Source organism: Lissotriton vulgaris, chromosome 4_1, assembly GCF_964263255.1.
Source record: "Lissotriton vulgaris chromosome 4_1, aLisVul1.2, whole genome shotgun sequence".
NCBI lineage: Eukaryota > Metazoa > Chordata > Amphibia > Caudata > Salamandridae > Lissotriton > Lissotriton vulgaris.
Genome location: NC_141691.1, coordinates 1,935,345,633 through 1,935,489,811, shown reverse-complemented (window position 1 = coordinate 1,935,489,811; position 144,179 = coordinate 1,935,345,633).

Here is a 144,179-nt window from a genome sequence, read left to right as displayed (position 1 = left end):
ACGCTCTGCTAAGGCCGCTTGGGATGATGAACGTTGGACATCATTAGCTGAGGCCTGTGGCTCTAGGAACCTACAGCAGTTTTGGCACCTTCTCAAATGGGGTTTGCCACAGGATGATCGCCCAAGCTCGGCATCTGTTGAGCAACAGAAATGGGTGTGCCATTTTGAGGAACAGTTTAGATGCCGTAGCATTATGCAGGATACCATCAGCTGGCCACAATCGTTAGATTCACTTGTGTTCTCGGCTAGAGAAGTCGAATTAGTTCTGAAAGCTATCCCTAGGGGAAAAGCGCCTGGTCCTGACTGTATACCAGCGGACTTATTCCAACAGGACCTCGATCTTTGGGTACCATACATAGTGCAGCTGGTAAATGCACTGGCCATGGGTGCTAGGGTACGTGAATCCTTGGCAGGCGCAGAAATCTTGCCTATTTTTAAGAAGGGTGATCGGTCGGTTCCATCTAACTACCGCCCGATCAGTCTCATTGACGCGGTTCAGAAGATCATATCCTGTCTCGTTCTCTCCAGGATTCAGGCATGGCTAGAGGAGTATAATATTCTTACTCCTCTTCAAGCTGGGTTTAGACCCCACGTGAGTACCATAGATCAGGCATTTCGTTTTATGCTTTTGTATTGGAAGACGGTTACTTTGGGCAAAGGCATCCTATACGCGGCCTTCGTGGACTTAAGGTCAGCATTTGACCTTGTCCCGAGGGCCGGGTTGTGGAAATGCTTACTAGATATGGGCATGCCCCCCCCTTAGTACGTCTTATAGTGAATTTACATGCACATACCTATGCCTTTGTGCGCTGGGGCAAACCGGGGGAGGTGACGGAGAGATTTTCAGTGGCCAAAGGTGTCAGGCAAGGATGCGTGCTGGCACCCACCCTTTTTTCTCTATATATAAATAGAGTTACTAAGTACTACGATAATTATCCCACGGATGCCCCAAGTCTGGCTGGAATGAAAATCCCCTTGCTCATGTTCGCTGATGACACTCTTGTGATCTCTCAAACCAGACAAGGTTTGCAGAAAGCTCTGTCAAGGTTTGAGTGTTTCTGCAGCGAACATGAGCTAGAGGTGAATGTGTCTAAAACCAAATTTATGGTTTTAAGAGGGCACAAACAAATTAATGCCAGGGTTACCATGGGGGAAACCCCCTTGGAACAGACAAAGCATTTCACTTATTTGGGAGTTACCTTTAGTGAGACTTTAAGTTGGTCCCATCAGGTTGAGCTTAAGACCTTGAAGCACCTGCAGCTGGGTGGGGCACTGATTAAAGAGCATAAAGGCTCTTTTACCAGGCCAATCTCTCCGCTTATTAAGATATATGGCGGCAAGGTATTACCAGCAGTCCTATATGGGGCAGAACTCTGGGGTGGTAGCAATTTGGACTCACTGAGACATGCCCAAAATACATTTTTAAGAATGGCAACAGGTCTGCCCCAGTCATCACCGCTGATTCCCCTTTTATATGATTTAGGGTGCCAACCGGTGTAAGATCTAGCAAGACTTCGCCCTCTGACATTCTGGCGACGTCTCTGGACTACGCCGGAACTCCACTTCTATGCTAAAGCCTGCTTGGTGGTTAAAAATTGCAATGGTGCCACTAATATAGGCTGGTTCAGTGACCTTAAGGCTACCCTAACAGCTCTGGGGTATGGAGACCTGTGGTCCTGCCCCGAGTCAGTCATCTTTCCATCTAAAAAGGATTTAAAACGGCACTATTGGGATTGGGTGACTCACAATAGACATTTGAAGATGTGCTCTAGTAGTCTTACTGGTCTGTTTATTGTTCAGAAGGACACGTCCAAGCTGGAAAGGTATTGGGACATTATAACAAAGCCCATGGATCGCAAACTCTTCCACCAATTTAGATGTGGTTCACTTCCTCTTGGGGAATTTACTAAAAAGTGGGGAGCTGATAGGTCTGGGCACTGTCCTAAGTGCCAAGGAGTAGGGGAAAGCTTGAATCATTTTTTGTATGTGTGTCCATTATATATTGCCCCTAGAACCAAATGGCTAAGGCCGGTATGTAGAAGCCTAGGTACTAGATCGGCTGGTGAAGCAAGCAGAATTTTAAAAACCAACCTGGCCCCTGTAATTGTTGTGGGTGTTGCTAAATTTTTGGGGTGGGCCTGGTTGCTTAGAATGAGGTTTATTAAAAGCAATCAATCGGGGACTTAAAGAAGTGATTGTTTATCAGTTTAGGCCCAGTTTATCTCTGTTGAAGCATGTATGTATTTGAGTGTTATTGTAAATTCTGTAAATATGCAAACAGGAGCTGATTAGTTTGCCATTGATTTAATACTGGTTTTAGATGCTTTTTTATATGTATAAATTGTATTTTATGTCTTTTATGATGAACTAATCGAATAAAGACTTCTTGACATGGTAAATTCAGATCTTAAATCACTGTTCTAAAAATGCCACTTTTAGAAAGTGTGTTATTTTTACTTCTAGAAAGCTGGCCTTCTCCTGTGTTAACAAATTGTCTCTTCTGTCAGTATCCTTGGTCACTTGACTGTGCATGGCTCTGCTGTGGGGATGTGTGTATTCCTCAAAGACAGTGAGACAAGCGTGGATTAGATGTTAGTTGGGTGGGCCAACTTGCCAGGGTGGCTGGGCCAGAGCTATTGCCTGCCTCATTTACACTTTTTGCCTCAAGCACAGAAAATGAACCTGATGCCAGCCTATGGCACTCTTGACTTCTTAAAGACTTGAGCGGGGAGGAGGAAACTCTCCAGAACCAGATGTGGAGGTAGCATAGAGAAAGCCCCCACATCAAAGTCTGGCACCGGGAATAAATATTGGACACTAAGACCAACTCTTTAGTACACTTCTGGACCTGTGGAAGACTTCAAATGGACTGATTTGTACTCTAGAGGACTTTGCTATTGCCGGCTACCAGAGGACTGCACTGCGGGTTTATGATATGATAGGTGACTTATAGTGCAAAACAGCTACTCCTAGGAGTGGCCCAAAGCAGAACATGAAGAAGTTGGACAAGTGAAGATTAGGGATCACTGACAGAATATCGACAGTCAAACTATCGACTTACCAAAATATCGAGGTAAAAATATAGAATGACAGAATATCGACTTCCTATCTACAAATAGGTGAGTACAAAAATATCAACTCCTAGGAAAAAATATAGACAGTCAAAATATCGAATTTTTTCAATATCTTAAAAGTAATTTAAAAGTAATATAATAGTAAATATAATTAATTTAAACATACTTTAAATACTTAAATAAACTTAAAATTAATAAATAATTAATGTAACTTTAAAAAAATAAAAATTAATTTTAAAACATATATATATATATATAAATCAATACATATTATTAACAAAACATATACAATATTTTTTCCGTAGGATAGCAAGAGGGTTAAATTTACTATTCACACTCCAGAGAGAGGGTAAAAATTACTATTACCACTCCGGAAAGAGCAACAGTAGGGAAAGCGTTGGATAGCGTAGGGGTAAAAATTACTATTCCCACTCCAGTGAGTGCAACAGTAGGGAAAGCGTTGGATAGCGTAGGGATAAAAATTACTATTCCTACTCCAGAGAGTACAACGGTAGGGAAACCGATGGATAGCGTAGGGATAACAATTACTATTCCCACTCCAGTGAGTGCAACAGTAGGGAAAGTGTTGGATAGCGTAAGAGTAAAAATTACTATTCCCACTTCAGTGAGTGCAACAGTAGGGAAAGCGTTGGATAGTGTAGGGATAAAAATGACTATTCCTACTCCAGAGAGTGCAACAGTAGGGAAAGCGTTGGATAGCGTAGAGATAAAAATTACTATTCCCACTCCAGTGAGTGCAACAGTAGGGAAAGCGTTGGATAGCGTAGGGGTAAACATTACTATTCCGACTCCAGAAAGTGCAACAGTAGGGAAAGCGTTGGATATCGTAGGGGTAAAAATTAATATTCCCACTCCAGTGAGTGCAACAGTAGGGAAAGCGTTGGATAGCGTAGGGGTAAAAATTACTATTCCTACTCCAAAGTGTGCAACAGTAGGAAAAGCGTTGGATAGCGTAGGGGTAAAAATTACTATTCCAACTCCGGAGAGTGCAACAGTAGGGAAAGCGTTGGATAGCGTAAGGGTATAAATTACTATTCCCACTCCAGTGAGTGCAATAGTGGGGAAAGTAAATACTTCATATATAAATATAAATAACATAAATATGAATACCAATTACAAAATAATTAAAATACTTTACAATTGTATCAAATATATTAATTAATCAATTAAAATTACAAATACAAATTAACTAATAATAAAAATTACCTACTAATACTAATTATTTACCAATTACCAATTAATTATTTTACAATATAAAAATAAATAAAAAATAGACACAAAACAATATTTAAAAAATGTAATTACTTACAATTAAATTACTTCCCAAGCTATTCCCACAACCCTCTACAGAAATGAATGTAATTAAAGTAACATATTTATCAATTAATCAATTACAATAAATTACAAATTATATTTTAATTAATTACCAATTAATAATTAATTAACAATTAATTCTAAATAAATACCAATAAATAAAATAACATATTAACTTATTTATAATTACATTAATTCCCACCCTATTCCCCTATAAACCCACAACCCGCTACAGAAAATAAATTACTAAAATTAACATATTTATCAATTATCAATGAAAATTAATTACCAATTCTATTTTAATTATTTATAAAGTAATAATTAATTGACAATTAATTTTAAATACATACCAATAAATAAAATAACATATTTAATTAATTATAATTAAATTATTTCCCACCCGATTCCCCTATAAACCCACAACCTGCTACAGAAAATAAATTACTAAAATTAACATATTTATCAATTAATCAATTAAAAACCCACAACCCACAACCCACTACAGAATTATATTACACAAAATTTAAAAATTAATATTAACTTACCTTAAATTCGATATTTTTGTCTATATTATTATATTATGTCTTGTCGATATTATGTCCATTCTATATTTTTGAATTGATATTATGTCCATTCTATTCGATATTAAAATTTTCTAGTCAATATTTTGGTAGTCTATATTATGTCTAGTCGATAATATGTCTATTCTATATTTTTTACTCGATATTATGTCTAGTCGATATTTAAAACTCGATAGTTTGACTCTATACCGAAGATTAGCACTGCACAAATAGCCACGTTTTTAGTTTCATCCTCAACAACAGTGAGTTGTCAACTAAACGGAGTTCCAAGTCGAGGCACCCACAAAAGCTAATGATCTGCCTCTGGACTTTTGATACAGGTACTTAGGTGCCACTGCTTGCCATTTACCGGAAGAGCGTAGTAGTCTGGTATGGGTATAGAAGCTGAAACTGGTAATCAGGGCCCGTTTGGTACAAAGCATCATGTACCAGTGTCAGAGCCTTAAATGTAATCCTCTTTTTGATGGGCAGCCAATGAAGTCCCTGCAAATGGCCACTAGTGTGTTGTATTTTTGAAATATCCAGCAGAAGACAAGCTTGCCACATTCTGGATCAGCTGTAATTTGTCTAAGAGATATTCTGATATGCCCAAATACAGGGCATTGCCCTAGTCCGGTCTGGACATAATCAGAGCCTGTATAACCGTCTTCTTGGCTGAGAAATCGAGTAGTGGCAGAAACTACTTTAGTGACTTTAAGATCCCAAACCAAAGATCCTCTAGCTTGTTGACCTACAGACATGAGGACAGTTAATTGTCAAAGGGTATCCCCTAATTTGTAGGCCCACCTTGATCCCCTCGAGGCCTGCCTTGATCCCCGAGGACTACCTTGCTGCTACCAGAGGATTGCCCTGCTGCTTGAGGCTTGCCTTGCTCCTCAGAGGACTACCCCGCTGCTTGAAGGCCTGCCTTGCTACTTGAAGGAGTACTGGACAATTTCCTTGAACCCCGCGCCCCCAGAAGTGACTCCAAGGGCTAGTTGGTTGGCCTACAGGGACATAACTACCTCCAGGGAAATTGAACCCTGCACCTGGCCTCTGCTGGATTGAGTCCTAACCCCCCCAAGTGTTGCCCCAGGCCCTAGACTCTTGGAAGTGGCGTTAGAGGTGCTGCTCCTGCCTAACCCTAAAAGTTGGAACTTTGAGGAAATGTCATCAAAAAGTGCCGGAAGAACCGACAAAAGACTGTGACCTACCTGCCAGCTGAATGGCCCAAGCTGCATCAGCAATCTGCCTGACTTCATTGGTAGGACTTGCTACGTCTTCTCCACAGCAACAAATCCTGTTCAGCTGGAGCTATTGGTGACTTCATCCGATTTTGTGAAGCCCTCTTCAGCTACAACTTGAAGCTTCATCCAGCTGTTGATTTTCAACTGCCCAAAAATGTTTCTAAAAAATTGATAATTGTGCCAGGACAACCTTAATTCTTTTATTGGAGAAATTAAGGGAGACTATAAAAATATAACATCAGATATGCGCATCTATTGCTATGTAATTATACTGTAATGAATTTATGTGCATGTCACTTTGCAATGTGTGGAAGAATTACCTATATAGTTTGTGCTGGTTTTCATGAGATAAACCCAACACATGAGTTCCACACTCTCAAGTTTAGTACAAGCTAGAATAATAATTCAATCTCTATTTTTAAAATGTAATACAAATCCAATCAAATGGTAAAGTTAAAGTTTTGGCGAACTCTGTGCCCTTCACTTCTGCTAACCACTAGCAAAGTGCCTGTGCTCCTGTTTTAAACATTGTTGAATTGCCATATTCCTAATTAGCATTTAACTTGCCTATAATTCACTAGAATATAGTGCAAAGTGTATACTGGGCCACCTGTGAACTGCAGGACCTATTGTATCATTCACTACAGTGGCCAGTGTAGCATGTCTGTAGCATGGTAAAAACTGCAATGCAAACTGTAAAAGGAAACCATTTTTACAGGTCGAACAGCCTTTTATATATTAATCAATCTCCAGTGTTTAGGCCTTGTAGCCCACACTACAGTGTGTGGAATTGAAACGTAGGACAAGTGGAAATTCCATTTTAACATGTCCTTACAGTGATGAGCACCCAAAAGCTATTTTACACTATGGCAGGCCTAGCTGTTGCTTGTGGAAACCAATGTGCAGATTATAATATTAGTGCTGAGTCCCAGGTAGGTGAAAAGTTAGCAAAATAACGAAACTTTTTTAATAGCTATTCAAAGTCCAATTCAATTATGAAGTCATATGTTTAATAAACATTAGGGTAAGTTACCTTTAACCTGTCTGAATCTTCTGGAGGTAAATTTGCAATTGCTCTTCAACTTCTCCTAGCCAAGCATTAGTACTTGAAATGGTGGGCAAAAAGATATGAAATATGTTCTAGGAGCACTACAATAGGTCTCTGTGATTGATAAAATGAATGGGAAAGCATGACTCCTATGAGGTTCAGTAGAAGAGCAGGAGCTGTAGATTCTCCTTTTGCCATTACAGTGTTAAATCTTGCTGGACTGTCAAATCCTGCTTGACAATACTGCTTACATATGGCACTTGGGGTGCGAAAATGAGGTGGCAAAACAATTCTCGTGTATCCACTGTCTGGTTGTTAGGAAACTCTGCTTTTGTCCTACCAAAATTATTTTTCTGAGTTTTACATAAACAATTGGGGCACACTTGAAAGGATGGAAACAGGGTGGGAAGACAATTCTTGTGTATTCACTGTCAGCTTGCTGGAAAACACTGCTTTTGTTGTACCAAACATTTGTATCTGGGTTTATTGGGAGTAACATGGCTGCTTTAAACTGGACCCTAGCTGTTGGCCTTTGCCAGACAATCTGTGAATCTCTGAGGGGCCTATTATCAAAGAACAACGTTAAAATTATCGGCTCTTTAGCGGCAGGAAACTGCCGCAAGGCAGCGATAATGGGCTTGGTAATGTGCCGCAGAGAATTCCAATAGAAGCCCATGTTAACACCAGAACATGGGCTTCTATTGGAATTCTCAAGGGCATATTATCAAGCCCATTACCGCCGCTTTAGCGGCAGTTTCCTGCAGCTAAGGCGGCGATAATTTTAACGTTGTTCCTTAATATTATGCCCATAAGTGCCTCCACTAAGACCCTGGGAGCTTTAGAAGTGTACTCCTGGGGTAGATTAGGTCTTTAGATAATAAAGTCAGACAGTATATTTGTAGACTGGGATTAATCTGGTTGGTGTATATGACTCGTGAACAATTGCCATTAGCCATAAATTACACCCAGGTCCCAGGCCACCACGACCTGTTACTATCGTTAACATTTTATTCTATTGTTGGTACTATTTCGACTTCAAAACTTCAAACTTCAAAAATTCATAATATTGAATTTATGTAATGTTGGTTCCATTTTATTTCCTAACATTTACTCTATTTTTCCTATTTGGTTTGGGATTTTCATTTTGTTACATTTTGACTTTGTTGGTAGTGCATAAATGCTTTACATAATGCCCTTAATTAAGCCTGTCTACTCTGTGCCATATCTACCAGGGGGCTAAACTCACGTTAATGTGGTAACTTTAAGTGCTCACCCTAACAAGGCATATGATTAATATTATGATAATCCTAATTTGGTTTTAGCCGTGAGATCCAAGACCTGTATCTTGCCATATCACAGAGTGATTTACATTGAAATAGAAAATCAATTTTTAAATCAACAGCAGATATTAACTTTTTGGATCTTTAATTGGTTTTTGAACTTAATTGGGTCATTTAGATTTTATTTAGTATTCATCCGCCACCCTATATTTCTGCACCATGTGTTTTTCAGAACATGCATGTGGATCTGGCTAAAGCGGGCAGCCTTAGCATAGTAGAACTAAGAAGCATGTGCAAGCAAAGGGGACGGACGCTGTACAAGCAGGCCAAGAAGAAGGATTATCCCAATAACTTCAGAGCCAGGGAGAAAGTCATCAGCTACAGTGCACCTCAGAGGAGAAGAAAGATGAGGTTGAAGAGGGAAATGAGGAGGACATTGAGGAGGTCCCATTCCCAGAGGAGTGTGCCTCTCAAACAGCAACATCACCTCTAATGCCCGAGAGCAGTGTGTGTTCCCACAGTTTGCTCCCAATACAGCTGGAGTACAGGGAGACAAAGAGGGCATTCAAATTGCACCTGGCCACCATTACCCTTAAGGAGAATGGTTTGGCTGTTGCTGCTAACCCGCACAGAAGGTATGGTGCAATTCACATGTGAGCAGCTTAATAAACATGATCACTCTCCTGATAAAGTGAGATGCAGAGAACCTGTCTATTAGCATGGGTACAGTGGCAGGGCAATAAACTTTGAAGAAGTAAGTACATGTAAAATGGGTATAAGAGTCTCTTTTCTAACCAAACTATTTTATCTAACACAGTGTTGCAATGAGCCTACCCTCCATGAGCTCATTCATGGACCCGTCCTTAGAGCAGGGCAAGAGGGTGGGAATGAATGTGGCATGTTTTTAGGACAACATTGAACCACATCCGTATGGGTTTGAGGTGTTTTCCTTTGCATGTGATGAGTGCAGTGGCACATCTACAAAAAACAACTTTAACAGGAAGAACTTTCTTCTCGCTATCCATATATTATGTCTTCTTATTTCTCCCCTGATATGCATAATGCAATTTTAGTTTGATAAACGTCTGTCCACTAAAGAACCTTAAACATTTGCGAAACAATTCTGGCTAATTTCCCAAATTGGATATTGCATGCATCCATACTGGTGATGAAGAAATGTGATTGGCCAGTGAGGTAGTTTACTAGTGGTTTAGCTGCTGATAAAAGCCAGTGACCCTAGTTATGGACCTATGGAGGCTGAAACATGTTGACCAAGCTGATTGATTGGGTAATTGACACCCCCAATCCATCATGGTCTGTCTGATTCTAATCTTCTCTTAGACCCTCCTAACAATAAAGGGGATAGCATGGGAAGAATGTGCGATTAGTAACTCTTGTTTAGGATCCCAAACTCCAATACCAATGGATTCCATCATAAATACTCCCTGTTAGGACTGGGAGCACACTCATCACTAGATTTTTCTCTGACAAGTGTGGCAGGCCAATGATGTAGCTTGACACCCAGGATGGTGTGTAAGGCCTAGCCCTACGCTTTTATACAAATCTTTAGTTCTAATATATAGGGAGACAGACAAGACATCAGGTTTCCCCACTGGATACGGTTTCCTCCGGTAGATACCCTCTGTACTCTCACTAGTCTCATTTGTTTTTGTTGTTCTAGATGAGAATATTTCCAGAGGATAGTGTTAGTAGCAGGGACAGATGGTGTCAGAGAAGTGCAGGTAGTTTCAAAGGGGCATAGAACAGACAAGCACCACTGCAAAGGCAGTGAACTGTTCATTTTCTCTGGCTTATGCATGGAAGCCAATTAATGGATTCCTTAGTCTACTCTAGCACTTTACGCTGGTGGCTTGTTCAGATAAACTGCCTTTTCTGTGTGGTCACTGCAAAGTTTTTCATCTTTTGCTGGACCCTATATTTTTTCTCGTTTTAGAAATCACTGCACTTTCTACTCGCTAATCCGTAGTAAAGTGCCTGTGGTCCATCTTTAAGCATGGCTGAACAATTGGAATGCTTATCTTGCCTATACGTCTGTGGTATATGGTGCAAAGTGTACATAGTGTCTGGAAGTTACATACAACTAGTGATCTTCTGCACCTAATGTTTTATTCACATCAAAGCCTCCTTTTTAAATATTATTAAGTCATCTCTATGTAGGCCTTGTAGCTCACAAATCAGGGTACATTCTATTTAAAAACAGGAAATTAGTGTTGAACTTGCCCTTACAGTGACTAACACCAAAAAGATGTTTTGACTTTGACAAGTCTAACTGTCCCATGTAGAAAACCAGAATACAGATTAAAGTCAGTATAGTTTGTTATGGAAATGGGACAACGATGAAAAATAATTAAATAACAATTTTAATAGGTATTAAAAATCCAATGGAATGGTAAACCCGGATTTGTAATGAGTAATAAGGAAAAACAACGTTAATTTTCCCTGCCCGAAGCTCCTGGAAGCTAATTAGCTAATTCACATTTGCTCCCCAACTTCTCCTAGTCAAGAATTAACATTTGAATAGTAGTGAAAAATGTATGAAATGCCTCCCAGGAGCTAAACAATAGGTCCCTGTGATCGACCGGACGAACTGAATTTGCAGGGATGACTCATTTGAGCTCAGCAGAAGGGTGGAGGCTGGCAACATCATTTTTGATATTACAGTGTCAAATCCTGCTGAAGTGTCAAATATTAATTCACAGGTCTATTGGGGTTGGACATGGGGCACACTTGAATAGAAGAAAACAGGACATCAAGATAATTCCTATGTATCTCTTGTCTGGTTGATGGAAAACCCAACTTTTGTTCTTCCACACTTTTGGATTTTATTTATAACATGTCTTCCCTTGAAAGGAAGAAAACAGGATGTCAAGACAATTTTGCTTTTGGGTTTTTTGGGGCTACAGTGGCAGCTTCAAACTGAATGTTAGTGTTGGGTAATAGAGGACACTAGTTTTACCATAGTTCATTCCCCACACATGAGCCCAGCCCTCAGAGCCCCGGATTAGTGTGGCCAAAGACTTCTACCACCTCGAAAATGCCCAAAGTTGGTAGAGTTGGCCCCAGGAACTTTTAACCCCTTGCTTTGGGTTTGCCGATGTAGTGATGTCTCTTTTGGGCCCATTTTGATTCCACCTTAGTATAGCATATTAGATGTTTTAGGCTGCTTCTGCTTGTACAGCCGCATATAAAATTTTTGATATTGTGACATTAGTTTAAAAAAAACACTGTATATGTTGTTTTGTTTTTCAGTGCTTCTTATTGGGTTTCTGTCACCTAAAACACAAAACACCATGTTGTACTGCTTTCAGCTCGATCAGCAACAGCTTCTAACATTCTAGGCATAACACAGCAACACAGCTGCATCTTTCCAACACATAGTTTTATCATATAAACTCTGATTTGTCCCTTTGTGCGCAGAAATGAGAATTCTGGCAGACAGATCTGTCCTTAAATGGATGCACGCCAGGTATGGGGGACATTGCTAATCCCAGAGATCACTGATATATCACTTTGCTTACGCTGAGACCTGGACAGATTGATAATTTGCCATGGTTGGGATGTTCATTGTATAGAGTTTACTAGTAATGTTGATTACTTTGCTCAGTTGCAGGTGTCTACTAATCGTAGCACATATGCTTCATTATAGGCTGTGATAGTTTCGATAAATGTATTGTCAACTTACATTATATCTTTCCTTTGTTTAATAAGGGCATGTATGAGTGAGATACTAAAGGTGATGATCCGTTTCCCTAGTTCCCTTGGAGACTAGAGAGTCATGTTCTAGGTTTGCTAAAATCACCTGCTACTCCAGGAAGGTTAGGAGTTCAGGTGAGGCACAGTGAGCTAGTCTGGATGTGGGCTGCCAGGTACTGATGAGGTAGAGTGACACAGTCCCTACACGCTATCATCTGAAGTGACAAAGAAGATTCATTCCTCCTACCCACTAGGTCATGGCAAGCAGGAATGTGACGCTTCCAGGCACCCACTCTCAGAACACTTTCTGGATCTGTGGAAGAAGATAAGAGGACCGGGCCTGCTACATGTGACATGAGAGGTGCACTGAAGGACTGGACCTGATCCCTCTTGTACCAAAGACAAAGAGGTAGACTCCAAAGGTCATAATTTTGACCTCATCATCAAGCTACAGGGATACTGTTGTGACTTAAGTGTTTTCATACCTTACCCTTAGTTCTTCTTTCCACTGCTCAGTCAGGGTGAATGCTGGAGTGCTTAGTAATGAGTGGAATGCGGAATGCTTGGTGATGTCACAGAATGCATTGGGCTACTATTATCTACTACTTACCTACTTACCTGAAACTTACCTTGTAACTAAGTATAATAAACTCATTTTCTACAAACCTACTTTATGGCTACATGGACTTCTTTTACCCATTACACCAGATACAGAAATCTACAAAAATGCCTTTCTTTGCAACTGCCCATTTGAACAGTGGAAACTGGACCAGGACTGGACTTTGCAGTTGACCTGTCCCTGACATCCTGTGATTTTCTAAGTGGTTGTTCTGAGATATTTATCAGTTGCAATAAATTCTGCATACCCTAGTAGATTTTAACAGTACACATTTGCTAGAATTTACCAGAGAATACGACGTGGGCCCAAATTTACTAAAGGCTCGTGTTGCTCTTTTGTCATGTAAGGTGACGCGAGGGAAACGCAAGCCCTTAGATCAGATTTACTAAACCACGCAAAAGCCACCTTGTGTGGCTCTACCTGGCTTAGTAAGACTAGAGTAATGCCAGGCATCGACTACTCTGAACTGGGAAGGCAATCTATGGGTAGAGTGCGGGCGTTCCCACACATTCACCCACAGAAGAATAGTAAACTTTTCACCCTAGAAAGAGGAGAATGTCTCGGAGGTGTCCATTCTTGCACAAAAATAATCCTGCCTCCAACAGAGGTCCCCTTGAGCCATGGTCCAAGGGTGCCTGTGTAAGTGCTAGGAACCACTCAGTGCACCAGTGCAGGAAAAGAGTAGGATTGCGTCATATCTTAGTAAATATGGTACATTCCTGCTCTCTCTCTGTCATGCAGCATAGCAAGTTCTCTTGCTGCATTGGGTTGCCTGCCCTTTTAGTAAACCAGGGCCCTGGTATTTAGGGGAACATGCACATTTTGAAATAATAAGCACCTTCTACCCTGTTTCTCTAAATACTTGTGGTTATAAGATATTATAGAGAGGAATAAATTCTGTACACCCTTCTAGTGCATTTGTACTCAAGCCCTAACTGTCCTAAACGTTGTCAGACCTGAACAGGCCCTGCAAAGTTCCCCCGATATATGCAGCTAAGACCTCTCTTTAATCTCCATTTACCCCATCGATAAACTCTCATATCTAGGAATACTGAATGCATGGACTCTGCTAAAACTCTGAACTGCCCAACGTGATCAGTGCTGAGGTTTTAGATTCCTAGGGCCATATTCTCAAGAAATGGCGGAGAGATGCATTAGCCTTCTTGGCTTAACGCCTGTCTCTGCCACTTCGGAAACAAAAGGCTGTACCCTATTGTCAAGGATACGGTGCAGCCTTGCGATCCCCCCAACTTAGCACCAACGCAGGCACCCTTGCACCAGAGTGCAAGGGTGTCTGCAAGCAGGGAGGTTTGTTTATGTACAGGGAGGTGTCCCTTCCTGCACATAAACAAACCTTTCAATGGCAGTTTGTAACTTACATGTGTGCTACTTCATGCAGCACACATGTAAGTTACAAAACAGCATTTTAAAAAAAGCTTTGTTTATGTACAGGAAGGAACACCTTCCTGTACATAATCAAACCATGGCTTTTTGCTTAAAGCTGCCTTGTGAATAGGGCTAAGCTACCATCGCCACAACAACGTCACTGAAAGTGACGTTGTGGTTGCGATGGGGCTTGAGAAAATGCCCCCTAATTTCCTTTTTTTAAATCTAATTCTCTACGTTAATAAAAATGCATACCGTTTCCGTTCCAGAAAATGTCTATTTTTATTCAGATTCTTAAATGTAATCTTGCATTTACATATTTTTTTATGCGAGGATCAGCAGACCAATAGCTAAATAAAGTTGAACTGAAACGTAACTCAATTATGAATTAGACAAGTCACAGATATATTTCAGTATTTATTTCGTGCGAATGAAGACATCATAATTGCACAGCCATTAAGTTTGACAGAGTGGCTTTGAGAATTAGATGCAGAAATGTCAAGTGGCCTGTTTCACACAGCAGTTGTTACATAGCAATTATATAAATCTATGATTTTATTTCTATGCAATTTGACCATGGAACACTCTAAAGAAATGTGTGTTTGATTAAAAAGAACAGTGATGAACTGATTTTAAAATGTTTATTAGTGCATTGAGACAGAGAGAGCAAATTAACATTTTCCTGAAAAAACGTATATTTTGAATGAGAGTGATGCAATATGTGGTGAGTAACATTGAACCTAAAATAAAGCGTTCTGGGGACACATTTTCTACAGAATCGTTCCTTGCTCTTGCTCTATTTCGTTTCAATTTTTATTTGGTGATAATTGTAAATAATCTGTTCAATATGAAACGTAGGTCCCAATTACTTTAGATATTTACATGTGTGTTTTGAAAGAATCCTGACTTGACCTCTAGTTTAATCAACAGGTTTCTTTAGCATGCTTCAGAAAATAAACAGAAAGCAGCATGGACAAAATAGTAGAGCACGTTTAATGATCGCGTGGGCATTTTCGAAACAAAAAAGAAACAAGTGACAACAAATACGTGTGTTTCCTTCGATATTTAACAATGGGGCATATTATCAAGGGATTTATCTCCACTTTTTTGGCTTTAAAAGCCAAGAAAGCGGAGATAAAATTATCTCCCTATTACCTAGCTGTCGCTAACACCAGTTAGCGACAGCTAGTAGGAGATAGCGACCATCTTGGGCCCCACTTTGCATGTCAGTGATATTTATCACTATTGACATGCAAAGTGGGTGAGCCAAGATGTTAGCGACTGGAAACAGTCGCTAACATGGCTATCTCCTATTACCAACTTCTAGAGATATTCGCGCTAAGCTGGAATATCTCAAAAAGCTAACACCTGCCCTGAGCAGTTCTTAGCCATGTTATCCAATGGGAGGTGGATAACATGGCTAAGAGCCTTAGCACGGTAATGCATGAATATAGCTGACTTTTCAGCGATATTCATGCATTGCGGCCCATTTTTATCGCATTTGCGATAAACCTTGGTAATACCAAGGTTTATCTGCGATAACAATCGCCGCAGCTCAGCGGTAAATTTTTGTCTCTAACCAAGCAATAGCGATAATTATCGCTATTGCTTGGTAATATGCCGTAAAATTCGAAGTAACAAGAAGCTAGGCCACACTTCCTTCTGGCTGCCTTTCCAACAATAGAATACATCATTAATGCAATCGGAATTTCTTACACTTTTGCAGGTGCTAATGACACTGCCCATCACAAGCCTTTCACAAGTGCTTATTTAAGAAATTGTAGGGTGGGGGGATTTTAAATATACAAACCTAACCTCGAGGCACTGAAGAACTGTATGTTGCAACATATACCCAAACTGTGAGGATGGACTGACATGCAGAAATGTTTATAGTAAAAACTGAGGGCAATACATGTCAAAAATAAGGAAGAAACGGCACTGAAGTGGGGTGAAGCTGGAAGGAAAGGGGTACAGTTCAGGGGCGCTCTCTACCCTTTGTTTTCTGAAGGGGTCGGTGCGATTCTTTTTCCTGTGTTCAGTGCATTCATTAGCTCTAGAGACCATACTTAGCCAAGTCATGCAGTGCAGCTCCTTACAAAACAATGGGGGAACCCATCACTCCACCGGTTCTCGGTCAGATATGGTACAGAAATGAACTGGTCCGCACGGGAATGTTTAAAATTGGAAAATGTATTGCACCCAAAATCAAACATAAATTCACAAAAATATATGATCATTTCGAGATTTATATAATAAATCTATATATAATAAAACAAAAGTATGTCTGTTTGTCCTTTATGCATTACTACACCATTCATCTGATCTGCATGAAACTTTAGGAAGTTGTTGAGTACACTCCCGCGAAGGTTTCTGGCAAAACATTTTTTTAAAAAATGCTAAAAGTTGTTGAGTACACTCCCGCAAAGGTTTCTGGCAAAAAAAAAAAAAAAAAGTGCCAAATGTTGTTGAGTACACTCCCGCAAAGGTTACTGGCAAAAAAAAAAGTGTGTTAAATATCGGCCCCCGGCCCCCAGGGCCCTCATAATCTTTCCAATACTGAACGTTTACAGTTTCCGGTGAGACTCGCTTTTGCAATGACCATCAACAAAGCACAAGGACAATCGCTGCAAGTGTGTGGACTAGATTTGGAGAATCAATGCTTCTCACATGGACAACTGTATGTGGCAAGCTCACGCATCGGAAAACCTTCTGATTTATCTGTGTATGCACCAGACGGAAAAACAAAAAATACTGTGTATTACTCAAGCACTCGAATAAATAAACAGAATTAAAACAACACTTTAAAATGTTTTCCATATTAAAATGAATAACTTTCAATAAAAAAGACACAATTTAAATTAAATGTTATAATAACAACTTTCCTTAAATTTTCTTTCTTCTGAGATCGCAGCAACGCGCGACGGGTAAGCTAGTATATAATAAATATTAGGTCATATTCATATAATACACCAATTTAGATGGTTGCTCAAACGCACATGAAGGAATTGCTTGTGTACGGATGGGGTAGAGACAAATTGGGAAAAGGTTTAAGGTGTTAAAACAAAAAGACTACTTACCCTTACCTGCAGGAGGGTCATTACGAACAAGACACAGAGGGTTGCTACTCAAACCGAGGTAGAGGAACTTTTAGAGGTTTCAGACGATTTACCACCTTCTTTGACTCTTCAAGTGGTAGCAGCCGGGGCAGTGATACTGATTGACCAGGTCCTAGCACAGGCCACTATAATCAGGACTATAGATATCAGGCACAACCCCAGGGCCAACAATCTTTTATAGGGGACGGCCAATGGAGACCACCCAGGGGCAGAGACAATTATTGGAATCAAGACCAACCGAAAGGATAGGGCTGGGGTGCGAGTAGGAACAGGACAAGGACCAGATACAGGTCCGGTTCCGACAAGAGAGTCATTGAGAAAGTCAGACCAGGGATGCAGATCCACTTAATTGTCTGGGACCACAAGCCATCTCCTTGGTGGCCATAATCCCCTTGCTCACCAGTGTGGCCCTTAGGTAGACAGCGTACTGCACTGTGGCCACTGGTCCCTGGGCAACACTGGGGTGAGAAGCAACCCCTTTCTGCCAAGTGCCTGGACACTCTATCTCGTTGGCAGAAGCATATGGGATACCAATAATCTCAATACTCGAGGCTGGCCCTGTTACTTAGCAGCTCTGAGTGGGCCTGTAGGGCAATTGAAACCTGTACTTCATCCAAAACTTAAGGTGATCCACCCCGACTTTCTCCACACACACTGTGCAGCTGCCAGTCCCCATCCATTTCACCCCTAGCTTTGCACCAGTAGACCCACAACTGACAATTGTATCATGCAGCGGAGATGCTGACGGACAATCACTCATCTATCTTGCAAGCACCAATTCTGTTTGCTGGGAGTTGCTCCCAACCTGCAGTGCCCTATTTGACTGCCCCAGCCAGCTCTAATTCTCTACACTGAACACTCCAAAGGGAACCCTCCCTACCAGTTGTTCCACCATCCATAGACACTCCTGGACATGCCTTCTTCTGACACCTGGGCTGCTTGAAATGGACGCTGTGAACTATTGGATTGGTATAGGTAATAGGTATAGACAGGTATTATTTTAGATCCTGTCCCTCTTGTTTTTAATTCAATAGGTGTACTGTTTTAAATATCTGGAAAATTGTAATTACTGCACTGTCATTGTGTAGGGTTTAATTTTCGTCATAACTTGCTGTATCTGGCTGGAAACAGTGCCTTAGTAGTTGTGTGGATAACATCACCTGTAGTCTTTGCTTTCCTGTTGCCCTCCCCGGTCCAGCGCAGCATTTTTGCTGAATCAGTGGAGGGAGGACTACAATCTTTGTTCCCTCACTTCAGGGTGGCCATTTGCAGTCGCCATCTTAAGAAGGAGACGGTCTTGTCTCTTCTCTATGCTCCTCCCATCCGGTACTTAAAGCAGGAATGGTGCTGTTGTGCAGTGGTCGCTCTCAGCTCGGCGCTCTGCTGCCGCACCGTAGGCAAGCACGTCTGCACCCATCCACGCCTGGACGTCACCAGACACCATTACCCCTGGTCCCGGTCCGTTTTGCAGACAAGCTTATTCATGGGAATTTTTGCTTTCACTACAACCTAAATCATACCTGGTGCCCTGATTTCCTCTCCTTGCAATGCAACATGTGTGGGTTTGGGGTAGGTACATGCTCTAGGCTGCCGATTCCAGCTTCGGGGCGGGAAAATTATAAAATATGTAGCCTCAATTGTAGGTCTCTTGTCAAACATCATGCAGAGTTAATAAACCTCTTGCAAGATACCACACCGGATATTCTATTTCTCACAGACACGTGGCTTACCATTGATTCGATGGCCGTTCTGGTTTTGGCCCTACCGGTAGGCTGTACAATATGCACCCAGAATTGAACAGCCGGGAGGTGGGGGGGATAGCTATCATATTTAATTCAATGTACTCATGCAACCTCACTCCGCAGAATATCTCCGGCTGTAAAAGTGCTCTTTTTAAAATTTCACTGACCCACAACTTCTCTTTCCCTGGGTTGCTTATTAATCGCCTACAAGGTCCTTCGAAAGCCTTTCTAGAAGCCCTAGCTACTACTGCATCCACACCAATACTGGAATGCCAGGAGTACCAAGAGATTAACAATATCCTGGGTGATATGGCCGCCTGAACGGTGATGGATTAAACCCAGATCTGTTGACTGGGTGTGAGTGTTTGATTGGTTCAGATGCTCCGTCCATCACCACCCCCTTTTGTACCGCTTTGTTCGCCATAAGTTGGCAGGGTATGCTCAGACATGAGTCCCTGGCTCACTTTGCCGCTGCATTCAAGCAAGCCTGGCTGAAGACGGGTGTAATGCCAGAAACCGGTCCTAGGAAGCTTGTTTCCGGTCCAGGGAAGGCATGGCTTGGCAGTTCGGGCTGGACTGTTCTCATGAGGCACAGGGTCAGACTGATATGCATATGGCCATGTCTGAACTGGGGTGGCCGAGTGGGCTAAAGAACGGTGATGGATTAAACCCAGATCTGTTGACTGGGTGTGAGTGTTTGATTGGTTCAGATGCTCTGTCCATCACCACCCCCTTTTGTACCGCTTTGTTCGCCATAAGTTGGCAGGGTATGCTCAGACATGAGTCTCTTGCTCACTTTGCCACTGGATTCAAGCAAGCCTGGCTGAAGACGGCTGTAATGCCAGAAACCTGTCCTAAGAAGCTTGTTTCCGTTCCAGGGAGGCATGCCTTGGCAGTTCGGGCTGGACTGTTCCCATGAGGCACAGGGTCAGACTGATTTGCATATGGCCATGTCTGAACTGGGGTGGCAGAGTGGGCTAAAGAACGGTGATGGATTAAACCCAGATCTGTTGACTGGGTGTGAGTTTTGATTGGTTCAGATGCTCCGTCCATCACTACCCCCTTTTGTACTGCCAGCTAACGCAGCTGATGGTGGGACCGACACATGTAGCAGGCCACCTTCTTGATTCAGTATTTTTGAATCTACAGACGATGAAGCCCAATCCCCCCTCCCTATAGTCTTGATAGGTTATTCTCTCATCTCACTGTGGCTCTGTATAGATTGTCCCTGCAAATCCCCCGTCCATCCATTAAGAAGCGCCTACGGCACAAGTTAGACCCGACCACCTTCACATCCACCTTAAATTCGCTCCGCCCAGAATGAGCTACAGTTTTAGAAGCAGCTGATGATCCCTTCAAGGGATGGGTTAGTAAAGCATTGAACTGTTGCATTCCAGTAAAAATGACCACTGCCTCTATACTCCAACCCATGAATTTTATGATGCTGCTTTGACGGCAGAAAAGAAAAAAATTAAAATCCTAGAACAGACCTGGAGAAGCTCATATGATCCCACAGCAAAAACTGTATACAGGAAAGCAGTCAAAGTGTACAATAAACTGGTCCGGAAGACCAGGGAAATGTTCTACAGCAATATGATTGCCACGCGCAGCAACCCTACTAAAACAATATTTGTTCTTATGAAAGAAATGGTAAAACCTCCACCTGCTGCCAATAGCACCATATCTTCTAACTTTCAATGCATGACACTGGCAAAATTTTTATCAGCAAGATGGATCTTTTATAACACATTTTGTCAGGGGAAGGTTTTACCTGAACTTCAGGAAAACCTCTCTTGGGTTGCTGTGCCTCATCTCCTCCAGGATCTTCTGCCCATGTCCTCAAAAGACATGGAGGCTCTGTCGGCTAAGGTAAAATCAGGCTTCCCTGATGACCCTCTTAAACCAGACATCTTCTGGAAATTTCACAACTGCCCCCTATCGGAGGGTCTAGAGCTGATCAATAGGTCCCGGTCAGCAGTGGTGATCCCTAAATCATGGACACATGGCAAAGTTATCCCTCTGTCAAATGTCAAATGCTTTTATATAGCGCACTTATGACCAAAAGGGGTCTCAAGGTGCTTTGCAGGAGAAAGGCATAACCTACCAGAGTGAAGACACATGCAGGAAGACTTTATTTGGGGAAGAGCCTCGCCTTTAAACCCCTTCGGAACTCCAAATGTTTGGAGAGGGACAGGAGATAAGTAGGTAACTTATTCCATAGTTGGGGAGCAACATATGAGAAGGATCGGCATCCATTCCTGGACGTCCGTACTCTAGGCTTGGACAGCAGGAACTTAGAGCTAGAGCGGAGGGCTCTGGACGGGGTTTACCAGGCTAATTTGTTTGTTAAATAAGAAGGGCCGATGCCATGAAGTAGTTTATGAGTTAGACTCAAGATTTTGAAATGGCATCTTTGGCGCACAGGGAGCCAGTGCAGTTTTTTTAGAGTAGGTTTGGAGGCAGACCTAGGAGGCAGACCCAACACCAGTCTTGCTGCCGCGTTCTGAATGGTTTGTAATTTGGTCAGCAGATTCTCATTTATGGAGGCAAACATGGAGTTTCCATAATCGAGCCTACTGACAATCAGTCCCTGGACCAGGGGCTTTCTGGCTTCAGATGGGAGCCATTTGAAGATTTTACGCAGTTGCCGAAGTATGCCGAAACAAGTCCTAGCAACCTGGTTGACGTGAACCTTCATAGAAAGATCCCCGTCGAGCATGATCCCTAGATCTCTTACAGCTTCTTTAGGCTCAGTACAAGGCCCTAGATCATAAGGCCACCAGTCCTGAGACCAGAAGGTCTTGGCCTTGCCGAATAGTAAGATTTCGGTCTTGCTGCAGTTGAGTTGAAGTTTGTTATCACTCATCCAGTTGTTAATATGAATCATACATTGTTTAAAACTGGTGCAGGTTTCCTGGGAATTGGATCTACAGGTAATGAGTACCTGTGTATCGTCTGCATAAGACACTGTGGAGAAGCCATAGGATATTATGATATGGGCCAGACGGCGGAGATTAAGATTAAGTAATAAGGTACAAAGGATCGATCCCTGCCGGACCCCCACGGAGAGAGGGATAGTGGCAGATGCATGAGAATTCATCCTAATATAGGAGTAACGGTCCTTGAGATAGTCCTCGAACCAAGCCAAAGCATTGCCTCTGACACCAACCTCCCACAGCCGATGTTTCAAAATGCTGTGGGAGATGGTGTCAAAGGCAGCGGAAAGATCCAATAATACAGAATGGCTGATTCGCCCCTATCCAAGGAGAGTCGGATGTTATCCACTATTTCTATTACTGCGGTTTCTGTGCCGTGGGCGGCACGGAAGCCCGACTGGGATGGGTCGAGAAGTGCATGGGTTTCAGTATAGGAAGACACACGTTTGTTTACCAAATATTCAAGAACCTTGCCAAAGTAAGGTAATAGGGAAATTGGTCTGTAGTTGGACAAAATAGAAGGGTCACTATTGGGCTTTTTGAGGATTGTTCTAACTTGCGCCAGTTTCCAACTACTTGGGAAGGAGGCATTCTCAAAGGAAGCGTTAAAAATACTAGTCAGACCGTCAGCCAGCAACGGGAATAACTCACTGCACTTACGGGGAGCAGGGGATCATTAGGGGATCCTGACTTAATTTTTTGGAGTGCCAATAGCACTTCTGCTGGGGAAGTGGGCTCCAGTTCTATCATGGATGGAAGATCCGTAGTTTCAAGAGAGGGCTCAGAATTAAAAGAAGCCTCCCCGCTTGAAACCACTTTTTGAGGTGAGGAGGGAAATGAGGAATATAATATCTGGATCTTACTATGGAAATAGGAAGCCAGTGAGCTCACCCACTCCGAGGAGGGTCGAATTCAGATTGCTCGACCTGCGGAGTGGTAAACTCCCTAACTATTTTGTACAATTCTTTACTAGATTGGGAGGCCTTGTTTTTTCTTTGTGTAATGTAGAGAGATTTGGCTGCCTTTATATGTTTCATATAATCCAAATGAATTAGTTTATACTTTTTGCGGTTTTCAGGCTTTCTGAATTTACGCCATTGTCTCTCCGCCGATTTACAATCCGTTTTCTCTTGTTTCAGGGTCTCGGTAAAGCAAGGTGAGGCAATTCTTTTCAGATTTACTTTTGTTTCCGGTATAATTTCGTCAAGCGTAATTCTAATAGATCTTTCTAGTAGTAATAAGCTTTATTCGATTTTTGAATTAAAAATCATAAAAGCATCAACAATACAGAAATACTAACAAAAAAATACAAAAAGCATGGACATTTCATTTCATAAACACAATAAAAAGCCATCATTCAACAATTATTGTGCAAAATTCAGTTACCATTAAGAAACTTAAGAGTTTGTCCTATGTAATGTGAGGGGAGCTCGGATAAAAATCATATAAATCCCAAATGCGGATTGTGCCTTGTTTTTCACTTTCATTGGGGGTACAAACTCGTAAAAAGGGGGCAACATTGGTGTTTTTAAATTTAATAAGTACCAAATCCCCAGCAATGCATTTGGGCAGCGTCCCTAACCATCCCACCCTCCTGACACTCAAGATACCCCCATCTAGCCCCGGCGGCAACGGTCTATTCTTATTTAGCCAATAGGTGGCCTTATTTAACAAATCCTGCTGGGATTCGCGTGTTCCCTGAGTGAGGGCAGGGACCCCGGAGAGGACAGAGACATACGGGGCGGCCTCAGGGGGCAGGTTGATATGTGGCATTCTTGCCAGTGCGGATCTCGCCACAGTATGGGTTTTTGGTGCAGGTTTGACAGATACTTTGGGGCCTATATGAATAGGTTTGCGTAGTGGCTGTATTTGGATGGCCCCATTGCCAGATTAATGCGTTACGGGGGCGGTGGTAGGGTTAGGACAGACGCATGTGGCCATAATGGTAGCTGGAAGCGGGAGCTTTCTTATTACTGACTCAATGTTGGTCAGCCTTTCCCCTAAATCATTTATTTTAGTGACCAAGGGAGAGATAGTAGCAACCAGCAATTGCTCAATTTTGGCCAATAAAGTCGTGTTGGGAGAAAAAAGAGGGTCCTCTGGTATGTCCGCGGCCGGGTCCTCGATAAATGCTATTGGATTAGCAAGTGATGGTATGCTTGTATTGTTCCCAAAATTAGTTTCGATGTCATGCTTCCATCTATTGTAGGAACCCAGGGGTGCGGCATTTACTTGGCTATGAGCTTTGTCAGTGAGGCCATTAGCATTAAGACAAAAAGAGTCCACAGTTGGGGAGGTTATAAGATCAGGGGCGTACTTAGTACCGCACAGGGCGTTGAGATCCTCCCATATGGACATTGTGTTTGTAATAGTTTAAGGAATGTCAGGCAAAACAACGAAATGTTTAGGCACGATACCTCCCTCTGTGATGGAACCAAGCGGGGTGGCCCGTCCCGGCCTCCACAGGCCTCGGAGGGCCACAGAGGGCCCGCCCTTTGCCCGGGCTTAGCCCCGCGCTTCGTCCCGCGTGCGTCCCGCGGGACGGAAACAAGGAGTGTATTTATTAGGCAGGTAGGCGGGCAGGAGGCGGGGCCGGCAGGGGAAGAGTACCAGCTGTTGATGGTCCCAGGGAATGCTGGTACTCGCAGTCCCCGGCCGCCGCACCCGCCGATTCCCCGGACACAAAGAGCAAACAGGGGCAAAACAGCAGCAAACAGCAAACAGTCCCCAGGTGGACGGACGGCTCCTCCGGGCTCCCAAAGGGTCAGAGTCCCGACCCACCTGGAGCCGCGAGTCGCACCCGCGAAGCGGGGGCGGCAAGAGGTTGTAGCAAGCAGGCAGGCAGGAGGCGGGGCCGGCAGAGGAAGAGTACCAGCTGTTGATGGTCCCAGGGAATGCTGGTACTCGCAGTCCCCGGCCGCCGCACCCGCCGATTCCCCGGACACAAAGAGCAAACAGGGGCAAAACAGCAGCAAACAGCAAACAGTCCCCAGGTGGACGGACGGCTCCTCCGGGCTCCCAAAGGGTCAGAGTCCCGACCCACCTCGAGCCGCGAGTCTCTTTCTAATTGCATGGCCATTGTTCCAACATCATTAGGATTGCTGTCCGGAGGCTTAAAATGCATCTTGAACGCCTCGGGAGTCAGTTTATGCCAAGGTCGAATAAGCATGGATTCTTTATGGGCGGCAGTCTGTGACCTGGAAGGTATAAGAAGTTTAAAATGTATTAAGAAATAATCAGTCCAGAACATCTGCAAAGGGGGGTCACAATATAAATCAGTCATATTAGAAAATACTAGATCCAATAAATGACCGGCTTGATGGGTGGAGCCTTGAACCCGCTGAGTTAGTCCCCGGGTTTCCAAGGTTGAAATTAGATGACAGGAATCCACGTCATGTGATAGCTTAGCATGATGATTAAAATCACCTAATAGGATAAAATTATCTGAGGCCAACACATGGGAGTCTAAAATATCCAACAAATTGTTAGCGAATTCAGATTTACATCCCGGGGGTCAATATACCAGGGCTGCTCTACCTACCACTGCCATGTTGTATTTTATGTTAATTATCAGTATTTCAAGCCTGTCACTGGAAAGCGAGTCAAGGCGTGTAATCTCTAAGGGGGCCTTAGCGGCTACTGCGAGGACTCTCCCTCGTTTTCCCACTCTATCATGCCTAATCAGGTGGTATTCACTGGGGAATGCCGTGGCAATATCAGGGGAAGCCTGATTGTGGAGCCACGTTTCCGTAAAGAAACAGATGTCTGGCTTCTGATTGTCCAGTAGGCACCAATGCTCTAAGGAATGTTTAGGAATAGATCTTGTGTTAAGATAGAGAGCAGTGAGTGAATTAAGGTCTGTATTTATACTAATATTGCTTGGTTCCCGCAGACTCTCGGGCCCTCTGCTAAAAAAAAACAACACTGAATGTGTCTCTATCAAAGAATATCCACCCCATATAGCCTTGCTTCCATACCTTGCTAAAATCATGGAATTCCATGTTAACACCCTTTTGACTCACTATTTGGAAGTAAGCTCCGTCTTAGATAGGTCACAAAATGGTTTCCGGCCTAGACATTGCACCGAATCTGCATTGATTGCAGTTACAGAGCAGTTACAGTCCGCTTTGGATGAAGACAGAACGTCGTCATTGATCTTCCTAGACCAGAGCACAGCCTTTGACACGGTCTCCCATAGGATTCTGCTACATCGGTTAGAGGGGATGGGGGTCAAGGCTAAAGCCCTGGCATGGTTTGCGTCCTTCCTGGCTGATAGGTCCTTCCAGGTCTCTGCCCCACCTTTTACTTCTAGTGTTTATCCTCTTGGCTGTGGTGTGCCACAGGGATCCACTCTCAGTCCCACTTTATTTAATATTTATGTTCAACCTATGGCCCTTTGGGCAAAAGCTCGGAATATTGCCATGGTATCATATGCTGATGATACCCAACTGGTGTTTACATTCTCTAATAACTCCAAGCAAGACCATGCGATATTTCAAGACGATCTTTTGTCCTGATTGGATGGCGGATAACTGCCTGCAATTAAACTCCACCAAGTCAGTGGTGCTTTTGCAGGGCCGGGATACCCACCTATGTGGTAACCAATAGTGGCCCTGGGATTCCCCCAACCGAAAAAGGTAGTTAAGAATCTAGGAGTTTTGGTGGATGTTTGACCTGGCATAGCTTGGCATGATTACCCTGACGTTTTGTCTTCACCTCCTGTGAAGTTAGATGCTGTAGGTACTTGCCACTGCTAATCAGTGAGCAAGTACAGATGTTACGTGTATACATTATAGTGGCGATTGGTTGTCTCTGGTTGGTATGTTTGCCGTAGTGATGTGCACTGTGTGTGCCAGAGCTACTACTAAAGAAATTCTCAGAGAGGGAACACAGGTCTTCAGTGTAGGGCCTGCACGCATTATGCTTAATTAGCATGTTGTCCTGACAAGTGCTACCACTTGTCAGGCCTGACTTTCCCTTTTGCATACACATGGGGCACTCCTGTAGGACGTCCTGGGTAACCCCTAGGCAGGGTGCAATGTAGGTAAAAGGCAGGACCAGTGCCAGTGTGGGTGCTAGATCCTGATCTTGGAAAATACTCCATTTTATTTTCCCTGGTGAAAGGCCATCCTGCCCATAGGACAGAATGAGGGAGGCTGGGTGTAGTATTGTTAGCCTAGTTTCCCAAGAATTGGAAATGGAACAGTGAACTTTGGTATGTCAGAACTTACAGCGTCATAACGCATCTTTTTGGGTAGATGGTTTTGTTGCTGTGTGTCCAGAAAACGCTGTTTGAGAAAATGGCAGAGTTTTTGCTTTAGACCTTTTTGTGTGTTTCAGCAGAATGTGAATTTGTGTGCCTGGATCAGGGAGAGGTGAGAAAGGCTGAGGGAGGTCGTGCCCCAGGAAAGGGGTGGAGGCAGCGCCAGGCTGACCTGCACCTTGAGCAGGAATAAGGAAAGGCTTTGCGAGGTGAAAAGGCCTGGGTCAGAGCCATAAAACTATAGACCCATCTCCCTCTGAGTGATTAAAGATCCAGCCCCCCAGTATCAAAGAGAGGACGGTGATACTGGGGGGGTAGATATGCAACACTGATTTAGGATGGGGTCGGGGACCCCTGAGCATAAGGAAACTTCAAAGACAATGAGGGGTATAACTTGAAGAACTGTAGCCCTAAGACTTTAGTTATGTTGATGATGAAGTTGAGAGCGGTCTCGGTATCGTTCAGAGAAGTGCTGCCTCAGGAAAAGTTGCTGCATAGGCTGCGGGAGACACTTGACCCTTGCTTCATGATCTGGGGCTTGTGGGCAGTTTGTAGCTCTTGACTGAGGAGAGACTGAAGGGGCGCTGCAGTGGGTCGTGTGCCCCCTTCTCTTTGAGCAGGACTTTGCTGTGTGCTGTGTCCTGTACCCCAAGGGCCCAAGGTGAGCTGGCTCCCTGTTCGGAAACACAGGAACATAAAAGTTTCCAAGAAGTCTCAAGTGGCGCATTGGTGGGACTATGTTGTAGCAGCCTGAGACCTCCAAAGGGGTACCTAAGGTGATCGTGGGCACCTGGAGCGTATCAAGACTCTGATGTGCAGGATGCGTGTCTTGGTGCAGCTACAGGTGTTGGAGCGCTGGTGGATTGTGGGCATCGTGGAAGAGAGCTGAGATTCGGGACGCACAGGGGGTGCGTATCACAGAGCAGTCCAGGCACCAGTGAAGCATGCCAGGACATCGTGGGCACTAAGAAGGAGTGAGCCTCTGACATGTGGGTCGTCGTGTGGGGGTGCAGACAGGGCGTTAGTGGTACCTTGTGTGCACCAGGAGGAGAGGTGAGACGGAGACACGCAGTGGTCATGTAGTGGTGAGACCAGGGCGTTAGTGAAGAGCCCCTGGGTCATTGTGTGCACCAAGAAATGAGGTGGTTCTCCAGCATGCAGGGTGTGTGTGGGGAACTAGAGGAGAGTGCCTGAAGATTGTGTGCAGCCGGAGGTGGAGCAAGACTCAGATGCGCTGGGTGCGTGTCAAGGTTCAAGCTGAGGTGTAGTGAGATGCACCTAGTCATCGGAGGCCAGAGTAGGCACGAGTCTCAAATGTCCGGTGGTGCGTGTCGAAGGTGCCACTGGAGGTGCTGGTAAGGTGTATTGGGGAGCAGTGAGCACCTGGGAGCGAAAAAATCCTAACATAGCTAGGTAGGAGGCCCAAGTGATCTGGTCTTCTAAGGCAATGTGGGGTGGCACCAGTGTGGGGTAAAAGGCTACCTGAAAGAAGTTTGTGCTGAACGTTGGCAGCCCAGACCGTCAGCCCCGCAGTAGCTGAACTACCGTCCCGTGCGTGCCTTGCCCGTAGTGACAAGGTTCTAGAGTGAGGCCAAACCGCTGCTGCAGGAGAGGGGAGTGGGGAGTGGGTCGGGCCCCACCAGGGAAAGTGGATCATCGCCTGGGGCAGGGTGCAGGCTCGGAGGGACACTCTCTTGGCCTCTCGCTGCTGGCAGATGTGTGTGCCTATTGCTTTGTCCCAGATCTCGGCCAGTGCTGGTCCGGGAAGGGGCAGAACAGGGGCCAGGGACCGAATGGAACTTGGGCGTTATCGTGACGTTATTGTGGGACACCCCCGCGCCGCACGGCCACCAGCTGCTGCGTGTGCCCCATTGCCTGCCTTCTGCCTCGCCGCTGGCCTCGCTGCCGCCTTGGTCGCTCCCCTTTGGTTTTCGCCAGCTGTTTTGCCCTGAATTTGTGCTTGTTTTCTCGTGTGCCGTGTGATCGTTTCGTCAGCTGTTTTTTCATTGTTTTGCCCGCCATTTGTGCCTGTATTTTTGTGCTGTGACATCGTCTTCGTTTTCCTTCCTGTTTTGCCTATTATTTGTGCCCTCCATTTGTGCCTGTTTTATTTCATGCAACCTATGTGACGTGTTTAAGTTTCCTTCCTGTTTGCCCGCCTAACTCGCCGCCCTCCGATCTCCCTCCCCGCTTCCCGCTTCCCGCCACCGCCATTTGCCCCGCCCCTTTTCTCTTCTGTTCCCTCCCCGCTCCCGCCTCCCAGCTGATCCGCCCACCCGCGCACTTGGCCTTAAATGGCGACCGTACGAACGTGCAGCGGTCACGCGCAGCGGGCGCGCCGATTGTGCGCCGAAGGCGCGCCAAAGGTAAGCCCGTCTGCGCCCGTCCGCGACCGGATTGCGACCAGCGCCAGGACCCCTGGCCCCCGAAGACCCCGACCGACCCGCCTGACGTACTCCGCCGCCACCCTCATCGCACTCAACTCCGGCCGACTCCCAGATTGCCATCAAGCCACTCCACGACGTACCCACGGACCTTTCAGCTGCCAGGCCTGCAAATTCACCTGCATCCGGACCTGCCTCGCACCAGCACCCGCAAAGTCGAACACCAGCAGCACCCACCTCAAGTGCATCCTGCTCAACACCCGCTCCGTCCACAGACACGCCATCGAACTCTGGAACCTTCTAGACGCCACAGCCCCTGACGTTGCCTTCCTCACGGAGACCTGGATGAACACCTCTTCAGCTCTCGACATCGCCATCGCTATCCCAGAGGGCTACAAGATCGTCCGGAGGGACCGCAACGCCAACCAGATGGGAGGAGGCATCGCCATCATCCACAGGAACACCATCCGCCTCACGACCAGCACCGACAACACCCTGACCACCGCCGAACACCTGCATTTCCAGATCCACACCAACCCGAACACCACCCTCAGAGGCACCCTGATCTACCGACCCCCTGGACCACGCACACAATTCAGCGAGGACGTCGCCGACTTCGTCAGCCCGCATGCCCTCCCCTCCGCTGACTACATCCTCCTGGGGGACTTCAACTTCCATCTGGAGAACAACAACGACCGCAACACCAGCACCCTGCTCGACAACCTCGCCAATCTTGGACTCAAGCAACTGGTGTCCACCCCCACCCACCTCGCCGGACACACACTCGACGCAGTCTTCTCTTCCAGCACAGACATCGACTTCAGCCACGCCACAGAGCTTCATTGGACGGACCACAGCTGCGTCCACTTCACCTTCAAGAGAACGACGACCCACCACCACCAGCAACAGGCCGCCCGCAGAAGCTGGAACAAGATCACAGCAGACCAGCTCGCCACCTCCCTGAGCCAGCACCCTCCTGCCAGCTCAGCGAACCCCAGCCAGGCCGCCGACAACCTCACGAAGTGGATCAGCATCTGCGCGGACGAGCTCGCCCCGCTGAGGACCCCGCCCTGCAGACCCGGCAGCAAGAAAGCCCCGTGGTTCACCGACGAACTCAAGAGCTCCAAGAAGAACTGCCGAGCCCTCGAGAAAGTCTGGAGAAGGGAACCCACACCGGACAACCGGACCTCCTTCAAGCTTGCCACCCGGAAGCACCACCAGCTGATCCGCGCCGCCAAGAAAACAGCATTCAAGGACCGGTTGGACAACAACGCACACAACTGCAAGGAACTCTTCAACATCGTGAAAGAGCTTTCCAACCCCAGCGCAGGAAACAACGACATCACCCCATCGCAAGACCTCTGCAACTCCCTCGCTTCATACTTCCACAACAAGATCGCGGACATACACAACAGCTTCAACAACCAACCAACGCACACCATGACCGAACAACCACCCCCCACCACCACCCTCCACGCCTGGACCCCGATCAGCACCGAAGACACCATCCGCACGATGAACTCCATCCACTCCGGATCACCGACCGGCCCCTGCCCTCACCACGTCTTCAACAAGGCCGACGCTGTCATCGCACCCCACCTGCGAGACATCATCAACACATCCTTCGACACCGCCACCTTCCCTGAGAGCTGGAAACACGCCGAACTCAGCGCTCTACTCAAGAAACCAACAGCGGACCCCACCGAACTCAAGAACTACCGCCCCATCTCGCTCCTCCCGTTTCCAGCCAAAGTCATCGAGAAGACCGTCAACAAGCAGATGGCCGCCTTCCTCGAGACGAACGGATCCCTCGACCCCTCACAGTCCGGCTTCCGAGCCAATCACAGCACCGAGACCGCCCTCATCGCCGCCACCGATGACATCCGAGCCCTGATGGACAATGGAGAAACAGCGGCCCTCATCCTCCTAGACCTCTCCGCGGCATTCGACACGGTCTGCCACCGCACCCTAGTACAGCGCCTCAGCAACATCGGAATCCAGGACAAGGCGCTGGAATGGATCATCTCCTTCCTCGACGGAAGAACACAGAGAGTCCGCCTACCACCGTACAAGTCAGAGGCCTCCGAAGTCATCTGCGGCGTCCCTCAAGGTTCATCTCTGAGCCCCACCCTCTTCAACGTCTACATGAGCCCCCTCGCGGCCATCGTAAGCAAACACAACCTCAGCATAATCTCCTACGCCGACGACACCCAGCTGATCCTCTCCCTGACCAACGACCCCGCCTCCGCCAGAGCCAACCTGCACGAAGGGATGAAAGAGGTAGCCGAGTGGATGACGACCAGCCGCCTGAAACTGAACTCTGACAAGACGGAGGTCCTCATCCTGGGCTCTTCACCCTCCGCCTGGGACGACTCCTGGTGGCCTCCCGCCCTGGGCACCGCACCCAAACCGACAGACCATGCACGCAACCTGGGCTTCATCCTGGACTCCTCCCTCTCCATGACCAGGCAAGTCAACAACGTCTCCTCGGCGTGCTTCAACATCCTACGCATGCTACGGAAGATCTTCTGGTGGATCCCCACCGAGACCAGGAAGACCGTCACCCAGGCCCTCGTCACCAGCCGACTGGACTACGGCAACGCCCTCTACGCCGGCACCACCGTCAAGCTCCAGAAGAGACTCTAGTGGATCCAGAACGCCTCAGCCAGACTCATCCTCGACATCCCACGAACCAGCCACATCACCGGACACTGAGAGACCTTCACTGGCTCCCCGTCAACAAAAGAATCACCTTCCGCCTCCTCACCCACGCACACAAAGCCCTACACGACCAAGGCCCGAGCTACCTCAACAGCCGGATCAACTTCTACGCTCCCAAACGCCACCTCCGATCAGCCAACCACGCCCTCGCCGCCGTCCCCCGCATCCGAAGAGCGACTACAGGAGGAAGGTCCTTCTCCTACCTGGCCGCCAACACCTGGAACTCCCTCCCGACCGACCTGCGCCTGACCCAAGACCACCTCTCCTTCAGGAAGAAGCTGAAGACCTGGCTGTTCGAGCAGTAGCGGCACCCCCCCCCCCCCAGCGCCTTGAGACCCTATGGGTATGTAGCGCGCTATATAAGTGTCACTGATTGATTGATTGATCGTTGATCCATGTTGGGGCAACCGGTCGCGTAACTTCTAAAACCAGCCGTATGACACTTAACTATTGGACAACGTCTGACACTAGAGATGTTAACGAACTCAAGGGTTAGTGCACTACGCACTAGGGGGGTGAATCGGCATCCTCTGGGCCGGCGGAAGCCACCGCTGGCCTGGAGGATGCGGATTCACTGCCGCGGACATTGGAAACACCCACCACCACATTAGGATGGCGGTTGTATCAGTGGCGGATGGCAAGTCCGTCCGCCGCTGATCCGCGGGGTGTTGACCGCAATTTGGTGGCGGTGTCTGCAAGACACCACCAGCCAAATTACGATGTGTGTGAAAACATGCTTTTCCGCAGCGGTTTTCCGCTGTGGAAAAGCATGTGGAAATTTGCTACTGGGGGGCCCTTGCTGGCCCCCAGGGTGTCGGGGGTGGGGGAGTGCACATCGGGGGTACCTATGGTACCCCCCTGCATTTGCATGCACAATGCAGCAGGTACCGGCTTAAAGTGATGGTTGGGGATTAGAATCACCCAACCCACCGGAAACAACATTACCATTTGTATATGTGTGGAAGTTGTATTATGTGGTCATTTTGTATATCTTTCTATATAAAGTATACTTGTTTTATACAAACTTGTGTGGAGTCCATTTGTGGTTACATCATTGAGATTACTGTGGGCGTGGTTGCATATACTGAACACTCATGCCTTGGAGATAAGCCTGGCTGCTCGTGTCAAACTACTAAGGGGGTGAGCAGGGCTGTCTCGGGCGGTGTCCTTTCTTGCCCTAACGTGGGATTGGGGGTGATCCGGGTCACCACTTGACAACAACAGTGTGCGCAGGAACGCTGGCTTCTAACTGTGGACAATGCCCTCTCATTTGAAGGCCATGCTAAGTCAGTGACTGGCACCTGTTTCGGCCTCCTACGTGGCCTAAAACCTATTCTGGGATTCTTTAACACATTCCCCCGACAGATTATCATCCAATCCACCATGCAGTCTTGCTTAGAATATTGCATTAGGGCTACTACTCGGTGTAAATAAAGTTGTGACCAAAAGACTTCAACGGGCCTAGAATGTGGCGGCCAGGACTCGTTTTGCATTACCTAAGTACTGTCACACCCATCTCCGGCGACTCCACTGGTTGCCTATAGAACATAGAATCTACTTTAAGATGCTATATCTTACACATAAGATCCTGCATGGCACAGGCCTGCAAATTCTGAATGAATTGTGCTTGCTGTATGTTGCGGCTAAAGCCCTGCGCTCCACAGACCTACATTTGACCTGTGTCCCAAGAGTGTGCAGGACAAGAGATGGGGTGCTCGTTTGAAGCTGTGGCACCCGCCCTTTGGAATTATATCCCTCTTGCTGCTTGCAGCACGCAAGATCTTTCGGCATTTAGGAAAATGATCAAGACGTGGCTTTTCTCCAACATATAGTTTAACTCTCTTCCCTGTCAGCTCCTGTTAGTCTTGGCGCTGGGACGCCCCGTTGCTGGGGCATCCATGCACTTTATTAGAAAGTTAACATAACATAACATGCACACTGTGGTGGTTCTGCTCCTCTATGCTCTTGCTCTAGATATGGTAGAAGGGGACACAAAACAGACCAACTCAACTTCTATAAACCCAAAAAACTAGACATTGTGAACTCTTTGATCATGCAGGGGGGCACCAAAGGTCCTGAACTGGGCCACATGGAGGGTGCAGATGCTATAGTGGCAGACTTTAGGGCAGGCTTGTGAGCCATCGATGGTAGATTTGATGCCCTGGCTGGATGCCTCAACACTTTGGGAGAATGACTTGACTGCCATGCTATCAGGCTAGATCAAACTGACGGGCGGGTTCAGACTTACAGGATGAAGCTGCACAGACCACAAAACACTTGGAGAGGGTGGAAAAGTTATTGAAATCTGTTGTCCTTTCGAACGCAGACATAGAGGCAAGTGTGCCAGCATAACAACCTACGCATTATTTGGTTGCAGAACCCACAAACACTGAATGCCTTGATCTGTTCATTGATAGGTTACCAGCCGATATGCTAGGCAGACAGAACTTCATATCCACCTTTGTGGTGGAATATGAACACCATTCCCTGGGCCCTTGACCCAGCCCTGGCTGCTTTTGTAGACCGTCAATTGCCAGACTCCTCAATTTCTGGGAAGATGTGCTCAAGATAATGGTCCACTGCAATGGAAGGTCTCTACAATCTTGCTGTTGCCTAACTTCACCATGGTGGTGCAGGAGGGACGCCAGAAATCTGCAGATGTTAAGTCTACACTATGTAAAATGGGACTCTGATATGGCATAATGTACCCTGCGTACCTCAGGGTTGAAGTGGACAGCAAAGTCCACTTTTTTGACACCCCAACAGCAGCACAAACGTTCTGTAAACAACACTCAAAAGAGCATATGTCTTCACGACCCTCCACCCCGACCGCTGCCCACCAGTTTTGCACTACAGTGCCAGTGCTGACCTTTTTCCCATGGGCTGATATACACATCATACTGCTGGAATCTGTTGTATATCTCACCAGCGGACCCAGGTCCCTCACTCCATATGACCAAGTCCACAAGATGCCTTCGATTTTTGCTACCCAGCTCTTGATCAGTACACATTCCACCCACCATCTACAATGACCTGACCATAACTGGGCCCTAGTGTGGCGTTACCACCCTCCCCTATAGTATTAGGATTCACCAGGTTATTACTGGCCTTGTATGGGTGGAGGAGAGGGGAAGGAGGATGTTCACTTGTTTGTCTTCATATCTGTTGTTTCTCCATCACTTTCAACCACCTAATTGATTCATTCACATCCTTCTATGGCAAATTTATGGTCTTCTGAGCCAGGGTCTGTGAAGCTCACAATCATGTCTTGGAAAATCAGAGGCCTAAACAGCGGAAAGGTTCAAACGTTTTGCATTATCTCATTCGTCATGGCACACAGATCACTTTTTTACAAGAAACATACCTCTTCCCAGAAGATCCCACATGTTTGCAGTTCCATGGGGCCCACATCATTACTACTCCTGCTACAGCACATACTCAAGGGAAGTTTATTTTCTAATACATAAAGGTTTGCCATTCCCCCACACAGCCTCTATCATGGATAAACATGGCAGATATGCCCTGGTCACAGGTACACCAGCTGGTCACTCAATATTATAAGCTAATATCTATCCCCTTAATGTAGATTCTCCTGAGTTTTTTCCGGCGCTGCACACACTTGCTTGAGCGCATGGCTTTTGACCACCTGATCATAGATGGTGACTTTAATTTACAAATGGATCCAGCGCTTGACACCACCGTGACCTCCACAGCTGGTAAGCCCAGGACGCTCCTGGTTCTATGTGATACTTGTGACACATATGAATTAAGAAATACCTGGTGTCTGAAGGAAGACTCAACACTGGCGTACACCCTCTATTTTACCCCTCACAGCACATGGTCTCGCATCCATTTACTAGCTCTTGTCCCCAATGCTTTGGCCCTGGCTTGCCACTGTCCATCATTTAGCTTGTACACTCTTGGACCATGCCCCAATTCATGTTGCACTGCACATCCCATTTGGTGGAGACCTGGAGAGGCAATTGCGTTTAATGAGGGCTCAGTGTGCACATAAGCCACCCTGTGGGAGGCATTACAGGCATATATTAGGGCTTATGCATTTCTAAACACTCTGTCTTTTTGCAAGACATAAACAGGGGATGGTGGACATCGAGAAAGAGCTAACCAAGTTTGATTTAGTCGATGCACAATGACATAATGACCCCCGATCGCTTACTCTGGCCAAGTTGCTGACCAAACATCAGGACCTGGCTGAGCGTGAGGTCCTTTTTTAGGTAAATATGCCAGAGCTCGTATGTACAGGGAGGGTGAGCGTCCTGGGTGCATGCTGGTGAAGCTTCTCCTCCCCCCATGGGCCCCTCATAGATATCCAAACTATATACAGATGGAGGGTCAGTGGATACTACCAACGAGGAAGGTTTTGCAACACTACTCCAATATTACACACATCTATATCTATGCCACTCTGCTTTGCAATGGCACAGACGGCATACTTGGAAGAGAAAGCCATGGTATGTCTGTCTGACCCCACCCAGCGTCAGTTCCTTAGTGAACCCATTTCCAGTGAAGAAATCGTACAAGGCTCCTGAGCTGGATGGATTCACCTGGGAGTTCTACAAACACTTTAAGCACCTCCTTGCACCACAGCTGCTTATTATGTTTGCGCAGTCCCTAGAATATGGCTTTCTCCCACCATCCCTGTGGAAACTATAATCACTCCACTGCTCAAGCTGGCGAAGACCCACAATACTGTGGTTCTTAGAGACCCTTATCACTCCTAGATTTTGACAAGGTGCTTTCGAACCGCATTGCCCTCCACAAAGAACACATCATATCCCCTGCCTAAACGGGATTCGCCCCCCACCATTTCACAGCTTGACATGTTTTTTTCTGTTCTTACCAGGATTTTCACTGATGTTCCGGCAGTGATGGCCTTGCTAAATGCGGAGAAGGCGTTTGATTCCCTAGAATTGCACGCTATGCAGCCCAAGTGGGTTCTCCTCTTTAATAAGCCTTTTATCAGGGCGTTAATTTGAAAAAAATAACTGGGGGTGCTCTAAAAGGGGCGGGGCAAACCTCGTAAAGGGGCGTGGCCTATCTGAGTAGGGGCGTGGTCTAAATAAAGGTAACTAGTGTAGCAGTACCCCTTGCTCTGACAAGCCGTCAGCTCTACGACTCCTCAGAGGGTCATCAGATTTGGAATTCCCCGCTCAAGCTCGCTCTCTCCCCTCCTTATTACAGCTAGGCTATGGATAACGTCATAAACCCTCCCCAATACCCTAAGACTGGTTTCGTCATCCCAGGAAATGCCCAGGCAGGCACCTCCCGTATAATGTGGCTTCACGTGAGGCTGAGTGTACTAGAAGCACTGCTCCCAGAAGGCAACGCGGCTTCACAGTGGTGAGTTTTAACGAAGCCACCACCCCCTTCAAAACATGCCACAGAGTCCTCCTACAACGCGGTTCACCTGACATGACATCATGGCTTGACCTCCACTACTCAGTAGTGAGCAAAATGAGCATGCGCGCATCGATGTGCATGCTCTCACTGACGTCCAAGAAAAAATAAAGAAAACGGACTATCTCTGCGAGGCCCGAAAATAGAGCCCAGTAGAGACCCGTTTGGAGGCCCCCTGAAAATAACTGCCCATGCTCAGACCCAGACAGACCCACCCCACTTAAAGCCCTGAGTTTAGTAGTAGTTAGACCTAAGCTGCTGAGCCAAGTTGCCAGGGTGTGAAGAGCATCATGTCAGACAGAGTGTGCAAGATAGGAACAGGACGGCTGTGTACCCACACCCTGAGGAACTTACAACCCAGATGCATCCAGAGATGATGTGAGCTCCTGCGAGGTAGGAAGCAGGTAGTCTGACCCGCGCTTGGCTCAAGGCCTCTGTGTATTTGTGAGGCAGACAGCCTAAGTGCTCTTTCGGGAGCGTGTCACACGGATTTGCTGGACCGCTCCACCATTTTGCATGTTGATTCTCTGGCACTAAAGTAAGGGGGCATATCATGCAAGCAGCAACATAACACCACCACATAAGACATCAAATGTACACTACAAGATAATGCAGCGGGGTGAGTGTACTGTCGAGAGATCTGGGGTTAACCTTCAGGCAGGGCCTAGGATTTGCGAGGCCCTGGGCTAAAAGGGAATGTGCGAGGCCCCTCTGATGTAGATAAGCCTTGCAAGGAGACCCATTCACAAACACTGTGGGAGGCCTATTGTCCAGCATTTTGGCGCTCCTCACAGTTTTAACTTTCAACCCCCACAAGCATTTCTCACACCTTCAGTCCGATAGGTGTGAGAATTGCTTATGGGCTAAAAGTTAAAACTGTGGGGGCGCCAAAAGCTGGACAATGGGCCTCCCACAGTGTCTGTAAATGGGTCTCCTTGCAATTGGAGGGAGCGTCTACCTCCCCTATGCCTGCAGACACCATCCCTGAGAGGCCCGGGGAGGAGGCCCCTCCAATGGCCCTTAATTGCAAGGCGACACCTTTCTTTGAAATGGATCGCATGGGGAACAGCACACACCACCAGTGCGGGCCCCATGTGGTGGGCTGAGTGCGAGGCCCCGGGCAGCTGCCCAAGTTGCCCATGCCTAGCGCCGGCCCTGCCTCCAGGTCACAATGGTCAAATCTCTGCACAGCTACTCAGCCGTTTATCTTTCCACGTTTGATGAATTGATTTGGCTGGCAGTAACACCTGATATTTAAATAACCTGGTCTGGCTGCTCTCGTGGGGGTTTATTTCACAGTCAAGCACGCTAAAAAGTGCTCATGCAGACATGCGCAAGGCGTAAACGTGTGGGCGCTATAGATATTCTCTTCTGGTTTGCTCGCGTGATGGCTCTGCGTTATGCTGAAAGCAGTGCTGTCTTCACCCGAAAACACTGCCTGCGCCATTCTTCTCCGTGACCTATCGTCACCCTGAATACAAGGTCACGAGCCCTAGGGTCACGTGACCCGGCACAGGCACCGCTGGTAGTGAAATCATACTGCATTCCTGCCATTCCCGTCACAAAATGTTCCTGCTGTATTAGCATTCCCTTTGATTTTTCCGAAGCAAAAGGCTTGTCATGTAGGCAGAAATCCGGCAGTTTAGTTACATTTGACGGCCGTGCATTATTTGAGAAGAACCGCTCGGGTTTGATCCTCTGGGAAACCACAAACCGATATTGCAGTGATATTGCAGTGAAATGGGGTCTGTTTTATATTCTGCTCCCCGAGGATGCATGCTTTCACTGAAGTCCAAGAAAAAATAAATAAAAGAAAACGGACCAAAAATAGAGCCCGAAAGAGACCAGTTTCGAGGCTCTATAAAAATAACTGCCGGTGCTCAGACCCGGACAGACCCGGCCCACTTAAAGCCCTGCCTTTTATACTCCAGCCCTACAGCTCGCATCGAGGCTAGCAGCTCATTGACCCCTCCATTCCCTGTCACACATGGTACAAGACAGGACTGCACCCTATCTCCATTGCTTTTTATAATAACCAAGGACCCTCTGGTCCGGCACCTCCAAAAAAGCCACATGCATTGCGGATTACATTTATTAATAATGCTGATGATGTTGCTTTGTTTGTACGGCACCTGAAGACAACTTGCTCCCAATTCTTTGAGAGGTGCTCCGATTTGGGGCCTACTTTGATCTACAGATCAATTGGTCTAAAACTGAAATCTTTCCCCTCACTTCCCCAGCTGCATCCACAATGCACAATTCCACTGACTTGGTGCAATGGTCCAGTTAAGTGTTTAGGCACAAGGGTAGGAACGAGGCATTGTACTCATGTGATAAATTCTACCGAGAGGAACACCCTTCGCCTGCCGGCTCATGGGGCATGCAACAATTGTCGAACTAAGACCGCAATAGGTCAATATTTTTGACTATCAATTGAAACTCTATCACGTTTTCAATGGGGCCAGCTCATGCCCTGTAGCCCAAACTGACAGCCTTTTTTTGCTGCCAGTTTGTAGGACAGTAGGCTTACCACTTTACAAACCGAGCATTTCGCAGTAGGGACCATTAGAAGGTCCTGATGAGTAGGCAGTAGGGGACTGCCTACGAAACATGTTGACCAGGTAGTAAGCTAATTGCTCTACCACAAAACCCCCTAATTATTGTTCCCAGCCAGAGAAGTGAATAAAATATATTTTTTCTACTAGCCAGGGAATTTTAAATTTTTCCTTTTTATCACACACACTAGTTAGGTCCCTACACTTCACTGATACCACTTACACTGCACCATCACATAGCCTTTGTCACAACAACTAGTGCTCCCGCGTAGTTCGTAGGTCGTAGCACGCCCCACCCCATAGAGGGACAGGAAGACCCCTATGATGAAGCATGACACTAAAGGATTTTTTTAGTGTGTGAGGGGTATGTTAAAAAGCACACAATGCTCTCATCTTTTCATTTTATAAGAGAGAGCTTAGTATTTCACTGCATATATTAAAATAAAAATAAAAAATATCACCATCACACATTGATAGAATCCTTGTGTTGTTTTCTATCCCAAGGTTTATCAGTGCTGATATCGATGGCTTTAGTCACATAGGTCTTGGCACATACCCCACAGAATCCACACTGATAATGTCCTTGAACCAGTGACAGACCCCAGAGAGTGTTGTGTCTGTTATTTGATGTTTGTTTAGATATAGTATGGGCCTGTCTGTTTTTAAGATTACTGTTCCTTTTGAAGGCAAACAAGGGTTTCTGTAGGGATTGTTCTTCCTTATTTAGAATGTGCAAGTTCTTATGAATTACTTTCTTGATCTTGTTTGACAAGGAGCAAAAGGTTTGGATGCTGACAGGTTCTTTATTCAATGGAGTGCCTAACAAGTTTTCCCGGTTATTGTTCCAGGCTCTTTTTGCGGACTTCTTGACCAGAGGTGATGGATAATACCTGTTAAGGAGATTGCACTTCAGATTTGCAGCATGTTCATTGTACTTCTCTGTGCTGGTGCAATTCCGTCTCAGTCTCAGAAACTGGCTGAATGGCAAATTATTGCATAACGACTTGGGGATAGTAGCTGTTATAGGGCAGTAAGTAGAGCATTGCAGCCATGGGCTTCTGATAGAGTTTGGTTTACAGATGGTCAGCATGAGGGAAAATAAGGAAATCAAGAAAGGGTAAACATTATTTCCTGTAAAACTACAAAACTGCAGGAAGGCGTTTCTATGTATCAATATCAACATACACGCCACGGGTACTACTCAGATACCAGGCTTCCTTATGCCACACCCAAGATAGATCAGGCCACACCAACAACTCTAGCTTCTATACTACCCCGGGGGATCCGAGGGACATTCAAACCTTGTCCACTCCGTGTTAGGCATGGTGGAAACTTCAGCATATCCTGGGAGACCCGCTGTTTTTTTTCACCCGCTTTAACATTATCAGGCAGTCCCTGGTTTCCCATCACATGCAAAACTCTGGTCAAAAGCAACGTGGCACAATATGGCCTCCACACATTTGGGGACCTCCTCCCAGATGCTCAAGCCCAAATCCACTCCACAGATACTTTCTCTTAGTGTTGCCTCTGTGGCGCGCATTCTAGGGCCTGCCCCCACTGTGGTACAATGTGGAGAGCTACATTTTCCTGTTGCTAAATGGTGGCTGTGGTGCCCGGTACATATACATTAAGCACTGCAATATGTTTTCTATGTTTTTTCTTTCATTGTTCACTTTCCTTTATGTGTTCTCCTTTTTCCCTTCTGGATGTAACTATAGGGGACTACATATCCCAGAATCCCCACATAGCAGTCACTTTGGGTGGTGTTGCCTATGGGTGTGGTCATATCCCAGAATCCCCACACAGCAGTCACTTTGGGTATGGTTGCCTTCGGGTGTGGTCTGCCTATAAAAAGAGCCACACCCATTGGGCGTGGCTCACTATTCTGGATGCTGTGTGGGAGCAGCTCTCTCCTCTGCTGACTCGTGAGTTCATTCCAATTTACTTTGAGCCTGCAGGTAAGCCTCTGTTGTTTGAAGGCAACAGAGTAACTTTATTTCCTTGTTGGGATTCGGTGCGCTTTGTAGCTCATTTGTTGCATTCAGTGTTTGGCAGCACTTTTGCATACTACATTTTGGCAAGCATACAACAGTGCGCTCTGGAGTTTATTTTGACTATTGTATGAAAACACTCACACTTCTGATTGCCCGCTTTTGAATTCATTAAAACATTTTGTTGTTGAACATTAGGCCCAGCGATTACGATCTAGATCTCTGCTCATTTTGCTTATTGAGTTGGTGAACATAGGGAATAGTGCTCTGTGTTCATTTGGCATAGTGTATGTGGAACATTCGGATTAGTCTTTTGGTGCTCTTGGTATGTTGATTTTTCAAGCGCTTGGGCAAGCTTGCACAGGGGCTTATTTGTGTACTGTGCCATAATTATTAATATATGCTCTGTATATTATTGAACTTTACTATTAGGAAGGTGTGATTGTAACGCATTCTTCGGAAGTGTATTGTTTGTATAACTTGTATCACAGGCTCGTGATAAAGTAGAGACTCATTAGCAATAAGACTCAGCGTAGCAGAGTCTGGTACCTGAGAATTATTTATATAGATTGTTATTGTTTGTATGTTTATCTGTTTGTTTTACAGGTCTCCCTCCCAGCTGTTCACTTCCTCAAACCCTTCCCCCCACTTGGTCACTCTAACTTTCAGTGCTGTAATAGCATCCTGAATTGGAGGTACCGAGAGGTGGGCCCATACAGCAATGTACAGACTCCGAGGAAGTGGCGCCCTGACACTCTCTTCACTATGGCTACAGTCATAGACCGCTTTATAATGTACCTCATACATAGTGCGCTAAGAGCCAACATACAGACATACCTGCTAGCATCAGAAGAAATTCCTACCTTTAACCTTAGTGATAAACTACGCCAACAAGGGGGGGAGGTGGGGGCGACTGGTCTCAAAGCTTTACTATGCTAATGTAGCCTTACTACCTGTTCAGAATGCAAATTTCAGGGCTTTATGGATATGGAGAATATTCGTTTTTTATTGTTACTCTTGTTGTTTCATTGCATCTGTGATCAACTGGATTGATCACAGTACCCACTTGTGTACTCTGATGTCATAAGGGTGGCTTTTACACCTTATTGCGCATGGTACCATACTTCTTCCCTTGATATCCTATTATATTGACAGTTTTATCCTTACTCATGTCTACAGCACCAAATCTTCCTTACTATGGACTTCTGCACAGTTCTATGCACCAGTGCCACTGGATCATACATTGTATGATGCTATGATGCATTATATGTATGCATTTGTTCAGAAATCAATAAAAACATAAAAAAGGATAAAAGTTGTTACTTGTTGTCTGGTTGAAAATGTTAACCATGAGGATCATTTATCTTGAAAGTTGGAATAAAAAGTGGAGCGGCTAATGATGATGAAGACAACAAACCATGCAAGTGGTACACAAGCACATTGGAACCTAATGACTGTTATAAAGACTACAGTCATGCATTACTGTCGAGAAGGGGATATGGATTTCATTCAACATGTTGAAGTCTAGAGAAATGGCAAACTTTTGTTATAAATTTTGAAATTTAAAGCATACTTTGATATGTGTTTGAAGTCTAAGTCCAGATGTGGAGGGACCTTCATCCAATATTTGAAAGAGGGTCGAAATGTATTAATTATCTGGAAGTGGATAAAACCTGCTTTGCGTGTATTTGTTCTTCAGTGGAAATTAGATATAAAGGGGTAGGCTTAGTAAGGGTTTGTAATGCCTCAAAGTCACACAAAGCATTACAAAGTCTTGGTAAAGTATTTATTTTCCAGTGCAAATTCTTTTATGATGGAAAGATGTCCTGAAAGTAGCATGAGTGTTGCTCTGCGTTGCCTGTGTTATTACTTTGCATGACGCTCAGCCCAAGGTCATCGCTCAGCCCAAGGTCATCTGGCCACAGTCCACCGAACCAGAAAAGCCTGAACTGGAGGACGTCGCTTCTCGGTTACAGCGGCCACCACTTGGAACGCTTTGCCATTTCATCTTCGTTCTGAGACCAATCTCATGAAATTTCGCAAGCTCCTTAAAACGCATCTCTTTCCGCAATAACTTTCCTCCCTCCCTCCGGCTTTCACCTTCAGATGTTCTGCAATCCCAGCGCTGGGACGCTCACGGGCAGCCATGCGCTATATAAAACCTAAATTTCATTTCATTTCATTTCAAGGGAATGCTAAAAAGATTGTCAAAGCATAGAATTTTGTACTGGAAGGGTATCCTTCCAATACAAAGCCTGCATTGGACACCAGGCAACCATCTTTGCTTTATGGTGCAAAGGTGTGCGACTGGCGCTAGCCAGCCTGTTTGTGCACCAGTGCAGTGGGAGATAGCAGCAACACGTCACTATTTTTAATAATATCTGCCCTAATATGTTTGAATTAGTTAAATTTTGTTACGTGACGCTTGGTTGTGAAAGTGTCAAAGGTTGAACTAAGTCTTAGGAGTTTCTCAGACCATTTTGATTGTTTTTGGACTAATTATTAAGGATCCTCATTCTAAACATAGGAAATTAACCTAGTTTGTATAGAATACTCAAGGAATAAGGGACTTGCCTCAGAGCTGGTAATAGTGGGCATGTTCAAATCTTCAGTATATGGCAGTGTTAAAGAGTATTCAGCAAGCAAGCAGGAGATTTAGCTGAGCAGTCAAAAGCCTGGTATACGATATTTCTCTCTAACAGACATACCTTGGAGGAGAAGCTAACAATCCAGTGAGGGGTTTAGAGATATAAGAGTGATCTTGTGTAAATGATGCTGAATCTTTATCAGGCAAGACGTACAGTGGAATGAGCATATGAAGAGTAATCTGATGAATTCTGTAGACATGCTGATGTCTGGTATGCAGTATAACATAACTTCTAATGTGGTGGGCAGGACTGGGGAACCAAAAGAAGCTCCTGAGAAAAATGCTTAAATATACCCATTGCCTTTGTCTTTTTGCATAATCACTTCTTTCCATCCATCCATTCTCTCTCTCTATTCTCCCTCTCTGATGATTTGCTCTCAACATTTCTCTTCCTCCTTCTCTTGAAGCCTCCTGTGCCTGCTGCAATTACCCTGGATGAGCTGGGGAAAGTGACCAAGGGGGTTGGCCTTCCAAAATCAGGTTCCAAACTACACAAACAACAGAGTAGTGTGGCATATAGAGGTGGTATGGGCTTGCAAAGTCTGAAAAGAGTTCATATGGTGAAGGTGAATATTTTGTTAAGCACTAGTGTGAGTACTAAGACACTACTAAAATGCTTTAAAAAGAGTTGAATTTTCAAATTATCAGCATATTAATGAAGAACTGTGAGGTGGGAAAGAACCAATGCGAGTAGTTCTTTAGAACTTCCCCAGACCACAGAGGCTATACTTTATATTAATTGTTCAAAATACATGCTGTAGTTAATGAGCACACTCTGGTTTCTAGTTGATAAGAATAATATGAGTGGGTTTTTGGGATATAGAATGAAGCAGCCAGGATGATTGTAGACATAGATGTCAGAAGAAATACGATTTAAGTTTTGAAGGAGTTAATCCTTGGATAGCAGAAGTCAAAATGATATTATGAGATCTGAGATTCAACACTGGTATTGTGAGGCTGGAAATATATGTGCATATTACTCATTCATACATTGTAAGAGAAACCAAATGCGGTGACAATACCAGCAAGGTAAGCACTGCTGGTGATGAAGAAAAGTGGATCCAAGAATCACAGTTCAAGGAGTCAACAAGGTAGGAGGTTGTCTAGGAGTGAAGAGCACTAGCAAATAGAGGCAGATGATGCTATGGGTAGCAAGGCTTGTTTTCATGAAATGTCAGTTGACTGTGGTTTTCAGCCTAACCATGACAATTAAAAAAGTGATGTTAATTCAAGGTAATGCTAGTCTGCATCAGCATTTAACAGCTGGACCTGGTGATTCATAATTAGGCAACATATTCCTAGATGTACATTTTAAGTATAGTGCACATCAATGAAGAGTTTCTCAAGGAGGTCATGAAACTGTGACGTAACTCCTTGAAATGCACAGCTTAGGGTATTTTATTTCTTATAATACATGATCACACTTCACCCCTTCGCACAAAGTGCTTAAATCATTGGTGGCTTCCTCTTTCATATAATTGAGGTAACATGATTGCAGATTTGAAGACTAAAAGTAGAATCCCTAGTGTGTTTTTAATCCATCAAAAAGCAGTTAGTAATTCGTTGCAAAATGCTATTAGAATCAGTTTATTGTTAGTCAGAGTAAAGAATGTGGTATCTAAGAATGTTTGGAAACATGTTGGGAAATTCTATTTTTCTTGTAATGAGCTATAGTGTGGACACAGTTTTGTTTTTTTATTTGTGGAGGAGTTTGTGGAGTTTTTCCAACTCAGTGTTACGCTTTTAATGGAGAGTTTCAGCAAAACTCCTCTAACCCCATGTGGCGGAGTTTTTTCTCACGAGTGGCTCGCCAGCATTAAGTTGGCGAGCATGAGTAAGAATCGACATCCCCAATCATGATTTTTGGGTGCTATAATGGCACCCAGTAAGATTTTCTCAATGCGGCCGACACGGCAGGGCAAGGCTCTTTGTGGTGAGAAAGTGGCCACTCAGTCCTGGGGTTACAATTTAGCGTGAGCAGTATGATGTACAAATTTCCACCTAGAGACATAGAAATTGCCTGTAATAAGGAAATTAGAGACTGTTTTTTATACAGGGATTTTAGGCACTGACATATCTATATAAAATGCAATACTGGTATTATGGTTCCAAATTTTTAAAAAATTTAAATGGGAAAGTCTGGCCATAAACCTGATCCTGCGGCTAACAACCATTGAGCAGGTTGTTGTCTGTGTGTATTGGGGGTTGACCAGGTGCAGTGTGTTGGGCACACGGATAGCCCACTGCACTGCTGCACATGGCTGATGGCTCTGTGTGAGGGGACAGTTGGGCACCAGCTGGGGACTTGGGTGCAGGGCCAGGTTTCATCCAGGCCCTGTGGTGCACATCAAATGGCTGTGCACAGATAGCAGGTGGCCACCTGCTGGGGTTGAAGACTTAGCTGCCCAGAGAGGGTCAGTAAACAAGCTCTTCACCTGACAACCTGCTGGGCAAGGCACAGGTTTTGTGCATTGGGGGGCCGGGCACCAACAATGCATTGGTCACAGAATGGGGTTTGGACAAAATCTAAGGTATTAAATATTGTGGGCTATATATATTGTTAAAAACATTATTACTACCAAAATATTGTGGGAAGGACTACCGTTGGCAAGAATATATTTGTTGTGGTATATAATATCATTTTTGAGAATATTTTTGTTTTTAATGATCAGTTTCTTTAATATAGTAGTAAAAATATCCTTTTTAATTAAATATAATATATTTTAGGTAATACATTTCTTTTAGGTTTTAGTATTGCTAGTTAATTGTTATTAGTTTTTGTTAGTTTTATATAACATAGTTTGTAATTGTAAGTGCAGTAGTCATTTTTTTTCTACCATTAATTAGTTATTTATAGTGTGGAAACTAAGCTTGGGTGAATTTTGCGAATTTGCGTATTCACGAATTCGCAATCTGCAAAATCCATGAACTTTCGCGAATTCGCGGATTTATTTTTTTGTGTTCGCATGGTTTTCTGCCAGTTTGCGAGGGTTTTGTACCAGTTCGCAAACGCAAACTTACTTGTCGGGTCGTAACGGTCGCGACTATGTTATTTCTACATCTGGTTCATCACAGCACCCTCTGTTTCACCACTGTCACCCTCTGTCTCACCCATGCCACCCTCTGGTACATCACTGCCACCCTCTGGTTCATCACTGTAGATTATGGGGGGAAAAGCACACCTGCCCTGCCTCAACTGACATGAATTAATTTGGGGCTGATTAATGTGTCACTGAATTTGAGCTGGCACCTGCTTCCTTAGCTGTAAGTACTTCCTGATTAATAATGAGCTTGAACTTTTGCACCTGCTAAGTGCTTTCAGTTTTGCAAAATTCATTAGCACACCTGCCCTGCCTCAACTGACATGAATGAGTTAGGGGTTGATTAATGTGTCACTAAATTTGAACTTCCAGTCTGGCATCTGCTTCCTTATCTGTAATTGCTTTCTGTTGCAGTGTAATTTTTTTAACAGGACCTCTGTGGCATACTTGTAGCTATTCTCTGAGCCTGCTGTGAGGGTCAGAGCAGGGTCATAGAATAGTTGCAAGTAGGTAACTGAACTCTGGAGGGGGCCCTCAGGAAGCACTACAGGGAATCGTTACTAATGATGAACTTGAACTTTTGCACCTGCTCAGTGCTTTCAGTTTTGCATAAATCGTTTTTCTGCAATTTCGTGGGATTCGCGGGGCGTAAATTTGCACGAGATCGAATTCGGAAGCCGCGAATTCGTGCGAATATGCAATTTTTTTTGTGGTGTGTTAGTTTGCGTGGTTTTTTGCGTTTTCGCAAGCCGCAGGTAGCGCAATGAGGCGAAGTTACCCTATCGGTCGAACATGGGCATGACCATCTTGTTTGCGTGACGTATTTCCATTTCTGGGCGCTATGTGTAATCTCGCAAAGTGTGCGGCTCGCTAGTACAAGTTCACGTGTGATCACAGGGGAAATCTCACGCAAACTTACCCACGCGGTCGTGAACGGGCACGGCCATCTTGTTTTTCATTCATTGCTATGGTTCTGGGCATGCTTTCTGTATCCTCTCTGAATCTCTGCCATCCTTTGCTTGTTTGAAGTTTTTTTTTGATCTATTTTACTTATTATCTATCCCTCTATTATTCTAGCTGTATATTTTTGTGTTTTCTGCTACTTTTGGTTAATTTTAAACTAATTTTTTAAACTTTTTTCTTTTCGTCTTCCCTATTCTGTTTCTTATTTATTATTTACCTTCCATTCTGCCCAGACCATGGTAAAGGGAGCCAGGAAGCAGCCCGAGAAGGGGAAGGGTCCCGCACCCCGTGCGGGCGTTTGAGGGGGGAGCTAGGGATGCCATGGGAGATCTTTAGCGCGGAGGAGGTGGCCACACTAGTGTTCTATGTGCAGCGCCGCCTCCCCAGGACCTTCATGGCAGGCGGCAAGATCGCAAGCGGGAACGGGCTCCAGGAGCGCCGGAAGCGGTGAGAGAAGGTGTGCCGGGCCATGTATTCTTACTCTCGGATCCGGCGCACCTACAACCAGGCCACCCACCATTGGACGGATCTCCTGGACTGGGAACACGACTTGCTCGACCTGCTCGACATCGACATCCCCGGGCTTGGTGAGTAGTAGTAGCTATTTGATCACTACTCTGTTTTCTCCTGCTCTGTGTGTTAATATTATATTGCAAATGTTTGTTTTTTACCAAGAGCAATAATGCTGCTGATTACATTGTAGGTAAATTATATTTCAAAATCTTCTGTGCATTTCAGGTGCACTGCTCTCCTTCTCAGTAGCGTTGCTACTTTGCTTATTTGTTTTCGATTTTGTGTTCATTTTATTGGCCTGAGAAATGATGTATGAGTGTAGTTTACAGAAGTGCGTAATGCTAGACAATAAGGGGCAGATTTGCAATTACCGGTGCATCCCTGCAAAGTAGCAGGGATGCGCCAGTAATTGTGCGCCACGCCAACACCACCCATGGTGCGCCGTATTTACAATGCGGCGCATCATGGGCACAAAACATCACCGACGCGCTACGCATCTGTGCCGAAAAAGGCTGCGCATTGCTGGAGTTGTATCGCAACGATGGCGCAGCTCCAGCAATGTTCTGGGGTGCCCTATCTCCCCAATGCTGCGTCGAGCAGTACGTCTGCTTCAAGCAGGCGCAAGGTTTGAGTGACGCATCATTGTCCTAAAAGTGACTGATTGAAATCTTGTAGATTCCCCTCAGCCACTTTTAGGATGCGTTCCTGCGCAGGAACGCCCTCCCTTGCACCGGACCACCCCCTGATGACGCAGGACTTTACAACGTGATGCATCTCCCTTATGCATCACGTTGTTAATATACGCTGCACCATGGCACCTCTTTTGTTCTACCGCTGCACCACAAAAGTCATGCAACAACGGAGCAAAAGAGCCGCAAGGGTCTTGTAAATCTGCCCCTACAGACTCAAGTCCAGTCCTTCCTTTGTACACCTGGCAATAAGAAGAAATAGTGGTGGTGGATTGATAGTTTGAGTATTTTAATGACTGGTTAATGTAGTAGGAAACTTTTTAGTGTTGTTACTGATCTGCAATCACGATGGAGTTTGTCTGTCACTTCGCGTGCTGTGGACTCCTGCCTGCCAGTCCTCGGCGAACCTTTTTAGTAGTTTGTTTAGTGAGTTACTTTCCAAATCGACGGTCCGCAAATCAAGCAATACTAATATCGTAGTAGACTACAAGAGATAGGTCAATATATCCAGTGGAATAGTTGTCTATTTGCTATTGCGCCCAAATATTTTGTTATTGTTCTTTTGAAATGTTTCATTTGGTTGACAACAATCATCCATGTTTTCGGGTCTTTCTTTCTTTCATGTTGTACATCAGCTCTCCCCAGGGGCAAGAGGACAGAGGAGGAGGCTGCTGCTGCTGTACAAGGCCAGGATCGGTCAGGTGAGGGCTCCTTTGCTGGCCCCGGTAAGTTTTAATTTCAATATAGAGTACCTATTCTTTCCTAGTGTTCCTCATTTGATTTTTTCTAAATCGTCTTTGATCTTCTTGTAGACTGTATCTAAATTCTTATCCTTCCTCTACTATGACTCCCTGTGGTATTACTATATTATTCTTATTAGTCTGTCTGTGTAGCTAACGAAGATTGCACATTTGGCAAAAGGTGTTAAACGAAACTCCCATTCTAGTCAGCAATAGCTCTGTGCACTGAGTGCAGTCCTCTTGGATTGTCCATAATGTCTTTTCAAGTCTTCTAAATGTTTATGCTTTGACAATTCCCAACAATAAAATGTGAATGACCACCAAGAAAGAATAAGATACAACTTTACTTTTGGTTTGGATAGGAGGACAACCCATACTACTACTGTTGCAGGGACAAATCTGCACAAACAGAACTATGGACACTAAATAGTGCATTGTTTATCAATTATAATAGGCGCAGTTAGACTTTCCACATACCTCAATGATAACAGACTTTGAAGAACCCCCAATCTCGTTACTGACTAGATAGTGTGGCAGAGTCATTTAGCACCCGAATTCATCGATGATTGATCCCCAATGATGATTATCCAACGCAGGACAAGAGTACGGAGTCAGAGTCCAAAAGTGTCAGAGGCACGGACTCATGCTTGCAAATTGCAAAACCTTTTGCTCAGTCACTCTTGATCAAAAACCACAGAGTCTATTTAAGTTTTAAAGCTTTATTAAAAGTAAAAACATTTATTAAAATCAAGCTTGTCATAAAACATAAACGGTTGATTAAAAATGGAAAAGTGCTTAGTGATTTATTTCACACATTTATTGTGGGCGAGCCGAGCCCTCACCTGGTTTGAACTTTAATTTTACTTTTTGGTGCTGAATCGTTGGTCACTCCATCCTAGTGATGATGATCTGCTCTTGCTCTTGTTCTTAGAAGTGAAGCTTCTGTCTGTTATGAGAAAAATGGTGCGTGTTAAAAAGCAAGCATTCATCAGTTGTGCCAAAAAGCGCAGCAGGACCACACCCTTCCCTGGAAAAAGGGACATTTTTACTTTAGAGTAGACAGTCCCAAATTATTAGATTGGTTTCTGTATTCACATTTCTTCATTCCTAGACAAAATACTAGTGAGTGGTGTATGTCTATGACATATAACATTCTTAAATGTACTTTATAGGTGGAACATCTGGTGCCGGGCCCAGCGCAGAGGTGGAGGAGGACACTTCTGGGGAGGAGGCGGTGCAAGTGCCGGAGGAAACTGCTGTGCGGGTTGCCACGGTAGTGGCGGGCAGTGGTAAGCTCTTATATTCCTTACTTATTGAGATTGCAGACTGCAGAGTGTGCTCTCTGCACGGGTGTAGTATATATGTTCAACAGTTAAGTTACTATACTGTTAAGCAGACTTTCAAATTTAGAACAAAGTAGCCTCCTCTAAATTTACTTCAACTCAGCTGTGAATTTTTTTTTCGAGAATCCATATCAGATCTGAGATGAACTTGATGGATGGGATGAACAAAAGGTGAAAGAAGGGTGTAAGTAAGTGTGGAAGGACGAGTAAGTTAAAAGAAATGATGACTGACAAAGAAGAATGATACGTGTTTGATTGGTGCCCGAGGTGGCTGGGAAGGAATATGATGCATGGCTGGGTGAAGGATGAAGCAAGGATGGGTGGAATGAGAACAGCATGGGTGAGTGAAACAGAAACTGTATGTGTGCGCAATATATCCTTTGGTTGAAATTCAAATGCAAGTCAAGCACGGATGTATGGCTTGCGGTTTCCCAATTAAAATGAAAAGGTTGTTTTCCCGTGAGAAAACGTAAGGTTTGTCCAGATGAGAGACATGAAGAAGAATGATTGACATATAGTTTGAATGGATGGATGCCTGGATCATGGTACTACCTGACTCTTAGATAGCATATGTGTATCTAGAGAGAGTAGACGGTCACTGGATGAACTAAGTGTTACTTTGAAGAGCATGTAACACCACACCCGCACCTCCGTCCCAGTGCAGGAAAGGCAAGGAAAAGAAGTTTTAAATTAATTTTGTCCGAATACTACCATAAATAATAGCAGTAGTTTGTATTGCAAGCACAGCATATATCTGGTTATTACGATGGCCACTCACTACCTCTATTAATAAGTTTAGTAGAACTCGGTCATTCATGTGTGGATGTATCACTGTTCAATCACAGCATGTTTATAGCACACTACTCACCCAGAGGGTCTCAAGGCGCTAGGGGAGGGGGGTCCGCTACTGCTCGAACAGCCAGGTCTTGAGTTGCTTCCTGAAGGTGAGGTGGTCCTGGGTCAGGCGGAGGTGGGTCGGGAGGGAGTTCCAAGTCTTGGCGGCGAGGTAGGAGAAGGACCGCCCCCCTGTGGTGGCTCTTCGGATGCAGGGGACGGCGGCGAGGGCGTGGCCGGTCGATCGAAGCTGGCGTTTGGGAGCGTAGAAGTTGAGGCGGCTGTTGAGGTATCCTGGGCCTTGGTTGTGTAGGGCCAGGTGTCCGGAGATGTGGCTGCGACGGGGGATGTCCAGGATGAGTCGTGCTGAGGCGTTCTGGATCCGCTGGAGTCTCTTCTGGAGTTTGGCAGTGGTTGCGGCGTAGAGGGAGTTGCCGTAGTCCAGACGGTTGGTGACGAGGGCCTGGGTGACCATCTTCCTGGTCTCGGTGGGGATCCACCGGAAGATCTTACATAGCATGCGCAGGATGTTGAAGCACAACGAGGAGACGGCGTTGACTTGTCTGGTCATGGAGAGGGAGGAGTCCAGGATGAAGCCCAGGTTGCGTGCGTGGTCTGTTGATTTGGGTGTGTTGCCTAGGGCGGGGGGCCACCAGAAGTCGAAGGAGGTGTTGATGATGTCCCGCAGGTGGAGTGCCATGACAGCGTTGGCCTTGTTGAAGACGTGGTGAGGGCAGGGGTCGGTCGGAGGTCCGGAGTGGATGGAGTTCATTGTGCGGACGGTGTCTTTGGTGCTGATCGTGGTCCAGGCACGGAGGGTGGTGGTGGGGGGCGGTGGTTCGGTCGTGGCGTGCGTCGGTTGAGCGCTGAAGCTGTTGTGTATGTCCGCGATCTGTCCGCGAACTGTTCATTCAATAAAAAGCAAAGCACCTAAAGTCATCCCATATGTAAGCAAATACATACCATGTGCAGTGATAGATAATTAGATTATTTATCTTCTTCATTTTCCTTTTCTAGTATTCATTGGCACTGTAGGGTGAAAGTTAAATTAATTAAGCAGTAGCCCTTGTAACAGAGTATTCTCAGTGCCACCCGTAATAGAAAAGTAAGAGCATCACCACCTGCATGTACTAGACTGGTACAGTAACGCAAGTCTGTCTCACTCATTATGGCGGGCATCTGTTTTTCTCGGGTGCAAGTTGACTGCGCTGGCATTATGCCGGCTTGCAGAAGTTAACGTACCAATTTTGCTAAACAAGAGAGAAGAAGAAGAATAAGACAGGTGTACTGTTATAGTCGACTCTAATGGAGTGAGTCCATAGTGCTCGTAGAATTGATTCCTCAAACTCCCACTAATGTTAGAGCAAGCATGAAGAAGTTGGAGGTTAGATAGATACTGTCCACAATAATTATGTACTGCGCTTGCAAGTTGCTAGTTCTACTGTGACACAACTTTCTGCTGAATCATTTTGTGTTAATCTTAAAGAGCATTGGTTACAGACTATGTCTTTCTTTCTTCATATAGATGCTCCTTCCAAGCCAACACGGAAGAAGCTGGCTAAAAGGGCCCGGCAAGGGAGGCTGGAGGCGACTGTCGCCGAATATCGTTGGCTGGTGGCCCAGGAGGAGGAGGACATGCAGAATACGTCGACAACATCTATGGCGACACCTGCATCCTCCTCCACGCTCCCTGGGTCAGCGAGTCAGCGCAGCAGGTCTCCAGAGGTACGGAGCCAGGGTACCGCAGCCGCCGGCCACCGCCGAGCAGCAAAAAAAAATCAGCTACCCCCCACAGCAGTACCAAAAAAAGGTTGCACCACCTTTCACTCAGGGTGTCCTACCTCAAGCAGGAGCTGCTCAACACCAAAACCCTGCTCGAGACCCTCCGCAAGGAGCATAACGACCTGGCCCGAAAAGTCAACAGCAGCCAGCAGTAGAAGAAGACTGTCCCTTTCCCCTTTTTTTAAAGACTTCAGGGGGTGGGAATTGGGAGTTGGGTTTTTTGGACTTTTCACGGACATTCGTCGGGGTTAGGGAGTGGGGGTGGGTTGGGTCTTGCGGGAGAATATTTATGTTAGGGATATAAATATACTTTAAACGTTATCTTAGCATACATGGTTTTTTTACTGCTTTTGAGGCTGCTGGGTGGGGGTTTAACAGTAAGTTTGTTTTCCTGAAACTTAAGTGGCATCTTGATTCAAGTTGTGTAAATAATTGACCAAATGTTTTCAAAACTAAGTGCCTCTCACAGAGTAAGTGAATTCAATAGTCCTAAGACTTTACTAGTACTTCCGTCTCTCCTAATACTCCATTATACTACCTCCCCCCAAACGCTTATCTTACCTGTAATTTGTGTTTGGAAATAGGTCTAGGCACAGGGCTGGATGCACGGGAAATGGCGATTCAGGTTGGCAATACTGGGCGGATGAAATGTCATCATTGCGGTGGTACTAGTGGTGTTACACAGTGGCAGTTGCAGCATCTGAAAAAAAAGAAAATTAAACCTTGTTTGTCCTTACCGTAGCATTAGAACGGTACGATAGAGAATATAGCAGGTGAAAGTACACTAGAACAGTGCCACAATGTAGCCTAACAAATGGTAAAGTATTGAAAGTATAACTAGTACTTGCGTTGAATTTCTTTGACATTGGCTACTACTACAAGAAATAGTACTGAAGGTGAAGGACACAGCAGTGTAATAATTTGCAATGTCTAGGAGGAGGATGTTCTTGATGACCAATCAAGTTGATGGCGCACATGAAAATCTGCTTTCATTTGCCAATAGTGACTCTGTGTCAAGCTGAGTAAGAATATATCCTCGGATTCCTTCACCAGCCGTATGCTATGACCTTTTCCTCCCCAGCAAGTGTGTGGAATTATTGCTGTCATTTAGTCACACATCAATCTAAACCACACAGCCCCAGGGAAGAGCGTTAGGGTTTGGAAAATGGATGGGAATGGGGTTTTTTGGGAAAGTTTTTTTGAGAGAAGAAAAAAAGCGGAGCATGGACAAACAATAATTGAAGATAAACAAATCTTTGGGTACAAAGCTATCCATAAATCTTTTAAGTGACATAAAGGAAGTGCATGCACTACTGTATGCATGGTTAATGAAAAGTAAGTAGTACTTTCGACAACCGTGAATGAAAGAATGCGCCAGTGCAGGGCTGCAGTAATATTCATGCGTTTTAACTTGCCTATCTCTGCACTCAGAGAAACACTTCTTACATTAAATTAGGTTTAAAAAATAGCAGAAGTTAAACATATACAATGGCTGTAGGGATAAATTTATAAGCAGAGATCAAAGAAATGCAGAGTTACACTCATAGAAGTTCACAGCAATAACATTACTTAAAAGATAATTAGAAAAGAATGGATACTGTATCTGTATGTTGTTGTAGTTGTCCTGTTGAATTTGGTAAGTTGCATGCATACAACCATTCCTCCTATTAGCGGGACTCCTCCATTCCATCTGACGGTCCGTCCATCAATGTTGGTGACCAGAAGACATCCTGTCCACTGCCTGCCTGGCGGATGCTGAATTGCGGCTCGTTAATGTGAAGCCTGACTTCATCCTTTTTTTGCCATTGCACAGGCTGAAACCCGGCCTGTAATTATTGATGGAAAAACAGGAAGTGATATTAGAACACCACTGACAAATAAATATAAGGTATGTACGCTGTGTAGTGCAAAAAGTCACACTTTGAGTTTCCTAATAGACAGTACAATATTTATCAATGTGCGTACTCTGTCTGAGTCTCCTTTTGAAGGATAAATAAGTATGGGCGAATTAATTTAGCGGATCTTTCCCCTCAAGCTAGGTGTACTATAAACTGTGTTTTAGAACAAAATTAGACCTTCTCAGCAGTGCTCCCAGACCCTTACTAAACCCTGTTGCAAAAATGTAGAAGACCCCTAATCAGATCTCCAAAAACGAGGCCCAGTAGAAAATGGTGACAAAACGTACTTTGAAAGTAAAGTAGGCCCAAATCCCCCCTTACCCAAAATGGATTGTATTCAAACCACTTGCAAGCAAGCAAAAGTATCCATACCCAGCATTGCACCAAGACTCGAACCCCCCCAAACACCAGTAACCCTCACAAACAGCCCCCCAAAAACGGTAGAGTGAGCGAAATCTCAGAAAATGCCCAAACTTTTTCCCCAGTGATTGTCTCCAAAACACTTTCTTTCAGTTATTAGACCTTCCCAGCAATGGCCCCAGAACTGTCAACCCGGGTGAAAACAAGTTTAACCCCCTCAACAAGCCAAAAGGCAAAACCCGGTAAAAGCCACACTTAGAAAACTTTGGGCCTACCTTCAATTCAGTCCAAATGCCCTCTGCAGCTAGGCCCCAACTCCCCTTTTTCACCATGGATTTCCTGAAAAACAAATGCATTCAACATTAGACTGTGCCAGCAGTGCTCCCAGACCCCAAAACCCACCCTCAACAACCTAAAAGCCCGCCAAAGTTTTTTTTATATAGATTTTCCAAAACAAAGAAAGACAGACACACAGGAATAAAAGTGAATAAGGACGAAAAAGAAAGTTAGTGATTCATTGACTCATTTTCAGGGCTCGGTGTCAGGGAAGAAGAGCTCGTCCTCAAACTCTGCGAATTCAGAAGGGAGTAGGTCAGTTAACAGAGAACTTCCATCATCAAAGTTGGTGTCCTCCTCGTCTTCTTCCTGCGTGCAATCTCGTATTTTGTAATCTGGTGGTATGAGGTGCTGATTCATCATGATCATTGTTAACCTCTCCACATTTTTGGGCGAGAGACGGGTCCTTTTGAAAGTTACAATGCCACCAGCAGCACTGAAAACACGTTCAGAAGACACGCTTGCGAGTGGGCAAGACAAGTAATTTATAGCCAGGTTGGTGATCTCTGGCAACATATCTCTTTTCCCATGCCATTACGCCAATGGGTCATCATTAACATAAACCTCTGTTGAGTCATTCAGATAGTCCTGCACCATCGACTCAAGGTTTTCCTGGGATCCTCCACTTTGCTTACTTTTTTCTGGGACCTTTTGAGAAGCAAACCCAAGCTGAGTTAGCCAATCCTCTTCTCCAGACAATGTTACTGCTGTGTCTGGTGCAGATGATACGGTTGCTGGTGTCTTTAATGGCTGAGAGGGAAAATCACACACTTCTGCCACAGCCACAGATGCAGAAGTGGATTTTCTTTACTCCGGATGGCCTGCTGATGCTGATGTACTGCCTTTTCCTTCAATTTCCTGCCGTTCTCTTTCAAACCGACTGGCTGACACAGCTAGCCAATGTTTGTACTTTGTAACATCTGCGTCATCAAAAGGAAAGAATACTCTGCCTGCCACTGCCTTTTTTTACAGTGGATCCAGAATAGTAACACAAATATAATGCTGTTCTGTCTGGATCTTTTGAAGACGTTCATCGCAAAGTAGGCGCTGTAATAACTTCTCCGCCAACTCAAATGCTTCTTGCTTTTCATCTTTTTGAAACGTAGAAGACACAGCCTTCAGTTGGTGCTCTAGCATGTGCAACAATGGGATAGATTTTCCCAAATTACAGTCCTCCCTGCTGACTGCTCGCATGAAGACCTCAAAATGACAAAGCATGTCTGTCAGGCTTTTAACTAGCTTCCATTGCTCCACCTGTATCCTCAGGTCCATCATAGGTGTACCCAGTGTAAAGAAATATTGATCCACTACCGCATACTGCTCATACAGACGCTCAAGCATGTAGAAGGTTGAGTTCCAACGTTTACCACCTCCTGGATGAGTGCTTTCACTGGCAGTTTACGTTCATGTTGCAGGCTCCTCAGCTGCTTCTGGGCCTTAAAAGAATGGTTGAAATGTGTACACATTCTTCGGCAGGTGGTCAGTAACTCGCACACTGGACTTTCTTAACTCAAGAATTTTTTAACAACCAGGTTTATACAGTGCGCCAAACACGGCACTCTGAAATAGTTACCCTTATCCATGGCCTTATTATTATTATTATTATTGTATTTCTTATATAGCGCCAGAATCGACCCCCGAAGGGGTATCTCCGCGCTTGCCTTGGGAACCCGTCCTGGTTTTTCCCTGTGAGATAGCCCCTACAGGGCATCCCCAAGGTGAAAGCCAGGCATCCCGCCGCGGGGGGGCCGTTGTGGAGATTAAGCAAGCTTAATGCCCAGAGTTGCAGAGTGAGAACCCATGATTAGGTCAGGCACCGAAGCGAGAATTATCGAGTGAGTGGACATTTGAGCTCAACACCCTGCCGCGTCGGGAATCGAACCCTGGTCCCGGGTCTGACCTCTGCTTCAGGGTCTGCCTGCTCTTACCAGTGAGCCACACTTCTCCACTACTTTGGCACCAGTATTCGTGGAAACATAACCAATTGTGCGTTTTCTTGGGGACAGCCATTGAAAGACCTTTGTGTTAAACTCATGCAAAATGTTTTCTCCTGTATGACTTTTCTCCATGGTAAACATGGCTAGTGTTGCATGTTTCTGAGCAGCTTTAAAAACTATGTCCGGGTCAACACCTACGTTTAGCTTTGCTTTAACCCCTGAAAAAGAGACCCAGTGTGCAGTGATGCACATGTAATCAACGGCTTCGCAACTGGTCCACATGTCTGTTGTCAGATGTATAGTGTGAACAGCACTCCTCTGCAAAGCTGCCCCAATCACCTCCAGCACATCTTCATGTAGTGCTGGAACCCCAACTCTGGCAAAATAGAACCGACTAGGAACCTTCCATTTAGGGCAGAGCATTGCCACTAATTCAAGAAAACCCACCCCTTCCTCAAAAGAAAAAGGGAGAAGGTCCAGCGCTAGCATTTTAGCCAGCTTAGTGTTATACAGACGCGTTATTGGGTGGTTGCGTTCAAATGGCGCTTCTGAAAACAACATGCTTCTAATGGTGGGCTGGACCATTTTGCGGGATGATGATGATTTCTTCGACCCACTTACGCTCAGTGATGATGAACTTTTTCGCATTTGTGTCTCACTCTCTCCCACACTCTTAGTGTGGCTCATATATCTTGCAGGGGGTGTGCTGCTGACAGGGGTACTTGGTGTAAGTGAAGAAATGTTTGACGCTTCTTCCTCCTCGTCATCATAGGATGAAACATCAACGGATACAATTTGTTGACTTGCAATTCGGGCTGCCTTGTTCTCCTTTAGGTGCGCATGCCATTTGACAGTGTGCTGTCTCTCAAGATGACCTCTCTGGCCTCCGGTACCATAGTTGGTACCAAGCTTACCATGACTATTTCAAAGCTTACAAATGGTACAAATGGCTATGTTTTCCTTTGTTGGGCTAACACTAAAGAAGTCCCAAACTGCGGACTTCAAATGTCTGTGGAGGGCGGAGGAGGCGATACTGGGTATGCTAATGCCAGATGAAGTGGAGGATGTGTGTTGCCGAAATTTACAATGTTGTGCACTTACAGCACCACTACTTGAGGAAACGGAGGTCGAGGTGGATGGAGGTCCCTTCTGGCGAGAAAATATGGACACGGTCGGTGGTGGTGTACTAGTTAACTGCATTGGTGGTGGTCCCATTGCCATGCCACCAACATCACGCTCAGCAGCATTTCGGGATAGGGTTAAAATGTCTGTTTGCTGCATGCCCGCTGAGGCTGGAGTGACGTGTATGATGACAGCGTCGTCGTCGTGAGAGTTTTCATCAGCAGGAGTATACACCACTTCTTGTTCAGCGTCATCATCACACTCCATAACTATGAGACTTTCGGGGACCTTCCTTTTACGCTGAGCTACCTTTGTCAGATCATGGTGTGCCTCACTCCCAGACGGCAGTGTTGGTTCCCAATTTTCATCCATATCATCAGAAGGAAGGGGGCTTGAAGAAGATGTAGACACCATCCTTGATCATTTCCTTGCTAGGGATCTGGAAGACAATGAATGATCAGGAGGAGTGGCTTCCTCAAATGATACCTCGGCTTGAATGTCGATTTCCTGATGTGCCCCTACTTTGGGAGGAACAACTATTGTGGGCACTTGTGCCGCTCCATGCACCTCTGCTTGCGCATCTCCTTGCGCCGCCTCTCCTTCCACATGTACTTGGGCTTGTACTTGCACATGTGGTTGTTGTTGCGGCTGTGGTTGTTGAACACTCGTCAGATGAGTTACGCAACCTGTGTTGATTGAGGGATACTGCTACTTTCTTGCGATGAGCCAACATCACTGGTCGATTGTGTTTGAACAACTATACTGGCTGCCTCTGCAGCACTCAAAGGCTTGGACTTAATTTGGCATGGTGGTGGTGGCACTGAGCCCAATGGAGCGGAGGTGCTGCTCCCAGCTTGGTCCCCAGCAGACCCCACTGCTGCTGCAGGCGTACTTTTTTTTCCCAAAAAAATGCAGCGGTCGGCACACCAGTCTCCTTGGTAAGTGGCGCCACTTGCTTCTTCTGCTCCTTACTGGCAACTTTCTTGCTTGAGGAGCTACGGGCAGCTTTTTTGGGGCCATCTTCTTCAGATGTCAGAACAGCAGGCTGCAGTTGCACAAGTTGCAGAGCTGTCTGTGGCCACACGTGACGTTGTGCTGCACACACCGCAGCAGGAATTGTTCCTGGTACTGATGAGGAACAATGAGGCTGATGATTCGTCTTTCTGCACCTAAAAGCAAACAAAGCCAGAGGAACATCAGTTAAATAAATGTTGCATATGTAGCGCTTCAATTAAGAGTTTGCAAGTAAGCATTTTTATTGTACCCACCCCCCAAAATGGAAAGACGAAAAAAATACACCACTGACAGAGTACCCCTGGGCATAATGGATAAAAGCATGGCAGACTGGGTGCAGGCCTATGGCACAACAAAGCACACTGCCTGGCTTCAAAATGGCCCCTAGACCCCGACCACATGGCCAGGCCCTGCTTGTGGCAGTCCTCAAAATGGCCCCCACCCACATGGACAGGCCCCATCAACACCCCAAAAAATCGAAAATCACACAAAAATCACCACAATCCAATGCCATCCATGCCCTCCATGATGTTTACAATAAAGAGACCCCCAGAAAGACTCAGTCCTTTCACCACTGAGTACCCCTGGGCAAAAGGCCCCAACAACAACCAAAAGAATCGAAAAACACACAAAAATCACCCCAATCCAATGCCATTCATGCCCCTAAACAAACAACATCAACTTACTTGTGAAATTTCTAATCCAAAAGTGATCCAAAGAAAGTCAAAAAGGCCTCAAATACAAATATCCAGCAGCATCCACAAAAAGTAATCCTTCCAGGTCAAGATCCAAACCAAAGTGACCAGGACATGAACAAAGCACTGGGCGGAGCCTGCTGGACAGGAACAGGAAGTTGGAGACTGTGGGGCACCTACCTCCCACCCCCCAAAATGGACTCCTTGCAAATAAAAGTGCAGGCAAATGTCAACCTGAGGAGTTATTCTGATAAAAATCATCATTTTCAGAAGGTTTATGCTGCCTGCTGGTGAATTTCTTGTGCAGAATTGCAAATGTTGCAATTTCGCAAACGCGAGATTGTTGCTGCCCGCCGCATCTACGTGTTCGCAAATGTGTACTCCCGCGATACGTGATCACAGGCCTTTATGACTTACTCGCAATGACAAACTCTCGCTGTGCAAGGTGGCAAGCAGCGATGACGTAATCGCGGTCAACAAACTACCGCGGGATCCCGCAGCAAGATCCAAAAAGGCGCAGCACACGCAAAACATGGAGAAAAATAACTCTGCAAACGCTGAATGACGTTAAGTGAATGCCACACGCCACAATATTGTTTCACCAAGCAAAAAAATCCGCTGCATGCGAAAATGCGAATTTTTGGGAAATTCGCGGGAATTCGCGGATTGCGAATTTGCCAAAAAGCCGCAAATTCCACGAGTGGAACGGATTTTACGCCCATACTTAGTAGAAACGGGTTGTTGGGTGTCTATGGGCCTATGGTGGAAAGTTAGATCCATTATAAATAATTTAACTTTAACAATGTTTTTTTTAATTGTAAATTGGTTATTTATTTAAATATTAATTATGTTAATTGTTTAAGTGTTATATTAATATTTTTATTTTGATTTGTTAATTTTGTTGTACATTTGAATTTTAGTTTTAGTAATAGTAAGTTATATTTTAGCAGAGGGATGATAGGTTTGTAGCAGCATAGGGTTGGAAGTCAATTCAATTATAAATAATTAAAATGTAATGTTAACTGTGTTTATTATACATTAAATTAAATATCAATTATGCTAATTGTTATATTATTTTGTTATTTTAATTTGCTCTTTTATTTAATATTTAAATTCTATTGGTAGCAAGTTCTTTGTAAGTAGTGGAATGTTGCATTTGTATCAAAATAGGGGGGGGGTTATTTAAAGTCAAATGTATTTATAAAATGCATTATTTATTTATTTTATAACATTTGTAAGGCGCACAGCTACCCACAAAGGGTTTCCCGGCGCCGAATCAGCAAAAAACACAGGGCACAACTAGAGAGAGAACAGATCCGATAGCACATTATTTGTCAAACAACCAGGTTTTTACGCTTTTCCTGAAACTCCTGTAGTTTTCTTCTTTGCGTATTTGAGTGGGCAGTGTGTTCCAAAGAGTTGGACCCAGATATGAAAAGGATCTTCTGCCCATTCTAGCCCGTTTGTACCTTGGTACTGCTGATGTGACTGAACGAAGATTGCGATTGGGAAGGTAAGGCTTGGCAAGATCTTGAAGATACTTGGGAGCAGTCCCAGCTTTGATTTTGAACAGATAGCTCAGGGTTTTAAAGCGAATCAGGTTTTCGACCCTGAGCCAGTGCAGGTCCCTGAGATGTTTAGTGATCCTGGCGTATCTGGGGATTCTGCAAAGCAGTCTGGCCGCAGCGTTTTGTACCAGTTGTAAGCGTCTTATTACTGCTTTGTTTGCACCCAGGTACAAGATGTTACCGTAGTCAAGCCGAGATGTCACTAAGGCATTGACTACGGTCTTCTGGGTGGTAGGTGGCAACATCCAGACAATTTTACGTAGCCATCTGAGAATAGTGAAACATATGCCAGCCACTTTGTTGGCTTGCTGCACCATGGATAGACTGTCATCAATGATGACCCCAAGATTTCTGACCTGAGATCTTTACTGTTCCCTAAGAGGAGGATCTCTGTTTTCTCTCCATTTAATTTAAGTTGGTTGGCCGACATCCAGCAGAATATTTCATGAAGGCCTGTTTTAAGTGCAGATGGATCAGACGGGTCAGATTTGGAGAGTGAAAACAGAATCTGAGAATCGTCTGCATAAGTCATTAAAACAAGACCAAAGTTCTCTGCAAGGTTGGCTAGTGGGCGAAGGTACAAATTAAACAACAGGGGACTCAGGATAGATCCTTGTGGTACACCGTGGGGAGAATAGAAAACATCCGAACAGGCCTCAGAGGAGGTGATCTGGAAGGTGCGTAGGGATAAGTATGATTTGATCCATTCTAACGCCCTGCCCTCGACACCACTCTCCCCCAACCTGACAAGCAGTTTGGAGTGGGAGATGGTGTCGAAGGCCGCACTTAGGTCCAACAGGACCAGTGCCACCGTTTGGCCATCATCTCTGAGCTCTCTGATTTTTTCCGTGATCCCAAGCAGGGCAGTCTGCATTTCAATTTCATATTAATTTAAGCTTTAGCTTTCAATAAATAATAATATTTAATTGGATAATATGTCTATAGATTACTTAATAATTTAAATGTTTCATTTTTGAAGTATTTAATTTTTTTAATGTGGGCTGTGTTTTGTATGTGTATATGTAAAAATGTGTATGCTTATTAAGCATGCATTTTTTTAAACTGTTTATTTATGGCAATACAGTGGGAAGATATTAAAGTTCTAATATTTTGTGAATTAATTGTTTTTACATTTAATGGATTACTTGAAAATTGATAATGTATAAATTTACTTTTGAACTTTTTATATTTATTATTGTGTTTTCTTTGAATTATCAACTAATTCAATTATTAGTGTTTTTGAAATTGTGTCTGTTGAGCTACATTTGCTTTAATAGTTTGTAAATTAAAACATTTTGTATTTATTTTAACATTTTGTAATTTGTTTTAGTTAGGCAATTTAATGCATTTTACTTCTTTTTAAAATTGCTAATTGTTATTTACTTACACTTTTTTCTTATTTTCTTGACTGACATGGCATTTCTTTTTTCTGTGTTCCATAATTCTTTTTAATAGGTATTGAAATATTCTTAGTAAATGATTAGGCCTTCTTAAATGTAATACAGAAGCGACACAGGGCCTTATCATGACTTTGACATTCATCCCGTGGGCCATCATGCCAGCGCACCATGGGTTGATCGGCACAGCCATGCCGACACCGCCTGCTGGATTACAATTCTAATCCATGGTGGGCAGTGGCAAGGTGTTGCTTCAACAGCGGCAGTCTGTATGGCTCATTGGAGAGCCTTACATGCAGAGTGGCAGTGGCGGTGCTCTCTGTAAGTTCCTGCAAGGTGCGGCATGCACCATAACATGCATGTCGCACCATGCAGAAACTGGGGTGCATAAATTCATGGGGGCACAACATGTGCTCCCCTGCCTGCACCCCCCCTGGAGTGTGAGGGGCCTATTGCCTCTCTTCCACCTTTTTCTGGTGGTGGCACCACCATGAAAACGTTGGTAATGAGCCAACTCAAAAATATGCTTGCGGTGCTGGTTGCGGCACGATCAGCACATTTTTTTCCAGGCGATCTGGAGGCGGTTTGATCCCCACAGATGTAATACAGTAGGTGGTCCCACAGTGTGGCGGTTGTTGGACCGCCACCGTGACTATGGTGGTCCAGTGGCCCGCCATAGTCATAATAAGTATGAGGCAAATCAATGCAGCATGAAGCATGACTTTGCATCTCAACCCTCGCAGCTATTCATCGGAACTGATGCAATGCAAAGCAGTCTTACATAGCATCTAACATCACAGTATTCACAGCCCCTCATCGGAACTGACAATGCGCAATGCAATGCTTCTTATCAAGAGCATAAGGTTTAACTCTCAGTGGGACTAACCTAGTCCCTGTATCCGGTCCCTACTCCTTACTGTCGGCCTGAACTTGTGACTTTGTCCCAGTCCTGAGCAACTAGATAACCACAGCTGGAGTGCTGTGCTTTTAGGCACTATTTAGGCACAAACAGCAGCTGTATGCCATCATAGGCACCTTTGCATCTTGTTGCAAAGGTGCCTGTGTTGCAGGGATGATTGTTTTTGTGCAGGAAGGGATACACTGTGGCATTTTTCTCTTTCTATGTGTGCTGCAATGGAGCACACATAGAAAGAGGAAAAATGAGGAGAAATAAAGGTATTTTTCCACTTTTAAACCCTCCTACAGCTCCTCTGGGGAGGCATCAGATTCTGACGCATTCCCAGCTTTACAAAATATTGTACACATCATAGTGCAGCAAGTCATTTTGCTGCGCCGTGCTGCGTTAGTTCGGAAAGCACAGTAATGAGACATATTTACAACAATATGTCGCATCTCTGTGCTTCCCCCTGCACTGGTGCACAAACTGCTTCCATGCACCGACACAGGCACCCTTGCACCATGGTGCAAGGATGCCCATGCCGCGAGGGGATTGCTTTTGTTCAGGAAGGGTTCCCTTCCTGCACAAAAACAATCTGAAAGGCCGTTTTTCAACTTATATGTGTCTTGAATTAGCACACATAAAAGTTGAAAAACAGCATTCTTTCAATGATTGTTTATGTGCAGGAAGGGAACCTTTCGAGAACAAAAACAATTATTAGAGGTGATTTCCTCTTTCAATGTGTGCTGCAGAATGCAGACTGCATAGAAACAGGAAAAAACACCAAGGAGAAATGAATACATTTCTCTTGGTTGTGCCTCTCTACGCCTCCCCTGGGGGGGCATAGCAGTCACACGCATTTCCAGATGAATGATTCCTCATAAATCTGGAAATGTGTCTCGTTCCATGGGTATTGCGTGGGAACACCCACTGCAACACCCACAGAATGCCCCTGTCACGCTAAGTGCTGCGTGTTAAGGGGTCATATTTACATGGACAGGAAAAGACGCAAGGTGGCTTTTCCTGTCCTTGTAAATATAGGGCAGTGTATTGTGCTTGTAAATCTGAACCTGTAAATCTTGGGAAGTGTCAGGTTCCATGAATGTTGCTGAGAACACCCACAGCAATACCCATGGGAAGCCCCTTTCAGTCTGATTAATGTGTGAAAGTTGTCTATATTTACAATGCCATGAGAAATCACACAGGGTGACTTTACATGGCCTTCTAAAATGGGCAAAACCATTGCGCTGCAGTTGTGTCATAAAAAATGATGCACCAGCAGCACAATGGGCTTGTAAATGAGGCCCGTAGTGTGTATAATAAGCCTACTTGGTTCTTGTTTATGTTTATGTTTATGTTTGTACCATTTTTAGAGCGCGCAAATACCCGGGGTTGTCTCGGCGCTAGAATACAAAACCATCGCTGAGGTGATAAGTTATACTGGGAAGAGCTACGTTTTTAGTTTCTTCCTGAAATTAAGGAGGGTTGGGGCGGTTTTGATGTGGAGGGGCAGTGTGTTCCAGAGTTTGGATGAAGAGATAGTGAAACACCTGTCACCCCAGTTAGCTTTTTTTGTTCGAGGGACTTTCAGCATATGTGCCGAGGAGGAGCGAAGTGTTCTTGGGTACTCAAGCGGGCGGAAAGCTGCTCTGAGGAACTGTGGACCCACGTTATTGACTGCCTTGTAAGTGATACACAGGGCCTTAAACATTATCCGGCTCCTGACCGGGAGCCAGTGTAATTGGCGGATGTGAGAGGAAATGGTTTTGGATTTGGGAATGTTTAAGAGGACTCTGGCCGAGGCGTTCTGGACTGATTGGAGTTGGTTGATAACTTTTTTCTGAGCGTTCAATAGAAGAGCATAACAGTAATCGGTTTTAGAAAAAACCAATGTACTAACCAAGGTTCTGCCGGCCGATGATGGAAGGTAAGGGAGCAGTTTTTTTATTCTTTTTAGGATGTAAAAAGATGAGGAGACCACTGAATTGACCACTGAATTGACGTGATGCTGAAATGTCAATTTGTCATCAAATATGACTCCAAGGTTATGAACCTTGGTAACAGGTTGAGGTGGGTCTCCTAACTCCGATGGCCACCAGCGAGGGGACCAGATGGGGTCCAGCCTCCCGAATGTCATCACCTCTGTTTTGTCAGAGTTTAGTTTGAGACAATTAGATGACATCCAGGAGCTGATGGCCTCCATTCCCGTTTGAAAATTTGCTGCCACTGATGACCCGTTGTTGTGTACAGAAAGCACAAGTTGGGTATCATCAGCATAGGTTGTCAGGGCAATTCCGTAAGATTGTATTACTCTCGCTAAGTCCGAAACATAAATGTTGAAAAGTGTCGGACTTAGCAAGAAGCCCTGAGGGACGCCACAAGGGAGAGTGAAAGTCTGGGAAGTGAAATGGGCCATTTTGACTGTTTGGTGACGATCAGCTAGGAAGGATGCCAGGAGGTCTTTCGCTTTGTTTTTAACTCCTATAGCTGAGACACGGTCGATCAAAGTGACATGATCGACCGTGTCGAAAGCTGCAGATAGATCTAGTAATATCAGTACCGCGGCTCCTCCCTTGTCCAGGGTCGTTCTGATTTCGTCTGCTGCTTTAAGTAGCGCGGTTTCAGTTCCATGGCCCCGCCTGAAGCCGAATTGGGTCTCATCTAATAAGTTATTTTTGTCTATAAAATTAGATAGTTGCAGGTTCATCGCCTTTTCAAAAATCTTTGCTGGAAAGGGAAGACAGGCGATGGGTCGGTAGCTGGCAGGGAGAAGGGGATCAAGGGTAGGTTTTTTTAGGAGCGGCTTAATGATAGCATCTTTCCAGACTGAGGGGTAAATGCCTGTTGCGAACATGGAATTGCAGATGGACGTCAAGATAGGAGAAATGGCTTCAGGAATTCGGTTAAGAATGGCAGGGGGACAAGGATCTAGAGGTGATCCTGATTTTGTACCTAGAATAAGTCGATGGACTTGTTCCTCAGTAACAGCTTCGAAGAACGGGAGGCAAGGTGTATCGTTGTTAGAAGGAGAATTGATTGAGGTAACGGAGGGTGCGAGGGTGAAGGCTGAAAAAATATCAGTGACTTTTTCCTTGAAAAAATTTGCGAGAGAGTCGCAAAGGGATTGTGTTCCATTGAAGCAGGGGAAAGGTGGGTTGGAGAGATGAGTAACTACCTGAAACAGTTCTTTAGCTGAGTTTTTTGCCTGGGTAATCTGAGAGGTGTAGTAGGATGATTTTTCTATAGTAATAAGATCTTTATATATCGAGAGAGCGCTTTTGTAGGTAGTTTTTTCCGATTCGTTTTAGTGGCGGCGCCAGCGTCTTTCGAGGTTTCTACACTGTTGACGCTGCAGTCGAAGGGATTCTGTGAACCATGGAGCTGAAGGGGAAAGTCTGGTGCGATGGCAGGTTTTAGGGGGAGCTAGGGTATGACAAGCCTTATTTAGGCTGTGGAGATAGTTGACAGAAGCTAGAGAGGGATCCTGTTCAGTAGTGGTGATACTGTCAAGCAGCAAAGCTGAGAGATGGGAAGGTTCAATGTTTTTCCAGTTTCTTATAGTGATAGGAGAGTGCATGGGGGAGGTGCAAAATGGGGATTTGTAAGGCCCTATATTGAGATCGGTGTGAAGTAGATGAGGTAAGGGGTGCATCACTTCTGTTAAGCAGTTCAGATTACGGAGTTGTTCGGGAGTATAAGTGAGAATGGAAGATTTAGGAAGCAAATATGGCTCACCGGCATCAAGGGGGCTGACCTCTGGCGCGGTCTCGGCGCGGACGAGCGCAGACGAGCTTGCCTTAAGCGCGCCTTCGGCGCGCAATCGTCACGCCCGCTGCGCTTCCAGTGGGTGAGCATATTTTATAGGCAGAGAGATGAGGAAAAAAAGGGGGCGTGGCCAGCGTGAGTGGGCGTGTCCGCTGTGCCAGGTGGGGCGAAATAATTATCCAAACACTCGCCCGCAGCAGCGTCAAATCAGCTGAGCGGGGTGTCGGTCGATCAAGGCAGAGGCCAAGGGTGAGTAAGTTAAAATACACGTTATACAACAAACAGAATTAAAAGTTACAATGGTCCCTGTCGAAGCTCCCGGCTTTTTGCCTCAGGAGTGGTTAAGTAAACGCTGCGCTAGCAGTCAGCGCGCGTTTAAATAGAGGAGAAAGGGGGTGTGGCCAGCGTGAGTGGGCGTGTCCGCTGTGCCAGGTGGGGCAAAATAATTATCCAAACACTCGCCCGCAGCAGCGTCAAATCGGCTGAGCGGGGTGTCGGTCGTGTTCTTGTATTGAAGTCAGCCAAATTGTTTGTGCAGAGCCCAGTATTTGTTTTCTCAGGATCATGCAAGTTGCCTTCAATTGCCTTCACTTCACAGAGGAGTGAGTCTGCCTTTATGGACATATGGGGCCATATGTAGGTAAATGGCATTTATCAAATCGTAAATACCGAATTTTAACGATTCGGTATTTACAATTCGGTAAATGCCATGTAGGTAATAAATCTTTAAATATTACCGAATCGGTAATATTCAGTAATTACCGATTCAGTATTTACCGATTCGGTAATTGCCATTGATTCCTATGGGCCTTGAGGTCCATAGGAATCAATGGCAATTACCGAATCGGTAAATACCGATTCGGTAATTTTACCGATTTGTCAAGGGGGACAGGGTGTCACTTTACACCCTGTTGCACCCCTGATTCTGGCTTGTGTGCAATGTGACACACATACATGCCCTTAGGGCATGTATGTGTGCCACATGGCACAGGTGTACATGCACAGATGTGCATGTACACAGAAATTCGTTATTTACCATGCCATTGTATTTAATGGTAAATAACGAATTTCTAAGGGCCAGTGACACTGTTTCCAGTGCCACCTACATCCAAAATTTCCGATTCTGTACATTTACTGATTCGGTAATTTACCGATTCGGTAAAATTACCGATTCGGTAAATATACAGAATCGGTAATTTTCAGGCCCCCTACATCTGGAATTACAAATACCGGTCGGTAACGGCCGAAATTGGCCGTTACCGACCGGTATTTGTCCACCTACATATGGCCCATAATGTCTTCCAAGTTTCAGGAGGTCAGGTTCAGTGACAGAAGCTGACCTCTCTTTTTACTTGATCTGACAGCATCTGAACACCAACATCCTCCCCCAAAAGCCTACCTTTACGGCTTCCCACAGTGTTCCTGAAATACAGTGTAGGCCTAGGCAAAATTTACAGAATGACACAGTAGTCCACTTTTGGTAAATACACTGCATTCATGGTACAAATGTACCACAATTGCACAGAAACAATAGAATGCGAGCACCTGTGTACTGCTGTGCCTTTGTATTTTTGCACTATTTTTTTGCGTGAAATGTGTTCTTGGGTAACAAATTGATGCAAGAACATTTTACACTGAAATATAGTGCTAAATGAATGTAAAATGTAAAAATGTAAATGGATACTTGTATAGTGCACTACTCACCCGCAAGGGTCTCAAGGCGCTTGTACGAATACCTCTGTGGAACCCATCCTGGCTTTCCCTGTGAGGCATCCACTCCTGGGCATCCTTAGCATTGTGGGGGCTGTTGTGGAGATTAAGCAAGCTATTGCCAAGAGTTGCAGAGTGGGACTCCATGATTGGAATAGGCACCGAGGCGAGAATTATCAGGTCCGTGGAATTTTGAGCCCAAGACCCGCCGAGGCGGGGAATTGAACGCTGGTCTCGGGCTAGACCTCTGCATCAGGGTCTGCCCCTCTAACCATTGAGCCACACTTCAATGACACACTCGCATTTTGTGTATTACCAAATTACTTGGACTACACTAGTCTTATTCTTAGGATGGCAACTTTTTTCCATAGCTGATTCTTTTCAGTTTGGAAAACCTTTTGTGTTGTAACATGAGTTTATTATACGCTGACAAATCCTTCACAGTTTGCAATGACTTTTAATTGCAGATCCAAGCCAGTCGCATCACAATACAAAGGTTCCAATAAGAACACTGAGATAAAGTAATAAACAAAACATAGCAACCATCAGCCTCTTTTAAATCAGGCGAAAAAAGATGCGGTAGATTCCAGAAGATTCGAAGTAAAAGACAAACGAGAATGAAGAAGACAACCAGTCGGCTACTCCGTGATGAACAAAGAACCTGAAGGTTAAGGCACACATGTACGATCTAACTGTAGGGAAAAGGCGTATTAAAGACAACTTGTAAAAACAGAGGTTATACAAGAAAGGAAGAGGATGATCTCCATAAATTGCAGATCTTGTGGAGGGGGGGAGGGAGGAGGTGGGAATAAAACCATTCTTCGTGCAAACCCCCAAATACAATTGGATTTCCCTCCAAGCAGAATACTACCCAGGCAAATCGAACTTATCTGCCGATTGGAATTCCAGATTCCTTTCGGACTTCAGCAATTGGAAACTCAACGTCGCTGTCTTCGACTCACTAAATTCTTGCTGGGGTGCATTCGAAATAGACCTCTTTGCGAGCCGTCTCACCTCTCAACTAGAGCTTTACTTCAGCTGTATGCCCGATCTCGTTGCTCTAGCAGTGAACGCTTTTCTCCAATATTGGTCAGGGATCAGTGCATATGCCTTCCCCCCATTTGCAATGATCCAGGGAATCTTGCAGAAAGTGAGGCAAGAACAATGCTCTCTGGTCCTCATAACTCCATTCTGGCCGTCACAAGCGGCGGTTCCCCACACTTCTGGAGCTAACTTATGATCCTTCCTTTCTGATTCCTTCTCTAGAGGATCTCCTTACAGACGTATACAGAGGTCCTCACCCTCTGATCCTATCAGGGAGTTTGTATCTTCTTGCCTGGAGAGTGTCAGGAGATCTAACGAAGTCTCAGGACTTTCGACATCGACTTCTACTCTCCTCAGAGAGTTTTGGGCTCCGGGAACCCATTACAGATACAACAATATCTGGAAATCTTGGTTTCGTTGGTGCATGGAGAGGGATTTGGATCCCATACAGGCACCAATCGTTGATGTAGTAAATTTTATAGCTGAACTCTTTGACAGGGGATTGAGTTATAGATCAATCAATTGTTATAGATCCGCAATCTCTGCGGGTCAAATTCTCGTTAACGGCAAAACGATCGGGAAAAACTTAATTGTTTGTAGCGTTATGAAGAGTATTCGTATTAAAATACCCCAAACCTCATAAGGCTATTTTCTCCACCTCGATTGCCAGATGAGTTAAATCTACTATGTCTCTAGCTGGTATTGATATATCCAAATTTAGAGGTGCCATGGCAAGTAAGTCTCTTTGGTCCGGAGGTAAGTTGGATGAAATCCTTAAAGCTGCTGACTGGTCTAACGCTAATACCTTTGCAAGACAGTATTGTAAACCTATTAAACACATGTCTAATGTAGTTTTACAGGGCTACCAACATGCATAATGTAGCCTCCGTTCTTGTAATGAAATTGCGATTCTCCTATTAACATGCCTAGAGAATCTAGATTTCATTAAAGACACGGAGCCTCACATTATCCCGCCCATCCCGTTCCCTGTTTGGTTCTGGATGTAATATTTATATTCTGAGTGTCACTTGAATATAATGTATTTTATATTTATATTGAAATGTTATTTATGGTTGTTCAATTCATTTTTCAGGATTTTTTTGTTTATGATTACCGTTTTATTTTGGATACAATTTTCATTGTCTCCTTTCTTTCAGATAATCCGTCTACTTAAGCTACCTTGGATGTTTCATCACAGAGAAGCCGACTGGTTGTCTTCTTCATTCTTGTTTGCCTTTTACTTCAAATCTTCTGGAATCTACTGCATCTTTTTTCGCCTGATTTAAAAGAGGCTGATGGTTGCTATGTTTTGTGTATTACTTTATCTCAGTGTTCTTATTGGAACCTTTGTATTGGGATGCGACTGGCTTGGGTCTGCAATTAAAAGTCATAGCATAATGTGAGCCTCCGTGTCTTTAATGAAATCTAGATTCTCTAGGCTTGTTAATAGGAGAATCACAATTTTCACATAACTACGTGAAATCCTGTTACTTGTATTTTACACACATATAATTTGGTGTTGATGTTGAAATTAACATGGGACATAGCTTTTCCCATAAACATTGGGGAAAAGTCTCCATCAAATAAACCCTAACTGATATAAATGAATGGTGGGCTGATGAGAAGTGGGTGTACTCCCTAGTGTTAGAATGTAAGCTTTGCATGTGCTTACTGTTTACTAGACCTAGGCATGTTACAAAATGCAGCACACATATAAAGAGGAAGTATCAAGGAGAAATAAAGATATTTACCCTTGTTACACCTTTCTTGGGAAAGCGTATCTTTTTGGTGAATTTACAGCTTTACTAATTCTGGTTAATCTGGGAATGCCTGAAAAACCATGGGAATTGTGTGGGAACACCCATGGAATGATGCAACACAGCCATTGCACTGCGGAGCCTTACTCTACATTTATGGAGACACTCAGGGCCAAGTAAAGTCACATTGGGTGGCTTCATAAATCTGACTTAAGGTTTGCCGCAGTCACTCTTGCACCACATTGCATGGTGTTGTTGCTGAGAATAAAACAAACGTGCATGTGATAAGGCAGAAACAGAACAAACACCATTAGCATGCCACATAAAACCAGATCAAGGAAAGTAGCATGACCTGGCTTCGTGTGAAACCATGGCTCCAGGTGAAAACAAAGAGCTAGCTGAAAAATGCGCATCATATTCCCTTACCATATCGAAATTAAAAAAAATGGTCCTTCATGCCATCTAAGAAAACTAACAATTTCAGGTACCTTAGGAAGAGATCCAACAACTTCATGTGCATTGGAGAGGTGTATGCTAGCGTAAAGTGCACAGTGCAGTTCATTACACCATTCCATTGAGTTGGTTCAATAAGACCATACAAGTGCAAATAAAACAGATTACAAATGTACACGTTCATCTACCAAAAAGACTACATATGCTGTTAAACTACACGATCAATTAAAATGTGATCACTTTAATAGCTACCTTCTTCTAATTACAAATTCCGGAAAGGTACAGAGTGGAGCTGACAAATGCATGTATAAAAAATATCTATAGCCCTAAACTTCGGTTTCATTCGAAATTTTAGATCTTCAACTAATGTGTTTCTTTCAAAATAAAATGTTCAAATAGTTTAATTGACACTGTGTGATGCCTCCTCAAGATGTGGAGTTTTTTATGCGTTCATCTTAATGTGCCAAATCGAGGACAAGTAGCTTGTAACTGAGAAAACAATTCAGTCTTTAGTATTTGTTTTGCATATTCTTAAACCTCTGTGACAATCGTTAAAGCCTAGAAGTCGACAAAGGAGGGTAATCTGGAGCGCATTTAAAAAAGAGGCAAGACTGCACAAGAGTGTCTGAATTAACAGCAGGAGTGTTTGCTCCTAGAGCAAAATTCCAATAACATGTTTTTAGTTTATCACGGGCATCTCTTTGAATAGCAGTAGGATGAAGCCAGAAATCAATTAAACCCAGCTTCAAGAGCCAAGTTTTTATATGTAGTAGCCAAGGAATGTTGTTGACTATTTAGCCAGCAAGACCTTTTCAAGCCCGTGAGATTACAGTGCCCCTACAAGTCTGCCCCATATAGAATGGCCCCACATACTTGAGTCTTGTAAATCTCATTTGGAGGTGATATGGCAAAGGCACTCACCCTATTTGTAAATCTTATGATGGACCCTGCTCTTTGTTGTAAGATTGGTAAACTTTTCTCTGTCTGGGGTTTCCGATTGTGGGAGTCATTTATTCTTAAACCTAAATAATGAAACTCATAAACCGTGCCCATAGTCTTGCCTTTCAGACTAACTTGCCCTTTGTTTTCTCCTGGGAACTGAAGACCATGCACTTAGTTTCATTACAATTTATTTTTATGCCATGTTCTTTGCGGAAAAGGCTATATTTTTCCTGAAGTGTGGATAAGCCCCTCCCAGTTTTAGAAAGTAGCACTGTGTCATCTGCGAAAAGGAGGCTGGTATTTTGCACCTTGCCATTTTTGGTGAATAATTCTTTGCAGTTTAAGAGATAGGGAATATATCTATTAAAGAAAGTGCTTAGGGGCCAACACAAATCCCCAGGTCTAACGCCTCTTTTGATGGGCATATCTTTCATTTGCTCCCCTGCTCGCTTGCCCATGCTTATCACAGCAAATGATAGTTAGGGATATCATTTCTACTGTGCCTTCATAATCTAGGCTACAGGGAGTAGAGGGCGGAGAACCCAGTATGAAAAACCAAGGGGGTGGTGGCCATGTGAGCATACCAGGAGGAAGCTTGTCGACGATAGTGGCCGGTGCAGTGTCCCGTGCCCTCAAAGAGCCAGTCAATGCAAATAAACATGAATATTGAATCCTTCCTCATCAATTCCCCATAGTGTCTATATATATATCTATATCTATATATCCACTGAAAAAACCATAGGTTTTAGGCCATATATAGTTAGGGATTAGCATTTACAAAACCTTAATTTACTCGCACAAAGCCATTGAAATTCGCATATATAGTTGCAATAACTATATATCGCGCACCCGCAATCCACTGCTGATGATGTCACATATTACATCATTCATGACATGGTCAGTGACATCACTGATGACATCACTGATGACATCATCCAGTGACTGTATGTTTCTGTAAAGTTAAAATATGTCTTACATATTGAAGAATGAGTGGATGTATAAGTGTCTGGATGAAGGATTTAGTAGGTGCATGACTGACTGTATGAGAGAGTGATTAAATGTGTCTCACTGAGTGCATGGGTTAGTGACTAAACTGTCTTAATTTGTGCATCATTATATGTGTTGATCAGTAGCTATATGAGTAACTATATGGGTTATTGATTGGTTGCCCAAGTTTTTGTGCATGGGAGAGTGAGTGTGTGTGTGGGGGTGGCTGGGAGGTGTGTGACTCTGTGCATACATGTGTGAACAGTTGATTCACTAGATCTATGGGTTCAAAACTGCATGTGGAAACAGATGTATGGGTGGTTGACTGTGTACGAGTGTATTGGTGAGTGAATGGATATCTCAGTGCTACATGTCAAAGTAAGTACATATGTAAAACACAGTACATGTGAGAGTTCACATATATAAATTACTGTGTATAAGAGCCAGTGAATGTGTGAGTGGCTGAATGGATCATTGAAAACTTGTATCAGGAATTGTATAAGAGAGTAAATATGTGTTAGTATATGTTTGAATAAGTAAGGTGTGTATAACTGTATAGTTGAGGAAAGGGAGGTGTGATTGATTCAGTGCATGACTGACTAGGTGTGTGAGTAACTCCATGGATGAGTGACAGTCTGTGAGTGTCTGTTTACTCTGAGTGTATCTAAGGTTATATTAGAGTCTGAAGAGGTTGATCGTATTATCACATGATTGATGTCATCAGTGATGTTGTCAGTGATGTCATTTGAGTTGTCATCAGTGATGTCATTTGAGTTGTCATCAGTGATGTCATCAGTGATGTCACTGACCATGTCATGAATGATGTAATATGTGACATCATCAGCAGTGGATTGCGGGTGCGCGATATATAGTTATTGCAACTATACATGCGAATTTCAATGGTTTTGTGCGAGTAAATTAAGGTTTTGTAAATGCTAATCCCTAACTATATATGGCCTAAAACCTATGGTTTTTTCAGTGAATTTCAATGGTTTTTTAATAGCAAATATCTATAGCTGTAACATATATTCTTATTCTAATTCACAAATATATTTTATATTTTATTTTTTAAGCAAAGGACCCAGATGCATTTACAGTTTATCACTAACAATGTTCCAGGCTAATGTATTTTCACGGGAAATTAACAACTGTCCTGCAAGTAAAATATTCCTATTTCGTGAAAAAGGGCGTTTCTTCGTCCCATGAGGGAGCCGTTGAGCAAAAGAGACTCGGCCTGCTGTCTTAGTCGCTGATAGGCCTGCTTATCGGATTTTTATCGATCACTTTATGTTGCAACAGTGGAAAACAAAACAGCCCTTGCCCATTTATTTTTACAGCATTCCTGCGTATTATACCCTACCCCCAAACAGTATTTTGCCTGTTACCATAGTAGTAGTTTATGGAACACTTACGTCAGCACATAGGTTAAAAGTTCACCACAATATGTTGCTAATGAGTGAGCTTCAGCATTATACTTCAAATTATAAATATCATTTCTATTGATGACTGCTACCCCCACAAAAAAACAGACGTATGTACTTTTTTAATTAACTTTTATTAAAACAATAACTGGAACTATAACTAAAAGATAACACTACAATAAATAACTAGAACTATAAGTAACAAAACAATATAATAAACAACATATAATATGGAGTCCAAAATAAGTATTGTAGTTAATCTGCAAAACAAAAAGAAAATTAGTGTTTAAAATTAGATTGAAGTGACTAAATGAGATCAAATATCACAAGTCAAAGTAAAACTTGACAATATTTATATTTTTTTAAATCTTCGCAGTGTGCCTGAAACGCTTCCACTGGCATTGTACATGCAGACTTTGGTCCACCCTTTTTATCAATTTTTGCAGTTTGAGATATAACGTCCTACATGTGTTATTCATCTCCTACTTTCTCCTTTCAAATTCTCTTGTAAAGACCTTAACAACAAATACAGGGAACATTTTCTGCATATTTTTAATAAAGCATTTGACACAATGCATAGTAACACCGTATTTATTGAATGTTTTGAAATTAATTTTCACAAGTCTTAAAAAAGGTGAATGCAAGAAAAGTTACTTGCCGCATATGCAAGACTGCTTTCAAGAGGAGACCCCAATAAAAAGGACTGGTGTGGAACTGCAAGTATGCTGAAGCAGTTGCAGACTAAGAATCCGGTCAACTTTGCAAGGGAAGAGTTAAGGAGATTGAGAGCGGCTCCTTCTGCTTCATGAGAAGGCCCGAGTACCAGTGGAGCAACACCGTCAACCTCTAGAGCACAGCCTAATATTTGTCCCCAATTTGGAACCCTTTAAGAGAAAAAGTAAGAAGGTTGGGAGCTTTGTATGCCATCCTAATATCTAATTATCCATAGTTATACAGAGATCCGCCCTGTATCAGACTCATATGTACAAGTGTATATTGTAGATTATCTGCCACCGAAAACCTCTCAAGTACCTATATCCATTACTTTTTAACTTCGTTGAGTAGTCATATTGTGAGTATTTACCTTAAAGTTGTTAGTTTTTTATTGATTATTGCTCTTTGAGATATTCCCTGTCTACAAACAGAGAAGAATAGGAATATTCTGTCTCCCTTTGCAGATAGTGAAGGATAGGTAATGCGGACTTTTGTCCCCCGTATTAATCCGCCATGCCTGTTTTTCTCCCCACTGATTGATTGATTGGCTGGACATTTATTGTTCAGGGAATAGTTCTTTCGAGGTATTCTCTGTTTGCAAATAACGTGGAATAGAAATATTCTGTCTAGTCTTTGCAAGTAGTGAAGGGTGGGTAATGCAGACCTTTGTCCCCCGTTGTAATCTGTCATGCCCATCTACTCCCCACTGATTGAGAAACTAGTTCCACCCGGACCATTTATTAGAGGTACATCATCTGGCTCAAGCGGAGAGTACCCCTAATAAAGAAGACATATGTAAAATACGAAGTAATCACTGTATCCTGTTAAACAGAAACTTTACAATGAAACACACTTGAAAAAGAAGGGAAAGAAATCGAACAAAATCAGTAGGCCACTGATGAGTTTTTGACTTCGCTAGAAATAAGAAACATGGAAGTGGTGAGAGAAGCCAAGCTTGACGTTACGGCAGCCACGAGGTAGCTAACCTCCGCCACCCCCCCACTGCTCCAAGCATGTCTGTCCCACCGCCCGCCACGCCCAATAACGGTAACATGAAATAGATACAAATCAGCAGATACCTATCCCCATTCCGGAAACTCCCGAAGTGCAACAGGTCCACGGTTACGCCCATCCGGAAGACGAGGCCTCGACACGTGCAGGGCAGGGCCCGACTAGCCGCCATCAGCCGGAGAAGTCGTGGGATGGTCGGCCCGGAATGTACTGGTCCTCCCTTTCTCTTCTGGCGCCCTGCAGGCCACGGGGGGGGATGTCTTGCCTCTGCCTCCCACCCCCCCCTCTTATCGACTGGTCCGGACAACTCGGATATCAACGCCAGGTGTCGGCGTGGGGTGCGCTGGGAGGGAGAGGCGGCGCGAACAAGCCTCTCCAACCCCCCTCAGCTGCACCCCCAACGCTCCACTCACCCGACAAGGGTTCCTCCACTCTTGCGATGCAGCGGCGCTCCACTGACCCGACAAAAGGTCTCGTCCACTATTGCGAGGCAATGATGCTCCGCTCACCCAGCGGGGGTCTCGTTTACTTTTGTGGTAAAATGACGCTTTTGAGTTCAGCTAGAAAATGAGTCCTGCGTCCAGAAATGTTCTCCTCAACTTTGAAGATTCTATAAGAGCCACGGGGGCCCCCGACCCCCGATGGGGAATGACTGCCATGATCACCCACGGAACGACCACGACGTAGCCGAGGGACATCGGCGCGCTCATGCCGGCGCCGGCCTCAGTCTTGAAATGATCAAAATCCCGCAAGACTATCAACTTGATCAATTCCGGTGGAACACCAGTATGACCCGGTAGGAGAGATTGTTGCCTCCCACCCCACTTTGACTGATGGTTCATGTCGCCAGAGCCCTCTGCTACCCTTCAACGGAAACTTTTGGACTGCCGAAAGAGGTCCCGGTCCAACCACGAGTTGGTGGAGACATTTTGACAATACTTGGACCTTCCTGACCTCACCCAAAATGGCGCCGGTACAAATGAAACTCTCAACTCCTTGTTGTGCCCCGATTGCTCAGCCTTGATATCATGAGATATGTATGCAGTTTTTAGCACATGAATTGATATGGGATAAGACTGATTATATGTTCGGACAATGAATTGATCCGGGATGGGTATTGATTATACGTTCAAACAATGAATTGACATGGGACGGGTACTGATTACACGTTCGAACAATGAATTGATATTAAGTTCTAATGCATCATTGATTACTGTATTTATTATTGAAGGTTGGAATTGTCGACACTAATGGTACTTGCTCACAATGAATTATCGATATGATTTTGTTGCACTTGTCGCACTTTTTACTATGAAATCAATGACCACTGACTCTGTTATGTTTTCCACAAATACAGTTCCAGCTTGCTCCGTGGCCGGCCCACGGGGTTGTAGGCCCGTACTTGGGCACCAACATTTTTATTAAAGGTTTTTGAAAAAGCAAACGTTGTTGTAACGCGTAGATTGGTAAGTTTTGAAGAAATGGCCACTGTTTCCGAATTTTTTTTTTTTTTTTTTAAAAGCAGGTGAAAGGAAGCAGCTCAATTAGTTAAGGGTTAAAAAGTATAGTACGCAGAAACATTGAAAATATGAATGGTCCAGGTTTGTTGTATGTGTTTTTCATTTTTGTACAGCATAAAGCAATCGATAAAGATCCTGATATTTAGCCTCTACTTTATATGCTACCTGTATCAGGGAAGTTGTTTTAAATGCCCCTAAGCCACCCCGAAGGAATGTCACCTGGCCGCCCTAGTACGAACGAAAATGACTCTGTACCACTGTAGGTTATCTCTCTTCCTCAAAAATGACAAAAATTACTTTCTAGGACGTTTTGGACATTGATGATTTTCATATGATCTATTATTTAAAGTAATACTCATCTCTCCGCATGAAATTAATTTTCCACATGCTACACAAGTCAACCTCATCTGCCCAAAGTTCCTTTGCAGATTTGGGACCGTTTCCCTTGCCTCTGACTCACTTATTGCTAAGTCATTGGTGGATGTTTTTGCCGGTCGGGGGTTATCCACCAAATCTCGAAGTTGTGCTTTAGAATAATTAAGAGGGTGCCACCTCTCCATGTGCCGATGCATGGTATGATTACCATAGCTATATTTTTTTTCGGTCCCTCTCGAGAGTTTTTTTTTTGCAGATGAGGCAGGTAACAAACCTGGCATTAACTTTCTTTTCTTGAGAAGGAAAAGAAAAAAATTGCCAGATAAAATTCACTTTCACATGGGACGTTCTTGGCATTTCTTTCAGAAACTTTTACATCACTGTGTCATTTCTTTGTCTATCCTGGTTAAAGCAATGTCATGTTTAATATAAGCACTTCCACATAGGATTGGGTGTATTGTTATAAGGCATGCTTTAAAAGTGATTTAATGAAATGAGCGACATTTCACTGAGTGAGTTCAGCAACACTGATATATGAAAACATTGGTGGTAAATGATATTAAATGTTACATGGTGTTCTTTGCAGGAGTTTAAGTCCTTTGTTGCAGTGGCAATTCTGCCTCAGGATTAGGGGGCCAGGGGGCTGAGTGGTACTTGTATGATATGTAGAGTGAAATGACGGGCTCTCCTCATGAAAAATAAAACTCTGTTCTTGTGTTCCTGCTTCCAGCGCCCGTCTCTTTATTTGGTAACCGTTCAAGATGGGAACTAAGTGGCGTCTTGTGCCAGAAGCCTGGGCATCGGTTGTAATCTGGGCTGAATTTTCCTCAGCACGGGGTGTGATTTTCAGGGAAGAGCAGCGCATATGGGAGGAGGTTTATGGCCCATACATGAGAGAGAGAGCGTGGGTGACCACTGCATGGGGGAGATGCTTGCGAGGGTGGGGAGCCATGCTAAGGATCGGCGGCGTGCAGAGAGTGGGTCTGGTCAAGGCATCTAAAATGGCTGCTGTGCACGACAAAAGTGTGGCATTGGAAAAAAAACAAGATGGCGCAGACAATGTTTATCAATACGGATTAATTTATAACAATTATTTTTCACAATATATTTACTCGCAGTGTCAAAATGGCGGTCAACACTTCCTGATTTCATTCGAATCGAACGTTAACAGAAATCACGCAGCAAAAAAAAAAAACGCTCACGCGCAACCGCTGGAAGACAAGTATCAACATATATGAGCCTCCTCAACCACCCTCAGAAAACATAGGGGGTCAGGATACTTCTCCCATACCCCCTTATACCCAATACCCACATTGCTTTTCCTCCATCTTGTAATTTAATTAAATCGAAACACAAAATGGCGAATTCCCGTTTCGCTACCAGTTTGCGACCCGGTTCGCGAACCGAGAAGCGCTTCTACCTCGAAAAATAATTTTTTTTATTTGCCCCACGGGACCCTTTAATAACCCTAACATCATTCCTAGGGGGTCAAGAGGAGTCTACCTTGCCCCCTTTCATTAAAATCCCCCTTCGTTTTTCTCCTCCTCTTGTCTCTCGATCCTACCGAGAGACAACATGGCGGCCGCACCGGACTGTTTAGAATGGAAGGCGCCAACCCCCATCGGGGAATGGCGTCGTTAGTGGCAGCCAAAGGGCCGACCCGGAGCCGGGTCGCTTCCGGGTTGCGTGACCCGGAAGTGAGCGTCGCGTCAGGACCAATGGGAACAAAGGACGAGGTACGCCCCGGAAGTGTTAGTAGGGCGCGAGGCTTAAAAGCCCGCGACCGGCCTAGAGGCCCCCTCTTTGTCCGCTGATCATCCAGGAGTCGGACGTCTCCAAGAGAAGACACCCACCCACCCATCCCTATTAATAAGGATTCGATTAGGGCAGTAGCGAGGTTCCGGACAAGAATACCACGGGAACTTCTTGTCTAGAGACAGTTAACTCTGAACAGGTTTGCTAAATCAGTATGGACTCTGGGCTGGCGGGAGAGTTGGGGCCGACCTGCTGGTGGCCTTGGCTTTTCAGCCCTACCCCAGAGGCCGCTGGTTGCCCAAGTGGGCGCTTTCCTCACCTGCGGCTCTGTTGACCAGAAGGGGGTTAACGTATGGGGCAGGTGATCTGGATTGTGGCCTGCTGGCGCAACCCTGAAGTCAAATAAAAGGCCCAGTGGAATGGGCGGTGAATGTATATATTGTATTATAAGTGCAAGTTTATTCCTAAATACTGTATTTGAATATGTACGAATAAATAAAGAGATTGGTGGGTCAATGAGGTAATTGACCAGAGAACTTAAATTTTAATAAACAAGCAGCACACTGCAGAAAATCAAGTACGACTCCCGAGTTTGATGTGGGGTTGGGTCCTTGTAAAGCATGCAGTGTGGCGGGGGGAGAATGCACTTTGTCTGCCATCTATGTTGACAGACACCGGAGAGCCAATCAGCTTCGCTTCGCAAAGCTCCGTTACGCGAAAAGTACGCGATGTGGAGCGCTATCCGGGACGCTGTCACAGATATATCTGTTTTTTTAAACGTTAATTTCTCAAAATCCACTGGAGCACATATATTGAGACCCAGCAAAGGCACATCGGGCTAACAGTTCCTACAATTCTGCCAAGTTTCGTGTAAATCCATTCAGCCGTTCGAGCTAAAAGTGAGGCCAACCGCCCTATGGAAAAATGAATGGGAAAAACGCGTTTTGGGACCCCCCTTTTTTCTCGGCCCCCCCTTGACGAACACCCCCCCCCAAATTTTCAGGGGCTGCTCAGAAACAAAATGTGCCATTTTCCTGAAAATTTCAGACGATTCCGTCCACAAACGCCAACGTTATTAGACATAGAATTTTCAAAAGTTCCATAGAGAAAAAATCCTAACTATATATACCTACTGGCGACCGCCAGTAGGTAATATAGAGAGAGATATAGATATTATATATCTATATATATATATTCTTTTTATCCCAGTATCGTTGCGAAATAGTTAAATGGAAGGGCTACTAGGGGATGAGTATGAGTAACCTTGTCCCCTATCTCGTCTTTGGTCAGGTGCTGAGCATTAGTTAGTGTAAACAAAGCACTATGGAGTATTGATGAAGAAGGAGTCAATATGTATGTTTATTTGCACAGTATTTCTGTTGATGCTTGTACAATCTTGTCCTTAGCCAGGTTGATATTGGATGATACATGACTTTAAAATGTTAATGCTCTTTTGCATAGTAAATCAGTAGATGTTTGCACAATGCACTTTTTGAATAGTCTGTTGGTATCCAGCTAAGTTGACAGAGGGCGGCATATGATTTTAAATTATGCATGCTCTTTTGCACAATATGTGTTATGATGGTCAAACAATGCACTTCTGTATGATGTTCCTGCACTCAGCCGTGGGATGCAGGGTGATATTTGATGTTTAATCTCACTTGATTTTAAATTGCTAATGCTCTTTTGCATAGTACCTCATCGATTTTTGCACAATGCACTTTTGAACAATTTGCCTGCTCCTAAGACGCAGGATGGCCTATGATTTTAAAATGTCTATGCTCCTTGGCACAATTTGTCTTATGATGTTCACATAAGGCACTTCCTGCAGGATTGCCTGCAATCAGCTACAGGATATAGGATGGTGAATGATCTTAAATTGATAATGTTCCCCTGCATAATATACTTTTGGTGCACTCTTTGAAAGATCTTCTCCCTAGCCTGGTTAATACAGCCTTGTTCTTAAGTTTAAACTGCATATGGCTTGTCAGGTGGATACAGTATGATTTTTGATTTTAAATCCTATGATGCACGCACAATGCATTTTCTTGTGTTTTTTTTATATTGCTTGGATTGCGTATGTTGATGGTTTTTTAATAACTAATGAATTGATAATAAACGGAAACTGATTACTAGGTGCTGGTTTCCTGACTCTGATTGCGCCCTAGGCTCTGCTAACCAGCCCCATGGCCTGTACTCTGATTAAAAGTACATGCTTGAGTATAATTATAATTGGCAATGACAGACCCCTGTAAGTTTCTATTATTTAAAAGGGCAAGGTGTATTAAAGCTACCTATAAGACCCTAGTATATAATAGGGCTGAGAGGTTTAGAGGCCCAGTAGATTTTCTGTAATAAAGTATGCACTGCTGCGTCGGCTACTTGTCACGTAAATGCTAAACTTGCCTTGCAGGAGGCTTTAAAATTGTAATAATCCGCAATTTAACCTTTGGAATTAAAGGTACTTCCAAAGTGTCAAACTACCTCATTTTCAGATATAAGTGACCCCTACGGTCTCCCCTAGGTGCCCCAGGGAAAGAATGCCTTGTAACTATAAGCAGTGGCATTATAAAGGATGTTTCATACACCCTGGATAGAAAAAACTGCCAATTCTGTTTTTACCCTTTGTAGTGAATGACTCCATGGGCTAACATAGAAATAGTCTATTTAAATATATTATCTAACATTAGGAGAGACAGGGTTAGGAGACACTCCTCATCCCCATATAAAGATAATTTCAACAATAAAGGAGTGGCTATAGGCGCAGAACACAAAAGGAAAAGGGCTAGTGTTTGCAACCTGAAAACAAAAAATAAGAACAGTGTGTGATATGGTGAAAAAACCTTTTAGTTTTTAAAAAGTACCCTCGCTCACCAACCTGGTTGGTGACATGCTTCATCATAGGGTTCCCACTGGGAAGACCGAATGTCTTCCCGGTGTGCTACGACACCTGTAAATACAGTGGAGCTGGTTATTTTCAGTTGTTATGTGAGATTGTGAGTGGTGTATTAAAAGAGAGCAAACTAGTTCCAAAAATTTACTTTAATAGAGGAACAGTAAGCAATCGTTAAAAAACAAGTGAGGCTGACACGGGTCGGCTGTTAAACTGAGCCAACTATATCCTCAATGTGCAAATAGGTCAACATGTTTCTGCTTATGCTTGCCAATTAGGCTGAGCTTTCATCAGGACCAAAAACAAAAGAAAACCACCCGGGCGGTATACACACGCTAAGGTGTACCATAACTTCGGGGGTGTGTGCTTGTAACGAGATAATTCTCGCGGTTTTACCCAGACGTCCCTGGCATTTCCAGGTGCCCAAACCTGAAAAGGAGAGAAAGAGAACATACAGACATAACAATATTTATATATGTAAAATGCTCCCTCTCAAGGTAAACTGCCAACCGTGAAGTTTAGTGGGCCAGTTTTTTAATCACCACACCGTGTGCACCCACTAGTGCCCATAATTGTCACATTTCTTCAAAGGACAACAAATGGTCTGTAAGCATGCTTGTCTTAATAAAACATGCAACACATGAAGAAAAAAAGAGTTCAGCAAATTTCTTTATTAAACATGCCCTCTTTTGTATAGTGCACAAGTAAAACAATTTGTTCTTGTGTGTTTAATTCATTTACTTAATTATTGCTTTGTCCTAAAATACTTGTAGCTTGAAAGTCAATAACAAGCAATATATGATCTAGTTAGAAACCACCGAGGTATGGAAGACAATGTAAAAAAACTTAAAAACAAATTTACGTGAAGGCGAGCTCCGCTTTACTTCATGGGACTAGTGGCAAGGGTAATCTTTGCGTCAGGAAAGTCTGGGATGGGATTAAAGACACGGGGTGGTCGTCGATCGAGGAGGTAAACAGCAACATGCAAACCTCTAAACGATAAACCACCCGGTTCCCATTGCTACTTACTTCGATCCTGGCGTCTCCCCGCTAGTGACCTACTTCAATCACATCCACCGCCCTAGTAATGAGGATTGGGCTTATCCAGGATGTTGAAGTACGTAAGCGGAGGTCACATGACCCGCACTCCGTGAAACGTAGCCACGTCTCTTCTAGTTCTAAAAAGTGGAATTTAAAGGGCCAAAATATCAGCATTTGTTCACCATACTTAATTAGGAGGAACAGTCAGGCAGTTATTAGTCAGAGACTTGTTATGTCTTCAAAACTAGATGTCCCGTACTTGGAAATAGTTTGGGAGTTCTGTGGTAATATCCCTGTTTGTAATTTAATTTGTATGAGTCCCCTGCCCGACTCGTTATGTGTGAATGGTGATGTGCATAAACGAAAGATCACAGAACACGCGCTCCGTAGAATGGATCCGGGGCAAAACTTTATTGAAACACAACAAAATCATATTGAAAGTAAAAAGACATATAGAGCATTTCAAATTCGCTGTCGCTTCTTTCTTTTTATCAATATGATCAGCAAATTTATCAAATGTCACTACTGTCAGTAGTTTCAAAACCAAAAAACCCAAAAAGCACACCCAGACTTCTCATAATGGGAGGGTTAGACCACAGATGTCATAAAGACCATGATGCTACCTAATCAAAGTATTGTTTATTCTAGGGGTAGGCCAGTCTGTAATTAACAGACTGGTGGCTTAGTGCCGACAAATGATAACTGCACACATTCAGAAATGAGAGCTGTAGTGTTTCAACATCACTCTGGAGTAAAGGTGGAAAATGATCAGTGTCGCATCACAGTACCCCAAGGGATATTATGGTTAAGCCCTGTTTGGTGCTTAGACAGACAATATATCTATTGTTGTTCTTTTTCTAAAAGGGAGTCATGTATTCTAACATTACTCTGCATTTGTTCGATAATAGTCCACTTAATGTCATTGGCGGTATGTTTGGATTGTATAAAATGCGCAGTTAGTTTTGTGGTGTTTCTTTGACATCTTGCATTACTGCGATGTTCGCAGATACGCTGTTTTATTCTCCTAGTGGTCATCCCCACATATTGGTGTCCACAGGGACAAGTGACTAGGTACACTACGTTGCACGAGTTACAGTTAGTGTGCTAGCGTAGAGAATATTGTTTTCCTGGCTCCAAATTTAGAAATTTGGTGGGAGTGGTAAGATGACAAACACTACAACCACCACAAGGGCAGTGTCCAATAACTGGGGGAAGGTCCCAAGAATTCCGAACAGTCTGTTCATCTTCACTTTGCACGTTTTTAGGCCGTGTAAGGACTAAGGAATCTTTCAAACTTGTTGCCCTATGATAGGAGAAGAGGGGTTTCTCCCAATCATGGTTATTACTTTTCAGAATCCTCCAATGTTTGTTAATGGAAAGGCTCACTGCATTTGAAATGGGGTTATAGGTGGTGACACACGTTAGAGTTTATTCTCTTCTGGATTCTTGGGGTTATCCTCTAACAAGGCAGCTCTCTGTTGGTTCCTAGCCCTCTTGCAGCTTTTTTTCAGGATGCGTTCAGGATATCCACGATTGTGCAGTTTATTGGTAAGATCCTGTGCCTGTCTCTTGTAATCGCACATTTCGCTACAATTACGTCTGAGGCGTAAGTATTGCTGAAATAGAAGATTCTCCCTTAATGGGCGTGGGTGGAAACTTGAGAAGTGTAAAAGATAATTTTTTGCCGTGGGTTTATGGTAGGTTTTTGTACTTAACCAATTCCCCACTCTGTTTATAGTCACATCAAGGAAAATCATCTCATTCTTGTCGTAATTATGTGTGAACTTCAAATGTGGGTCACAGGTCTTAACCACTCAGGGAAATCTAGCAGGAATCCTTCTGTCCCACTCCAGATGACGAGCACATCATCAATGTACCTTCGCCAAAAGGTTACATTGGATGAGAAAGGGTTGGAGGTGTGTAATATGTACTTGCATTCGAAGTCGAATACATATAAACCAGCCACACTAGGGGCAAGTGTACTGCCCATTGACATCTCGGTGGCCTGTAAGTAGATCTCACTTTGATATTCAAAAAAATTGTGTTTCAGTGCTAAAGTTGCACAATCAACTATAAAATCCGTCGGAGTTGTAAAGTCACAATCAGATTGGTTGAGGGTGTCTTTTATTACCCTGATGATGTCATCCTGTGGGATACACAATACTAATATTTTCCCTCATAGCCTATATACTTTACAAATTGAAACACGGTTCATAATTTTTTTTCCCCAAAAGACCTTCAAAGCACTTTGAAGGTCTTTTGGGGGAAAAAAATTATGTACCATGTTACAATTTGTAAAGTATATAGGCTATGAGGGAAAATATTAGTATTGTATGTTTTTTTTCCTCCCCTCCTTTTCCCTAGCCATAAGTATCTTGAGAGGGGGTCCTGTTTTCATGTTATGTCATCCTGTGGGATGCAAGTATAGAGGCTTTTGATATCTACAGATACCAAAAAACAAGGTCCATCTGGCATCACAATATCGCGGAGCATGGAGAGTAAGCTTTTTGTATCTTTGATATAAGTGCTGGTGGCTTGAATTAAAGGTTTCAGGAAAAAATCACAGTATTTTGATAATGGTTCGAGTAACGAACCAATGCCGGAGACAATTGGATGGCCAGGCGGAGGCACCCTGTTTTTGTGTGTCTTAGGTAGGGTATAAAAATACGGGATTTTCCCTTCTGACATAGTCAGGAAATCGGCCTCCAATTTAGAGATGTAGCCACTGTGTTCTGCTTCTGACACCAAATCTGAAATTTCATCTCGAAGGGCCGGTGATGGATCCTCTTCAAGGCGTATATAGATGGTTGTGTTATTCAGAATGCGTCTGCATTTAGTATCATAAGCTATTGTATATTTGATCACTATTCCTCCCCCTTTGTCAGCGGCTTTGATTGCAATTTTGGTATTGGATTGAAGGGTTTGCAAAGCTTGGTATTCCGTAGCTTTCGTGTTCCTGAAGGGTGTTGGTTCTTTCAGTGATTCAAATTCATTAAAGACCGCTTTTTCAAAAGCTAATATTTCTGGTGGGACAGTGTGAGGGGGAGGGGTGAATGTGGATTTCAATGTAAATCCTGTGTCACTTGATGGAGACTGGGAGTCCTCAGCAGTCTGATTTTCAAAGAAGCTTTTCAATCTTAATTTTCGGAAGAACTCCGACAACTCACCATGTAATGTAAACGGTCAAGCCGAGCCGTGGTTATGAAACCTAGGCCTTTCTCTAGGACGGATGTTTCTTCGGGGCTTAGATCAACTGAGGATAAGTTAGTAATTAGGCTCTCAGATTGCTCGGGCCTGCTCATTGATCCTGGGTCTTGCTCCTCGTGGTGTCTCCTACTGCTTCTTCCTGCACCCAATGAAACTGATTGGTCCCTCTTCTTCTGCCCCGGTCCCTCCCCCCTCCCTAAAAAAGGTTGGCGGTACATGTTTTGTTGGTATTGGGGATAATGCATGGGTGGCGGATTCCAACCCATCATGGGTGGAAAAGGAGGCTGTTGAAATGACTGATGGAAACCTCCAGACTGTGGGAAAGGGTACCATGGCTGGGGTGCTTGTGCTCTTCTATTCCTGCCTCTCCCCCGTTGTCTGTTGCCCAAGCTTTCATTGCTGGACACACTGGTATTGGAGTAATTATCTCCTGAGGTGTCAGTATCAAACCCTGATCTATTAGGTGGTATATAATCAGGGCTGGCGTAGGGATAAACGTTTGCATATGAACAGCATTTCAGATCTTTTTAAAACGTTTGGGCTTTTGACTGAGACAAATTTTCTTTATTTTCATTTAGCTCTTTATTGAGCTCATCTAGTCTCTTTTTGTATCCTGTAAGGGTGGTTTGTCATTTAGAAGTTTGCATGTTGCTGTTTAACTCCTTGATCGACGACCCCCCTATGTCTTTTATCCCATCCCAGACTTTCCTGGCGCGAAGATTACCCCTGCCAATGGTACCATGAAGTGAAGCGGAACTCGCCTTCACGTACATTTTTTTTAACGTTTTTTTACATTGTCTTCCATACCTCGGCGGTTTCTAACTAGATCATATATTGCTTGTTACTGACTTTCAAGTTACATGCATTTTAGGACAAAGCACTAATTAAGTAGATGGATTAAAGACACAAGAACAAATTGTTTTACTTGTGCACTATACAAAAGAGGGCATGTTAGATAAAGAAATTTGCTGAACTGGTTTTTTCTTCATGTGTTGCATGTTTTATGAAGACAAGCATGCTTACAAACCATTTGTTGTCCTTTGAAGAATTGTTATATTTATGGGCATTAGTGGGTGCACAAGGTGTGGTGATTAAAAAACTGGCCCACTGAAGTTCACAGGTGGCAGTATACCGTGAGAGGGAGCATTTTACATATATAAATATTGTTTTGTCTGTATATTCTCTTTCTCTCCTTTACAGGTTTGGGTGCCTGGAAATGTCAGAGACGTCCGGGTAAAACTGTGAGTTTTATCTCGTTACAAGCACACACATCAAGGTTAGGGTACACCTTAGTGTGTGCATACCGCCCGGGTGGTTTTCTTTTCTTTTTGGTCCTGATGAAAGATCAGAATAATTGGAAAGCATGAGCAGAAACATGTCGACCTATTTGCGCATTGAGGATATAGTTGGCTCAGTCTAACAGCCAACCTGTGTCCGCCTCACTTGTTTTTTAATGATTGTTTACTGTTCCTTTATTAAAGTTAATTTTTGGAACTAGTTTGCTCTCTTTTAAATCATCACTCACAATCTCACATTACAACTGAAAAAAACCAGCTCCACTGTAATTACAGGTGTCTTAGCACACCGGGAAGACATTCGGTCTTCCCGGTGGGAACCCTATGATGAAGCATGTCACCAACCAGTTTGGTGAGTGAGGGTTCTTTTTCAAAACTAAAAAGGTTTTTTCACCATATCACACACTGTTCTTATTTTCTGTTTTCAGGTTGCAAACACTAGCCCTTTTCCTTTTGTGTTCTGCTCCTATAGCCTCTCCTTTATTGTTGAAGTTATTTTATTTAAATATATTGCTAGGAGCCACCTAAATATATACTTCAATGAATCTAATCAAGACTTAAAATAAATACAACTTGCCACTGTTAGATTTGTAATAACTATGACAGAAAATAAGTTATTTAACTTTGGTTTCTGTGAGACACAGTCCAGCTTTAAAGCTGCCCTCTCCTGATTGCCGAGCCTTTCCCAGGCTGAGCCAGAGCTGCTTGATGAGGTGTGAAGTGTCCTCTCAGAGTAGACAATGGAGTTCTTATGGGTGGAGAACTTTAGCTGCAGAAGCCAAAACACAAGAAATGGGTGCGGGAGCCAAATTGATCTTCAAAGGAATATGGCTGAGTTCCACATCCTACACCGACAGCCATACAGAGCCTCAATAATTTGAGTAGTCAGTGGGTTGGAAGGTGTATTGTAGTGAAATTTAGCGACACAAGTGGATTGACTTAGCCAGATCTAACCCCAAAGGAAAGATTTTCTCCATGTTTGATTTTGAGTAAATTGTACTTACCAGGACAGGACTATGCCACACTTTGAAGGAAGAGATCATATACCTAGGTGGCACCCTGCATCTAATTGGTCAGGTATCCCCCCTGCTAGACACTCAGAAACCATGAATTAATATGGGGGAACTGCACAGCTCCTCAGATCTGCTGTGTGAAACTGCAAGGAGTAGAAGGACAGCACTGTTGAAATCTGGATCTGCACCTGAAGGACTGCATTCTGAAGGGCTGCACCTGCTGCACAATCTAGTACACAATCTAGCATCTTTTTTCTTACATTGTCCATACAAATAACATTTTAAGGTGTGACCTTTTGCAGATATTTGCACGCACAACAATGCTGGGTTCATTTTTCTGAAACTAAACTTGTTTTCACATCTAGCTTCACACAACATTATCACCACGCCCTGAACATCATGTAGAAGGTCTTGTTAAGCACTACATACAAATATCAACTCTATCTTCATCCACGGGCAACAGGGCTATCTATATATCCATAATATCACTAATCTATGCATTCATCACAAAGCTGCTTTCAATTATAAAAAATGAGCATGCCGATAGATTAGTAGACGAGGTACTTCTGCTGACACTGAGGGTCTCTGCAAGCTGAGAAATCACCATGGAGCGGTCTGATGTCTTGTGACTAGTGTCCAGTTTGTGACCAAGACAGGGTCCTTCACTCTATCCCATCAGGTAATGGGGTTGCATCGCCTCTTGGGGGGATTTTTGGCTCTAAACCTATACACACTATAGGTACACTTAGAAGGTTTTGCATAGGAGTACACTTGATTACTGCCTTGTTTTATATACCTGCATATATACATTCTTTAGCATCATGATAGAACTGTAATTATTATTTACAGTTTTGGTGCTTGTAATCACGTTTATCTGCTTCTTTCTACTAATCATTGCAGCACACGTATTTTATGCAAGAATAACATTGGTTCAATAAATATTATTGAAAACATCCCACTGTGTATTCTCTGTATATTTCTCTCAGAATAAGTGAGCACGAGTCACTGAGTGAATGGTTCAGTACTGTTTTCCGCGATCCCTGTGGGGTCAGGGTTATCATGTTCAGTATTTGCCAGAAAAATATTCTTCCCTGGTAGGTTAGGTGGGCTTACAGTGGTAGTGTGAGCTACCTGGTCTATAGGATAACATATCCTGCGGGGGTGTCCATAATCAGTCTTGACAGCAAGCCCTTAGTTTATATTGTCAAAATAATGTGCAGGTCATATGGATTGGTAGGAACTGCACAAAACTACAGCCCTAAGGACTTTGCCTTGCTTCAAGAGAGCTTAAGGAGTGGACTCCCTGCAAGTTACAGGTTAACAGAGTCCACCTGCATCATCTCCACTAAGACTCCCCATCCTGGACTGCGTCCAGTGGACATTTAAGGATTTGTCTAAGTGAATTGTTGGAACTGTGGTCCAGACATCCCAAGGATCACCTAGGATATTGCAGACCCTTGAATTTCAGTTTTGGACATACTGAACCTTCAAGAGGGACTTCTGAAAGAAGATCCAGTAATTTGCTGGTTATGGAATCTTCTGTCAAAAAGCTCCATAAGGTGACCGACTTGATGTCTAGAGTCAAGCTGGATACCTTCAACATGATCCGGCCTGGATTTCAGGTTCTTCCAGCTGAAAGCTCTGGAGCTTCAGACTCCCGGGATTTGACCTAGGACTTGCGTAGACGCAATCAGACGAAATTGAATTGAAATCAGCCTGCTTGGGGGTACTACTCGATGTCAAGAGAAAAATCCTCCAGAAATATTTCTAAGTCAGAAGGTAAAATTTAGACCAAGGCCTCCCACTTAATGTATCTGGCCAGGGTTCCATCACTGTCAGCCTCAAACTTTAACTTTGTCATGGTCAAGCGCAACCAGATGCCCCAAAGTGGCAACAGATGTTTTTAAGCACTAGAAAGGTTTTCTTTTTAAAAACATTTATATCTTTACTATATTGCATTTTTGTCATTTTGGTGTCTATTTGTTTATACAAATATAATCTATTTTCATAAATAAGAGTTGGATTTTTATTGTGTGTTTTTTCTAATTTATTTAATGTACTGGTGTTTGTGAATGCTTTACACACACGTCTCCTAAGTTACGCTTGCCTGCACTTTGCCAGCTACCAAGGTTTGAGGAAAGGAATATATTATGAAGACCTTGACCCACCCTCTTATTGTTTTTGTGGCCTTATTATTATTTGTGAGTCACTACTTGTCACAACTAATAATCCACTGTCCAACACAATGCAGTGCAGGAACTAAAGTTGCTGCACTGAGTGACAGGGAGAGAGAAGGTGTTGCAAGGTGGTTTATTAGTAGGTGCAAATAGGTACCTACAGCTAGTAATAACGCCACAATCACAAATATGGTCCAGTCTGTTAGGAATTAGACGAGAACTTACCTTTTTCTGCCCTTTTTCTATGGGCAAGCATGAGCAGGGCTGCTGGTGAGCTCGCCCAATCGGCACGATTGCGGAGATATAAAACGAGCCGGCAGCCAGTCCTCTTTGCTTGGTTTCGTTTCCCGGTCTGGTTACCCAGAAGGACTTCAGTTTTTGTTCCTGTTTCCGCTGTTGTCTGGATCGTCTTGCCTTGCTTCCCCTCTAGGACTTGCTGCTTGCAGGCTTGCAGGTGCTTCTTGTGCTGGGACGTTGTCTTCGTTTCTCTCCTCATTGGATGTGGCTTCACTACGCTGACTGGCTTCTTTCTTTGTTCACGGGACTCACAGGTACATGGTTGCGTGTCTGTTTTCCTGTTTTGGAGTACTCCGTTTACTTCCTGGATTTCTACAGCCATCATGGTCGTTTTGTGAACTTCAGCCCATTTGGGTTCTTTTTAATCCCGGTTGCGAATTTTCATGGACACTTTTTGTTTCTTCTTTATTGGGGGGGTTTTCCTAGCTTGAAGAGTGTTTTTTTTTAATGTCTATATGAGACTTTTTTCCCTGGCATTTTTACTCTTGAAGAAACACGCATTGGAGATTGAGGACATGTTCTTCACCTCTGGTTTCCTTGTGAAAACGAGTTGTGACTCCATTTATTCTTGATAAATGGGTGATTTTGGCTCCTAATTTTAGTAAGGGTTTGTTTTCTTATGCTCCAAGCAGTGCCTGTTCATGCATGTCCATACGTAATGTATATTGAAATTATCTGAATCCCTGTTGCTTGTTTTCCTATAAGTTTGGGAGCAGCTACTTACCAGTAGTGTTGTGCCCAGGCGTGGATTCCTTGTGTTTTCCCTCTTTTACCCGAACCTCTGCCTGTGACCTGCTGGCGAGTTTGCTGTGTTGCTACGGGTGATAACTGCCTGGACAAGGGTAGTGGCCTGGGCATATCCTCGCTCCTGCAGTGTTGGGTGGAACCTGGTGGTAACAGGACAAAAAACCAAGCCCACAAATTGAAACACTGCCCGAGCGAGGATGGATGAGACTGGGAATAGAGTGGGGGAGGATGGGGTCTCTACTATGCAGGACTTAATGGGTGCCATTAAAGGCCTTCAGACTGAGGTACAAGAGCTGAGGCAGGAAATTCATGGGTTATGTCAGGTGTTAAGTACTTTTAAGGTTAGGGAGCAGGCTTGGGGTCAGGGTAGGGGGTCCTTCCTATAAGAGTCAGGGACCTCTAGTGCACCCGCTACTTTTTAGTTTGACAGGGCATCAGGGCAAGGGGCTAGTGGTAGCACTCCTATAGCAGTCACAGTTACAACTCTCACTCCTGTCCCTTTGGCTGTGCCAAAATGTTTTATGGGCGACTGTAATAAATATAGTGTGTTCATGAACCAGTGCCACCTGCATTTTATGTGCCGCCCCACAGCGTTCCCAGATGATTCTGCCAGGGTGGCTTTTAATATCTCATACTTAGCTTACGGCAGCGATGTGGGCTGTTCCGCTGGTAGATAGCGATGATCCTCCGTTGTATAATTACGTGGCAAGTGCGTTGTTTGTTTTAAAGCATGCATTTATGCACGCCAGCGACACTGAATTACAGAAATTGAGACAGGGTAAGCAGGATTTGTTGTCTTATGTCTCCTCATTTAATCATCTGGTTTCAGAGACACATTGGCCCATGGCAAAAAAGGACCTCTTTGTTTTACCAGGGGTTGAGCGAAGAGTTAAAAGACATTGTGTCTCAGGTGGCGGATCCTCCCAACGATTGTGCAGTCTTCTTTGACTTGGTGGTGAAATTGAACCACTGATTGTCTTAGAGACATGGGTAGAGGAATCATTTTCAGACCTCCCGTGTTGCAAATGTGAGAAGTGAAATTAGGGGTTCTGTGGAGCAGAAACAAGGGCCAGAACCTATTGAGATAGGTGGAGTCAGGGGTCCGTTGTCGAGTGAGGAAAAAGGGAGACAGCGAGCACAAAACCTATGTTTGTATTGCAGGAAAGGTAGACATTTTGCTTGCAAATGTCTTGTGAAACCATCTAGTTTGCTCACGAGAAATGCAGTGGCATTTGTGGGTAGGCAAGAATGTCCCATGGGAGAGGTTGCTTACAGTGAATCATATGAGCTATCTGGTGTGGTTCAGAGGGTTCCACAACATTTCCCTATTTCTGTCTGTTTGGTGTGATCCAACAGTAGTAGATCTACCTTATATGTGTTGCTGGATTCTGGGGCTCCAGGTAACTTTATGAACATACAACTATCAGAAAGGTTGATTGTTCCATGTGTGTACAAGGAACAACCAGAACCTGTAAGAGCTATTGATGGGATTGAGTTGTCCTCAGGTTCTATAACCAGTTGAACTGAACCCTTGTGTCTATTATGTGATAATGGACATTCTAAGACTATATGTTTTGATCTCATAGATGTTCCTTATAATTATTATTATTATTATGTTTCTTATATAGCGCCAGAATCGACCCCCGAAGGGGTATCTCCGCGCTTGCCTTGGGAACCCGTCCTGGTTTTTCCCTGTGAGATAGCCCCTACAGGGCATCCCCAAGGTGAAAGCCAGGCATCCCTCCGCGGGGGGCCGTTGTGGAGATTAAGCAAGCTTAATGCCCAGAGTTGCAGAGTGTGAACCCATGATTAGGTCAGGCACCGAAGCGAGAATTATCGAGTCTATGGACATTTGAGCTCAGGACCCTGCCGCGTCGGGAATTGAACCCTGGTCCCGGGTCTGACCTCTGCTTCAGGGTCTACCTGCTCTAACCAGTGAGCCACACTTCTCCACTTCTCCTTCATTTGGTATTGTTCTCGGGGTGCCCTGGCTGCAGAAGTATAACCCTAGGATTGATTGGGTAAGGCAGACAGTGATGTTAGATTTTGCCCACTGTTTACAGTGTTGCTATCAAGTCGCTACGGATTGGGTTATGCCTTTGACCTGTGCAGTGTGTGATTGTGGAGAAGTTGGTTATATTCCTGCGCCATATGTGATGTTCAGTGAGGTGTTTGATAAAGTTCGGGCAAACATTCTTCCGCCTTACTGATATTTTGACTGTTGCTTTGATTTGTTGCTGGGTGCTACGTTGCCCTGTAGTCGCGATTAAGCATTGTCCGAACCTGAGGAGCAACATTTGAAGGAATATTTGGATGAGATGTTGCCATCTGGTTACATACATCCTTCTTCTTCATCCGTGTCTTCGCCATATTTTTCATACCTAAGGAGGAGGGCAGTCTCTGTGCTTGTGTGGATTATAGGGCACTTAATAAGGTGACAATAAAGAATAAATATTCACTCCTGTTGATCCCTGTATTGTTAGACCAACTGAAGCATGCTACTGTTTTTACTAAGTTGGATCTGAGGAGAGCATACCATCTCATTTGTGTCTGTGAAGGGGACGAATGGAAGACCGGTTTTCGGACGAAGTTTGGTTTGTTTGAATAATGTGCCATGCCCTTTTGGTTTGTGTAACGCTCCTGCTGCTTTTCAGTTTTTATCAATGAGGTTTTGAGGGAGTATCTGGACGTCAGTGTGCTAGTGTATATTGAGGACATTTTGATTTTTTCTAAATCTATTATCGATCATGAGATGCACGTGTCACAGATATTGCAGAGGTTAAAGGAATACAATTTGCTTGTGAAACTGAAAACATTTAAATTCCATACATCAAGTGTGGAGTTTTTGGGGTTTATCGTCTCAGCTGGCGGTATTAAGATGGAGCCACATAAGATAGAGGCTATTGTCACTTGGCCCTCCCCTACTTGCGTGAAAGACATACCGGTCCTACTTGGCGTCGCCAATTTCGGCATGAGACTTTTTCCCATGGTATTTTTACTCTTGAAGAAACACGCATTGGAGATTGGGGACATTTTCTTCACCTCTGGTTTGCTAGTGAAAATGAGTCATGACTCCATTTATTCCTGATGAATAGGTGATTTGTGCTCCTAATTCTGGTAAGGGTTTGTTTTCTTATGCTCCAAGCAGTGCCTGTTCATGCATGTCCATAAGTAATGTATATTGAAATTATCTGAATCCCTGTTGCGTGTTTTCCTATAGGTTCGGGAGCAGCTACTCACCAGGAGTGTTTAGAAGGACTGTGCCATGCCGTGGATTCTTTGTGTTTTCCCTCTTTTACCCCGACCCTCTCCCTGTGTCCTGGTGGGGAGTTCGCTGTGTTGCTACGAGTGATAAGTGCCAGGACAAGGGTAGTGGACTGGGCATATTCTCGCTCCTGCAGTGTTGGCTGGAACCTGGTGGTAACAGGACACAGTCAAGCCTCAATAAATTAATCCTTCCTCACTCATTGTAAACTTGGCTCAGGAACCAGTCAGGAATCATTTAGGAGACGGGTGTGCATAGCATTTTAAACCACCAATAACAGTAAATAAGTAAGACCCAAAATACAATCAAAAATCCAACACAAATTTATGAAATATAGGATAGATTTTGATAATTAAAAGGACACCAAAATAACAAAACTCCAATGTAGGGAATCAGAGATATAATTTTTTAAAGATTAAAACTAATACTAGGGCTTAATAGCAAATAGGGCTCAAAGAGTAAAAAAAGTAGCGTTGAATGAGGACAAAGTCAAGCGTTCAGGTCACTCGTGATGTAACACTTTTGCACTTATATCCATAAGCCTTTTCTTGATGCAGGAAAGTGGTCCACAACACCAGTCAAGGGTTCCAACGTTCTGGTTTGCCTCTTGGTGTCTGGGATTACAACTGCTACAATGCAGCCGGTCAATCAAAGTAGAATCCAGGTGAAGATTGTCATCTTCAGTTGTCCTTGTTGTTAATGTTGTAGACAGCCCTTTCAGCACTTTTCTACCTGTTGCTGATCAGGGAGTCCACTCCTAATCCTTCAAAACAGGCAAATTACTTTTGTTGTGAAGCCTTGTGAGTACATCAGATACAGTCCTTATGAGTACAGTCCTCTCTTGAGCAGTACCAGGATCCAGCAGGGCAGTCCTTCTTCTCCATATGGTTCTTTCGAGTCTTTGAGTGTCAATTAACACAGAACAAGGGTCCAGAAACACCCAGGCAAATCCTTTAAACTCCAGGTGAAGCTGGTCACTCTGGCTTGTCTTGATGGAATTGATACAGGTGACTTATTGAAGCTCTTTTGTACCTGTTGCATACAGGGAGTCCACTCCTTAATCATTTTGAAGTCAGGCAAAGTCCTCTTTAGTGAAGCCCAAAGTGTGCAGCAGGTGCAGTCCTTACGAGTTTAGTCCTCTTGTGGTGCCGACCCGGGGTTCAGCAGAGCAGTCCTCCTTTCTTGATATTCCTAGGCATGGATCTGAGTTGCTAGGCAGCTCTCCCATATTTAATTCTGTTTCTGGGCTGACAAGGGGGGGCACCCCTGACCAACGGGGTGCAGGGTACCACCTTCTTTGGTGATAACTTCCTTACAAGTGTTTCATAGTTTTGTCCCAGAAAGCACTTCTCAACAAAAATCAAAATGCCGAAAATCTCTCCAGGAGGTTCAGGTCCGGCTAGCACAAACCACTTGTGTGGCTAACTTTTCCCTGCACTATCCTTCCAACTCCTCTCATAATCAAATTACAGGAGCTCCCATCTGGATGGGGGTGCAGGAAATGGGGATTGGTCTGCTTCCTGTATCTACTGTCTTTCTCTCCATTAAAGTCCAGTTTGGCTACCCAGCCCCCTTCCTGTCCTGTCATCTGCAGCAGTAGATCTCCTCCCACCAGATGCCTCTTTTGTATCAGCCCAGGGCACGTCACACCTATTCAAGGAAGGTTGAATGTTGGATCCTCCTGTCAAAGGCTGGACAATCAGAAGAGGCTGCTACAGGGCTGACTTTGGTATCTTTGGGAAACCAGTTTTATAAGGACTTTCCTGCCATAGTAATAATAAATGCAACCTTTGTAAGTTGCTGGATTTATTACAACTATTATATGCATGCTTTGAATTATATTTCTTGCTCACTCCTGTCAAAAGATATGCTTTATTAAGGTTTAATAAAACCTTCACATGTTAGTCTATGGAGCTAGCAATCTTTAATGGGAAACAACATAATTGGCAGTTTTCCATCACCAGGGTATATGAAACATATTTCATAATGCCCCTGCTTATTTTAACAATGCACCCACCCTGGTGGCACATGGGCCAGACCTTAGGGGGGACCTATATGTAACAATAAGGTAGTTTAAGACTTTGGAAGTACCTTAAATTCCAAAGTCGAATGTAGACATTGTTTTCTTTTTAAAAGCAGCCTGAAAAGCAGGGCTGGATTTAAAATGACAGCTGGCACCACCGCAGTGCATACTTAAGTGCATTGAACCCACAAGGCCGCTTAACCTACATGCCCTACCATAAACTAGGGACTTACAGGTAGGTTGTCAGTATTAATTGTAATTACACCTAATTACTATATATTTACTTTTTACCCAGAGCACTGGGCCTTGTTAGTAAAGCGCAGGGGACAATCAGAGCCGGGAAATAAGCATCTGGTTTTCCAAATGGGGGCAAAAAGTTAGGAGACACTGTACAAAAACCCTGGGGCATATTACCAACAACTAGCGATAATTTTTGTCTCTAACTTGTTTAGAGACAAAAATTATCGCCGCACATCGGCGATTTTTATCGTAGATAAACCTTGCTATTAGCAAGGTTTATCGCAAATGCAATAAAAAACGGCCACAATGCATGAATATCGCTGAAAAGTCAGCGATATTCATGCATTATCGAGCAAATGCTCTTAGCCATGTTATCCACCTCCCATTGGATAACATGGCTAAGAACTGCTCAGGGTAGGTGTTAGCTTTTGGAGATATTTGCGCTTTGCGCGAATATCTCCAAAAGTTGGTAATAGGAGATAGCGATGTTAGGGACTGTTTCCAGTCGCTAACATCTTGGCACGCCCACTTTGCATGTCATTAGTGATAAATATCACTGACATGCAAAGCGGGGCCCAAGATGGTGGCTATCTCCTATTAGCTGTCACTAACTGGTGTTAGCGACAGCTTGGTAATAGGGAGATAATTTTATCTCTGCTTTCTTGGCTTTTAAAGCCAAAAAAGCGGAGATAAACCCCCTTGATAATATGCCCCCCTGTTTTCTCATAGTAAGAATATGCCATATCTACAAAATACAGCACTACCTTGCTGTCTCTCCAGAACTGGTGCTCAATCAGGCTGCCGAGCACCACACACACACCTGTACACCATAGTGCAAAGGTGTCTGCATGAGTCCCAGGCCGGTTTGTACTGGAACAAGCGCCTTCCAGTAGAAAATTCCCAATCTGAATTTGCTACACAGTGCAGCACACTTGCAAAGGGGGAAACATTAGGAAAAATAAAAGCATTTCTCCTTTTTAACGCATGCTTCAAAGTGGCATTTTTTTTGGTTCAAAAGCCTGTCTACTATTATTAGTAGATATAGTTGTGCATTCAAAACCATGAGTGGTTGCATGGCCCCATTGTCGCAAAGTGTCACAAAACAGGGCTTTATGCTGCTTTGTGCAATTTTGCATTGCTTTGCGTTGCTTTCAGGCAAATACGTTTTGGGCTGGAAAGTAAATCTAACTAAAACATTTTTTGTAGGTTTGTATCACTTTTGTGACACACACTCTGCTCAGAGTGTTTATAAATCTGGCCCTATGTATTTGAGTTATCTCAATATGTTATCAGGGTCATTTGTAAATTTCTTTGTAGACAGACTTACCATAACTAATCCTTAAAAACTTGCTTCCTCTAACCAGAAGTGCGTGAATTGACAGAATAAAGATATTGTAATGTTCAATTGCTACCAGAAATCTTTTCATTATTTTTTTTCATATTCACTTCAGTTTTCCTTGAGAAAAGTCTAGAACATAACTTTTTTAATTTATAAAAAAAAGTTCATCTTGAGTTTCCTATAATAAAGTGAAAAATGTGAAAAGATTATTGTGAAACTAAAATATGACATATCCTTTTAAGTCGTAGACAATGATTAGGTGCAACACATAATGAACATTTCATTAATGAACAGGTGTTCCAGACAGATAATTATTAGTATAAATACACTATTAATAACACGAATTATCAAATCAATTCCTGCCTCCATTCTGCAGTCACAGGAAGCATGATTGCTCATGTTCTCGTATACTGTAATTACTTTCTACTGTAATTGTGTTCACCATTGCTAAATATGACTCTAAAATTTCCCTTTGCTAAAATTAACTCTTTCATCCCAGTATGAATAAGTATTTCTTCCTTAAGTACAAAAAGGAACTCTAATAACAGTAAATAACTCATAAAGTTATTTGGTTTGCACATCACAGAGTAGAAACAGAAAGAGGAAAAACTTGCTCACAGTTTCTGAGCTGTATAAGTAGAAAACAAAACACTAACTCAGAGGATTCGGGGTGCATAAAACAGAAATTCAGCTCTGCAGCTGCCCCAGCAGAGCCCATCATGATACAGATCCTGGACCTCAGTGTATTTCAAAGGTGGTTGAAAATGTGTACATTTATGAAACACTGAGGCTCCAGCCACATGTTTGGCACACACTGCCTGATAATGGGTTTAATTTAGATCTCGGCAGGTTACTCCTCACAACGGTGATGGATATCCCTCCACTCAAATATAAATCCCATAGGATATAATGGGATTTATATTTAAGAGGACTGGGTATCTGTCACCATTGTGATGGAGTCATTGTGATGGAGTAACCCGTACGCCGAGATCTAAATCAGGCCCTGATTTAAGAAGAAGAGTCAGATGGCTATCTGTAGTATTGAGCTCACCCTACCTCCGGCAGATGTCATACATGGGGCTGTGGAGACTCCTGTCCTCTTTTTGCAGGTGTGAATGTAGTTTTTGAAAACTACCCATCTTTTGTTCACATTAACAGATATCACCATCACATTCATTGTCTTCGAAAAAAGTTATGTTTTAGTTCCATAAATGATATTCTCTTTGAACTGTGATCTAGAATACTCACATACTACTGAGCTTGTGCCTTTTAGGATTCATTCCAATTGACTCCAAATATGTAATAAAATACAATCCCATGATCCCACACAACCAACCAAACATCACATCCATTAATAGTCCATCATTGTTGAAAGATGGACTAACACATTAACACATTTAGATGTCCTCTAAAAAGCAATAAATGATAAAAAAACAACTCTTCTTAGTGACACATTGACGGCCACACTAAAGCAACAAAAAATCCTTACACATCCTACTATCTCCGTACAGATGATTTTAAAACACCATCATTCCACCTAGAATGCTAAGTCAAATCACAAAAGGTAAGACAGCCAACAACAGATTTGTGCTTTACATCCTAAGACATATTGTCTAAAGGATGTAGTATTAGACTGCCACAAATCCCTTGAGCCTTGCCATATATTTGCTGACAAATCCAGACCTAAGACTCATCTTTCGTAACCATTCTCATTGAAGTGGGAGATGATGCTAATAGAAATAGATTAAAAAGCTGAAAAAAACACATACAATAGACAAAACCAAATGAGAAGCCTTGTTTTGAGGAGCAATTATACAGAAACTCTGTAAATAATTGGCAAAAACACCAACGATATAGACTAAAATAAATGCAAAAGTTGTTTAAAGTGGGGCTATGGCAAATATTTGTGGATGTTGCCTCTTGGTCATTTTGAACTAGATCACAAAACATTTTTTCTAGTGGAGTGGCAGAAAGTGACTACGGGGAATATGGTGACCACTCATGTGGGTTTAACCCCTTGGAATTACCGCCGCGGCGCTAGGGGTCTGGCGGGGCAGCGTGGCGCCACCATGCTCATGACGGAACCACTCCATCACGAGCAGCGGTGGTGCTGTGCTTGTGACGGAATGGTTCCGTCACGGCCCCGCCCGCTCAATAGAACACGCCGCGCAGGCACGAAATCAGCGTCGCGAAGGCGCGGCTGCCGGGCCGTGACGGAACTATTCCGTCACCAGCACAGCCCCACCGTGGCTCGTGACGGAATAGTTCCGTCACGAGCGCTCAAGGGGTTAAGCTACAGAGCATTCATAAGCATTATGTTTGGTTCACACTCAAAATTCGATCTCAAAGATAGTCAGCGGTGGAGGGTTAGGAGTATGCTTATCATTAATGATCAGATCTCTTCTGTGGTGGGAAGCTGTACCAACATCATCAGACAGCTACGGAAGCTAGCCCCCATTCTCTCTCAATCTATGATGCGCTCAATCGTAGCAGCCACTGTTATCTCGAGGATAGATTACGGGAACGCCCTCTATCTCGGCCAGCCGAAAACCCTGACAAATAGGCTACAGGTCGTCATGAACGATGCTGTACGTCTCAGCTTCAGGCTCCCAAGACGAACCAAAGCATCTCCCCTGTTACAGAGCCTGCACTGGCTCCCTATCAAAGAGCGAGTGGAATTCAAGAATCTGTGTACAGCTCATAAGGCAATCGACGGTCTGGCACCCGCCTACATTAAAGATCGCTTGGTGGTGTACAGTCCATTGAGAACTCTTAGATCTTCAGATTCTCAGTTATTGGTCTGTCCCCGGTACAAACTTGTAACCAAGGGAGGGAGAGCCTTCTCTGTGTTAGTTCTGCGCAGGGAAGGAAATCTCCTACGGTTTAGAAAGGTGCTAAAAACACTGCTGTTTAGAAGATCCATGAGTGCTACATAGGCTAGTGGATGCCTTCTCTTGTGATTGCTAAGTTATTGTTCTTACCATCAATTTCCGAGCGCCTAGAGACCTGCAGGTGATTGGGCGCAATACAAATCAAAAATAACAATAACAATAACAACAATAACAACAACATTTCAATGTATAATGTATGGGATTTATTTGAACCCCTTAAATTGAATAACTTTAAGAAAATCATAGGCATATGACTGTAATTGAAGTTGCTTACTTTTTTTCTGAATCTGGGACTTAGTGTGAAAAGAATCTTCTCGTGGGAGTTTAGCTTCACTATTTATGATTTTCCTTGTTGGAAAGAGGAGCTGGTAAGAAGCACAGAGAGATGCACAGTGCATTGACTTATTAACCAATAAGAACGATCCATGCCAACATCATACATCCCACCATGATACATGTGTAGTTATGAAGGAGGAGGGTGCTAGTCTATTTACTGGTAGGTGTAGTGATAGTAAATTACTTTTGCCCCTGATTTGATCACAGAAATTACATAACAGTGTATAAATCCTGGACAAATTAAACCCCTTTATGAGGAGTTTGGCAATGCTGCAGTGATATTCAAGCTCCTGAGATTATTAATATCAATAGTGTCAGTAATTAGGGGAATATGGGAATACAATGGTATTCTGCCTTTACACTCCTTCGTCCCCCGTGAAATTTAGAATTAGCTAAGGAATCAGGAATGCTGCACTCAAGAATTATGCCTTACTAACAGAGTCTTGCACATCCTGTGACTTCATACCAGATATTAGTTATAAGACATTTATTTGCCTTTCTTCATTTCTGTACGTCCCTCCCCCACTAATTGTTATATTAAGCAAAAAGTGAATTGGAATTCTTCTGGAATGTGTCCTCGTCCGATGTTAAGGCCTATAACGTTACCAACGAATATAAGTGTGCTAAAACAGGATTGAGGATCAGAATCTCTATTTATAAAGTTTTCGGTATCCTATGAAGGAAGATCTTAGATTAAATCATAGCTCAAATGGATGTTTCTTCCATGCCTGTGCTGTGATCACTGAAAAGACATGTCCTCCTGAGATTGAACTCCAAAACTTGGGTACAGTTACTAAATCCGCAGAGGCAGTATGAAGAAACCTAGACAGGATGCTTTCTTTAGAAATAGAAGAAATGTAGGACGTGTGGGACGCTGGATAGAAGGCCTTGTAGCACAGTCAGAGAGCCTTAAATCACCATCTTCTTTCAAAAGGGGAGACAGTGAAGTGTTTTAGTTTTAATGGAAACACTGTCAAATTTCTAAATGTCAGATATCAGTTGAGCGGACGCATTCTGAATTAATCTCTGTTTAATATAAACAGGAAGACTGAAATACAACGCAGTACAGTAATAAAGACTTCTAAGAATTTAGGTCTTTTTTAGTTCTTTCATAAGTTTAATGTTTAATGTTTAATGTTTACAGACTTATAGAGCACATGGCTGCCCGTGAGCATCCCAGCGCTAGTGAGAAAAGAAGAAGGTGAGAGGGAAGTGAGTTAGGTAAACAGCCATGTCTTTAAAAGTTTGCGAAAGGAGAGCAAGTTCAGATGAGCCCGGATATCCAGTGGGAAAGTGTTCCACAACTTGGAGGCATTGTAGGAAAAGAGACGGCCGCCCCTAAGCGTGCTCTCTTAATTCTGGGTACTGACATGTGGTGGAGGTGAGATGATCAAAGAACTCTATTGGTTGTGTGGGGGGTAATGAGCTCCTTCAGTATCGGGGGAGCTTTTTTATGCAGAATTTTATGTACAGTGCAGAGAGCTTTAAAATGCACTCTTTGTTGAATTGGTAACCAGTGGAGGGCTTTGAGGGAAGGTTTAGCTGAACAGTGGTTACGCGTGCCTGTAAGGAGACGGGCTGCCGTGTTTTGTACAACCTGGAGTTGCAAAATCACTTTTTTGGGGGCTCCAAGGTACAAGGCGTTTCCATAGTCCAGGCGAGACAATATTAGACCTTGAATCAGGAGTTTTTGAGATTGAGGGGGCTGCAGTGGTAGAATTTTTCTAGAGGACCGTAGGAGACCAAAGAAAAAAGTAAAAAAACAAGTACTCATTAGCTTTTTTATATAGTGTTCAAATAACAGTTTATTACTGAACAGCATCCCAAGATTACTGGTAGTAGTTGCAGGTTTGGGACATGCACCTAAAGTCTGAAGCCACCATGATGGGGGCCAGTATGAGAGGTTACAAAACACCAACACCTTAGTTTTCTAGGAATTTAGCCTCAGAGAGTTTGCATTCATCCAGCTGGCCACCTTCACCAGTCATTTATGACATTATTCCCGTAGTTCTCTAACATTGCCCTCCATATAGAAGATAATCTGAGTCTAATCCACATAGCTATACAAAACTGAAATTCAAAAGAAGCAATCAAATCCACCAGTTGGGCAGCATATATATTAAAAAGGGTCAGACTAAGTGCAGATTTCTGAGGGACACTGCAAGGTTCATTTTTAAAATCAGAACAGAATGAAGACTGCTGTCCATCTCTCAGGAAGGATTTAAACCATTGTACAGTATGGTCCTGTAAAGCAATAGCACTTATCCTTTCCAAAAGAACAGTATGTGACTTAAGATCCGCCCATCTTTGAATAAGGCGGGTGGACCGAAGACTTGGAAAGCAGGATAAGCTGTTGCCTTTATGATGGAGTAATCTGCCCTCCAAATTTTAAATTGGGGCCGAAGTGATTATTTTTGTCTCTGTTTTGCTGTCTCATCCTATCTAGAGTGTTCTCCATAAGATAATGCCAAACTGTAAAATGGATGCCTTGTTGGGGTCGTAATACCCAACCATGGCCAAGATCTTGATATCAACATTTCAAAGTTAAAATGTTCATCTCGTTTGGTCAGATGCAAGCGTTACAGTAATTAATGCCCTTTTAAATTGAATTATCCGCACATTCTATCTGTCCCTGCTTTATCAAAAACTGCAGTGATCTGGAAAACCACTTGTTCCCAGTGGCCTTATGCACAATGGAGCTCATTATACATGTAACCCTGTTTCGAATATTTGGTATGCGGACTAATTGCCTTGACATATCAATGGTTTGCGTCCTGAGTTGCAATCAGAAATGATTGATGACATGCCAGCACTGAAAGGGGGTGATGTAAGTCAGCAGCTGTTTCTGGTGACGTTGTGATGTCCACTATCCTTGTCTTGAAAACTGTCACCTTGCAATTATGTTGTGCCTGAACTCAAACACACTTGCCATGTACATGTGACAATTTGAAGATAGCGCAGCAACGTGGCATAGAACCATGCAAGAATGAGGATATCATATTTGACATAGGTGAATATTATGCCAGCTGTAACTTTTCTGAATCTTGCACAGTTCATAGTTGATGCTAATTTGCATTATAGCATCCAGGAATGCAGATCCTATCAACTACTGCATTGCTAGAGGTACTCTGGGAGATGTTTTTCAGCTTCCACAGCATGTGAAGTCACAGGGGGTTGGCTCAGGAGTGGTCTCTTAAGATACAAATGGCAGTTGATGGAATCACTGCCAGTGCAGAAGATCGGTGATACTTTTTTTTGTCCTTCAGGAGTGCTGCCTTTTATGACTAAAACAGCAGATATCCTACTCTATATAATGTGCTAGTTTGGGGTTGAGGTTGATAACATCTGAGTACTGGAGGCACACTGACATTTTTATTTTGCTCATAGTGATGCAGGTGTATTTTCGGTTTGTGTGACGTGCTATTTACATTATGCCATTATTTAAAGTTATATGTCCGGATTTACGAAGGGCTTGCATTGCCCTTGCATGGTTTTGCATGGCTTCGTATAGACAGAGTAACGCAAGGCAGTGCATGTTGCTGTCTAGCATCACTCTTCTCTGGAAGAGCTTTCCATGGGTGGAGTGTGGGGGTACCCACATATCTTAGTAGATATGGTTCATTCCTGCTCCCTCCCCATCACACAGCGTTTCGCAGCAAGTTGTTTAGCTGCATTGCCTGACTTTTTAGTACATCTGGGCTCCCCTGTACAGATGTGTTTAGATATAATATTGTGTTTGTTTATGATTCATATCCCATATCCATAGTGAGTTTGTATGTTTGGAATGGACCCTTGTGTGTGTAAATTGCTGGAACTTTACAGTTACCATCTTGTGCGCTCTCTGGCATAGTCCTTTTTCCTGCATAGGGTGTTGCTGCTTGCAGTAGTTGAGATTTGTGTCATAGTTATTAGCAGTGAATATCAGCAGTGGTGTTATCTTACAGGGATTACTATGTTGTTTTGCATGTAGGTAATGATATTAATTCAAAGTTATTGTGGCGTAATCCATAGTACATATTACATCATTATTTTTCTAATGCACACAAGGACATGTGTGGTTGGTGGTGCTAGAGTTTTCATGCAAGTCCTTGAAAATCTTCCAACTTGTAGGTACAAGGACATCCTGTTGGCTCTTTCATTTGTGCAACCATGTGTACCGTACCATCTGCCCTTCTGTGACCATCCAGTTAAACCAGTAATGAAATGAGAAGTTACATTATATTTTTCAATGTACTTGATGATTGTGTGCAATCATGTTGAGTGCTACCTTGTCTATTCAGCAACGTAAGGAATGTGACTTAAACCTGCTATTGTATTCAACTTTTTTGTGCAAGTCTGCGTGTTCATGTATCCTCGCCTGGCTGTCTTTGAAGGTCTGTTTATGTAGTTGTAAGGGTGCTGCCAGTGTATTTCTTAAAGTAAGTCCTTTAGGGGCACATGCATCAAGCATTTTTGGAGTCGCAAACGGTGCAATTCCTTAAAATCGGCCGTTTGCGATTCCAAAAATGCTTTTTGGAATGCATCAAGCATTTTTAGAAATCGCAACATTTTTGCGATTTCTAAAAATGCGATTGCTTTTAAGAAATCGCAAATTTTCCGATTTCTTAAAAGCAATGCATGATTACTTTTATAATTGCGAATTCGCAATTAGGGTATCAAATTTACCGAGTGGTTGAACCATTCGGTAAATTTGCAAAAAGTGTTAAAAACGCTGCAAAAGCATTTTTTACACATTCATGTTACGGACACACATGTCCTTAGGACATGTGTGTGTGCAACATGATGCGAAAACAACATTTCATGGGTGCAGGGGGGGGGTCATTTGAACCCCCCTCTCCACCCTTGAAATGCAATCAGGATTTGCGATTAGCAAAGTGCGAATTCGCAATTCCCATTCATTCCTATGGGCATTTTAGCCTATTGGAATGAATGGGAATTGCGAATTCGCACTTTGCTAATCGCATAATATTTGAGAATCAATAAAAATTGCGATTTTTACCGATTCTGATGCATGTGGGCCATAGTTTCAAATATCCTCTCTATGCAGACTAGAAAATAAAGAACTGTCCTAGCACTGGCATAAGCTCATTGGAGGCAATTCCATATTCCTCCACACAAAGGGGCATGTGTATGAGAGGCTTCTGTCGCGCTTGCAAAACGCAATGTGGTACATGTGTGACCCAAACCTCCAAGTCAGATTTTTGTAGCCACACAAACCCACTTGGCATGGCTCAGATTGACTCTAAAGATCTTTTGTAACGCAATGCGGGGCAAATAGCTGCGTTGCATACCCTGGTCTGAGAAGGCATTCTGTGAGCATTTCTTGGGTATTCCCATAGATATTGATGCATTCCCAGATTTACAAGAACTTGTAAACATGGAAATGCACCAAAATCTTACACATTCTCTGGGAAGGAATAACGAGGAAAGTTATCTCTATTTCTCCTTGTTTCTTTCTCTTACTATGTGTTGTGCATTCTGCAGCAGACATAGAAAGAGGAATATGCCTTCAAGGAATGTTTTTGTGCGGGAAGGTGTCCCTTGCTGGTAAAAACAATCCATAATGCAACACAAGCACACGTGCACCATGATGCAGAGGTGCCTGCATTGGCGCTAGGCAGCGAAAAGGGTGCCAGCGCATCGGAAAGGACACGATTTTGCCGTATTGCCTTAAATATGGTGCAGTCCTGAATTTCCCTGTCATACAGTGCAGCGCAGCAAGGTGACTTGCTGCACTGCATTGCGTGACTTTCTCAGAAATGACCCCCAAAGTCTCAACACATTCTGTAAGGTTTCAGGTTTCAATTTTACACTCAGTGAAACAAGGTGTGTGCCCATAATGGGCAACAAAAAGAAAAGGTTGAAGTCAATGTCAATATGAATATTGATACATTCATGCATATAAATGAAGTCACATCTTTATTGACAAATGATGAACTCCATGTCAACCCAGACTCAGAAATACGTAGTCAGGCAGGCGCTGAGACAAAGGCCTGAGGTCACCGATTGACAGATCAGAGGAGGGGTGACATATAGCCAACAGACAAACACGCTAATAGGAAACACCAGATCAATCGCATAGATAGGTGCAGTGGCCAGGGAGATAGACCCCAATAAAGCACACAAGGCAGGAGGTGAACGCGCGCCCCCAAAACACCATAAAGTCAGATGCCACATGAAGTTGGGAACAAATGGCCAATCAGGACACAGAACACACAGTACATGAAGTGATCATGCACTTCCCATGGCAGACATCTGGGCAAATTACCCACTGCCTGCATTGTGTCCATGCACGTTTGAGGCCCACCTTGATTCCTCATTGAATACATCGATTTATGGCACAAAAGACAGCGGTTTGTATTCCTTACCAATAAAAAACTATTTTATGCCATTTAATGAATGGTATAAAATCCCATGTAAGTTGAGACAGTCCTCAGACCCTATTCCTGTAACTTTTCTCCAGGCTGCTAATCAAACCAACTATTCCTGTTTTGCCAAACGCCTATTGTCTCTCATTTTTTCAAGGTATTTCATGTTTCATGCAACAAGTATGCTATTCACTTTTGAATCCAATAGTGGTACACAGTCAAAATATCGAGTTGATAATATCGAATTACCATAATATTGAGTCCTAAAAGTCGAAGGTAAGAAATATCGACAACCAAAATATCGACGATGAAAATATCGATTTATGTGTGTGTTAATAATATCGAAGACATTAATTTCGAAATATGTAATATCGAAGCTTAAAATATCGATAGGCAAAAATATCGATATTTAAAAGTGATGTTTTAAAGTATGTTAAGTAATGATATAGTAAAATGTTGTCTATATATAAGGTAATTTATAAATATAATTTAAATAATTTTAGTTATAAGTGTAGGAGCGGGATGTAGAGTTTATAGGGGATAAGGGTGGGTAGTGTTTTAAAAAAGTATAGTGTAATTATAGATTAAGAAATTTCTAATGTTCTTAGAAATTTACAAATTTCGAAAATTATAATAAATATTTGTAAAATACGAAATTGTATAGAAATTTATTGATTAATGTATAATTTTTTGAATGGTGTTTTTGTGTATGTAGTAAAAAGTATTGTAAATATATATTCATTATTAAATATTTAATAAAGAAATGTATAATAATTTTAGGAGCGGGATGTAGAGTTTATAGGGGATAAGGGTGGGTAGTGTTCTAAAAAAGTATAGTGTAATTATAAAATAAAAAATTTCGAATTTTAATCAAATATTCAAAATTTCGAAAATTATAATAAATATTTGTAAATGGCGAAATTGTATAGAAATTTATGGATTATTGTATAATTTTTTGTATTGTGTTTTTGTGTATGTAGTAAAAAGTATTGTAAATATATATTTATTATTAAATATTTAATAAAGAAATGTATAATAATTTTAGGAGTGGGATGTAGAGTTTATAGGGGATAAGGGTGGGTAGTGTTTTAAAAAAGTATAGTGTAATTATAAAATAAAAAATTTCGAATTTTATTCAAATATTCAAAATTTTGAAAATTATAATAAATATCTGTAAATGGCGAAATTGTATAGAAATTAATGGATTATTGTTTAATTTTTTGTATTGTGTTTTTGTGTATGTAGTAAAAAGTATTGTAAATATATATTTATTATTAAATATTTAATAAAGAAATGTATAATAATTTTAGGAGCGGGATGTAGCGTTTATAGGGGATAAGGGTGGGTAGGGTTTTAAAAAAGTATAGTGTAATTATAGAATAATAAATTTCGAATTTTATTCAAAAATTCAAAATTTCGAAATTTCTAGTAATTATTAGTAAATAGCGAAAATGTATAGCAATTTATGGATTATTGTTTAATGTTTGGTGTAGTTTATTTGTATATTTAGTGAAAAGTATTGTAATTATAAATGTAGTATTAAATTTAAAAATAATAAATTACGTATAGTTTTAGGAGCGGGATCTAGAGTTTATAGGGGTTAAGGGTGGGTAGTTTTTCAAAAAAGGATAGTGTAATGATAGAATAAAAAATTTCGATTTTTAAATAAAAATTAAAAAATGCGAAATGTAATATTATTATTCGTAAATTGCGAAATAGTATTGAATTTTATGGATTAGTGTTTAATTTTTGGTATAGTTTGTGTGTATTTTGTGAAAAGTATTGTAATAATAAATGTAGTATTACATTTTAAAATAATAAAATACGTAAAATTTTAGGAGCAGGAAGTAGAGTTTATAGGGGATAAGGGTGGGTAGTGTTTTTTAAAATTAGTATAGTAAAATTAGTATTATACATTTCGCAATTCATATGAATTTCTAAAAGACGAAATATTACATTTTTTTCCGAATTTCGCCTAGTTTTTTTGAAAAAAGTTTAGTTTGTGCAATGTTTGTACAGCATTATTTGTTATGTGTAATAATGGATTAGATATATAAAATCTGTATTATTTTATAGTTATATAAATAATGTAAAATGTTTAGGAGTGTCATGTAGAGTTAATAGGGGATAAGGGTGGGTAGTTGAATAAAAATTTCGACTGTAAAATATTATTTTACAAATTTCCCATTTACAAAGTTTCAAAAGAAATTAGAAAATATTTAAATTTAAAAAAAGTGTGCGATATAGGACATAACAATAATGATTTAAGTATAAAGTTTGATAGTGTGACTTTGGGTATATAGTGGGTATATTTAAGAATGTATTCTTGCCTTCATAAGCCAAACAGGAACAATTTAGTGATCAATTTAAAACATTTTATACAAGAAATTTGTAATATAAAATTTGTATGATTAAAATAAATATGTATTTTATCAATATTTACATTGTTTAACTGGGTATATAGTGGATTAAAACTGATAATGTTAGAAATAGTATGTTAGTTCATACAAAAATTGATAACGTATATTCATTATGTGGAGTGTGTTGCTATTAACTGTATTAAGTGTTACTTGTATGCAATTACTTGATTTAAACGGTGATAGCAGTAGGAATAGTAAAATATTAACGTTTAATGTCAACATTTACCCTAATTAAATGGTGATTGGATTTGGAATAGTAAAATTAATAAGTTCTGTGTCCAGCATTTACCCTAATTAAATGGTAATTGGAGTTGGAATAATACATTAAATAGGTTCTGTGTCCAGCACTTACCCTACCGAAATGGTGATTGGAGTTGGAATAGTAAATTTGATAGGTTCTCTCTCCCGCACTTACCCTAATTAAATGGTGATTGGAGTTGGAATAGTAAATTAAATAGGTTCTGTGTCCAGCACTTACCCTAATTAAATGGTGATTGGAGTTGGAATAGTAAATTAAATAGGTTCTGTGTCCAGCACTTACCCTAATTAAATGGTGATTGGAGTTGGAATAGTAAATTAAATACGTTCTGTGTCCAGCACTTACCCTAATAAAATGGTGATTGGAGTTGGAATAGTAAATTTAATAGGTTCTGTGTCCATCGCTTACCCTAATTAAATGGTGATTGGAGTTGGAATAGTAAAGTTAATAGGTTCTGTGTCCAGCACTTACCCTAATTAAATCGTGATTGGAGTTGGAATAGTAAATAAATAGGTTCTGTGTCCAGCACTTACCCTAATTAAATGCTGATTGGAGTTGGAATAGTAAATTAAATAGGTTCTGTGTCCAGCACTTACCCTAATTAAATGGTAATTGGAGTTGGAATAGTAAATTAAATAGGTTCTGTGTCCAGCACTTACCATAATCAAATGGTGATTGGAGTTGGAATAGTAATTTATTAAGGTTTACTGCCCAGCACTTACCCTAATTAAATGGTGATTGGAGTTGGAATAGTAAATTAAATAGGATCTGTGTCCAGCACTTACCCTAATTAAATGATGATTGGAGTTGGAATAGTAATTTATTAAGGTTTACTGTCCAGCACTTACCCTAATTAAATGGTGATTGGAGTTGGAATAGTAAATTAAATAGGTTCTGTGTCCAGCACTTACCCTAATTAAATGGTGATTGGAGTTGGAATAGTAAATTAAATAGGTTCTGTGTCACGCACTTACCCTAATTAAATGGTAATTGGAGTTGGAATAGTAAATTAAATAGGCTCTGTCTCCTGCAATTACCATAATCAAATGGTGATTGGAGTTGGAATAGTAATTTATTAAGGTTTACTGTCCAGCACTTACCCTAATTAAATGGTGATTGGAGTTGGAATAGTAAATTAAATAGGTTCTGTGTCCAGCACTTACCCTAATTAAATGCTGATTGGAGTTGGAATAGTAAATTAAATAGGTTCTGTGTCCAGCACTTACCATAATTAAATGGTGATTGGAGTTGGAATAGTAATTTATTAAGGTTTACTGTCCAGCACTTACCCTAATTAAATGGTGACAGGAGTTGGAATAGTAAATTAAATAGGTTCTGTGTCCAGCACTTACCCTAATTAAATGGTGATAAGAGTTGGAATAGTAAATTAAATAGGTTCTGTGTCCAGCACTTACCCTAATTAAATGGTAATTGGAGTTGGAATAGTAAATTAAATAGGTTTTGTGTCCATCACTTACCATAATCAAATTGTGATTGGAGTTGGAATAGTAATTTATTTAGGTTTACTGTCCAGCACTTACCCTAATTAAATGGTGATTGGAGTTGGAATAGTAAAATAAATAGGTTCTGTGTCCAGCACTTACCCGAATTAAATGCTGATTGGAGTTGGAATAGTAAATTAAATAGGTTCTGTGTCCAGCACTTACCCTAATTAAATGGTAATTGAAGTTGGAATAGTAAATTAAATAGGTTCTGTGTTCAGCACTTACCATAATCAAATGGTGATTGGAGTTGGAATAGTAATGTATTAAAGTTTACTGTCCAGCACTTACCCTAATTAAATGGTGATTGGAGTTGGAATAGTAAATTAAATAGGTTCTGCGTCCAGCACTTACCCTAATTAAATGATGATTGGAGTTGGAATAGTAATTTATTAAGGTTTACTGTCCAGCACTTACCCTAATTAAATGCTGATTGGAGTTGGAATAGTAAATTAAATAGGTTCTGTGTCCAGCACTTACCCTAATTAAATGGTAATTGGAGTTGGAATAGTAAATTAAATAGGTTCTGTGTCCAGCACTTACCATAATCAAATGGTGATTGGAGTTGGAATAGTAATTTATTAAGGTTTACTGTCCAGCACTTACCCTAATTAAATGGTGATTGGAGTTGGAATAGTAAATTAAATAGGTTCTGTGTCCAGCACTTACCCTAATTAAATGGTGATTGGAGTTGGAATAGTAAATAAATAGGTTTTGTGTCCAGCACTTACCTTATTTAAATGGTAATTGGAGTTAGAATAGTAAATTAAATAGGTTCTGTGTCCAGCACTTACCCTAATTAAATGCTGATTGGAGTTGGAATAGTAAATTAAATAGGTTCTGTGTCCAGCACTTACCCTAATTAAATGGAAATTGGAGTTGGAATAGTACATTAATGAGGTTCTGTGTCCGGCACTTACCATAATCAAATGGTGATTGGAGTTGGAATAGTAATTTATTAAGGTTTACTGTCCAGCACTTACCCTAATTAAATGGAGATTAGAGTTGGAATAGTAAATTAAATAGGTTCTGTGTCCAGCACTTACCCTAATTAAATGGTAATTGGAGTTGGAATAGTAAATTAAATAGGTTCTGTGTCCAGCACTTACCATAATCAAATGGTGATTGGAGTTGGAATAGTAAATTAAATAGGTTCTGTCTCCTGCAATTACCATAATCAAATGGTGATTGGAGTTGGAATAGTAATTTATTAAGGTTTACTGTCCAGCACTTACCCTAATTAAATGGTGATTGGAGTTGGAATAGTAAATTAAATAGGTTCTGTGTCCAGCACTTACCCTAATTAAATGCTGATTGGAGTTGGAATAGTAAATTAAATAGGTTCTGTGTCCAACACTTACCCTAATTAAATGGTGATTGGAGTTGGAATAGTAATTTATTAAGGTTTACTGTCCAGCACTTACCCTAATTAAATGGTGATAGGAGTTGGAAAAGTAAATTAAATAGGTTCTGTGTCCAGCACTTACCCTAATTAAATGGTGATAAGAGTTGGAATAGTAAATTAAATAGGTTCTGTGTCCAGCACTTACCCTAATTAAATGGTAATTGGAGTTGGAATAGTAAATTAAATAGGTTTTGTGTCCAGCACTTACCATAATCAAATTGTGATTGGAGTTGGAATAGTAATTTATTTAGGTTTACTGTCCAGCACTTACCCTAATTAAATGGTGATTGGAGTTGGAATAGTAAAATAAATAGGTTCTCTGTCCAGCACTTACCCTAATTAAATGCTGATTGGAGTTGGAATAGTAAATTAAATAGGTTCTGTGTCCAGCACTTACCCTAATTAAATGGTAATTGAAGTTGGAATAGTAAATAAAATAGGTTCTGTGTTCAGCACTTACCATAATCAAATGGTGATTGGAGTTGGAATAGTAATGTATTAAAGTTTACTGTCCAGCACTTACCCTAATTAAATGGTGATTGGAGTTGGAATAGTAAATTAAATAGGTTCTGCGTCCAGCACTTACCCTAATTAAATGATGATTGGAGTTGGAATAGTAATTTATTAAGGTTTACTGTCCAGCACTTACCCTAATTAAATGGTGATTGGAGTTGGAATAGTAAATTAAATAGGTTCTGTGTCCAGCACTTACCCTAATTAAATGCTGAATGGAGTTGGAATAATAAATTAAATAGGTTCTGTGTCCAGCACTTACCATAATCAAATGGTCATTGGAGTTGGAATAGTAATTTATTAAGGTTTACTGTCCAGCACTTACCCTAATTAAATGGTGATTGGAGTTGGAATAGTAAATTAAATAGGTTCTGTGTCCAGCACTTACCCTAATTAAATGGTGATTGGAGTTGGAATAGTAAATTAAATAGGTTTTGTGTCCAGCACTTACCTTATTTAAATGGTAATTGGAGTTAGAATAGTAAATTAAATAGGTTCTGTGTCCAGCACTTACCCTAATTAAATGCTGATTGGAGTTGGAATAGTAAATTAAATAGGTTCTGTGTCCAGCACTTACCCTAATTAAATGGTAATTGGAGTTGGAATAGTACATTAATGAGGTTCTGTGTCCCGCACTTACCATAATCAAATGGTGATTGGAGTTGGAATAGTAATTTATTAAGTTTTACTGTCCAGCACTTACCCTAATTAAATGGAGATTGGAGTTGGAATAGTAAATTAAATAGGTTCTGTGTCCAGCACTTACCCTAATTAAATGCTGATTGGAGTTGGAATAGTACATTAAATAGGTTCTGTGTCCAGCACTTACCCTAATTAAATGGTAATTGGAGTTGGAATAGTAAATTAAATAGGTTCTGTGTCCAGCACTTACCATAATCAAATGGTGATTGGAGTTGGAATAGTAATTTAATAAGGTTTACTGTCCAGCACTTACCCTAATTAAATGGTGATTTGAGTTGGAATAGTAAATTAAATAGGTTCTGTGTCCAGCACTTACCCTAATTAAATGATGATTGGAGTTGGAATAGTAATTTATTAAGGTTTACTGTCCAGCACTTACCCTAATTAAATGGTGATTGGAGTTGGAATAGTAAATTAAATAGGTTCTCTGTCCAGCACTTACCCTAATTAAATGCTGATTGGAGTTGGAATAGTAAATTAAATAGGTTCTGTGTCCAGCACTTACCCTAAATAAATGGTAATTGGAGTTGGAATAGTAAAATAAATAGGTTCTGTGTCCAGCAGTTACCATAATCAAATGGTGATTGGAGTTGGAATAGTAATTTATTAAGGTTTACTGTCCAGCACTTACCCTAATTAAGTGGTGATTGGAGTTGGAATAGTAAATTAAATAGGTTCTGTGTCCAGCACTTACCCTAATTAAAAGGTGATTGGAGTTGGAATAGTAATTTATTAAGGTTTACTGTCCAGCACTTACCCTAATTAAATGGTGATTGGAGTTGGAATAGTAAATTAAATAGGTTCTGTGTCCAGCACTTACCCAAATTAAATGGTAATTGGAGTTGGAATAATATATTAAATAGGTTCTGTGTCCAGCACTTACCATAATCAAATGGTGATTGGAGTTGGAATAGTAATTTATTAAGGTTTACTGTCCAGCACTTACCCTAATTAAATGGTGATAGGAGTTGGAATAGTAAATTAAATAGGTTCTGTGTCCAGCACTTACCCTAATTAAATGCTGATTGGAGTTGGAATAGTAAATTAAATAGGTTCTGTGTCCAGCACTTACCCTAATTAAATGGTAATTGGAGTTGGAATAGTAAATTAAATAGGTTCTGTGTCCAGCACTTACCATAATCAAATGGTGATTGGAGTTGGAATAGTAATTTATTAAGGTTTTTACTGTCCAGCACTTACCCTAATTAAATGGTGATTGGAGTTGGAATAGTAAATTAAATAGGTTCTGTGTCCAGCACTTATCCTAATTAAATGGTGATTGGAGTTGGAACAGTAAATTAAATAGGTTCTGTATCCAGCACTTACCCTAATTAAATGCTGATTGGAGTTGGAATAGTAAATTAAATAGGTTCTGTGTCCAGCACTTACCCTAATTAAAAGATGATTGGAGTTGGAATAGTAATTTATTAAGGTTTACTGTCCAGCACTTACCCTAATTAAATGGTGATTGGAGTTGGAATAGTAAATTAAATAGGTTCTGTGTCCAGCACTTACCCAAATTAAATGGTAATTGGAGTTGGAATAATATATTGAATAGGTTCTGTGTCCAGCACTTACCATAATCAAATGGTGATTGGAGTTGGAATAGTAATTTATTAAGGTTTACTGTCCAGCACTTACCCTAATTAAATGGTGATTGGAGTTGGAATAGTAAATTAAATAGGTTCTGTGTCCAGCACTTACCCTAATTAAATGCTGATTGGAGTTGGAATAGTAAATTAAATAGGTTCTGTGTCCAGCACTTACCCTAATTAAATGGTAATTGGAGTTGGAATAGTAAATTAAATAGGTTCTGTGTCCAGCACTTACCATAATCAAATGGTGATTGGAGTTGGAATAGTAATTTATTAAGGTTTTTACTGTCCAGCACTTACCCTAATTAAATGGTGATTGGAGTTGGAATAGTAAATTAAATAGGTTCTGTGTCCAGCACTTATCCTAATTAAATGGTGATTGGAGTTGGAACAGTAAATTAAATAGGTTCTGTATCCAGCACTTACCCTAATTAAATGCTGATTGGAGTTGGAATAGTAAATTAAATAGGTTCTGTGTCCAGCACTTACCCTAATTAAATGCTGATTGGAGTTGGAATAGTAAATTAAATAGGTTCTGTGTCCAGCACTTACCCTAATTAAATGGTAATTGGAGTTGGAATAGTAAATTAAATAGGTTCTGTGTCCAGCACTTACCATAATCAAATGGTGATTGGAGTTGGAATAGTACTTTATTAAGGTTTACTGTCCAGCACTTACCCTAATTAAATGGTGATTGGAGTTGGAATAGTAAATTAAATAGGTTCTGTGTCCAGCACTTACCCTAATTAAATGATGATTGGAGTTGGAATAGTAAATTAAATAGGTTCTGTGTCCAGCACTTACCCTAATTAAATGGTAATTGGAGTTGGAATAGTAAATTAAATAGGTTCTGTGTCCAGCACTTACCATAATCAAATGGTGATTGGAGTTGGAATAGTAATTTATTAAGGTTTACTGTCTAGCACTTACCCTAATTAAATGGTGATTGGAGTTGGAATAGTAAATTAAATAGGTTCTGTGTCCAGCAATTACCCTAATTAAATGGTGATTGGAGTTGGAATAGTAATTTATTAAGGTTTACTGTCCAGCACTTACCCTAATTAAATGGTGATTGGAGTTGGAGTAGTAAATTAAATGGAAAGGGGCGACCATTCGGTCCCCCCGAACGTATGGCGGAGTACCACGATCCCCCCGGGAAGCCATCTTGGGCGGGAGGCGAGTCTCGGCTGGTATGCCCGAAGCGGCGTAGCCGGGGCGCGCCTTTTCCCGCCCTGGAGTGGGCTGGCCTAGACACTGACGCGGCCGGCCACGCCCTTGGGGCAGGCAGGGGCGGGTTTACGCCCGCCCTGAAGACGGATAAAAGGAGCAACAAGCCAAGGAAGCATCCTCTTGTTCCTGTGCTCTGAAGCTGCACCACCTCGCTGCACGTGAGCTCGAGACGGAACGAAGAGCCAATTTTGAGCGTTGTAATCTTTCTTGTTTGTTTTGCAGATACTCTGTTGGAGAATGCCCAAGAAAGCGGGAAAGCGAATGACTACCGACCAGATGCTGCGTGTTCTTATGAAAGAGGTGTTCGACCTAAAGAGGCGAATGGCGGATAAAGACGAGGAAGGGGGACCGAAACGTCCTTTGGCAGGAGCAGCTCCGGGAGGAAAAGGCAAGAGGCCCAGAAGGGGAGCAGCTGGGGGAGACATCCCGGTTCCCTGTACCCCACTCGAAGAACCAACTCCCGTGCCGGAAGAGGGGAATCCGATTCCCGTAGTGGTCACCCCCGTGTCCGGGGAGGATATGCCGCCCGAGCTGGCAGCACAATTAGCAGCGTGGTTGGGTAAAGGTAGCAAGGGCGCCACGGCTGACGACGCGCAGGTGTTAATGAGGCAACTGAGTGAAACAAGGGAAGCGGCGGAGGCACCATCGCCGGCTGCGGCAGTAGAGAAGCCACCTGGGACAGGTCCAGTCGCAGATACAGCTTCCGGTTCAGGTAAGCGGCCATTGCCGATTGCGAGGGATGAGTCTGCACCCTCACGAAGGGAAAAGTTGGGTCAACATGTCCCTTTGGCTATTAAAGAGAAGATATGGGCAGAGGAGTATATAAACATCTTCTCGTTGCTTACCGATCATTATGAGATGGAGCATGTTAAGAGCCAGAAGGAGCTCATGCATCCGAGTGTTTGGCGCGCAAAGATGGCCGCCTTTAAGGTAAATGAAAACATTGGCAATTGGGGCTGAGCGTGGGGGATTTTTACATCCATCATGGGTGAACGTAGGCCCGAATTGCTGTCCGAATTGCCGATTTATCAGTCACGGATCATGGGGTATTCTGTATCACACGAGGGCAATCAATGGTTCTGTTACGATAATATTTTCAGAAAAGCGAAAGAACATGATAAAAACTTAACTTGGGATTGTTATGATTCTGTGTCTTGGTCCAAAATGGAAGATACTGGTATGTTGAAGTTGCCACTGGTAGGGAGTAGCGTGGGTGAATCCTCCCGCCAATATGCTGGGACGCCCTTTCGATCAGGTACGAGTAACGACAACCACTCGAGGCCGATCGGCAACGCAGGTAAAAGGGGGATTTGTTGGAACTTTAAAAGGGGTAAATGTACGAGGCCCCAGGGGTCATGCAAATTTAGGCACGAATGTGGTGGGTGTGGGCAATCATCCCATCCTGAGTCCATGTGCAGAGCCAAAACGGGTGATAACGGGGGTAGAGGAGGCGCCAAACAGGTCTGATATAGTCCGAGGGGCGCCTTTACCTACTCCGATTGATACCATGGCAATGATTCCCTGGATCAGCGAATACCCGGATCACGCTTCCGCTGGGGTGTTGCGGAATGGGTTTTCATATGGTTTCCGCATCCCAGTGGGGGAGTTTCAGGGTATAGCGAAATGTAAAAACCAAATATCGGTCTTGCAACATACGGCCGTGGTACAGGAAAAGATCGGGAAAGAGGTTACTCGAGGTCGAGTCGCCGGTCCATTTATTGTGCCACCAGTTGCTAACTTTGTTTGTTCCCCTTTAGGGGTGGTCCCCAAGAAGGACCCGGGTGAGTTTCGGCTGATACATAATTTATCAGGCCCACGTGGTCTTTCCGTAAACGATGCGATAGACCCGGAAGTGTGTTCGGTGCGGTACGCATCCTTCGATGAGGCCGTAGCCATATTGAATCGCCTGGGGCCCGGTGCGCTGATGGCAAAATCTGATATCGAGTCAGCGTTCCGGTTGCTCCCGGTACATCCAGACGATCAGCGTCTCCTTGGTTTCATGTTTCAGGGTCACTATTACATGGATAGGTGTATGCCAATTGGGTGCTCTATATCTTGTGCCTATTTTGAAAAGTTCAGTTGTTTCCTGCAATGGGTCTTCACAAAGAAGACGGGGTTTCAACATGTTATGCATTATCTCGATGACTTATTGTTTCTGGGGGCAGCCGGGGATCCGGAATGTGGACAGGCTTTGACTGAATTTTGTGTCTTGATGAATCAGTTTGGCGTGCCATTGGCACCTGGTAAGACTGTGGGTCCCTCGACTTGCCTCGAGTTTCTGGGGATCGAGCTCGACTCTGAAGAAGGTTGTTTTCGTTTACCAGGAGACAAAGTGTTAAGATTCAGGGCATGCCTGCAAACGTGTATAAGTGAGTCTAAGGTTAAGCTACATCAATTACAACTATTGGTGGGACAGTTGAATTTTGCCCTAAGAGTAATACCGATGGCCCGCCCCTTTTCCCGCTCGATCGCTCAAGCCATGGTCGGCCTGAAGGAGGGTCATCATCGCACAAGGCTTTCGGCAGAGGTTCGCCAGGACATGCGCATTTGGTTGGCATTTCTGGCGGATTTCAATGGTCGAATTGTCTGGAACAAACCGGCGGTGTCCTCTGAGGAGCTGGGGCTGTGGACAGATTCTTCAGGGAGCATTGGTTTTGGTGCCATATTCGGCACTCAGTGGTCGGCACAAAAATGGCCGTCATGGTGGCATGATAGTGGACTGACAAGTAACATTGCTTTTCTGGAACTTTTCCCCATTCTGGTGGCCCTGAGAACTTGGCCCGAGGGGCTCAGAGATCACTCTGTGGTATTCTGGTCTGATAACATGACCGTGGTTGAGTGTATCAACAGCCAGGCAGCACGATGCAAATGGATTCTGAGATTGCTCAAGGAAATTGTATTACTGTGTATGCAATTGAATGTGCTATTTAAGGCAAGACATGTGCCGGGGGTGATGAACCAGGCGGCTGATGCGCTTTCTCGTTTTCGTATGCAGGCCTTCTGGGGTTTTCTGCCCACAGCGGACCCGGTGGCGGCACCCTTTCCCGAAGCTCTCTGGTCTCTCGGTGCCCCGAACTTCGTAACCTCGTGGGAGAGAGTTTAGCACCCAGGACGAGGAAGGCATATGAAAGGGCGTTCCGTTCCTATTGGGCCTTTTTGGGGGCTGCTAGAGGGGAGCTTTGGGGCCAGGAGGAGTTGGTAGTGAAATTCCTGCTGTCTTTACATCAGGCAGGCAAATCAGTGGCTACGGCCCAGAGGCATCGGGCCGCCATTTCCTTTGTGGCTAGGGCTCATGGGATCCAGGACCCGACAGCGTCTTTCATTGTGCAAAAAGCGCTACGTGGGTGGCAACGCCTTGAGGGTCGCAGAGTAGATGAAAGGCGCCCGATAGGTTTGGATAGGTTGGCCCTGTTATTATCCATACTCCCTGCAACGTGTTCATCCCAGTATGAAACAGTGTTATTCCGAGCCGCTTTTACGCTGGCATTCCATGGGGCTATGCGGGTAAGCGAACTAGTGGCAAGGAACAAGCAGGATGTGATGGGGGGACTGTGCCGAGAGCACGTTCAGGTCAGAGGGGGGACAATGACTGTCTCGTTTGTCAGGTCCAAGACCGATCAGGGTGCGATGGGTGATTGCATAATCATACAAAGGATTCCCGGGTCCTCCATGTGCCCGGTGAGTTGTGTAGAGGAATATTTAGCACAAAGGGTGGCATCATGGGGGGGGACCTTGTTGAGACACGCTGACGCCACCCCACTGACGAGGTTTCAGTTTCAGCGGGTGCTTGCGATGTCGATTGCCGCTGCGGGCTTGAACCCGGGCGAGTTTGGGACCCATTCCTTTCAGATAGGGGCTGCTACAGAGGCTACAGCCAGGGGTCTGAATGTAGAACAAGTTAAACGTGTGGGGCGTTGGTCCTCCAATTGTTATAAAAGGTATGTGCGGTTGCACATGTTGTGAAGCTGTAATGATGTACTCACGCTTCTTGTTTTTGTTTGGTTTCAGTTGCGCAAGCCTACGAGGCGGGGCGGACTATGCAGTCGACCCAACACCGGGCCAGCGGTCAGACTTCACCGGCTGTGAAAAAGGAGGTGTGGGTCGTGGGCCACTCATACGTGAGGCGTGCCGCGGACGTATTCAAAGCAGGTGACATGATTCACGTGGCTGGGGAATACGGGTACAGTGTGTCCTTCTACGGAAGGGGCGGACTCTGTATTGATCAGTTTCAATCATTTTTCGAGGGTTTGCTAGGGCGGACGAGGTCACCGCCGTCTATAGTCATAGTACATCTTGGGGGCAATGATTTGGTCACCACTGGTAGACGACTTCTTCTTGAGGCGATGCTTTCCACTGTAAGTTGGTTAGCGAGGAGAGTTCCAGGGTGCACAATTGCATGGTCCCATATGATCCCACGAAAAGTATGGCGGGGGGCTATTTCTGTTTCTGCTCTGAATCATTCAGTAAGAAAAATTAATAACAAAGTGAGTAGGTTGTTCCGTTCCAATACACTGCATTCTATTTCGCATGGTTGTATTACTGGTGACAGTATGTATTTGGGGGATGGTGTTCATTTGTCCCGGGTGGGGAACGAGTTACTCATAGGAGACTTGATAGCTTGGCTAAAGACTTTAAGACATGACCTTTAGGTAGGAGTGTTGTGGGGGGTCCGGATAGCCGGTCAACTATCCGGCCTGTGGCGGTAAGGTCATGATCGGTGAGCACTAATTGGAAGATCCCTATGAGTGGGCGTCACCCATTACGGATGGGAGCGCTCGAGGGAGGTGGCCATTGGCCCCTCAACGGGGAGGCGGTCCCTTCTAAGGATGGGCCGCCGAAAGGAAAGGAAAGGCGGTCAAGGCCCCTTCCTGGGTAAGAGGGGCTACAGCCCCCTCCTGGAGAATTTCCCGGGGCCAGGACATCTGCGACGGCAGATGTGGTAAGTTGTGTGGGGTTTGGGGGGGGTCTACGCTACCTTCTAGATATCTCACACGAGTCCTCGGACGACCTTTAAGTGGCGTCGAGTTTATTGGGGCCCCCGTCAAGTCAAGGGAAATTGGTAGTTGCACTTGAGGTACACCTCTGTGCGGTCGCCCCTCACAAGTGAGGGGGATATTTCTGGTTTAGGGATCTTGACACCGGTTACGACCTTGCCGTTGGCCCTTAAACGTTAGGATGTACAATTTCAAAATTTCAAGTTAAATGTTTTGTAGGATGTTAGTTCGGCTAGGAGAACCTTTGTATTAGAGAATATGTTAAGGTTAGCCAAACATCGCAATGTGGTAATGAAATTGTACATAATATGAAACTGTTATTTTAATGTTTTAATTTTGTTTCATATTTTAATAAATACGGCCGGGAGGGTCACTCCCTCCCGTCTTCCAAAAGTTCAGAACTGTTTCCGGTTTCCCATCCTTGGGGATTGTGTCGAGAGGGGGTGGCGGGTATCTCAGCCATATGGAAAGGGGCGACCATTCGGTCCCCCCGAACGTATGGCGGAGTACCACGATCCCCCCGGGAAGCCATCTTGGGCGGGAGGTGAGTCTCGGCTGGTATGCCCGAAGCGGCGTAGCCGGGGCGCGCCTTTTCCCGCCCTGGAGTGGGCTGGCCTAGACACTGACGCGGCCGGCCACGCCCTTGGGGCAGGCAGGGGCGGGTTTACGCCCGCCCTGAAGACGGATAAAAGGAGCAACAAGCCAAGGAAGCATCCTCTTGTTCCTGTGCTCTGAAGCTGCACCACCTCGCTGCACGTGAGCTCGAGACGGAACGAGGAGCCAATTTTTACCCACCCACCAGCCCCTGAGGACAGCAAGTGGTTTTGAATAAAGTTTGATGTGTTAACTCTAAGTTTGTTTGCAGGTTCGGATTATTATCGTGATAACTTTGAATATGCAATAAAGAATGGTCAATTTGTGGTATGTTTTGCAAATAAAGTAATCCTGCTCTAGTGTTGATCAGTAAGCATGCTTTTAATAAAGTTATTGTTGTTACTGTCTTTTAAGTTAATTAGTCATTTAGTTTAGAATTGTCGTATTTATTTTGGTCGGGCGGTAAGGTCATGATCGGTGAGCACTAATTGGAAGATCCCTATGAGTGGGCGTCACCCATTACGGATGGGAGCGCTCGAGGGAGGTGGCCATTGGCCCCTCAACGGGGAGGCGGTCCCTTCTAAGGATGGGCCGCCGAAAGGAAAGGAAAGGCGGTCAAGGCCCCTTCCTGGGTAGGAGGGGCTACAGCCCCCTCCTGGAGAATTTCCCGGGGCCAGGACATCTGCGACGGCAGATGTGGTAAGTTGTGTGGGGTTTGGGTGGGGGTCTACGCTACCTTCTAGATATCTCACACGAGTCCTCGGACGACCTTTAAGTGGCGTCGAGTTTATTGGGGCCCCCGTCAAGTCAAGGGAAATTGGTAGTTGCACTTGAGGTACACCTCTGTGCGGTCGCCCCTCACAAGTGAGGGGGATATTTCTGGTTTAGGGATCTTGACACCGGTTACGACCTTGCCGTTGGCCCTTAAACGTTAGGATGTACAATTTCAAAATTTCAAGTTAAATGTTTTGTAGGATGTTAGTTCGGCTAGGAGAACCTTTGTATTAGAGAATATGTTAAGGTTAGCCAAACATCGCAATGTGGTAATGAAATTGTACATAATATGAAACTGTTATTTTAATGTTTTAATTTTGTTTCATATTTTAATAAATACGGCCGGGAGGGTCACTCCCTCCCGTCTTCCAAAAGTTCAGAACTGTTTCCGGTTTCCCATCCTTGGGGATTGTGTCGAGAGGGGGTGGCGGGTATCTCAGCCATATAGGTTCCGTGTCCAGCACTTACCCTACTTAAATGGTGATTGGAGTTGGAATAGTAAATTAAATAGGTTTTGTGTCCAGCACTTACCCTAATTAAATGGTAATTGGAGTTGGAATAGTAAATTAAATAGGTTCTGTGTCCAGCACTTACCATAATTAAATGGTGATTGGAGTTGGAATAGTAATTTATTAAGATTTACTGTCCAGCACTTACCCTAATTAAATGGTGATTGGAGTTGGAATAGTAAATTAAATAGGTTCTGTGTCCAGCACTTACCCTAATTAAATGGTGATTGGAGTTGGAATAGTAATTTATTAAGGTTTACTGTCCAGCACTTACCCTAATTAAATGGTGATTGGAGTTGGAATAGTAAATAAAATTGGTTCTGTGTCCAGCACTTACCCTAATTAAATGGTGATTGGAGTTGGAATAGTAAATTAAATAATTCTGTGTCCTTCCCCTATTTATATTATATGTAGATGGGTGTATGAATAATAACTTATATAGGTTCAGTGTATAGTATGTACTCTAATTACATGTGGTATATAGAAATAGATAGAACATTACATTTATAATACATTTGAAAAAGACATAGAAATGATTTTGCAATAGGTATAAGAAAATAATTACACACATTTATTTGAAAACAATTTTATTTATTCAACATTTAAAAATTACGACAAGATATACTTTTTATAAAGCAATGTTTAGTATAAATAATACAAAATAGAAGGAAAATGTTCTTTGAAAAATCACATTTTTGAGTAGTTGTTTCGAAAAGTACTTTTATTTTATAGAGAAAAAATGGTTAGTTAACATTATGCAATGTATGATACTAAACATACATATTTAAATTATTATTTCTTAATCAAACATAAAACATGTGTAATGAAAAACATAATTCACAAATTGTAAAAAAAATATAGTGCTATACAGATGATGATATTAACACATGAACATCTTTAAAAGTATAATATAACATTAAGATCTTGATTAGAACATTTAGATCATAATCATTGATTTTTTTAAGTATACAATATTGTTATGTATAATTATTATTATTAATAAATAAGTTTTAATAATAATAATTTACACATATTAGTCATATTGTAAAAAATGTAATCACAAAAACAAATACAATATTACACATTTAGCAATATACTTATTTTAATAAATATTACATTAAATATTAAAATATTTTAATACTTAATGTAATAAATATTAAAAGTATGTAAAATATACAATAATATATAGAAAAATAATATATTTATCTCACAATGTAGTATACAAGTTTTTGTACATTATACATAATTTCTAACCATATATATAACAACAATGGACATTTATAGTAGTACTTTTCACAGTTAGACATAATTCGGGTGTTTTTTTTTTGTAACCACTCTTTGTCTTTTTACGTTATTTTGGGAAAGGGAAAGTCGTGGTTGGAAGCAGGTTCACGTTTGAGTAGGTACGATTCTAGTTTTATCTTTTTAAAGTATTTTAACTAAAAATTAAAGGTAGTCCTTTGTTATTTAGGGGTTGGTAATTTAAGTATGACTATTTAGATATTATGGAGAGGACTTAATATGTATTTCCGTTATCGAGGTTTTGTGGCATTTGAAGTAGTTGGAGTTAGTGAGTCTGTTGTATGATTTAATTTAAAATTTAAAAAGTTGGGATGTTATGTTTATATATTATGCTATATTCGTTAGTGTTATGTCGGTGGGATTGTTTAGAGTTTTTTTTCTCGTATTTTGAAACAGCTATTTCTGTTTCCGATTACTGATTTTTTTTGGGAAAGGAAGTGTGTTTCAGTTGTTAGAACGGAGATGTATAATATTCTACCTTTATTTTTTGAGTTCACTGAAATCTTTATCACAGTTTAAGATTATAGTCGTCATTTTCAATGGCATTTCAAGAGTCGTTTTATTTGGAAGATGGATACATTTAGCACAGTTAATTGCAATATATAATCATAGCTTGTTCGAAGTCTATTATTATTTTCATTGGGAAGTAGTCAGAAGTTTGTTCTTTTATTTTTTGTAAAATTTCTGTATAAGTTGTGGCTTGTTTGTTCGGTAATAAACAGTATATGAATGGGATACAGGTATTATGATATTGCCCATGAATTGTGTATAATTGGTAGAAAGGTTTTGGGCATATAGAAAAAGTTCCATCCATCATCCAAGTAGCACTTTCTTTCAATTTTTTAATGTTGTTATTCGTTGCAAACATGATTATTCTTTTGTCTTTGCTATGATTATCATAAAAGATAAATGGTTCGTCATTATGAGTGATTACAAGGTCAGGTGGAATTATGACTTCCTCAAAAGTTCTAGGAATTGGTATATTGGGTCTACTTGCTTTTTTTGTCCTTGCTATTGTTCTTTTAATGGAAGCAATTGATGTTAACTGACCTCTTGCTTCTCTGGGAACTTTAGGTAGTAATTCTTTCAGAATTACGCTGCTAGGTAGGTCAGATGTGCTACTTAATTCTTTGATATTCTCGAGAGTGGATCTCACTTCGATTTCCGAAATGTTTGGTGGATGATTATGTTCAGTAGTATTAATAACACTTGTTTCCCTGGTTGTAGCACGCCCATAGCATTTATTGGAGTAATATTTCGTACATTTCCAATTCACTTTAAGGTCTTTTTGTTTCTCCTGAGTATAAGTGTAGCCCATATAGCATAATAAAAATGTTCCTTTCTGAGATGTAATAAATCTTGCATCATCAGTCATTCTTGAGTTCTGTTATCTAGAAAAGTTAATATAAAAATATTGTGAAAATGTGTAATTTATAAAACATTATAAACTAAGCATGTACTATTTCTAGTATCTTACTTACCAGCAGTAAAGTTGTATGTTTCGAAAGTAGGTGTAGTTTCAGTCAGATGTTGTAGTCCTATTGCCACGGTCTGTTGAAAAAAAGTGAAGTATGTTATAGGATATGTTTAAATGTGTATTTTTTTACAGTTTTGGTAGTCTCTAACGTGACTAAAAAATAAGTTACTTTATCTCGATTTTAAAAGAGACATTTGCAAGATAATAGTAACAGAAGTATAAAAAGAGTCAACTATTGTTATGGAAAGGGGCGACCACTAATTAAATGGTAATTGGAGTTGGAATAGTAAATTAAATAGGTTCTGTGTCCAGCACTTACCCTAATTAAATGCTGATTGGAGTTGGAATAGTAAATTAAATAGGTTCTGTGTCCAACACTTACCCTAATTAAATGGTGATTGGAGTTGGAATAGTAATTTATTAAGGTTTACTGTCCAGCACTTACCCTAATTAAATGGTTATAGGAGTTGGAAAAGTAAATTAAATAGGTTCTGTGTCCAGCACTTACCCTAATTAAATGGTGATAAGAGTTGGAATAGTAAATTAAATAGGTTCTGTGTCCAGCACTTACCCTAATTAAATGGTAATTGGAGTTGGAATAGTAAATTAAATAGGTTTTGTGTCCAGCACTTACCATAATCAAATTGTGATTGGAGTTGGAATAGTAATTTATTTAGGTTTACTGTCCAGCACTTACCCTAATTAAATGGTGATTGGAGTTGGAATAGTAAAATAAATAGGTTCTGTGTCCAGCACTTACCCTAATTAAATGCTGATTGGAGTCGGAATAGTAAATTAAATAGGTTCTGTGTCCAGCACTTACCCTAATTAAATGGTAATTGAAGTTGGAATAGTAAATAAAATAGGTTCTGTGTTCAGCACTTACCATAATCAAATGGTGATTGGAGTTGGAATAGTAATGTATTAAAGTTTACTGTCCAGCACTTACCCTAATTAAATGGTGATTGGAGTTGGAATAGTAAATTAAATAGGTTCTGCGTCCGGCACTTACCCTAATTAAATGATGATTGGAGTTGGAATAGTAATTTATTAAGGTTTACTGTCCAGCACTTACCCTAATTAAATGGTGATTGGAGTTGGAATAGTAAATTAAATAGGTTCTGTGTCCAGCACTTACCCTAATTAAATGCTGATTGGAGTTGGAATAGTAAATTAAATAGGTTCTGTGTCCAGCACTTACCATAATCAAATGGTGATTGTAGTTGGAATAGTAATTTATTAAGGTTTACTGTCCAGCACTTACCCTAATTAAATGGTGATTGGAGTTGGAATAGTAAATTAAATAGGTTCTGTGTCGAGCACTTACCCTAATTAAATGGTGATTGGAGTTGGAATAGTAAATTAAATAGGTTTTGTGTCCAGCACTTACCTTATTTAAATGGTAATTGGAGTTAGAATAGTAAATTAAATAGGTTCTGTGTCCAGCACTTACCCTAATTAAATGCTGATTGGAGTTGGAATAGTAAATTAAATAGGTTCTGTGTCCAGCACTTACCCTAATTAAATGGTAATTGGAGTCGGAATAGTACATTAATGAGGTTCTGTGTCCCGCACTTACCATAATCAAATGGTGATTGGAGTTGGAATAGTAATTTATTAAGGTTTACTGTCCAGCACTTACCCTAATTAAATGGTGATTTGAGTTGGAATAGTAAATTAAATAGGTTCTGTGTCCAGCACTTACCCTAATTAAATGATGATTGGAGTTGGAATAGTAATTTATTAAGGTTTACTGTCCAGCACTTACCCTAATTAAATGGTGAATGGAGTTGGAATAGTAAATTAAATAGGTTCTGTGTCCAGCACTTACCCTAAATAAATGGTAATTGGAGTTGGAATAGTAAAATAAATAGGTTCTGTGTCCAGCAGTTACCATAATCAAATGGTGATTGGAGTTGGAATAGTAATTTATTAAGGTTTACTGTCCAGCACTTACCCTAATTAAGTGGTGATTGGAGTTGGAATAGTAAATTAAATAGGTTCTGTGTCCAGCACTTACCCTAATTAAAAGGTGATTGGAGTTGGAATAGTAATTTATTAAGGTTTACTGTCCAGCACTTACCCTAATTAAATGGTGATTGGAGTTGGAATAGTAAATTAAATAGGTTCTGTGTCCAGCACTTACCCAAATTAAATGGTAATTGGAGTTGGAATAATATATTAAATAGGTTCTGTGTCCCGCACTTACCATAATCAAATGGTGATTGGAGTTGGAATAGTAATTTATTAAGGTTTACTGTCCAGCACTAACCCTAATTAAATGGTGATTGGAGTTGGAATAGTAAATTAAATAGGTTCTGTGTCCAGCACTTACCCTAATTAAATGCTGATTGGAGTTGGAATAGTAAATTAAATAGGTTCTGTGTCCAGCACTTACCCTAATTAAATGGTAATTGGAGTTTGAATAGTAAATTAAATAGGTTCTGTGTCCAGCACTTACCATAATCAAATGGTGATTGGAGTTGGAATAGTAATTTATTAAGGTTTTTACTGTCCAGCACTTACCCTAATTAAATGGTGATTGGAGTTGGAATAGTAAATTAAATAGGTTCTGTGTCCAGCACTTATCCTAATTAAATGGTGATTGGAGTTGGAATAGTAAATTAAATAGGTTCTGTATCCAGCACTTACCCTAATTAAATGCTGATTGGAGTTGGAATAGTAAATTAAATAGGTTCTGTGTCCAGCACTTACCCTAATTAAATGCTGATTGGAGTTGGAATAGTAAATTAAATAGGTTCTGTGTCCAGCACTTACCCTAATTAAATGGTAATTGGAGTTGGAATAGTAAATTAAATAGGTTCTGTGTCCAGCACTTACCATAATCAAATGGTGATTGGAGTTGGAATAGTACTTTATTAAGGTTTACTGTCCAGCACTTACCCTAATTAAATGGTGATTGGAGTTGGAATAGTAAATTAAATAGGTTCTGTGTCCAGCACTTACCCTAATTAAATGATGATTGGAGTTGGAATAGTAAATTAAATAGGTTCTGTGTCCAGCACTTACCCTAATTAAATGGTAATTGGAGTTGGAATAGTAAATTAAATAGGTTCTGTGTCCAGCACTTACCATAATCAAATGGTGATTGGAGTTGGAATAGTAATTTATTAAGGTTTACTGTCTAGCACTTACCCTAATTAAATGGTGATTGAAGTTGGAATAGTAAATTAAATAGGTTCTGTGTCCAGCAATTACCCTAATTAAATGGTGATTGGAGTTGGAATAGTAATTTATTAAGGTTTACTGTCCAGCACTTACCCTAATTAAATGGTGATTGGAGTTGGAGTAGTAAATTAAATAGGTTCCGTGTCCAGCACTTACCCTAATTAAATGGTGATTGGAGCTGGAATAGTAAATTAAATAGGTTTTGTGTCCAGCACTTACCCTAATTAAATGGTAATTGGAGTTGGAATAGTAAATTAAATAGGTTCTGTGTCCAGCACTTACCATAATTAAATGGTGATTGGAGTTGGAATAGTAATTTATTAAGATTTACTGTCCAGCACTTACCCTAATTAAATGGTGATTGGAGTTGGAATAGTAAATTAAATAGGTTCTGTGTCCAGCACTTACCCTAATTAAATGGTGATTGGAGTTGGAATAGTAATTTATTAAGGTTTACTGTCCAGCACTTACCCTAATTAAATGGTGATTGGAGTTGGAATCGTAAATAAAATTGGTTCTGTGTCCAGCACTTACCCTATTTAAATGGTGATTGGAGTTGGAATAGTAAATTAAATAATTCTGTGTCCTTCCCCTATTTATATTATATGTAGATGGGTGTATGAATAATAACTTATATAGGTTCAGTGTATAGTATGTACTCTAATTACATGTGGTATATAGAAATAGATAGAACATTACATTTATAATACATTTGAAAAAGACATAGAAATGATTTTGCAATAGGTATAAGAAAATAATTACACAAATTTATTTGAAAACAATTTTATTTATTCAACATTTAAAAATTACGACAAGATATACTTTTTATAAAGCAATGTTTAGTATAAATAATACAAAATAGAAGGAAAATGTTCTTTGAAAAATCACATTTTTGAGTAGTTGTTTCGAAAAGTACTTTTATTTTATAGAGAAAAAATGGTTAGTTAACATTATGCAATGTATGATACTAAACATACATATTTAAATTATTATTTCTTAATCAAACATAAAACATGTGTAATGAAAAACATAATTCACAAATTTTAAAAAAATATAGTGCTATACAGATGATGATATTAACACATGAACATCTTTAAAAGTATAATATAACATTAAGATCTTGATTAGAACATTTAGATCATAATCATTGATTTTTTTAAGTATACAATATTGTTATGTATAATTATTATTATTATTAAATAAGTTTTAATAATAATAATTTACACATATTAGTCATATTGTAAAAAATGTAATCACAAAAACAAATACAATATTACACATTTAGCAATATACTTATTTTAATAAATATTACATTAAATATTAAAATATTTTAATACTTAATGTAATAAATATTAAAAGTATGTAAAATATACAATAATATATAGAAAAATAATATATTTATCTCACAATGTAGTATACAAGTTTTTGTACATTATACATAATTTCTAACCATATATATAACAACAATGGACATTTAGAGTAGTACTTTTCACAGTTAGACATAATTCGGGTGTTTTATTTTGTAACCACTCTTTGTCTTTTTGCGTTATTTTGGGACAGGGAAAGTCGTGGTTGGAAGCAGGTTCACGTTTGAGTAGGTACGATTCTAGTTTTATCTTTATAAAGTATTTTAACTAAAAATTAAAGGTAGTCCTTTGTTATTTAGGGGTTGGTAATTTAAGTATGACTATTTAGATATTATGGAGAGGACTTAATATGTATTTCCGTTATCGAGGTTTTGTGGCATTTGAAGTAGTTGGAGTTAGTGAGTCTGTTGTATGATTTAATTTAAAATTTAAAAAGTTGGGATGTTATGTTTATATATTATGCTATATTTGTTAGTGTTATGTCGGTGGGATTGTTTAGAGTTTTTTTTCTCGTATTTTGAAACAGCTATTTCTGTTTCCGATTACTGATTTTTTTTGGGAAAGGAAGTGTGTTTCAGTTGTTAGAACGGAGATGTATAACATTCTACCTTTATTTTTTGAGTTCACTGAAATCTTTATCACAGTTTAAGATTATAGTCGTCATTTTCAATGGCATTTCAAGAGTCGTTTTATTTGGAAGATGGATACATTTAGCACAGTTAATTGCAATATATAATCATAGCTTGTTCGAAGTCTATTATTATTTTCATTGGGAAGTAGTCAGAAGTTTGTTCTTTTATTTTTTGTAAAATTTCTGTATAAGTTGTGGCTTGTTTGTTCGGTAATAAACAGTATATGAATGGGATACAGGTATTATGATATTGCCCATGAATTGTGTATAATTGGTAGAAAGGTTTTGGGCATACAGAAAAAGTTCCATCCATCATCCAAGTAGCACTTTCTTTCAATTTTTTAATGTTGTTATTCGTTGCAAACATGATTATTCTTTTGTCTTTGCTATGATTATCATAAAAGATAAATGGTTCGTCATTATGAGTGATTACAAGGTCAGGTGGAATTATGACTTCCTCAAAAGTTCTAGGAATTGGTATATTGGGTCTACTTGCTTTTTTTGTCCTTGCTATTGTTCTTTTAATGGAAGCAATTGATGTTAACTGACCTCTTGCTTCTCTGGGAACTTTAGGTAGTAATTCTTTCAGAATTACGCTGCTAGGTAGGTCAGATGTGCTACTTAATTCTTTGATATTCTTGAGAGTGGATCTCACTTCGATATCCGAAATGTTTGGTGGATGATTATGTTCAGTAGTATTAATAACACTTGTTTCCCTGGTTGTAGCACGCCCATAGCATTTATTGGAGTAATATTTCGTACATTTCCAATTCACTTTAAGGTCTTTTTGTTTCTCCTGAGTATAAGTGTAGCCCATATAGCATAATAAAAATGTTCCTTTCTGAGATGTAATAAATCTTGCATCATCAGTCATTCTTGAGTTCTGTTATCTAGAAAAGTTAATATAAAAATATTGTGAAAATGTGTAATTTATAAAACATTATAAACTAAGCATGTACTATTTCTAGTATCTTACTTACCAGCAGTAAAGTTGTATGTTTCGAAAGTAGGTGTAGTTTCAGTCAGATGTTGTAGTCCTATTGCCACGGTCTGTTGAAAAAAAGTGAAGTATGTTATAGGATATGTTTAAATGTGTATTTTTTTACAGTTTTGGTAGTCTCTAACGTGACTAAAAAATAAGTTACTTTATCTCGATTTTAAAAGAGACATTTGCAAGATAATAGTAACAGAAGTATAAAAAGAGTCAACTATTGTTATGGAAAGGGGCGACCACTCGGTCCCCCCGAACGTATGGTTGGGGGTCCGGATCCTCCCGGGAAACCATTTTGGGCAGGGGGCGTGTCACGGCTGGTATGCCCGAAGCCCTCTACGGAACAAGGAGCAATTTTGACCCACCCACCAGCCCCTTATGGCAATATTAGTTCTGCAATGAAGTAATTTTCTTTGATAAACATCTTCTTCCCTTTGTTTAGCGGTATACGAAGGTCTAGTTTAATGATATGATTAATGTCTGAAGGTACTGTTTTCTTGTAGTATAGACAAATATTGCAAATAAACAGGATGATTTTTTCTCCCTTAGTAGGTAATCAAATGTCGTATTTATTTTTTGGTCGGGCAGTAAGGTCATGATCGGTGAGCAGTAATTTCAAGGTCCCTAGAGGGGGGCGCCACCCACTATGGATGGGAGCGCCCGTGGGCAGGCGGCCATTGGCCCCTCCCACGGGGAGGCGGCACCCACTAAGTATGGGTCGCCTAGGGGAAGACGGCCATAGGCCCCTTCCAGGGGAGGAGGCGGCTATATGCCCCTCCTACGAATTTCCCGGGGCCCGGATATCCGCGACGGCGGATGTGATAGACAGTGTGGGGTGGGAGGGGGAGTCCACGCTGCCTTCTTACAGACACCTCACACGGGTCCTCGGACGACCTTTAAGATGGCGTCGAGTTAAAATGGGGGGCCCCCAACAATACAAGGGAAATTGGAGTTGGCACAGAGGGTACAGTCCTCTGCGCGGCCGCCACTCACACCGTGAGGGCGAGAGTTTTGGTAGTAGGGATCTGACACCGGTTGCGACCTTGCCGTTGGCCCGTAATGCTAGGATGTAAAATTTTAATTTAGAAAGTATGCATTTGCAGGATGTTAGACTCGGCTAGGAAAACCTTTGTACTAGAGATTTGTTAAGGTTAGCCAATGAACATGTCTTCATCGAAATGTAATAAATGAAAATTGTACATGATATGAAACTTTTATTTTAATGTTTTAATTTTGTTTCATATTTTAATAAATACGGCCGGGAGGGTAACTCCCTCCCGCCTTCCAAAAGTTCAGAACTGCGTCCGTCTTCCCATCCTTGGGGATTGTGTTGGGAGGGGGTGACAGGCATCCCGGCCATATAGTATATTCTATAGAGTTTATAAAGACTTGTTATGTTATATTTTTGTACTTACCAAGAGATTTAGAGTTGTAGCAGAATGTTTGTTCTTGGATGTGAATTATCTGTTTTCAGTTCTTTTGAGGTCTGTTTAGAGAGAAAGTTTCAGAAAATTATCAATGAGTTTATATGTTGGATAAAGAATAGACAATTTTTATAAAGCATTGTTACTTATTTGGTGAAAAGAACCTGGGATCACACATGTATTATGAGTTAAAGCAGAAGAAACATATTTAAGAACATGAATAGACAATTTTTTATAAAGCATTGTTACTTATTTCGTTGTAAAAAACCTGGGATCACAATATGTATTATGAGTTAAAGCAGAAGAAACACATTAGAGAGCATGATTTTAGGACACTACTTATCTAATTACTTTCAGTAAATAATTAAAATATGTAGATACCTTTTTTATACTCAAAGTGTCGAATATCTTGAAGTAGAAGTAGAACTTTATTTTTTTGTAGAGTCTGTTTTAAGGAAAAGTACATAGAGAAACAACCTTTTAGTTTAAAAATCTTGGTATATAAGTAATAGTTAATAAAACATTAGAAATTATTAACGGAGCTATATGATTACTTACTTGTAGTATTAGGAAGAATTTTCTTGCACAGAAGAATATAGATGTTGCTCCCAAAACTGGCAGTATGTGGTCACGAAGAATATTCCCTGCAAGTTGTATGGCTGTTTGTGACTGGTTTATATAGGGTATGCGTAATTAGGTTTGCAATTTGATTGGTCACATATGTTAAGACGAGTTACTATTGGTTAGTTTGAATTTTTTTAAGATAAAAAATTAAAATATATGTGATTAGATTGTTTATATAGAGGAAGATAAATGATGTTTTTATGGATTAAAAAACCCTTGTAATAAATATAGTATTTTTATAATGAGTACAATGTATAAAAAAATGTATGTTTACAATGAGTGTATATAAAAATATTGTAAGTGACAAAAAAAAAAGTTAGTAAAAGAAAATGTTAGCTAATAATAGTAAAATAAATTAGTGAAGTATTTACAAATGTGTGTATTACTAAGAGAGTAGATGTTTTGGTGTTATATATCAAAAAAAGAGTATTTTTAAGCTATCGATATTTTTAGGTAGACGAAATTAGTGCTATCGATATTTTAGTTTTCGATATTTTTGTAGCCTGCTATATGGAGTATTGAGTTTCGATATTATGGTAGTCGAAAATAATGTTAACGATATTTGTGTAGTCAATATTTTTGTGCATCGATATTGTGTGATCGATATTTTTGTTGTTTTCATGTTAAGTATAGGGTGTCGATATTAGTGATATCGATGTTTGAGACTCAATGTTATTGTAGGTCGATTTTTGTGAAATCAAAATTCTGTCAGTGATTCTCCAATAGTCTTTTATAATATTATATTTAATCACTATGCAAGTCGTAGAGATACTAATAGTAAAATATCTTTGTAAAAAGCAAACAATCATAAACAAAAGTGTAAGCTCATATTTGTGAATCAGGCACTTGGGACTCAACCGATAGACAGCTGCTGCACTAGGAAGTCTATGGGGCTGAATACGAGTGCGGGGGTCTTCTGACCGCAGCACTTCCTGGGGTGCTGCAGTGGCAGTCCATCATCTGGATTACGACTTTCAAAGATGTAACTGTGGTGGACCGCCGCCTGCGCCAGGGAACCACTGTTCCCTTGCGCTGGCCCAGCGGAGTCCCAATGTAACATGCTGATCAGGACTGGTGCAGTCCTGCTAAGCATATTGCGAGTTTCTGCTCCCCACCATGAAAAGGCTGGCACCTTGGGAATGCATTCAGGGGGGCACAATATGTGTCCCCCTGTCTGCTTATTCCCCCCAATTCCAGCACGGCCGTGCTGGAACATTTTTGCTGTGCCTGTTTTTCTGGCACTGCCAAAGGAAAGGCAAAAGGACCGCCGACTGCACAAGTTGAACTCGTACTCAGGTTGGCAGACCTTGTGTGGCTTTGGCTCAGCTGAGCCGGCGTAGAGACAGGTCAACTGCGCCAAAGTCATAATCAGGTCCTAAGATTCCTCAGCAGGCAAGCCTTATTTTATCGGCTGTAGGAAGATATTTGTGAATTTGTAGAAATTGTGTCCTCATTTTATCTTTCCCTTTATTATTTTGAGAACATTATGAACAAAAAACCTTTTCTCTCACACATGGATCATCAAATCCCATAAGATTATCAGCATTTTTAACAAGTCAACATAAACTTAGAACTTACCACAATTCCTAAAATGAAGAAAAACGAGAAAATGATTTATATGGCGAGTGAAATAAGTTGTAACCCTTCATATGTGTTATTTTTATGACTCTCAAAGTCAGTCATTCACAACAATGCAGTTCAAAAGGATAAAATTGCTGGGCCTTTGCCCAAGAATCCATCAGGTATGCTTCTTGTAACAATCCATCTAAAGAGTCCCATGAAAAACACATATCTAACAAAATTATTGGGAAAGTCACCCCAACATATAAGGTTCTGATTTACATTAGCAGTATTAACCGAGGCACCACTCCATAAATTCCATTTATTGCAGACACCATGTATTAATTACTACGCACGGAATGGAACACATTACAATGCCATTTACCAGAAACTGTGAGTGTATTTTTATCATATGAGTGTCTACTGAAAGTGTCAGTTCTGCCACATCATGTCAGAAAGTGTATTTCCTGGCTCTGGAATTTGATTGTTCTGAGCCTGGTGAATGGTTCATTGGTCTCCAATGACTTGCTATAATACTTTGTACGATGCTTTCTGCATAATTTATGAAGTAATCTCAATAACCCTTTAAAATATTGATTTTATTTATTGATTTTCTTCACAATCATTAGATATACTGGTTAATTGAGTGACTATTAGTAGTAGTGAAAATATGCTTTTGCATCCAAAACACTGTGGTACTGTGTGCAATTCATTTCAATACTGGAAAACCTTAAACTTCCATTCACAGTACATCTGTTTAAAAAAGCAAAAGATCTCTTCTAACTCTATCCTTTATTCTACGTGTACCTAGCAAACTCTCAGAAATAATTAAAAGGATTGGTGTCTGCTTATATTATGATATCAGGCTTGTGTTCAATAACGTAGGACTCAAGATAATTATTGCAAACTACAATTTGCAGCAACCAGTTTTGTGACTTAACCAGTACAAAAAAACATGAAAAGAGAATTATTGCTAATAACTTCCAGCCTTTCTCCATCTCCAAGTGCTTTCTCGGCTTGGAGTGGAGAAACATCTGGCCCTGAGTGCTGCTGATGGTGGAAGAGGTACAGACGAAGCAGCGGCTGTGGCTGCAGCCATGTGCTAGAGGAGAACTAAGCATACCACTTCTCTGAAGTGACACAGAGAAATTTGCATAGGGTACACCAAGCAAAAGGGGCCTATTTACAAACTAGACATGCAGTGCATTGTTGGGATGCGCTGTGTGACAAGGAAGGGCAGGAATGTGCCATATTTAAGTTCATACGGTGCATTCCTGCATTTTCCTCTGCATTGGTGCCCTTTCGGCAGTCTAGCAACAATGCAGACAGCTTTGCACCAGGATGCAAGATTGCCTCTGCTGCATGCATTATTATTTTTTGTGCAGGATGGGGCTCCTTCTTGCTCAAAAACAATCCTGGGACCATTAGTCATTCTTCTATGTGTGCTGCAGAATGCATCACACTTAGAAAGTTATGCCTCTCCTGGTAATGTGTAAGATTGTGTTGCATTCCCAGGTTTACATGTTCTTGTAAATCTGGGAATGCATCAAAATCCATGGGAGTTGTGTGGGAACACCCATGGAAAGCCGGTGGAATGCCTTACCAGAGCTGAGTAAGGCAACACAACGATTTGCGCTGCTTTGCTTTTATGGAGCCTCTCAGGGCCTTGTGTGGCTTCATAAATCTCACATAAGGTTTGCATCACACATGTACCACATTGTGTGGCATAGAAGGAATGGTTTTACCATGACATAAACGTATGCCTGAATGGTGATAGGTTTCTTCAAATCAATAAAACATATTGACAAATATATTTTTCACTCAATAATCCATTTACTGCTAAAGTGAAACCAGAAACAATGTATGACAATAATGTTCAGCATATTGACCTAAGTAAATTGGCTAGAAGTATAGTGTAGTGGGAGAGCCTAAAACTTCAAAAGCTGTGCCTTTGAAAAATGTAATATGTTGCGTGTATTACCTAGAAAGACTTATCTAAGATCATATGTAGGTTCTTGGGTGATGTCAATACTGACATTGACTGTACCTTTGCACAGAGGGATGGGAGGTCTGGCTACAGCCTACACCACAGCTTAATGCTGACAACAGGGCATGGTCTAGCCACAGGCTCAATGGGGTCAGAGTAGGCTCCCGGCCGCCTTTGTGTCCTTCCTGACATTTTCAGGATGCAAGCTTTATTGCCAAGCATTGTGTAATGCATGTCACAAAAATGTTCAGTTTCTTCCTGCACATCAGATTGCTCGGATATTTGCATCCTCCAAAGATCCACAGATCCTGCAGTGGATGAAGGGATTGTTTATTTTATTTTTATTTTTTACATTTTAGACCCTTGCGTCCTCAGATG